Source organism: Mobula hypostoma (genome assembly GCF_963921235.1).
Source record: "Mobula hypostoma chromosome Y unlocalized genomic scaffold, sMobHyp1.1 SUPER_Y_unloc_2, whole genome shotgun sequence".
Lineage (NCBI taxonomy): Eukaryota > Metazoa > Chordata > Chondrichthyes > Myliobatiformes > Myliobatidae > Mobula > Mobula hypostoma.
This window is the reverse complement of record NW_026948172.1, coordinates 366,145-504,016: the sequence shown is the minus strand read 5'-3', so window position 1 is coordinate 504,016 and position 137,872 is coordinate 366,145. Positions and strand designations below refer to the sequence as shown.

At 44.0% G+C, this 137,872-nt stretch overlaps 1 protein-coding gene across 1 annotated transcript; it reads right to left on the bottom strand.

The window, feature by feature from the left end:
• Window positions 1-43,955: 43,955 nt before the first annotated feature.
• Window positions 43,956-129,240, bottom strand: LOC134341432 (importin subunit beta-1-like; the record flags this gene model as incomplete). Its single annotated transcript, XM_063039285.1, has 21 exons — window positions 129,064-129,240; window positions 128,927-128,985; window positions 123,202-123,384; window positions 121,396-121,596; window positions 111,309-111,461; window positions 110,674-110,733; window positions 110,494-110,583; window positions 108,987-109,097; window positions 108,405-108,506; window positions 70,237-70,461; window positions 69,443-69,634; window positions 67,472-67,602; window positions 66,576-66,723; window positions 65,767-65,838; window positions 64,426-64,570; window positions 53,846-53,928; window positions 53,489-53,596; window positions 52,995-53,138; window positions 48,798-48,903; window positions 48,599-48,713; window positions 43,956-44,117 (listed from the first exon to the last, which is right to left on the bottom strand). Coding segments are annotated over exons 1-21 (2,645 nt in total), but the record flags the coding sequence as incomplete, so codon positions are not given.
• Window positions 129,241-137,872: the final 8,632 nt, after the last annotated feature.

Here is a 137,872-nt window from a genome sequence, read left to right as displayed (position 1 = left end):
CAGGGCACAGACTGACAGTCTAGATAAAGCCACAGACTGACAGTGACAGAGACAGGGCACTATTTGACAGTGACAGAGACAGGGCACAGACTGACAGTGACAGAGACAGGGCACAGACTGACAGTGACAGAGACAGGGCACAGACTGACAGTGACAGAGACAGGGCACAGACTGACAGTGACAGAGACAGGGCACAGACTGACAGTCATAGAGACAGGGCACAGACTGACAGTGACAGAGACAGGGTACAGACTGACAGTGACAGACAGGGCACAGACTGACAGTGATGGAGACTGGGCACAGACTGACAGTGACAGAGACAGGGCACAGACTGACAGTGATAGAGACAGGGCACAGACTGACATTGATAGAGACAGGGCACAGACTGACAGTGACAGAGACAGGGCACAGACTGACATTGACGGATCTGTGCACAGACTGACGGTGACAGAGACAGGGCACAGACTGATAGTGACAGAAACAGAACACAGACTGACAGTGACAGAACTGGGCACAGACTGACAGTGACAGAGACAGGGCACTGAAAAACAGAGAGAGAAACAAGAGCACAGACTGACAGTGACAGAACAGGGCACAGACTGAGAGTGACACAGACAGGGCACAGACTAACAGTGACAGAGACATGGCACAGACTGACAGTGACACAGACATGGCACAGACTGTCAGTGACAGATACAAGGCACAGACTGACAGTGAGAGAGACAGTGGACAGACTGACAGTGACAGAGACAGGGCACAGACTGATAGTGACAGAAACAGAACACAGACTGACAGTTGCAGAACAGGGCACAGACTGACAGTGACACAGACAGGGCACTGAAAGACAGAGAGAGAGACAAGAGCACAGACTGACAGTGACAGAGACAGGGCACAGACTGACAGTGACAGAGACAGGGCACAGACTAACAGTGACAGAGACATGGCACAGACTGACAGTGACACAGACATGGCACAGACTGACAGTGACAGAGACAAGGCACAGACTGACAGTGAGAGAGACAGTGGACAGACTGACAGTGAGAGAGACAGTGGACAGACTGGCAGTGACAGAGACAGGTGACAGACTGACAGTGACAGAGACAGGGCACAGTTTGACAGTGACAGAAACAGGGCACAGACTGACAGTGATAGATAAAGCCACAGACTGACAGTGACAGAGACAGGGCACAGACTGACAGTGATAGAGACAGGGCACAGACTATCCCAGATACAAGCACACAGTCTGACAGTGACAGAGACAAGGCACAGACTGACAGTGACAGAGACAGGGCACAGACTGACAGTGACAGAGACAGGGCACAGACTGACAGTGACAGAGACAAGTCACAGACGAACAGTGACAGAGACAGGGCACAGACTGACAGTGACAGAGACAGGGCACAGACTGACAGTGACGGAACTGGGCACAGACTGTCAGTGACAGAGACAGGGCACAGACTGACAGTGACAGAGACAGAGACAGACTGACAGTGACAGAGACAGGGCACAGACTGACAGTGACAGACACGGAGACAGACTGACATTGACAGAGGCAGTGCACAGACTGACAGTGACAGAGACAAGGCACAGACTGATAGTGACAGAACTGGGCACAGACTGACAGTGACAGAGACAGGGCACAGACTGATAGTGACAGAACTGGGCACAGACTGACAGTGACAGAGACAGGGCACAGACTGACAGTGACAGAGACAGGGCACAGACTGATAGTGACAGAGCGCAGGCACAGAATGACCATGACAGAGAAAGTTCACAGACTGTCTGTTGCAGAGACTGTTCATAAGTTGACAGTTGCAGAAAGTGGGCACAGTCTGTCACTGACAGGAACAGGGCAGTAACTGACAGTGACACAGACAGGGCACAGACTGACAGTGACAGAGATAGGGCACAGACTGACATTCACGGAACTGGGCACAGACTGACAGTGACAAGAAACAGGGCACAGACTGACAGTGACAGAGACAGGGCACAGTTTGACAGTGACAGAAACAGGGCACAGACTGACAGTGATAGATAAAGCCACAGACTGACAGTGACCGACACAGGGCACAGACTGACAGTGACAGAGACAGGGCACAGACTGACAGTGATAGAGACAGGGCACAGACTGACAGTGACAGAGACAGGGCACAGACTGACAGTGACAGAGACAGGGCACAGACTGACAGTGACAGAGACAGGGCACAGACTGACAGTGACAGAGACAGGGCACAGACTGACAGTGACAGAGACAGGGCACAGACTGACAGTGACAGAGACAGGGCACAGACTGACAGTGACAGAGACAGGGCACAGACTGATAGTGATGGAACTGGGCAACGACTGACAGTGACAGAGACAAGGCACAGACTGATAGTGACAGAACTGGGCACAGATGGACAGTGACAGAGACAGGGCACAGACTGTCAGTGACAGAGACAGGGCACAGACTGATAGTGACAGAGCGCAGGCACAGAATGACCATGACAGAGAAAGTTCACAGACTGTCTGTTGCAGAGACTGTTCATAAGTTGACAGTTGCAGAAAGTGGGCACAGTCTGTCACTGACAGGAACAGGGCAGTAACTGACAGTGACACAGACAGGTAACAGACTGATAGTGAGAGATACAGGGCACAGACTGACATTCACGGAACTGGGCACAGACTGACAGTGACAAGAGACAGGGCACAGACTGACAGTGACAGAGACAGGGCACAGTTTGACAGTGACAGAAACAGGGCACAGACTGACAGTGATAGATAAAGCCACAGACTGACAGTGATAGAGACAGGGCACAGACTGAAAGTGACAGAACAGGGCACAGACTGACAGTGATAGAGACAGGGCACAGACTGACAGTGACAGAGACAGGGCACAGACTGACAGTGACAGAGACAGGGCACAGACTGACAGTGACAGAGACAGGGCACAGACTGACAGTGACAGAGACAGGGCACAGACTGATAGTGACAGAACTGGGCACAGACTGTCAGTGACAGAGACAGGGCACAGACTGATAGTGACAGAGACAGGGCACAGACTGATAGTGACAGAGCGCAGGCACAGAATAACCATGGCAGAGAAAGTTCACAGACTGTCTGTTGCAGAGACAGTTCATAAGTTGACAGTTGCAGTGATTGGCAAAGTCTGTCACTAACAGAAACAGGGCAGCAACTGACAGTGACACAGACAGGGCACAGACTGACAGTGACAGAGATAATGCACAGACTGACAGTGACAGAGACAGTGTGCAGACTGGCTGTGATAGAGACAGGGCACAGACTGACAGTGACAGAGACAGGGCACAGTTTGACAGTGACAGAAACAGGGCACAGACTGACAGTGATAGATAAAGCCACAGACTGACAGTGACAGAGACAGGGCACAGACTGACAGTGACAGAGACAGGGCACAGACTGACAGTGATAGAGACAGGGCACAGACTATCCCAGATACAAGCACACAGTCTGACAGTGACAGAGACAAGGCACAGACTAACAGTGACAGAGACATGACACAGACTGACAGTGACAGAGAAAGGGCACAGACTGACAGTGACAGAGACAGGGCACAGACTGACAGTGACAGAGACAGGGCACAGACTGACAGTGACAGAACTGGGCACAGACGGACAGTGACAGAGACAGGGCACAGACTGTCAGTGACAGAGACAGGGCACAGACTGATAGTGACAGTGCGCCGGCACAGATTTACCGTGACAGAGAAAGTTCACAGACTGTCTGTTGCAGAGACAGTTCATAAGTTGACAGTTGCAGAAAGTGGGCACAGTCTGTCACTGACAGAAACAGGGCAGCAACTGACAGTGACACAGACAGCGTACAGACTGATAGTGACAGATACAGGGCACAGACTGACAGTGACAGATACAGGGCACAGACTGACATTCACGGAACTGGGCACAGACTGACAGTGACAGAGACAATGCACAGACTGACAGTGACAGAGACAGGGCACAGACTGTCAGTGAGGGAGACAGGGCACAGACTGACAGTGAAAGAGACAGTGTGCAGACTGACAGTGACAGATACAGGGCAGAGATTGACAGTCACAGTATCAGCGACAGATTGACAGTGGCAGAAACAGGGCACAGACTGACAGTGATAGATAAAGCCACAGACTGACAGTGACAGAGACAGGGCACAGACTGACAGTGACAGAGACAGGGGACAGACTGACAGTGACAGAGACAGGGCACAGACTGACAGTGACAGAGACTGGGCACAGACTGACAGTGACAGAGACAGGGCACAGACTGACAGTGAAAGAGACAGTGTGCAGACTGACAGTGACAGTGACAGGGCAGAGATTGACAGTCACAGAATCAGCAACAGACTGACAGTGGCAGAAACAGGGCACAGACTGACAGTCATAGATAAAGCCACAGACTGACAGTGACAGAGACAGGGCACTATTTGACAGTGACAGAAACAGGGCAATGACTGACAGTGACAGTGACAGGGCACAGACTGACAGTGACAGAGACAGGGCACAGATTGACGGTGACGGAGACAGGGCCCAGACGGACAGTGACAGAGACAGTGCACAGAATGCCAGTGAGAGAGGCAGGGCACAGACTGACAGAGACAGAGACAGGGTACAGACTGACCATGACAGAGACAAGGCACAGACTGATAGTGACAGATCAGGGCACAGACTGACAGTGACAGAGACAGGGCACAGACTGACATTGATAGAGACAGGGCACAGACTGACATTGACGGATCTGTGCACAGACTGACGGTGACAGAGACTGGGCACAGACTGATAGTGACAGAAACAGAACACAGACTGACAGTGATGGAACTGGGCACAGACTGACAGTGACAGAGACAGGGCACTGAAAAACAGAGAGAGAAACAAGAGCACAGACTGACAGTGACAGAACAGGGCACAGACTGACAGTGACACAGACAGGGCACAGACTAACAGTGACAGAGACATGGCACAGACTGACAGTGACAGAGACAGGGCACAGACTGACAGTGACAGAGACAGGGCACAGACTGACATTGACGGATCTGTGCACAGACTGATGGTGACAGAGACAGGGCACAGACTGATAGTGACAGAAACAGAACACAGACTGACAGTGACGGAACTGGGCACAGACTGACAGTGACAGAGACAGGGCACTGAAAAACAGAGAGAGAAACAAGAGCACAGACTGACAGTGACACAGACAGGGCACAGACTAACAGTGACACAGACAGGGCACAGACTAACAGTGACAGAGACATGGCACAGACTGACAGTGACACAGACATGGCACAGACTGTCAGTGACAGATACAAGGCACAGACTGACAGTGAGAGAGACAGTGGACAGACTGACAGTGACAGAGACAGAGCACAGACTGATAGTGACAGAAACAGAACACAGACTGACAGTGACTGAACTGTGCACAGACTGACAGTGACAGAGACAGGGCACTGAAAAACAGAGAGAGAGACAAGAGCACAGACTGACAGTGACAGAGACAGGGCACAGACTGACAGTGACACAGACAGGGCACAGACTGACAGTGACAGAGACATGGCACAGACTGACAGTGACAGAGACAGGGCACAGACTGACAGTGACAGAGACAAGGGCACAGACTGACATTGATAGAGACAGGGTCACAGACTGACATTGACGGATCTGTGCACAGACTGATGGTGACAGAGACAGGGCACAGACTGATAGTGACAGAAACAGAACACAGACTGACAGTGATGGAACTGGGCACAGACTGACAGTGACAGAGACAGGGCACTGAAAAACAGAGAGAGAAACAAGAGCACAGACTGACAGTGACAGAACAGGGCACAGACTGAGAGTGACACAGACAGGACACAGACTAACAGTGACAGAGACATGGCACAGACTGACATTGACAGAGACAGGGCACAGACTGACATTGACGGATCTGTGCACAGACTGACGGTGACAGAGACAGGGCACAGACTGATAGTGACAGAAACAGAACATAGACTGACAGTGACGGAAATGGGCACAGACTGACAGTGACAGAGTCAGGGCACTGAAAAACAGAGAGAGAAACAAGAGCACAGACTGACAGTGACACAGACAGGGCACAGACTAACAGTGACACAGACATGGCACAGACTGTCAGTGACAGATACAAGGCACAGACTGACAGTGAGAGAGACAGTGGACAGACTGACAGTGACAGAGACAGGGCACAGACTGACAGTGACAGAAACAGAACACAGACTGACAGTGACGGAACTGGGCACAGATGGACAGTGACAGAGACAGGGCACTGAAAAACAGAGAGAGAGACAAGAGCACAGACTGACAGTGACAGAGACCGAGCACAGTTTGACTGTACAGAAACAGGGCACAGACTGACAGTTATAGATAAATCCACAGACTGACAGTGACAGAGACAGGGCACAGACTGACAGTGATAGAGACAGGGCACAGACTATCCCAGATAGAAGCGTACAGTCTGACAGAGACAGAGACAAGGCACAGACTGACAGTGACAGAGACAGGGACAGATTGACAGTGACAGAGACAGGGCCCAGTTTGACAGTGACAGAGACAAGGCACAGACTGACAGTGACAGACACAGGGCACAGACTGACAGTGACAGAGACATGGCACAGACTGACATTGATAGAGACAAGGGCACAGACTGACATTGACGGATCTGTGCACAGACTGATGGTGACAGAGACAGGGCACAGACTGATAGTGACAGAAACAGAACACAGACTGACAGTGACAGAACTGGGCACAGACTGACAGTGACAGAGACAGGGCACTGAAAAACAGAGAGAGAAACAAGAGCACAGACTGACAGTGACACAGACAGGGCACAGACTAACAGTGACACAGACATGGCACAGACTAACAGTGACAGAGACATGGCACAGACTGACAGTGACACAGACATGGCACAGAATGTCAGTGACAGATACAAGGCACAGACTGAGAGTGAGAGAGACAGTGGACAGACTGACAGTGACAGACACAGAGCACAGACCGATAGTGACAGAAACAGAACACAGACTGACAGTGACTGAACTGTGCACAGACTGACAGTGACAGAGACAGGGCACTGAAAAACAGAGAGAGAAACAAGAGCACAGACCGATAGTGACAGAAACAGAACACAGACTGACAGTGACTGAACTGTGCACAGACTAACAGTGACAGAGACATGGCACAGACTGACATTAATAGAGACAAGGGCACAGACTGACATTGACGGATCTGTGCACAGACTGACGGTGACAGAGACAGGGCACAGACTGATAGTGACAGAAACAGAACACAGACTGACAGTGATGGAACTGGGCACAGACTTACAGTGATAGAGACAGGGCACTGAAAAACAGAGAGAGAAACAAGAGCACAGACTGACAGTGACAGAACTGGGCACAGACTGACAGTAACAGAGACAGGGCACTGAAAAACAGAGAGAGAAACAAGAGCACAGACTGACAGTGACAGAGCAGGGCACAGACTGATAGTGACACAGACAGGGCACAGACTAACAGTGACAGAGACATGGCACAGACTGACATTGACACTAAAATGGCACAGACTGACAGTGACAGAGATAGGGCACAGATTGACAGTGATAGAGACAGGGCACAGGCTGACATTGATAGATACTGGGCACAGACTGACAGTGACAGAGAAAGGGCACTGAAAAACAGAGAGAGAAACAAGAGCACAGACTGACAGTGACACAGTCATGGCACAGACTGTCAGTGACAGATACAAGGCACAGACTGACAGTGAGAGAGACAGTGGACAGACTGGCAGTGACAGAGACAGGGGACAGCCTGGCAGTGACAGAGACAGGGCACAGACTGACAGTGACAGAGACATGGCACAGACTGTCAGTGAGGAGACAGTGGACCGACTGACAGTGACAGAGACAGGGCACAGACTGATAGTGACAGAAACAGAACACAGACTGACAGTGACACAGACAGGGCACAGACTGATAGTGACAGAAACAGAACACAGACTGACAGTGACAGAGACAGGGCACAGACTGATAGTGACAGAAACAGAACACAGACTGACAGTGACACAGACAGGGCACAGACTAACAGTGACAGAGACATGGCACAGACTGACAGTGACACAGACATGGCACAGACTGTCAGTGACAGATACAAGGCACAGACTGACAGTGAGAGAGACAGTGGACAGACTGACAGTGACAGAGACAGGGCACAGACTGATAGTGACAGAAACAGAACACAGACTGACAGTGACAGAGACAGGGCACAGACTGACATTGACGGATCTGTGCACAGACTGACGGTGACAGAGACTGGGCACAGACTGATAGTGACAGAAACAGAACACAGACTGACAGTGACGGAACTGGGCACAGACTGACATAACAGAGACAGGGCACTGAAAATCAGAGAGAGAAACAAGAGCACAAACTGACAGTGACAGTACAGGGCACAGACTGACAGTGACACAGACAGGGCACAGACTAACAGTGACAAAGACATGGCACAGACAGACAGTGACACAGACATGGCACAGACTGACAGTGACACTGACAGGGCACAGTCTAACAGTGACAAAGACATGGCTCAGACTGTCAGTGACAGATACAAGGCACAGACTGACAGTGAGAGAGACAGTGGACAGACTGACAGTGACAAAGACAGGGCACAGACTGTCAGTGACAGAGACAGGGCACAGACTGTCAGTGACAAAGACTGGGCACAGATTGATAGTGACAGAACTGGGCACAGATGGACAGTGACAGAGACAGGGCACAGTCTGACAGTGATGGAACTGGGCACAGACTGTCAGTGACAGAGACAGGGCACAGACTGATAGTGACAGAACTGGGCACAGATGGACAGTGATAGGGACAGGGCACAGACTGTCAGTGACAGAGACAGGGCACAGACTAACAGTGACAGAGACATGGCACAGACTGACATTGACAGAGATAGGGCACAGACTGCCAGTGAGAGAGGCAGGGCACAGACAGACAGAGACAGAGACAGGGTACAGACTGACCGTGACAGAGACAAGGCACAGACTGATAGTGATGGAACTGGGCAAAGACTGACAGTGACAGAGACAGGGCACAGACTGATAGTGACACAACTGGGCACAGACAGACAGTGACACAGACAGGGCACAGACTGACAGTGACAGAGTCAAGGCAAAAAATGACAGTGATAGAGACAGGGCACGGACTGACATTGACGGATCTGTGCACAGACAGACGGTGACAGAGATAGGGCAGAGACTGATAGTGACAGAAACAGAACACAGTCTGACAATGATGGAACTGGGCACAGACTGACAGTGACAGAGACAGGGCACTGAAAAACAGAGAGAGAAACAAGAGCACAGACTGACAGTGACAGAACAGGGCACAGACTGACAGTGACACAGACAGGGCACAGACTAACAGTGACAGAGACATGGCACAGACAGACAGTGACACAGACATGGCACAGACTGACAGTGACAGAGACAGGGCACAGACTGACATTGACGGATCTGTGCTCAGACTGACGGTGACAGAGACAGGGCACAGACTGATAGTGACAGAAACAGAACATAGACTGACAGTGACGGAAATGGGCACAGACTGACAGTGACAGAGTCAGGGCACTGAAAAACAGAGAGAGAAACAAGAGCACAGACTGACAGTGACACAGACAGGGCACAGACTAACAGTGACACAGACATGGCACAGACTAACAGTGACAGAGACATGGCACAGACTGACAGTGACACAGACATGGCACAGACTGTCAGTGACAGATACAAGGCACAGACTGAGAGTGAGAGAGACAGTGGACAGACTGACAGTGACAGAGACAGGGCACAGACTGATAGTGACAGAAACAGAACACAGACTGACAGTGACTGAACTGTGCACAGACTGACAGTGACAGAGACAGGGCACTGAAAAACAGAGAGAGAGACAAGAGCACAGACTGACAGTGACAGAACAGGGCACAGACTGACAGTGACACAGACAGGGCACAGACTAACAGTGACAGAGACATGGCACAGACAGACAGTGACACAGACAGGGCACAGACTGACAGTGACAGAGTCAAGGCAAAAAATGACAGTGATAGAGACAGGGCACAGACTGACATTGACGGATCTGTGCACAGACAGACGGTGACAGAGATAGGGCAGAGACTGATAGTGACAGAAACAGAAACCAGTCTGACAATGATGGAACTGGGCACAGACTGACAGTGACAGAGACAGGGCACTGAAAAACAGAGAGAGAAACAAGAGCACAGATGACAGTGACAGAACAGGGCACAGACCGACAGTGACACAGATAGGGCACAGACTAACAGTGACAGAGACATGGCACAGACAGACAGTGACACAGACATGGCACAGACTGACAGTGACAGAGACAGGGCACAGACTGACATTGACGGATCTGTGCACAGACTGATGGTGACAGAGACAGAACACAGACTGACAGTGACAGAGACAGGGCACAGACTGACAGTGATAGAGACAGGGCACAGACTGACATTGACGGATCTGTGCACAGACTGACGGTGACAGAAACAGGGCAGAGACTGATAGTGACAGAAACAGAAACCAGTCTGACAATGATGGAACTGGGCACAGACTGACAGTGACAGAGACAGGGCACTGAAAAACAGAGAGAGAAACAAGAGCACAGACTGACAGTGACAGAGACAGGGCACAGACTGACAGTGACACAGACAGGGCACAGACTAACAGTGACAGAGACATGGCACAGACAGACAGTGACACAGACATGGCACAGACTGACAGTGACAGAGACAGGGCACAGACTGACATTGACGGATCTGTGCTCAGACTGACGGTGACAGAGACAGGGCACAGACTGATAGTGACAGAAACAGAACATAGACTGACAGTGACGGAAATGGGCACAGACTGACAGTGACAGAGTCAGGGCACTGAAAAACAGAGAGAGAAACAAGAGCACAGACTGACAGTGACACAGACAGGGCACAGACTAACAGTGACACAGACAGGGCACAGACTGTCAGTGACAGATACAAGGCACAGACTGAGAGTGAGAGAGACAGTGGACAGACTGACAGTGACAGAGACAGAGCACAGACCGATAGTGACAGAAACAGAACACAGACTGACAGTGACTGAACTGTGCACAGACTGACAGTGACAGAGACAGGGCACTGAAAAACAGAGAGAGAGACAAGAGCACAGACTGACAGTGACAGAGACAGAGCACAGTTTGACTGTACAGAAACAGGGCACAGACTGACAGTTATAGATAAATCGACAGACTGACAGTGACAGAGACAGGGCACTATTTGACAGTGACAGAAACAGGGCAAAGACTGACAGTGACAGAGACAGGGCACAGACTGACAGTGATAGAGACAGGGCACAGACTATCCCAGATAGAAGCGTACAGTCTGACAGAGACAGAGACAAGGCACAGACTGACAGTGACAGAGACAGGGACAGATTGACAGTGACAGAGACAGGGCCCAGTTTGACAGTGACAGAGACAAGGCACAGACTGACAGTGACAGACACAGGGCACAGACTGACAGTGACAGAGACATGGCCCAGACTGACATTGATAGAGACAAGGCACAGACTGACATTGACGGATCTGTGCACAGACTGACGGTGACAGAGACATGGCACAGACTGATAGTGACAGAAACAGAACACAGACTGACAGTGACAGAACTGGGCACAGACTGACAGTGACAGAGACAGGGCACTGAAAAACAGAGAGAGAAACAAGAGCACAGACTGACAGTGACACAGACAGGGCACAGACTAACAGTGACACAGACATGGCACAGACTAACAGTGACAGAGACATGGCACAGACTGACAGTGACACAGACATGGCACAGACTGTCAGTGACAGATACAAGGCACAGACTGAGAGTGAGAGAGACAGTGGACAGACTGACAGTGACAGAGACAGAGCACAGACCGATAGTGACAGAAACAGAACACAGACTGACAGTGACTGAACTGTGCACAGACTGACAGTGACAGAGACAGGGCACTGAAAAACAGAGAGAGAAACAAGAGCACAGACCGATAGTGACAGAAACAGAACACAGACTGACAGTGACACAGACAGGACACAGACTAACAGTGACAGAGACATGGCACAGACTGACATTGATAGAGACAAGGGCACAGACTGACATTGACGGATCTGTGCACAGACTGACGGTGACAGAGACAGGGCACAGACTGATAGTGACAGAAACAGAACACAGACTGACAGTGATGGAACTGGGCACAGACTTACAGTGATAGAGAGAGGGCACTGAAGAACAGAGAGAGAAACAAGAGCACAGACTGACAGTGACAGAACAGGGCACAGACTGACAGTGACAGAACTGGGCACAGACTGACAGTAACAGAGACAGGGCACTGAAAAACAGAGAGAGAAACAAGAGCACAGACTGACAGTGACAGAGCAGGGCACAGACTGATAGTGACACAGACAGGGCACAGACTAACAGTGACAGAGACATGGCACAGACTGACATTGACACTAAAATGGCACAGACTGACAGTGACAGAGATAGGGCACAGACTGACAGTGATAGAGACAGGGCACAGACTGACATTGATAGAGACAAGGGCACAGACTGACAGTGACAGAGACAGGGCACAGGCTGACATTGATAGATACTGGGCACAGACTGACAGTGACAGAGAAAGGGCACTGAAAAACAGAGAGAGAAACAAGAGCACAGACTGACAGTGACACAGTCATGGCACAGACTGTCAGTGACAAATACAAGGCACAGACTGACAGTGAGAGAGACAGTGGACTGACTGGCAGTGACAGAGACAGGGGACAGCCTGGCAGTGACAGAGACAGGGCACAGACTGACAGTGACACAGACATGGCACAGACTGTCAGTGAGGAGACAGTGGACCGACTGACAGTGACAGAGACAGGGCACAGACTGATAGTGACAGAAACAGAACACAGACTGACAGTGACACAGACAGGGCACAGACTGATAGTGACAGAAACAGAACACAGACTGACAGTGACACAGACAGGGCACAGACTGACATTGACAGAGACATGGCACAGACTGACAGTGACACAGACATGGCACAGACTGTCAGTGAAAGATACAAGGCACAGACTGACAGTGAGGAGACAGTGGACCGACTGACAGTGACAGAGACAGGGCACAGACTGATAGTGACAGAAACAGAACACAGACTGACAGTGACAGAGACAGGGCACAGACTGACATTGACGGATCTGTGCACAGACTGACGGTGACAGAGACTGGGCACAGACTGATAGTGACAGAAACAGAACACAGACTGACAGTGACGGAACTGGGCACAGACTGACATAACAGAGACAGGGCACTGAAAAACAGAGAGAGAGACAAGAGCACAGACTGACAGTTGCAGAACAGGGCACAGACTGACAGTGACACAGACAGGGCATAACCTAACAGTGACAAAGACATGGCACAGACAGACAGTGACACAGACATGGCGCAGACTGACAGTGACACTGACAGGGCACAGTCTAACAGTGACAAAGACATGGCTCAGACTGTCAGTGACAGATACAAGGCACAGACTGACAGTGAGAGAGACAGTGGACAGACTGACAGTGACAGAGACAGGGCACAGACTGTCAGTGACAGAGACAGGGCACAGACTGTCAGTGACAAAGACTGGGCACAGATTGATAGTGACAGAACTGGGCACAGATGGACAGTGACAGAGACAGGCCACAGTCTGACAGTGATGGAACTGGGCACAGACTGTCAGTGACAGAGACAGGGCACAGACTGATAGTGACAGAACTGGGCACAGATGGACAGTGATAGGGACAGGGCACAGACTGTCAGTGACAGAGACAGGGCACAGACTGATAGTGACAGAGACAGGGTACAGATTTACCGTGACAGAGAAAGTTCACAGACTGTCTGTTGCAGAGACAGTTCATAAGTTGACAGTTGCAGAAAGTGGGCACAGTCTGTCACTGACAGAAACAGGGCAGCAACTGACAGTGACACAGACTGGTAACAGACTGATAGTGACAGATACAGGGCACAGACTGACATTCACAGAACTGGGCACAGACTGACAGTGACAGAGACAATGCACAGACTGACAGTGACAGAGACAGGGCACAGACTGTCAGTGAGGGAGACAGGGCACAGACTGACAGTGAAAGAGACAGTGTGCAGACTGACAGTGACAGTGACAGGGCAGAGATTGACAGTCACAGAATCAGCAACAGACTGACAGTGGCAGAAACAGGGCACAGACTGACAGTCATAGATAAAGCCACAGACTGACAGTGACAGAGACAGGGCACTATTTGACAGTGACAGAAACAGGGCAATGACTGACAGTGACAGAGACAGGGCACAGACTGACAGTGACAGAGACAGGGCACAGATTGACGGTGACGAAGACAGGGCACAGACGGACAGTGACAGAGACAGGGTACAGACTGACAGTGACAGAGACAGGGCACAGACTGACAGTGACAGAGACAGGGTACAGACTGACAGTGACAGAGACAAGGCACAGACTGATAGTGATGGAACTGGGCAAAGACTGACAGTGACAGAGACAGGGCACAGACTGATAGTGACACAACTGGGCACAGACGGACAGTGACAGAGACAGGGCACAGACTGATGGTGACAGAGCGCGGGTACAGAATGACCATGACAGAGAAAGTTCACAGACTATCTGTTGCAGAGACAGTTCATAAGTTGACAGTTGCAGAAAGTGGGCACAGTCTGTCACTGACAGAAACAGGGCAGCAACTGACAGTGACACAGACTGGTAACAGACTGATAGTGAAAGATACAGGGCACAGACTGACATTCACAGAACTGGGCACAGACTGACAGTGACAGAGACAATGCACAGACTGACAGTGACAGAGACAGGGCACAGACTGTCAGTGAGGGAGACAGGGCACAGACTGACAGTGAAAGAGACAGTGTGCAGACTGACAGTGACAGTGACAGGGCAGAGATTGACAGTCACAGAATCAGCAACAGACTGACAGTGGCAGAAACAGGGCACAGACTGACAGTGATAGATAAAGCGACAGACTGACAGTGACAGAGACAGGGCACAGTTTGACAGTGACAGATACAAGGCACAGACTGACAGTGAGAGAGACAGGGCACAGACTGACAGTGACAGAGACAGGGCACAGATTGACAGTGACGAAGACAGGGCACAGACTGACAGTGACAGAGACAGGGCACAGACTGACAGTGACAGAGACAGGACACAGTCTGACATTGACAGTGACTGTGCACAGACTGACGGTGACAGAGACAAGGCACAGACTGATAGTGATGGAACTGGGCAAAGACTGACAGTGACAGAGACAGGGCACAGACTGATAGTGACACAACTGGGCACAGACGGACAGTGACAGAGACAGGGCACAGACTGATGGTGACAGAGCGCGGGTACAGAATGACCATGACAGAGAAAGTTCACAGACTATCTGTTGCAGAGACAGTTCATAAGTTGACAGTTGCAGAAAGTGGGCACAGTCTGTCACTGACAGAAACAGGGCAGCAACTGACAGTGACACAGACTGGTAACAGACTGATAGTGAAAGATACAGGGCACAGACTGACATTCACAGAACTGGGCACAGACTGACAGTGACAGAGACAATGCACAGACTGACAGTGACAGAGACAGGGCACAGACTGTCAGTGAGGGAGACAGGGCACAGACTGACAGTGAAAGAGACAGTGTGCAGACTGACAGTGACAGTGACAGGGCAGATATTGACAGTCACAGAATCAGCAACAGACTGACAGTGGCAGAAACAGGGCACAGACTGACAGTCATAGATAAAGCCACAGACTGACAGTGACAGAGACAGGGCACTATTTGACAGTGACAGAAACAGGGCAATGACTGACAGTGACAGAGACAGGGCACAGACTGACAGTGACAGAGACAGGGCACAGATTGACGGTGACGAAGACAGGGCACAGACGGACAGTGACAGAGACAGGGTACAGACTGACAGTGACAGAGACAGGGTACAGACTGACAGTGACAGAGACAAGGCACAGACTGATAGTGATGGAACTGGGCAAAGACTGACAGTGACAGAGACAGGGCACAGACTGATAGTGACACAACTGGGCACAGACGGACAGTGACACAGACAGGGTACAGACTGATAGTGACAGAGCGCGGGTACAGAATGACCATGACAGAGAAAGTTCACAGACTGTCTTTTGCAGATTCAGTTTATAAGTTGATAGTTGCTGAAAGTGAGCTCAGTCGGTCACTGACAGAGACAGTGCAGCAAGAGACAGTGACACAGACAGGGCACAGACTGATAGTGACAGAGACAAGGCAAGAAATGAAAGTGATAGAGACAAGGCACAGACTGACATTGACGGATCTGTGCACAGACAGATGGTGACAGAGATAGGGCACAGACTGATAGTGACAGAAACAGAACACAGTCTGACAGTGATGGAACTGGGCACAGACTGACAGTGACAGAGACAGGGCACTGAAAAACAGAGAGAGAAACAAGAGCACAGACTGACAGTGACACAGACAGGGCACAGACTAACAGTGACACAGACATGGCACAGACTGACAGTGACACAGACATGGCACAGACTGTCAGTGACAGATACAAGGCACAGATTGAGAGTAAGAGAGACAGTGGACAGACTGACAGTGACAGAGACAGAGCACAGACCGATAGTGACAGAAACAGAACACAGACTGACAGTGACTGAACTGTGCACAGACTGACAGTGACAGAGACAGGCCACTGAAAAACAGAGAGAGAGACAAGAGCACAGACTGACAGTGACAGAGACAGAGCACAGTTTGACTGTACAGAAACAGGGCACAGACTGACAGTTATAGATAAATCCACAGACTGACAGTGACAGAGACAGGGCACTATTTGACAGTGACAGAAACAGGGCAAAGACTGAAAGTGACAGAGACAGGGCAGCAACTGACAGTGACCCAGACAGGTAACAGACTGATAGTGAGAGATACAGGGCACAGACTGACATTCACGGAACTGGGCACAGACTGACAGTGACAAGAAACAGGGCACAGACTGACAGTGATAGATAAAGCCACAGACTGACAATGACCGAGACAGGGCACAGTTTGATAGTGACAGAAACAGGGCACAGACTGACAGTGATAGATAAAGCCACAGACTGACAGTGACAGAGACAGGGCACAGACTGTCAGTGATAGAGACAGGGCACAGACTATCCCAGATACAAGCGCACAGTCTGACAGTGACAGAGACAAGGCACAGACTGACAGTGACAGAGACAGAGACAGATTGACAGTGACAGAGACAGGGCACAGTTTGACAGTGACAGAGACAAGTCACAGACTGACAGTGACAGACACAGGGGACAGACTGACAGTGACAGAGACAGGGCACAGACTGATAGTGACGGAACTGGGCACAGATGGACAGTGACAGAGACAGGGCACAGACTGACAGTGACAGAGACAGGGCACAGACTGTCAGTGACAGAGACAGGGCATAGACTGACAGTGACAGAGACAGGGCACAGACTGACAGTGACAGACACAGGGGACAGACTGACAGTGACAGAGACAGGGCACAGACTGATAGTGACAGAACTGGGCACAGATGGACAGTGACAGAGACAGGGCACAGACTGTCAGTGACAGAGGTAGGGCACAGACAGATAGTGACAGAACTGGGCACACATGGACAGTGACAGAGAAAGGGCACAGACTGTCAGTGACAGAGACAGGGCACAGACTGATAGTGACAGAACTGGGCACAGATGGGCAGTGACAGAGACAGGGCACAGACTGTCAGTGACAGAGACAGGGCACAGACTGACATTCACAGAACTGGGCACAGACTAACAGTGACAGAGACAATGCACAGACTGACAGTGACAGAGACAGGGCACAGACTGTCAGTGAGGGAGACAGGGCACAGAGTGACAGTGAAAGAGACAGTGTGCAGACTGACAGTGACAGTGACAGGGCAGAGATTGACAGTCACAGAATCAGCAACAGACTGACAGTGGCAGAAACAGGGCACAGACTGACAGTCTAGATAAAGCCACAGACTGACAGTGACAGAGACAGGGCACTATTTGACAGTGACAGAAACAGGGCAATGACTGACAGTGACAGAGACAGGGCACAGACTGACAGTGACAGAGACAGGGCACAGATTGACGGTGACGAAGACAGGGCACAGACGGACAGTGACAGAGACAGTGCACAGACTGCCAGTGAGAGAGGCAGGGCACAGACTGACAGTGACAGAGACAGGGTACAGACTGACAGTGACAGAGACAAGGCACAGACTGATAGTGATGGAACTGGGCAAAGACTGACAGTGACAGAGACAGGGCACAGACTGACAGTGACAGAGACAGGGCACAGACTGACAGTGACAGAGACAGGGCACAGACTGACAGTGACAGAGACAGGGCACAGACTGATAGTGACAGAGCGCAGGCACAGATTTACCGTGACAGAGAAAGTTCACAGACTGTCTGTTGCAGAGACAGTTCATAAGTTGACAGTTGCAGAAAGTGGGCACAGTCTGTCACTGACAGGAACAGGGCAGTAACTGACAGTGACACAGACAGGTAACAGACTGATAGTGAGAGAGACAGTGGACAGACTGGCAGTGACAGATACAGGGGACAGCCTGGCAGTGATAGAGACAGGGCACAGACTGACAGTGACAGAGACAGGGCACAGTTTGACAGTGACAGAAACAGGGCACAGACTGACAGTGATAGATAAAGCCACAGACTGACAGTGACCGAGACAGGGCACAGTTTGACAGTGACAGAAACAGGGCACAGACTGTCAGTGATAGAGACAGGGCACAGACTATCCCAGATACAAGCGCACAGTCTGACAGTGACAGAGACAAGGCACAGACTGTCACTGAGGGAGACAGTGTGCAGACTGGCTGTGACAGAGACAGGGCATAGACTGACAGTGATAGAGACAGGGCACAGACTATCCCAGATACAAGCGCACAGTCTGACAGTGACAGAGACAAAGCACAGACTGACAGTGACAGAGACAGAGACAGATTGACAGTGACAGAGACAGGGCACAGACTGTCAGTGACAGAGACAGGGCACAGACTGACAGTGACAGAGACAGGGCACAGACTGATAGTGACAGAACTGGGCACAGACGGACAGTGACAGAGACAGGGCACAGACTGTCAGTGACAGAGACAGGGCACAGACTGATAGTGACAGAGCGCAGGCACAGAATGACCATGACAGAGAAAGTTCACAGACTGTCTGTTGCAGAGACTGTTCATAAGTTGACAGTTGCAGAAAGTGGGCACAGTCTGTCACTGACAGGAACAGGGCAGTAACTGACAGTGACACAGACAGGTAACAGACTGATAGTGAGAGAGACAGTGGACAGACTGGCAGTGACAGAGACAGGGGACAGCCTGGCAGTGATAGAGACAGGGCACAGACTGACAGTGACAGAGACAGGGCACAGTTTGACAGTGACAGAAACAGGGCACAGACTGACAGTGATAGATAAAGCCACAGACTGACAATGACCGAGACAGGGCACAGTTTCATAGTGACAGAAACAGGGCACAGACTGTCAGTGATAGAGACAGGGCACAGACTGACAGTGACAGCGACAGGGCACAGTCTGACAGTGACAGAGACAAGGCACAGACTGACAGTGACAGAGACAGAGACAGACTGACAGTGACAGAGACAGGGCACAGACTGTCAGTGACAGAGACAGGGCACAGACTGATAGTGACAGAGCGCAGGCACAGAATGACCATGACAGAGAAAGTTCACAGACTGTCTGTTGCAGAGACTGTTCATAAGTTGACAGTTGCAGAAAGTGGGCACAGTCTGTCACTGACAGGAACAGGGCAGTAACTGACAGTGACACAGACAGGTAACAGACTGATAGTGAGAGATACAGGGCACAGACTGACATTCACGGAACTGGGCACAGACTGACAGTGACAAGAGACAGGGCACAGACTGACAGTGACAGAGACAGGGCACAGTTTGACAGTGACAGAAACAGGGCACAGACTGACAGTGATAGATAAAGCCACAGACTGACAGTGACCGAGACAGGGCACAGTTTGACAGTGACAGAAACAGGGCACAGACTGACAGTGACAGAGACAAGGCACAGACTGACAGTGACAGAGACAGAGACAGATTGACAGTGACAGAGACAGGGCACAGACTGTCAGTGACAGAGACAGGGCACAGACTGACAGTGACAGAGACAGGGCACAGACTGAAAGTGACAGAACTGGGCACAGACGGACAGTGACAGAGACAGGGCACAGACTGTCAGTGACAGAGACAGGGCACAGACTGATAGTGACAGAGCGCCGGCACAGATTTACCGTGACAGAGAAAGTTCACAGACTGTCTGTTGCAGACAGTTCATAAGTTGACAGTTGCAGAAAGTGGGCACAGTCTGTCACTGACAGAAACAGGGCAGCAACTGACAGTGACACAGACAGCGTACAGACTGATAGTGACAGATACAGGGCACAGACTGACATTCACGGAACTGGGCACAGACTGACAGTGACAGAGACAATGCACAGACTGACAGTGACAGAGACAGGGCACAGACTGTCAGTGAGGGAGACAGGGCACAGACTGACAGTGAAAGAGACAGTGTGCAGACTGACAGTGACAGAGACAGGGCAGAGATTGACAGTCACAGTATCAGCGACAGATTGACAGTGGCAGAAACAGGGCACAGACTGACAGTGATAGATAAAGCCACAGACTGACAGTGACAGAGACAGGGCACAGACTGACAGTGACAGACACAGGGGACAGACTGACAGTGACAGAGACAGGGCACAGACTGATAGTGACAGAACTGGGCACAGATGGAGAGTGACAGTGACAGGCCACAGACTGACAGTGAAAGAGACAGTGTGCAGACTGACAGTGACAGTGACAGGGCAGAGATTGACAGTCACAGAATCAGCAACAGACTGACAGTGGCAGAAACAGGGCACAGACTGACAGTCATAGATAAAGCCACAGACTGACAGTGACAGAGACAGGGCACTATTTGACAGTGACAGAAACAGGGCAATGACTGACAGTGACAGTGACAGGGCACAGACTGACAGTGACAGAGACAGGGCACAGATTGACGGTGACGGAGACAGGGCACAGACGGACAGTGACAGAGACAGTGCACAGACTGCCAGTGAGAGAGGCAGGGCACAGACTGACAGTGCAGAGACAGGGTACAGACTGATAGTGACAGAGACAAGGCACAGACTGATAGTGATGGAACTGGGCAAAGACTGACAGTGACAGAGACAGGGCACAGAATGATAATGACGGAACTGGGCAAAGACTGACAGTGACAGAGACAGGGCACAGACTGATAGTGACACAACTGGGCACAGACAGACAGTGACACAGACAGGGCACAGACTGACAGTGACAGAGTCAAGGCAAAAAATGACAGTGATAGAGACAGGGCACAAACTGACATTGACGGATCTGTGCACAGACAGACGGTGACAGAGATAGGGCAGAGACTGACAGTGACAGAGACAGAGACAGACTGACAGTGACAGAGACAGGGCACAGACTGACAGTGACAGAGACAGGGCACAGACTGATAGTGACAGAACTGGGCACAGACGGACAGTGACAGAGACAGGGCACAGACTGTCAGTGACAGAGACAGGGCACAGACTGATAGTGACAGAGCGCAGGCACAGAATGACCATGACAGAGAAAGTTCACAGACTGTCTGTTGCAGAGACTGTTCATAAGTTGACAGTTGCAGAAAGTGGGCACAGTCTGTCACTGACAGGAACAGGGCAGTAACTGACAGTGACACAGACAGGTAACAGACTGATAGTGAGAGAGACAGTGGACAGACTGGCAGTGACAGATACAGGGGACAGCCTGGCAGTGATAGAGACAGGGCACAGACTGACAGTGACAGAGACAGGGCACAGTTTGACAGTGACAGAAACAGGGCACAGACTGACAGTGATAGATAAAGCCACAGACTGACAATGACCGAGACAGGGCACAGTTTGACAGTGACAGAGACAGGGCACAGACTGACAGTGATAGAGACAGGGCACAGACTATCCCAGATACAAATGCACAGTCTGACAGTGACAGAGACAAGGCACAGACTGACAGTGACAGAGACAGAGACAGATTGACAGTGACAGAGACAGGGCACAGATTGACAGTGATAGAGACAGGGCACAGACTATCCCAGATACAAGCGCACAGTCTGACAGTGACAGAGACAAAGCACAGACTGACAGTGACAGAGACAGAGCACAGATGGACAGTGACAGAGACAGGGCACAGACTGTCAGTGACAGAGACAGGCCACAGACTGTCAGAGACAGAGACAGGGCACAGTCTGACAGTGACAGAACTGGGCACAGACGGACAGTGACAGAGACAGGGCACAGACTGTCAGTGACAGAGACAGGGCACAGACTGATAGTGACAGAGCGCAGGCACAGAATGACCATGACAGAGAAAGTTCACAGACTGTCTGTTGCAGAGACTGTTCATAAGTTGACAGTTGCAGAAAGTGGGCACAGTCTGTCACTGACAGGAACAGGGCAGTAACTGACAGTGACACAGACAGGTAACAGACTGATAGTGAGAGAGACAGTGGACAGACTGGCAGTGACAGAGACAGGGGACAGCCTGGCAGTGATAGAGACAGGGCACAGACTGACAGTGACAGAGACAGGGCACAGTTTGACAGTGACAGAAACAGGGCACAGACTGACAGTGATAGATAAAGCCACAGACTGACAGTGACCGAGACAGGGCACAGTTTGACAGTGACAGAAACAGGGCACAGACTGTCAGTGATAGAGACAGGGCACAGACTATCCCAGATACAAGCGCACAGTCTGACAGTGACAGAGACAAGGCACAGACTGACAGTGACAGAGACAGAGACATATTGACAGTGACAGAGACAGGGCACAGACTGTCAGTGACAGAGACAGGGCACAGACTGATAGTGACAGAGCGCAGGCACAGAATGACCATGACAGAGAAAGTTCACAGACTGTCTGTTGCAGAGACTGTTCATAAGTTGACAGTTGCAGAAAGTGGGCACAGTCTGTCACTGACAGGAACAGGGCAGTAACTGACAGTGACACAGACAGGTAACAGACTGATAGTGAGAGATACAGGGCACAGACTGACATTCACGGAACTGGGCACAGACTGACAGTGACAAGAGACAGGGCACAGACTGACAGTGACAGAGACAGGGCACAGTTTGACAGTGACAGAAACAGGGCACAGACTGACAGTGATAGATAAAGCCACAGACTGACAATGACCGAGACAGGGCACAGTTTCATAGTGACAGAAACAGGGCACAGACTGACAGTGACAGAGACAAGGCACAGACTGACAGTGACAGAGACAGAGACAGATTGACAGTGACAGAGACAGGGCACAGACTGTCAGTGACAGAGACAGGGCACAGACTGACAGTGACAGAGACAGGGCACAGACTGATAGTGACAGAACTGGGCACAGACGGACAGTGACAGAGACAGGGCACAGACTGTCAGTGACAGAGACAGGGCACAGACTGATAGTGACAGAGCGCCGGCACAGATTTACCGTGACAGAGAAAGTTCACAGACTGTCTGTTGCAGACAGTTCATAAGTTGACAGTTGCAGAAAGTGGGCACAGTCTGTCACTGACAGAAACAGGGCAGCAACTGACAGTGACACAGACAGCGTACAGACTGATAGTGACAGATACAGGGCACAGACTGACATTCACGGAACTGGGCACAGACTGACAGTGACAGAGACAATGCACAGACTGACAGTGACAGAGACAGGGCACAGACTGTCAGTGAGGGAGACAGGGCACAGACTGACAGTGAAAGAGACAGTGTGCAGACTGACAGTGACAGAGACAGGGCAGAGATTGACAGTCACAGTATCAGCGACAGATTGACAGTGGCAGAAACAGGGCACAGACTGACAGTGATAGATAAAGCCACAGACTGACAGTGACAGAGACAGGGCACAGACTGACAGTGACAGACACAGGGGACAGACTGACAGTGACAGAGACAGGGCACAGACTGATAGTGACAGAACTGGGCACAGATGGACAGTGACAGTGACAGGCCACAGACTGACAGTGAAAGAGACAGTGTGCAGACTGACAGTGACAGTGACAGGGCAGAGATTGACAGTCACAGAATCAGCAACAGACTGACAGTGGCAGAAACAGGGCACAGACTGACAGTCATAGATAAAGCCACAGACTGACAGTGACAGAGACAGGGCACTATTTGACAGTGACAGAAACAGGGCAATGACTGACAGTGACAGTGACAGGGCACAGACTGACAGTGACAGAGACAGGGCACAGATTGACGGTGACGGAGACAGGGCACAGACGGACAGTGACAGAGACAGTGCACAGACTGCCAGTGAGAGAGGCAGGGCACAGACTGACAGTGCAGAGACAGGGTACAGACTGACCGTGACAGAGACAAGGCACAGACTGATAGTGATGGAACTGGGCAAAGACTGACAGTGACAGAGACAGGGCACAGAATGATAATGACGGAACTGGGCAAAGACTGACAGTGACAGAGACAGGGCACAGACTGATAGTGACACAACTGGGCACAGACAGACAGTGACACAGACAGGGCACAGACTGACAGTGACAGAGTCAAGGCAAAAAATGACAGTGATAGAGACAGGGCACAGACTGACATTGACGGATCTGTGCACAGACAGACGGTGACAGAGATAGGGCAGAGACTGATAGTGACAGAAACAGAACACAGTCTGACAATGATGGAACTGGGCACAGACTGACAGTGACAGAGACAGGGCACTGAAAAACAGAGAGAGAAACAAGAGCACAGATGACAGTGACAGACCAGGTCACAGACTGACAGTGACACAGATAGGGCACAGACTAACAGTGACAGAGACATGGCACAGACAGACAGTGACACAGACATGGCACAGACTGACAGTGACAGAGACAGGGCACAGACTGACATTGACGGATCTGTGCTCAGACTGACGGTGACAGAGACAGGGCACAGACTGACAGTGACAGAGTCAAGGCAAAAAATGACAGTGATAGAGACAGGGCACAGACTGACATTGACGGATCTGTGCACAGACAGACGGTGACAGAGATAGGGCAGAGACTGATAGTGACAGAAACAGAACACAGTCTGACAATGATGGAACTGGGCACAGACTGACAGTGACAGAGACAGGGCACTGAAAAACAGAGAGAGAAACAAGAGCACAGATGACAGTGACAGAACAGGTCACAGACTGACAGTGACACAGATAGTGCACAGACTAACAGTGACAGAGACATGGCACAGACAGACAGTGACACAGACATGGCACAGACTGACAGTGACAGAGACAGGGCACAGACTGTCAGTGACAGAGACAAGGCACAGACTGACAGTGACAGAGACAGGGCACAGACTGATAGTGATGGAACTGGGCAAAGACTGACAGTGACAGAGACAGGGCACAGACTGACAGTGATAGAGACAAGGCGCAGACTGACAGTGTCAGGGACAGGGCACAGATTGACAATGACAGGGACAGACTGACATTGACAGAGACAGGGCACAGTCTGACAGTGACAGATACAGAGCACAAACTGGCATTTACCGAACTGGGCACAGAATGACTGTGACAGAGGCAGTATGCCGACTGACAGTGACAGAACTGGGCACAGACTGACAGTGACAGAAACAGGGCACAGACTGACAGTGACAGATACAGGGCACAGACTGACATTCACGGAACTGGACACAGACTGACAGTGACAAGAGACAGGGCACAGACTGACAGTGAGGGAGACAGGGCACAGACTGACAGTGAAAGAGTCAGTGTGCAGACGGACAGTGACAGAGACAGGGCACAGACTGACAGTGACAGAGACAAGGCACAGACTGACAGTGACAGAGACAGGGCACAGACTGTCAGTGAGGGAGACAGGGCACAGACTGACAGTGAGAGATACAGGGGACAGACTCGCAGTGACAGAGACTGAGGACAGACTGGCAGTGACAGAGACAGGGGACAACCTGGCAGTGACAGGGACAGGGCACAGACTGGCAGTGACAGAAACAGGGCACAGACTGACATTGATAGAGACAGGGCACAGTCTATCCCAGATACAAGGGAAAAGTCTGACAGTGACAGAGACAGGGCACAGATTGACAGTGACAGAGACAGGGCACAGATTGACAGTGATAGATAAATCCACAGACAGACAGTGACCGAGACAGGGCACAGTATGAGAGTGACAGAAATAGTGCACCGACTGACAGTGACAGAGACAGGACACAGATTGACAGTGACAGAGACAGGGCACAGATTGACAGTGATAGATAAAGCCACAGACTGTCAGTGGCAGAGACAGGGCAGAGATTGACAGTGACGGAGACAGGGCACAGACTGACAGTGACAGAGACAGGGCACAGACTGACAGAGACCCAGACAGGCACAGACTGACAGCGACAGAGACAAGGCACAGACTGATAGTGGTGGAACTGGGCAGAGACTGACAGTGACAGAGACAGGGCACAGACTGATAGTGACGCAACTGGGCACAGACGGACAGTGACAGAGACAGGGCACAGACTGTCAGTGACAGAGACAGGGCACAGACTGATAGTGACAGAGCACGGGCACAGAATGGCCGTGACAGAGAAAGTTCACAGACGGTCTTTTGCAGATTCAGGTCATAAGCTGATAGTTGCAGAAAGTGGGCACAGTCTGTCACTGACAGAGAAAGGGCAGCAACTGACAGTGACACAGACAGGGTACAGACTGACAGTGACAGAGACAGGGCACAGACTATCAGCGACAAGAGACAGGGCACAGATTGACAGTGACGGAGACAGGGCACAGATTGACACTGATAGATAAAGCCACAGACTGTCAGTGACAGAGACAGGGCAGAGATTGACAGTGACGGAGACAGGGCACAGACTGACATTGATAGAGACAAGGCACAGACTGATAGTGACAGAGGCAGGCCACAGACTGACGGTGACAGAGACTGGGTACAGACTGACTGTGACAGAGACAGGGTACAGATTGACAGTGACAGAGACAGGGCACAGACTGACATTCACGGAACTCGGCACAGACTGACAGTGACAGAACTGGGCATAGACTGACAGTGACACAGACAGGGCACAGACTGACAGTGACAGTGACAGAGACAGGGCACAGACTGACATTCACGGAACTGGGCACAGACTGACAGTGACAAGAGACAGGGCACAGACTGACAGTGACAGAGACAGGGCACAGATTGACAGTGATAGATAAAGCCACAGACTGTCAGTGACAGAGATAGGGCAGAGATTGACAGTGACGGAGACAGGGCACAGACTGACAGTGACCCAGACAGGCACAGACTGACAGTGACAGAGACAAGGCACAGACTGATAGTGATGGAACTGGGCAAAGACTGACAGTGACAGAGACAGGGCACAGACTCATAGTGACGGAACTGGGCACAGACGGACAGTGACAGAGACAGGGCACAGACTGTCAGTGAAAGAGTCAGTGTGCAGACGGACAGTGACAGAGACAGGGCACAGATTGACAATGACAGGGACAGGGACAGACTGACATTGACAGAGACAGGGCACAGTCTGACAGTGACAGAGACAGGACACAGACTGACAGTGACAGAGACAAGGCACAGACTGACAGTGACAGAGACAGGGCACAGATTGACAATGACAGGGACAGGGACAGACTGACATTGACAGAGACAGGGCACAGTCTGACAGTGACAGATACAGAGCACAAACTGGCATTCACCGAACTGGGCACAGAATGACTGTGACAGTGGCAGTATGCCGACTGACAGTGACAGAACTGGGCACAGACTGACAGTGACAGAAACAGGGCACAGACTGACAGTGACAGATACAGGGCACAGACTGACATTCACGGAACTGGACACAGACTGACAGTGACAAGAGACAGGGCACAGACTGACAGTGAGGGAGACAGGGCACAGACTGACAGTGAAAGAGTCAGTGTGCAGACGGACAGTGACAGAGACAGGGCACAGACTGACAGTGACAGATACTGGGCACAGACCGACATTCACGGAACTGGACACAGACTGACAGTGACAGAGACAGGGCACAGACTGACAGTGACAGATACAGAGCACAAACTGGCATTCACCGAACTGGGCACAGAATGACTGTGACAGAGGCAGTATGCTGACTGACAGTGACAGAACTGGTCACAGACTGACAGTGACAGAGGCAGGGCACAGACTGACAGTGACAGATACAGGGCACAGACTGACATTCACGGAACTGGACACAGACTGACAGTGACAAGAGACAGGGCACAGACTGACAGTGAGGGAGACAGGGCACAGACTGACAGTGAAAGAGTCAGTGTGCAGACGGACAGTGACAGAGACAGGGCACAGACTGACAGTGACAGATACAGAGCACAGACTGGCATTCACCGAACTGGGCACAGAATGACTGTGACAGAGGCAGTATGCCGACTGACAGTGACAGAGACAGGGCACAGAGTGACAGTGACAGAGACAAGGCACAGACTGACAGTGACAGAGACAGGGCACAGATTGACAATGACAGGGACAGGGACAGACTGACATTGACAGAGACTGGGCACTGATAAACAGAGAGAGAAACAAGGGCACAGACTGACAGTGACACAGACAGGGTACAGACTAACAGTGACAGAGACATGGCACAGACAGACAGTGATGCAGACATGGCAAAGACTGACAGTGACAGATACAAGGCACAGACTGACAGTGAGAGAGACAGGGGACAGACTGGCAGTGACAGAGACAGGGCACAGACTGACAGAGACAGAGACAGGGCACAGATTGACAATGACAGAGACAGGGCACAGGCTATCATTGATAGAGACAGGGCACAGTCTATCCCAGATACAAGGGCACAGTCTGACAGTGACAGAGACAGGGCACCGACTGACAGTGACAGAGACAGGACACAGATTGACAGTGATAGATAAAGCCACAGACTGTCAGTGACAGAGACAGGGCAGAGATTGACAGTGACAGAAACAGGGCACAGACTGACATTGATAGAGACAAGGCACAGACTGATAGTGACAGACACAGTGGACAGACTGACAGTGACAGAGACAGGGCACAGATTGACAGTGATAGATAAAGCCACAGACTGTCAGTGACAGAGACAGTGCAGAGATTGACAGTGACGGAGACAGGGCACAGACTGTCAGTGACAGAGCGCGGGCACAGAATGGCCGTGACTTCACAGACTGTCTTTTGCAGATTCAGGTCATAAGCTGATAGTTGCAGAAAGTGGGCTCAGTCTGTCACTGACAGAGACAGGGCAGCAATTGACAGTGACATAGACAGGGCACAGACTGATAGTGACAGAGGCAGGGCACAGACTGACAGCGACAAGAGACAGGGCACAGATTGACAGTGACAGAGACAGGGCACAGATTGACAGTGATAGATAAAGCCACAGACTGTCAGTGACAGAGACAGGGCAGAGATTGACAGTGACGGAGACAGGGCACAGACTGACATTGATAGAGACAAGGCACAGACTGATAGTGTCAGAGGCAGGCCACAGACTGACGGTGACAGAGACTGGGTACAGACTGACTGTGACAGAGACAGGGTACAGATTGACAGTGACAGAGACGGGGCACAGACTGACATTCACGGAACTCGGTGCAGACTGACAGTGACAGAACTGGGCATAGACTGACAGTGACACAGACAGGGCACAGACTGACAGTGACAGTGACAGGGCATAGACTGTCAGTGAGGGAGACAGGACACAGACTGACAGTGAAAGTGACCGTGTGCAGACTGACAGTGACAGATACAGGGCACAGACTGACAGTGACAGATACAGGGCACAGACTGACATTCACAGAACTGGGCACAGACTGACAGTGACAGATACAGGGCACAGACTGACATTCACCTAACTGGGCACAGAGTGACTGTGACAAGAGACAGTATGCCGACTGACAGTGACAGATACAGTATGCCGACTGACAGTGACAGAGACAGGGCACAGAGTGACAGTGACAGAGACAAGGCACAGACTGACAGTGACAGAGACAGGGCACAGATTGACAATGACAGGGACAGGGACAGACTGACATTGACAGAGACTGGGCACTGATAAACAGAGAGAGAAACAAGGGCACAGACTGACAGTGACACAGACAGGGTACAGACTAACAGTGACAGAGACATGGCACAGACAGACAGTGATACAGACATGGCAAAGACTGACAGTGACAGATACAAGGCACAGACTGACAGTGAGAGAGACAGGGGACAGACTGGCAGTGACAGAGACAGGGCACAGACTGACAGAGACAGAGACAGGGCACAGATTGACAATGACAGAGACAGGGCACAGGCTATCATTGATAGAGACAGGGCACAGTCTATCCCAGATACAAGGGCACAGTCTGACAGTGACAGAGACAGGGCACCGACTGACAGTGACAGAGACAGGACACAGATTGACAGTGATAGATAAAGCCACAGACTGTCAGTGACAGAGACAGGGCAGAGATTGACAGTGACAGAAACAGGGCACAGACTGACATTGATAGAGACAAGGCACAGACTGATAGTGACAGACACAGTGGACAGACTGACAGTGACAGAGACAGGGCACAGATTGACAGTGATAGATAAAGCCACAGACTGTCAGTGACAGAGACAGTGCAGAGATTGACAGTGACGGAGACAGGGCACAGACTGTCAGTGACAGAGCGCGGGTACAGAATGGCCGTGACTTCACAGACTGTCTTTTGCAGATTCAGGTGATAAGCTGATAGTTGCAGAAAGTGGGCTCAGTCGGTCACTGACAGAGACAGGGCAGCAATTGACAGTGACATAGACAGGGCACAGACTGATAGTGACAGAGGCAGGGCACAGACTGACAGCGACAAGAGACAGGGCACAGACTGACAGTGTCAGAAACAGGGCACAGATTGACAGTGACAGAGACAGGGCACAGATTGACAGTGATAGATAAAGCCACAGACTGTCAGTGACAGAGACAGGGCAGAGATTGACAGTGACGGAGAAAGGGCACAGACTGACATTGATAGAGACAAGGCACAGACTGATAGTGTCAGAGGCAGGCCACAGACTGACAGTGACAGAGACTGGGTACAGACTGACTGTGACAGAGACAGGGTACAGATTGACAGTGACAGAGACGGGGCATTGACTGACAGTGATAGATAAAGCCACAGACTGACAATGACCGAGACAGGGCACAGTTTGATAGAGACAGAAACAGGGCATAGACTGACAGTGATAGATAAAGCCACAGACTGACAGTGACAGAGGCAGGGCACAGACTGACAGTGATAGAGACAGGGCACAGACTATCCCAGATACAAATGCACAGACTGACAGTGACAGAGACAGGGCAGAGATTGACAATGACGGAGACAGGGCACAGACTGACAGTGACAGAGACAGGGCACAGACTGACAGTGACCCAGACAGGCACAGACTGACAGTGACAGAGACAAGGCACAGACTGATAGTGGTGGAACTGCGCAAAGACTGACAGTGACAGAGACAGGGCACAGACTGATAGTGACGCAACTGGGCACAGACGGACAGTGACAGAGACAGGGCACAGACTGTCAGTGACAGAGCGCGGGCACAGAATGGCCGTGACTTCACAGACTGTCTTTTGCAGATTCAGGTCATAAGCTGATAGTTGCAGAAAGTGGGCACAGTCTGTCACTGACAGAGACAGGGCAGCAATTGACAGTGACATAGACAGGGCACAGACTGATAGTGACAGAGGCAGGGCACAGACTGACAGCGACAAGAGACAGGGCACAGATTGACAGTGACAGAGACAGGGCACAGATTGACAGTGATAGATAAAGCCACAGACTGTCAGTGACAGAGACAGGGCAGAGATTGACAGTGACGGAGACAGGGCACAGACTGACATTGATAGAGACAAGGCACAGACTGATAGTGTCAGAGGCAGGGCACAGACTGACGGTGACAGAGACTGGGTACAGACTGACTGTGACAGAGACAGGGTACAGATTGACAGTGACAGAGACGGGGCACAGACTGACATTCACGGAACTCGGTACAGACTGACAGTGACAGAACTGGGCATAGACTGACAGTGACACAGACAGGGCACAGACTGACAGTGACAGTGACAGGGCATAGACTGTCAGTGAGGGAGACAGGACACAGACTGACAGTGAAAGTGACCGTGTGCAGACTGACAGTGACAGATACAGGGCACAGACTGACAGTGACAGATACAGGGCACAGACTGACATTCACAGAACTGGGCACAGACTGACAGTGACAGATACAGGGCACAGACTGACATTCACCTAACTGGGCACAGAGTGACTGTGACAAGAGACAGTATGCCGACTGACAGTGACAGATACAGTATGCCGACTGACAGTGACAGAGACAAGGCACAGACTGACAGTGACAGAGACAGGGCACAGATTGACAGTAACAGAGACAGGGTGCAATCTGACAGTGACAGAGACAGGGCACAGACTGTCAGTGAGAGAGACAGGGCACAGACTGACAGTGATAGTGACAGGGTACAGACTGACAGGTACAGAGACTGTGTACAGACTGACAGTGATAGAGACAGGGCACAGATTGACAGTGACAGAGACTGGGTACAGTCTGACTGTGAGACAGACAGGGCACAGACTGACAGTGACAGAGACAAGGCACAGACTGACAGTGAAAGAGACAGTTCACAGACTGACAGTGACAGGGACAGGGTACAGACTGACAGTGATAGAGACAGAGCACAGACTGACAGTGACAGAGACAGGGCACAGACTGGCAGTGACAGAGACAGTGTGCAGACTGACAGTGACAGAGACAGTGGGGAGACTGACAGTGACAGAGATAGGGCACAGACTGACAGAGAGAGAGATGCGGTTGAGACTTACTGTGATAGAAATCAGGCATAGATTGAGTGTAATAAAGAGCACAGGACTGCGGCCATACTTCATTTGAAGTCTGAATAGAATTCGTATGTCAAAAAATACATTCAAAAACTTCTATGTATGTACCGTCGAGAGTATTCTGACAGGCTGTATTACTGTCTGTTATGGAGGGGCTACTGCACAGGACCGATAAAAGCAGCAGAGGGCTGTAAATCCAGTCGTCTCAATCTTGGGTACTAGGCTACAAGGTACCCAGGGCATCTTCAGGGAGCAGTGTCTCAGAAAGGCATTGTCCATTATTAAGGATCCCCAGCACCAAGGGCATGCCCTTTCTCGCTGTTACCATCAGGGAGGAGGTACAGGAGCCTGATGGCACACACTCAACGATTCAGGAACAGCTTCTTCCCCTCTGCATCCAATTCCTGAATGGACATTGAACCCTCGGATGCTACTTAATTTTAATCTATTCAATATACAATAACTGAAATACAATTACTTATTTGTTTCTTTATTATGTAGTGCATTGAACTGTTGCTGCTAAGGCAACAAACTTTATGACACATGCCTGATTTTGGTTCTGATTCTGACCAAGTATAGGAATACATACAGAAGATAGAAATGGAAAAAATGAACCATAATTGGAAAGACATTTATTCTATTATCAAGAGAGCATCAGTGTAGACAGCCTTGTAGGGAAACACCAAGGTTCAGTAATGGAAAACCCTATAACTTTCCCAGCTCTTCCTAGTAGGCCTACAGTGTTACTCTTAGTTCCATCTGGAATAATCATTTGTGCCCAGGTTTGCAGTTGATGGATGCAATGCCTGGTGGAGGGGCTGGTGGTGTTGAGAAAGTAACACACATCAAAGTTGCTGGTGAACGCAGCAGGCCAGGCAGCATCTCTAGGAAGAGGTACAGTCAACATTTTGGGTCAAAACCCTTTGTCAGGACTCCATCGACTTCATCCTGACGAAGGGTCGAAAGCCCGAAATGCCTGCTGCATTCACCAGCAACTTTGATGTGTGTTGCTTGAATTTCCAGCATTTGCAGATTTCCTCGTGTTTACATTGAGAAAGTAGTGAATCTGCAGAGGGACAGATTAGGATAATGCTCAAAAAAGTGACAGATGGAATATTGTACAGGGAAATATATAGTCAAGCACTTTGACAGAAGGAATAAACATGCAGATTATTTTTCCAAGTGGGGAACAAGTTCATAAAGAAGAGGTGTAAAGGTACTTAGGAGTCCTTGTGCAGGATTACCTCAAAGTTGTACAGGCTAATTAGTAAGTTCAAAGGTTACAGGAGGAAGGCACAAGAATAGGGTTGCAATGGATAATAAATTGGCCATGATGGAATGGCAGAGTAGACTTGCTGGGTTTAGTGGCCTAACTCTGCTTCTGCATTTTATGGTCTTACATGAAGATAATGCTGTCTACCAGTCAAAAGATATTTCCATTTCTCTGGACACAGGAAGTCTGACACAAGTCTCAGCAACCATATCTCATCTTTCAGCAAAGACGTTTTTCACCTTCCAAACTCTTTAAAACCTGCTTTTCCTTAAACTGTTTTATATAACATAATATTGTTTTTAAATCATTGAAAATTCAAAGTTTGGAGTAAATTTAAATCAAAGAACATATAAGTCACCATATACTACTCTGAGATTCATTTTCATTTGGGTATCCACAGCAAATACAAAGAAATTCGATAGAATCAAAGAATAGGCATTGGAGAAGCAAGAGAGTGGTAGTAGATGATTGCCTCTCTGGAGGCCTGTGACTAAGTAGCGTGTGCAGGGATTGGTGCTACGTCCTTTGTTGTTTGTCATCTAAGTCAATGGTCTGGATGATAAAGTGGTTGACTGGATCAGGAAATTTGCAGATGACATCAAGATTAGAGGTAGTGTGAACAGTGAGGAAGACTATCGTGGCTTGCAGCAGAATCTGGACCAGCTGGGAAAATTGTCTGAAAAACACCAGGTGGAAATTAATACAGTCATGCAAGGTGTTGCACTTCGATAGGACTATTCAGGATAGGTCTTAGACAGTGAATGGTAGGGCACTGAGAAGCGTGGTAGGATAAAGGGATCTGGGAATTTAGGTCTATAACTCATTGAAATTGGCATCACAGGTAGATAGGTTCATAAAGAAAACTTTTGACACATTGGCCTTCATAAATTGAAGTATTAAGTACAGGAGGTGGGATGTTATGTTGAAGTTGTATAAGGCATGTTGAGATCTAATTTAGAGAATTGTGTGTAGTTTTGGTCACATAACTGCAGGAAAGATATAAATGAGATTGAAAGAATATAATGAAAATCTACAAGGATTTTGCCGGTTCTGGAGATCTTGATGTAAAATGTAAGATTGAATAGACTAGGATTTTATTCCATAGAAAGAAAAGATTGAGATGAGATTTAATAGAGGTATGGAGGAGGGCTCTAGGTAGAGGTGATACATAGTTGAGAAGATATAGAGGTCAAAGTTGAGAGTAGAAAGAGGAGAGGAAAAGTAAATTATTGCAAAGAGAAATTGATGCTCATATCTTCAGGTTAAATGTTAACTACACAGAATAAAAGGTGATGTTCTTCCACCCTGAAAGTGTCACATCATGGCAGATGAGGATTTCAGAATGTCAGAACGGGGGCACGATGGGAACACGAGATTCCGAATTTGTCCATTGGGATTTTTTTCACTTTTGGCATATATAGCAGAGGTGTATGATCAGCAGTCCTCCGATGAGCATTGGGTCTCACCAATGTAAGGGAGACTGCATTGGGAGCACCAGTACAATAAGTATCCTCAAAAGGTTCACAGGTGAAATGTTGCCTCACCAGGAAGGACTGTTTGGCATCCTGAATGGTGGGGAAGGAGATTGTGATTGAGTGGGTATAGCATTTCTTTCACTTGCAGGTTTATGTGTCAGGAGGGAGATTAGTGGAGAGGAGACAAATGGACAAATGAATCACATTAACAGGAAACCCTGTGGAAAGCAGAGCATGGGGGAAGTAAATTCATGTTTGGTGATGTGATCCTGTTTAAGATAGTGAGAAATTGCAGATAATGTTTTCGATGTGGACACTCAATGGGAAACAGGTGAGGGCAAGAGGAATACTATCCCTGTTAAGGTGGTCGAAGACAGGCAAGCTGGATGTCTAGGAAATGGAGGTAATGAGGTTGAGGGAAGCATCTCTGGTGGTAGAAGGAAACCCCCCATTCTTTGAAGAAGGAAGACATCTCTGATACTCTGGAGAGGGAAGCGTCATCTTGGGAAGAGATGTGATGAAGACAAAGGGACTAGGAAAAAGGAATAGCATTTTTACGGGTCACATTGTGGAAGAGGCATGATGAAGATTGCCATGGGAATCAGTAAGTTTATAAAATATGTCAGTTGAGTTTGTTTCTGGACATAGAAACAGATCAAGGATGGGGAGAGAGGTGTTAGAGATACACCTAGTGATTTTATGGCTAAAAGGTATTAAAAGTAGTGATGTAGAGTCCTTGGGTTCAATCTCCATTCAGAAATCTCATGGCAGAAAGGAAGCTTTTCCTGAAATATTCAGGCACCTGTAACTCTTCCCTGATGATAGCAAGGCAAAAAGGGCAAGGCAAATACCCTGGATGATGCAGGTCCTTAATGAAGGATGTCGCCGTTCAAAATCAATTTGTTGGTCTTCCTGACATCGAGTGTAATGTCAATGTTGTAAGGTTGAATAGAAGGGAGGAAAGGGACTTGTTCTGCTGGGGATTGTGGCATACTATGTTGACACCAGAATGTGTGGGGACATTTGTAGAGGCTCCCTCAGCACACGCCTAGGTTATATTAAAGAAAATGATACATTTCCACAGACATGTAATAAATAAGTCCAAACCTGAATCTAGCAACCAGGAAGCACAGGAGCATGAAGATCCATAGAATCAGATTAAGTAAAAGCTACATTCCTACAACCATCAGGTTCTTGAACTGCCCTTGCAGAACTCCTGAAGAACCTTGGCTTTACATGTCAACTGTTTATTCACCACCACAGATATTGCCCTCCTGCTGAGTTCCTGCAGCATTTTTTGGGTGTTGCTCTGGATTTCCAGCATCTGTAGATCTCTTGTGTTATGATTTTCTGCACAAATGCAATCTTAATTCAATGAAAATGAAACAACCCATTCCACTACGATGAACCTCTTTTGTTTTGCATTAGTGTGCTGTATTTTGCACTTTCCTTCTCTTCACTGTTCTGCTTAATGAAATTATCTAGCAGGTCATTGTTGTATCCAACTGCTAAAAAAGAACATAATAAGGAATCTACCCGGATGGACAAACCAGCATTGACCTAGGCACAGGAAATGACAAGGGCAAAACCAACTCTGCTGACCCTGCCAAGTCCTCTTTACTATCGTCTACTAGACTGAGACTACAGGTGGTGAGAGCCAAAAAGAGGAAAAATACATTCTCATTCTCACCAACCTGCCTGCCATGGAAGCATGATAGGATTGATAGAAGTGACCAACACACAGTATCCGTGGAGACTAAATCCCGTCTCCACATTGAGGAAACCCTCCATCGGGTTGTGTGGCACCACCACCATGCTAAATGGGATAGACTTTGAACAAGCAACGCACATCAAGGTTGCTTGAATTTCCAGCATCTGCAGAATTCCTGTTTGTTGTTTGTAGACTTCAAACAGATCTAGCAGCCCAAATCTGGGTAGCTGTGAGGCGCTGTGGGCCATCAGCAGCAGCAGAACTGTACTCAACTACAATCTGTAACCTCATGGCCCAGAATATCCCCCACTGTAACATTACCACCAGGCCAGGGGATCAACCCTGGTTCAATGAAGGGTGAAGGAGGTCATGCCGAGAACAACACCAGGCAAGCCTCAATATGAGGTGTCACCCCGGTGAAGCCACAATACAGGATTATTTGCATGCCAAACACCATAAGCAGCAAGTAATAGACAAAGCTTAGTGGTCCCACAACCAACTGATCAGATCTAAGCCCAGTAGTCCTACTACATCCAGCCATGAATGGTGGTGGACAATCAAACAATTCACTGGATTAGGAGGCTCCACAAGTATCCCCATCCCCAATGATAGAGAAGCCCAGCACATCTGTGGAAAAGATAAGGCTGAGGCATTTTAAACAATCGTCAGTCAGAAGTGGCAAGTAGATGATCCAGTTCGGCCTTCTCCCCAGCAACCCAGATGTCAGTATGCAGCGAACATGATTCACTCCACATGACATGAATGTACTTCGATAATAAACTTGCTCTTAACCCTAATTAGCAATCACCCCCGCATGATGAGACAACCTACAGAGAAGTCATCACCCTGACACACTGGTATCAAACATTACCGAGGACCTCACGTGGTCAGTACACACCAGCTGAGGTGAAAAAGGCACACGATGGCCCTTTCACTTCAGACGTTTGAAGTAGTTTGGTGTGGCCCCCAAATCCTAAGAACTTTCTACAGGGGCACAATTGAGAGCATCCTGACTGGCTGCACCACTGCCTGGTATGGGAACTGTACTTCCCTCAATCGCAGGACTCTGCAGAGAGTGGTGTGGGCAGCCCACCGCATCTGTACATGTGAACCTCCCATGATTCAAGATATTTACAAGGACAGATGCGTAATAAGGGCTGAAAGGATCATTGGGGACCCGAGTCACCCCAACCACAAACTGTTCCAGCTGCTACCATCCAGGAAACAGTACCGCAGCATAAAAGCCAGAACCAAGAGTCTCCGGGACAGCTTCTTCCACCAGGCCATCAAACTGATGAACTCAAGCTGATAGAATTGTATTTCTGTTATATTGATTACCCTGTTGTACATAATATTTATTATAAATTACTATAAAACAGGAACACCTTTTTCCTTTATTAGTGACAGCGAGCGAGCCTGTGGTATGTTGAATTACAGGTGAACAATTAGTTTTTGGGGTACTGCAGGTCTGTTTGCTGCACATTTGAGTGCTGGGGGGGTGGTGCTGATGCATTTTTTGCTGGTGGGGAGGGGGGCCATTATTGCTTTGCTGCTGATGTGTGGGGGGGGTGACTTTGGGGTTCTAACATTTAACTGTCATTCATTCTTTGGGGCACTCCTCTGTTTTCATGGATGGTTGGGAAGAAAAAGCATTTCAGGATGTATATTGTACTTTAAATGTACCTTTCAAATTGCACATTTGAATGGAGACATAAAGATTTTTACTCCTCATGAATATGAAGGATAGAAGTAATAGTCAATTCAATTCAAATCCACCCAAAAATCCCAGTGATGAATTGCAATCCATATAGGATTTATTTCTTGCAGAGAGGTAATCACTAAGTACACACTCAAGAGACTAAGTACCATCTCCAAAGCAAATTGCCCTTCATCAAAACATGCACAAATATATTTTGCATATGAGAAATATACAATATACTCATGAGCATTGCAGTATTTTATAAAGCATAGGTCAGAACAGTTTTGGGCCCCTTAGCTAAGGATGTGATGCACTGGATTCCAGAGTAGGTTCACAAGAATGGTTTCAGGAAGTTACCATAAGGAGCATCTAAATCTGCATTTGATGTTTAGAATGAGTGGAGAGAATGGATGTCATTGAAACATCAAATATTGAATAGCCTGGAGAGGATAATTCTATGGTAAGGCACAGCCTCAGAATACAAAGACATGCTTTGGAAAAAAGATGAAGATTTCCTTTAGAGGCTGGTGAACTTGTAGAATCCATTGCCACAACTGGCCTTTGGATATATTTAAAGCAGCAGAATGGGGTTGAGATAATAAATCAGCCTGGATGGAATGGTGCAGCAGACTCCATGAGCTGATCTGCTGCTGTGTCTTGGGTAATTCATTGCTCTTTAATACAATTACAGTTATACAGCAACTAATATAATATTAAGATTTAAACCATACATATTCATATTAATTAATGTGAATGCATTCATGAAAGATGCATATGAACCCAGTAATTCTTAGATGTTTTTCTATAGATAATAAAAATTTAGAATTTCAACAAGAAAACAAATATCACATTAATAATGACACAGTTATTTACTATTTCTCGGTGTACTTTATTATCCTGTTTTCTACAGCTGAAAGCCCACAGGACAGCAACAGGTAGCACAGAGGAATGATCAGAATTCCCCATCAGTTCGATCTCCAAAGTACAAAATGAAGGTATGAAAATGCCTAGACCTTTCCCAGTATGCAATTATTAACTGGATAAAACACCCTTTTGCCAGTGTAAATATCCAGTGCCTCTCTTCTCAGCCTACATTGAAATTGTACAAATAACTCCATTGACCTCTGACACTAAGGCACATATCCAAAACCCTGTTTCAGTCGGATTACATTATTGTGTGGAACAAGTACTTACTTCCATGATCATGTAATGTAAAACTTAAGTACAAGTTGTGCTGGGTAATGTTTTGACAGTTTAAATTCAGACTTTGTTGGAAAAAAAAATGCCGCTTTGTTTACATGTGTGCTGTTTAATTAATGTCTGATACCAAGTGCAGTGAAAAACTTATTTGATGTTCCTATTCAAATATAAGCAAAATAAATCACCAAGCAATTTGAATGGCATTTGACGTGCCCACTTTCAATATAAAATTTGATTTGTTTTGCCTCCAAGCTCTTCAGAAATCCAAAGTATAACCTGAATAAAATTATAATATCTTTGGCACTCATGTATTTTCAGGTGCTACAGTACAAATTGAGGGGAAGAATTTCCAAAGCACTATCCAGCAGATCAGGGTGTCATGTATTTCCATTTTGATTTCTTTTATTTTTCAAACCCTTCTGCATCATTTACACCTTTCAGTTTTAGTTCTTTCTACACAAGGGAAAGGAAGTCTTTTTCCCTGCCTTTAAAAGATAGTACCCTTCATGATGTGTGAAGAAAAAGTGACAGGGCTTCAGCCTGTCTGCAGCCAGATAGCCATCAATTTAAAAAAGCACATCTGGTTGACAAAGATAGTGAAAGGGGGGGACAAGACACACAGGGTTTATCATTGCCATCAATATCACACCAAGGCTATATCAAATTATTTGTCCCCAACCACCACCATTTGCTTGACCACAATCCCTTCGTTAGCCTACATTCACTGAATTTAGAAGTATGGAAAAAGAATATCCATACACACCATTTATTTATCTATCCCAGCCTTCTCGTAGAATGCAGTGCATGTATTTTGTTTCCCCAAAGCAAAATGGCAGTAACACTGCTAAAAATAAGCTACCTTTTCTAAAGGTCTATACAAGTCTGTTGTATTTTAGAGAAACTATATTGGATATTTTCAAAATAGTTGGAATAAGTTAAATGGCATGATGTGTGAATCTAGGATTCAAGGGTTTACAATATAGCCAATGCAAGCTACTTAGAGAGGGGATACCATCTCCTTAAACTAGGCTGAAGTCTAGTTGGGAGCTTCGCAGAAGGAAGCTCTGAGCATTCATCAGTGTTTCCCGAGAGGAATTCTCATTCAATTCATTGTGCTGCTTCAGTAGACTGAACTCTTTAATATAAATGCTAACCACTTTAAGTAAACTGTAATCTTAAATAGAGAAAGTGTATGTCTTTTCACTCACACACTCATCTCTGATCAAGAACCTCAACTTCGTAATTCATGCACCAATTTCCATATAGTATGATTACATCAGCCAGGCTGAATATCAGATTTTCCTTCTCGTTCTTGTTGCAGGTTACGTTGGCCTTTGTTGCGGCGTTCAATCCTGGATACTGCTGGATCAGGTGGTGTGATGCAAACCTCATTCACTCATTCACACATTTTCAAACATTCAACATCCTTGCACACTCAATTCTGTTCCAAAGATTTGAGAATTCCAGTGGAGTCTCAGGTGTTTTCCTTATCCCAGCATTATAACAAATCTGTAATATAAAAAGTCATCAAGACCTATTGATAGATATGCAACCACCCAACTTATTTTTAAAGTGATTTACTTAAAATGAAGCTTTCCCCCGGTGGATAGCAATTTCCAAATAATTATAGAAAACTTCAACAGTTACTCAGCCGATCGAAGTGTAAACTAAGATCTCAAAACTACTTTGCCATTTTGCATGCATCTTCAATCCACCCTCCTCCCATGGCATCCATATATACACAACTTTCACTGACCATTCAAACCAGAACCTCAGTGGATTACTTTCCACTGATTATAATATAATTTTTAGTATTCTTTTAATGCATTGAACTTTACTGGCGATGCAAAACAACAAATTTCACATACGTGATAATAAACCTAATTCTGATTATTCATAGAAATAATCTATTTTCTGCATTTTACACTTATGATCACAGTTCATTCTGTACTCTAGCAACATCATTCAGATTAAAAATATGAACTATTTTCTTAAAACAATTCCAAAATACTACTGTGGCCAGAAAGTTCTAATTAGCATTCCTCCCCACCACCATACTCTGATAGAAAGGCTCTTCACTAGTGAGAAAATTTTCCTGTTACAATAGATATTTAATGGCTAGGTTTCAGTTCACCCACACAATATTCGAATTTGTGTAATTCAATGGACGTCTTCCTTCCAATCTTCACTTTCCTTTTCTAATAAACTATTTCTAATTAAATTATTAAATTTGCTACTGCAAAGTTAACAAATGTCATGACATCTGCTGGCAATATTACACCTGATTCTGATTTTAATTCCATAATGACTTCTTTGATTTATCAACAATCTCAGATTTCTTTTCATATGAAACCTTCCAAAACATACCCATGGAAAATCTACAAGTGCTTCTTTCCTCTTGAAAGCTACATTCTTGAGTTAACCTTGTTCTTCTCATCCACACAACGCACATCTGAGTTCAGTTTGAGAATTAAAATTGCATTCATTCATTTGTTATGTGCTGTGTCGTATGACAAAGGTGATCATGGGGTTTCCATATTCTTAGCAAATACCTCTGAAGTGGTTTGCTGTTGCCTTCTTCTGGGCAGTGCCTTTTACTAGATGGCTGACCCCAGCCATTATCAATACCCTTCAGAGATTGTCTGCCTGGCGTCAATCATCAGATAACCAGGACATGTGATATGCTTGTACACCTGATCAAGGGTGAGGGATGGCTGGCTAAGTAGGTACTACATCTTGCCCAAGGGTGACCTGCAGGCTGGTGGAGAAAGCGGTGCCTTACATCTTCTTTTGCAGAGACGTATCTTCATACCACCATTCCAAAAAATGGATACTTGTAGAAATTTAGGTATTGTCCATTTCACAAGAAAACCATTTTTAAATTACTTAATTTTTGATTTACATTTGAGTAATTAATCCATGGTGTAGCAAATCTCTTAAAAGCTGTAACTTCCTATCATGTACTGTTCTGAAGAAATTGATTTCATTGGGAAGTTTAAAAGTTATGTACAACAGCTCTGCTAAAACTGCAGACACCCAAACTACCTAAAATGGATGGCTGAGGGGAAAAAAATAAACACAAGCCTCAAAGATTTTCCATCTACGAATTTCCCTTGAAGCCCAATTTATGGAAACACCTTATCCTGCTGACAATTTAACCAGTCTTGTATTCAACACATTGAAGTATGAAACAGAATACTCTATGTAGGCTAAGTTCCAAATATACATGTATCTTGTCTTCACATCTTTGAAAAAAGAAATGTACACTGTGGAGCTTTTTAGCAGTGCTTGTATTTCTAGTCACCACACCATGTTTGAATGAAGTGTTACTTACCATTATTTACAATAAAGAACACAAAAAAAACTGAGAAAAGCTCTACATTTTATCATACCTATTTCAATTGGTTAGAGGTGCTCAAAAAAATAACATTCTTCACAGCTTACCAAGCTTGATTTTTCAGTTTTCGAAGCTCTTTTGTAGCCCACGTAGCCAAAGTTTTAGTTTTGTTTGTTTTCGATCGTCTTCCTTCAGTCAAAAGTTCATGAATCATTGGCCTAGCTTCAACTAGTTTCAGTACATCCTTCCCAAACGCTGTACATAAGTCTCTAAAAAAGTTTGTAGAAATTAATGTATAAATCTCCAATGATACAGTTAAAAAAAACTAAAGCAATTTTCTCTGGACATGTTCTGACCCCCTCCAGAACATTATGACAGTCTTACAAAATGTGTATAAACTCCTAAGGACATAGGTAGGTATCCGTACTCAATCTCTCTAGCACAGTTCCTCCTCAACTTGGAGTAAGTGAATCATGAACTCAATCTCTGTATTCCAGCTCCCAACCCCAAGGTTGGGGAAATTGTGAACTTAGTCTCTGTTCCTGTTCCCCACCTCCAGAAATTGGAAAATCAAGAAATAGACAATAGACAATAGGTGCAGATGTAGACCGTTCGGCCCTTCGAGCCTGCACCGCCATTCTGAGATCATGGCTGATCATATACTATCAATACCCGGTTCCTGCCTTGTCCCCATAACCCTTGATTCCCCTATCCATAACATACCTATCTAGCTCCTTCTTGAAAGCATCCAGAGAATTGGCCTCCACTGCCTTCTGAGGCAGCGCGTTCCACACCTCCACAGCTCTCTGGGAGAAGAAGTTCCTCCTCAACTCTGTCCTAAATGACTACCCCTTATTCTTAAACCATGCCCTCTGGTACTGGACTCTCCCAGCATCTGGAACATATTTCCTGCCTCTAGCGTGTCCAATCCCTTAACAATCTTATATGTCTCAATCAGATCCCCCCTCAGTCTCCTTAATTCCAGCGTGTACAAGCCCAGTCTCTCTAACCTCTCTGCGTAAGACAGTCCGGACATCCCAGGAATTAACCTAGTGAACCTACGCTGCACCTCCTCCACAGCCAGAATGTCCTTCCTTAACCCTGGAGAGCAAAACTGCACACAATACTCCAGGTGTGGTCTCACCAGGGCCCTGTACAAATGCAAAAGGATTTCCTTGCTCTTGTACTCAATTCCCTTTGTAATAAAGGCCAACATTCCATTAGCCTTCTTCACTGCCTGCTGCACTTGCTCATTCACCTTCATAGACTGATGAACAAGTACTCCTAGATCTCTTTGTATTTCACCCTTACCTAACTCCACACCATTCAGATTATAGTCTGCCTTCCTGTTCTTGCTCCCACTTATTCACATTAAACGCCACCTGCCAAGTTTCTGCCCACTCACCCAGCCTATCCAAGTCACCTTGAATTCTCCTAACATCCTCATCACATGTCACACTGCCACCCAGCTTAGTATCATCAGCTAACTTGCTGATGTTATTCACAATGCCTTCCTCTAAATCATTGACGTAAATCGTAAACAGCTGTGGTCCCAATACTGAGCCCTGTGGCACCCCACTAGTCACCACCTGCCATTCCGAGAAACACCCATTCACTGCTACCCTTTGCTTTCTATCTGCCAACCAGTTTTCTATCCATGTCAATATCGTCCCCCCAATGCCATGAGCTCTGATTTTACCCACCAATCTCCTATGTGGTACCTTATCGAATGCCTTCTGAAAGTCAAGGACATCCACTGGATCTCCCGCGTCTATCTTCCTGGTTACACCCTCGGAAAAACTCCAATAGATTAGTCAAGCATGATTTTCCCTTGGTAAATCCATGCTGGCTCAGCCCAATCCTATCACTGCTATCAAGATATGCCACTATTTCATCTTTAATAATGGACTCTAGCATCTTCCCCACTACTGATATTAGGCTAACAGGGCGACAGTTCTCTGTTTTCTCCCTCCCTCCTTTCTTAAAAAGTGGGATAACAATAGCCATTCGCCAATCCTCAGGAACTGATCCTGACTCTAAGGAACATTGGAAAATGATCACCAATGCATCCGCAATTTCCAGAGCCACCTTCCATTAGTACCCTAGGATGCAGACCATCTGGACCTGGGGATTTGTTAGCCTTCAGTCCCAACAGTCTGCTCATCACCGTTTCCTTCCTAATGTCAATCTGTTTCAGTTCCTCTATTACCCTATGTCCTTGGCCCATCCATACATCTGGGAGATTGCTTGTGTCTTCCCTAGTGAAGACAGATCCAAAGTACTTATTAAATTCGTCTGCCATTTCTCTGTTTCCCATAACAATTTCTCCAAATTCATTCTTCAAGGGCCCAACATTGTTCTTAACTATCTTCCTTCTCTTCACATACCTAAAAAAACTTTTGCTATCCTCCTTTATATTCCCAGCTAGCTTGCGTTCATACCTCATTTTTTCTCCCCGTATAGCCTTTTTAGTTGTTCTGTTGTTCCTTAAAAATTTCCCAATCATCCGTCTTCCCACTCACCTTAGCTCTGTTATACTTCTTTTTTAATGCTATGCTATCTCTGACTTCCTTTGTCAAGCACTGTGGCCACTTTTCCCCCTTTGAATCCTTCCTTCTCCGGGGGATGAACTGATTTTGCACCTTGTGCATTATTCCCAAGAATACCTGCCATTGCTGTTCCACTGTGTTCTCTGCTAGGATATCCGACCAGTCAACTTTGGCCAGCTCCTCCCTCATGGCTCCATAGTCTCCTTTGTTCAACTGTAATACTGACACTTCTGATCTGCCCTTATCCCTCTCAACTTGCAGATAAAAACTTATCATATTATGGTCACTACCTCCTAATGGCTCCTTTACTTCAAGATCACTTATCAAATCCTGTTCATTGCACAATACTAAATCCAGAATAGCCTTATCCCTGGTCCGCTCTCGTACAAGCTGCTCCAAAAATGCATCCCGTAGGCACTCTATAAACTCCCTATCCTGGGGTCCAGTACCAACCTGATTTTCCCAGTTCACCTACATGTTGAAATCCCCCATAACTACTGCGACATTTCCTTTGCCACATGCCATTGTTAACTCCCTATTCAACTTGCACCCAATATCCATGCTACTGTTTGGGGGCCTGTAGATAACACCTATCAGGGTCTTTTTGCCCTTACTGTTCCTCAGTTCTATCCACACTGACTCTACCTCTCCTGATTCTATGTCCCCCCTTGCAAGGGACTGAATCTCATTCCTCACCAACAGGGCCACCCCACCCCCTCTGCCCAGCTTTCTGTCCCTTTGATAGCACGTATACCCTTGTACATTCAATTCCCAGGTCTGATCCCCCCGGCAGCCATGTCTCCGTTATCCCAACAAGATCACAGTTACCCATTCGCACCTGAGCTTCAAGCTCATCCGCCGTATTTCTGACACTTCGTGCATTCAGATATAGAATTTTTAACCCACTTCTCCTCTCTCTGTTTAAATCGCTGCCTATTGTGCATAACCCAGCTCCCTGTACTCTCACCAGACCATACGCCCCTTGAATTTTGTTGTCCTTCTTAAATTTACTTACTCTTTCCGCACATTTAACTCCATGCTCCGTCAGACCATCCCCCTGCACATGTATCCTCCTTATCACTCGTTCCGCCTCACCTTTCTCTACTTCACACTTAATATTCCGGAACTGAGTAATCCCCACCTGTCCTTTATACTTCATCTCGCTATCCTCTCTAACATTCTGGATCCCTGCCCCCTGCAAATTTATTTTAACCCACCCCCCCCAAGCAGCACTAGCAAACTTTCCTGCAAGAATGTTAGTACCCCTCCAGTTCAGATGTAAACCGTCCTGTCGGAACAGATCCCACCTTCCCTGGAACAAAGCCCAATTATCTAAAAATCTGAAGCCTTCCCTCCTGCACCATCCTCTCAGCCATGTATTGATCTGTATAATCCTTCTGTTCCTCGCCTCACTCTCACGTGGCACAGGTAGCAATCCTGAGATTGTTACCTTGGAGGTCCCGCCCTTCAGCTTCGCACCTAACTCCCTGAACTCACTACACAGGACCCCCTCACTCTTCCTACCCAGTAGGAACTCAGTTTCTCTATCCCAGTTCCCACACCCAAACATGGAAATCACGAACAATGTCTCTTTATCCCAGTTCCCTACTCCAGAGTTTGTGAATCATGAACTTATTCTTTCTATCTCAGTTACTTAGCCTAAGTCAGGGAGATCATGAATTCAGTCTCCTTATACCAATTCCTTCCTACCCCAGAGTTTGGGTAATTATAAAGTTGGTCTCTCTATCCCAGTTCCCACCTGCAGTGTTGCGGAAATCATGAATCCAGTCTCCCTATCCCAGTTCCTCCCTACTTCCAAAGTTGAGGAAATCATGCACTCAGTCTACTGCAGGTTTTTTTAATATATATATATATATATATTTTATATATACACACATAAACACACACACAGAGATTACTATCTATGTAATCAGGAGCCAGAGAAAGCAGTTAAGATTGGAACAAATAACATCTTTTAAAAGACTGCCAGACAGCTACATGGGTTGGAAAAGTTCATAACATTACTTCCCTAACTTTTAAAGCGATAAGCCACACAGTATAAATGCAATCAGAGTACAAATCTAAAAGTGTGAATAAACTGTAATGTAACTGGAAAGCATACTTGCCATTTACCTACTTCAAGCAATTAATCTAAATCATCAATAGACAACGGGCTTTTAAGTTATACATTATATCCTTACCCTATCAGTCCGGCAGCACAAGCTACAACTCCATCAGTATGATCTTCATCTCGTGCAATGTGATCAATAAAGGAAAGAATGAATTCTACTCTTGGTTGTACCAACATGACGTCAGCTACAAGAAAGAAAACTTGTAAGTTGTAAAGCTAACAACATATTAAGCTAATTTGACGTAATCCTGCTATGCAATTAAACTTACGATGTACATTCTCCTGGTCACCCTTCAGGCCCTGAATAATGCCAGTATACGCCTCCAGACAACCTTCCCTTAGTTCATTCAGGTAATCCACCATATCATAATCTGTCTAAAAAGTAAATTAGAATTTTAACACTCTTGTTCAGAAAGCCATGGCAAAGGTAAAAGTGTTCAAGATTTTCATGCAAGAATCACTCCTGCACATAGTAAGTGAAATAGGAATTGATATGGGAGATGAGGGGAGTAATGAATTAAAAGTATTACATATGAACACACGGAGTATAAGAAATAAAGTGGACGAGCTTGAGGCTCAGTTGGAAATTGGTAAGTATGATGTTGTGGGAATAACAGAGACAGGGCTTCAAGTGGACAGCCCTAGGAAATGAATATTCAAGAGTATACATCCTGTCGAAAGGACAGACTGATGGGCAGAGGGGGTGGGGTGGCTCTGTTGGTGAGGAATGATATTCAGTCCCTTGCGAGGGGGGACATAAAATCAGGAGACGTAGAGTCAGTATGGATAGAACTGAGAAATTCTAAGGGTAGAAAGACCCTAATGGGAGTTATCTACAGGTCCCCAAACAGTAGTCTGGATTAAGGGTGTAAGTTGAATCAAGAGTTAAAATTGGCATGTCACAAAGGTAATGCTACAGCTGTTATGGGGGACTTCAACATGCAGGTAGACTGGAGAAATCAGGTTGGTACTGGACCCCAAGAAAGGGAGTTTGTGGAGTCCCTCCGAGATGGATTCTTAGAACAGCTTGTACTGGAGCCTACCAGAGAGAAGGCAATTCTAGATTTAGTGTTGTGCAATGAACCGGATTTGATCAGGGAACCGAGGTAAAGGAGCCATTAGGAGGTAGTGACCATAATATGATAAGTTTTAATCTACAATTTGAGAGGGAGAAGGGAAACTCGGAAGTGTCAGTACTACAGTTGAACAAAGGGAACTATGGTGCTATGAGGGAGGAGCTGGCCAAAGTTCAATGGAACAATACCCTAGCAGGGATAACAGTGGAACAGCAATGGCAAACGTTTCTGGGAATAATGTAGAAGGTGCAGGGTCAGTTCGTTCCAAAGAGGAAGAAAGATCCTAAGGGGAGTAAGGAGAGGCCGTGGCGTGGCTGACAAGGGAAGTAATGGACAGTATAAAAATGACAGAGAAGAAGTATAACATAGCAAAGACGAATGGGAAGCCAGAGGATTGGGAAACTTTTAAGGAGCAACAGAAGGTAACTAAAAAGGCAATACACGGAGAAAAAATGAGGTACAAAGGTAAACTAGCCAAGAATATAAAGGAGGATAGTAAAAGCTTCTTTAGGTATGTGAAAAGGAAAAAAAATAGTTAAGACCAAAATTGGGCCCTTGAAGACAGAAGCGGGTGAATTTATTATGGGGAACAAGAAAATGGCAGACGAGTTCAACAGGTACTTTGGATCTATCTTCACTAGGGAAGACACAAACAATCTCCCAGATGTAATAGTTGCCAAAAGACCTAGGGTAATGTGTGAACTGAAGGAAATTTATATTAGGCAAGAAATGGTGTTGGATAGGCTGTTGGGTCTGAAGGCTGATAAGTCCCCGGGACCTGATGGTCTGCATCCCAGGGTACTTAAGGAGGTAGCTTTAGAAATTGTGGACGCATTGGTAATCATTTTCCAATGTTCTATAGATTCAGGATCAGTTCCTGTGGATTGGAGGGTGGCTAATGTTGTCCCTCTCTTCAAGAAGGGAGGAAGAGAGAAAACAGGGAATTATAGACCAGTTAGCCTGGTGTCGGTGGTGGGAAAGATGTTGGAGTCAATTATAAAAGATGAAATTACGACACAACTGGATAGCAGTAACAGGATCGGTCCGAGTCAGCATGGATTTACGAAGGGGAAATCGTGCTTGACTAATCTTCTGGAATTTTTTGAGGATGTAACTCTGAAAATGGACAAGGGAGAGCCAGTGGATGTAGTGTACCTGGACTTTCAGAAAGCCTTTGATAAAGTCCCACATAGGAGATTAGTGGGCAAAATTAGGGCACATGGTATTGGGGGCAGAGTACTGACATGGATTGAAAATGGGCTGGCTGACAGAAAACAAAGAGTAGCGATTAACGGGTCCCTTTCAGAATGGCAGGCGGTGACCAGTGGGGTACCGCAGGGTTCAGTGCTGGGACCGCAGCTGTTTACAATATATATTAATGATTTAGATGAGGGAATTAAAAGTAACATTAGCAAATTTGCCGATGACACAAAACTGGGTGGCAGTGTGAAATGTGAGGAGGATGTTATGAGAATGCAGGGTGACTTGGACAGGCTGGGTGAGTGGGCAGATGCATGGCAGGTGCAGTTTAAAGTGGATAAATGTGAGGTTATCTAGTTTGGTGGTAAGAACGGGAAGGCAGATTATTATCTAAATGGAGTCAAGTTAGGAAAAGGGGAAGCACAACGAGATCTAGGTGTTCTTGTACATCAGTCACTGAAAGCAAGCATGCAAGTACAGCAGGCAGTGAAGAAAGCTAATGGCATGCTGGCCTTCATAACAAGGGGAATTGAGTATAAGAGCAAAGAGGTCCTTCTGCAGCTGTACAGGGCCCTGGTGAGACCACACCTGGAGTACTGTGTGCAGTTTTGGTCTCCAAATTTGAGGAAGGACATTCTTGCTATTGAGGGAGTGCAGAGTAGGTTCACAAGGTTAATTCCCGGAATGGTGGGACTGTCCATATGTCGAAAGATTGGAGCGACTGGGCTTGTATACTCTGGAATTTAGAAGGCTGAGAGGGGATCTTATTGAAACATATAAGATTATTAAGGGATTGGACACGCTGCAGACAGGAAGCATGTTCCCGCTGATGGGTGAGTCCAGAACCAGAGGCCACGGTTTAAGAATAAGGGGTAGGTCATTTAGAACGGAGTTGAGGAAAAGCTTTTTCACCCAGGGAGTGGTGGATATATGGAATGCTCTGCTCCAGAAGGCTGTGGAGGACAAATCTCTGGATGCTTTCAAGAAAGAGATGGATAGAGCTCTTAAAGATAGCGGAATTAAAGGTTATGGGGATAAGGCAGGTAAAGGGTACTGATTGTGGATGATCAGCCATGATCACAGTAAATGGCGGTGCTGGCTTGAAGGGCCAAATGGCCTACTCCTGCACCTATTGTCTGTAGTAATGGTAGTGCAGTGATTAGTATAATGCGAGTGTAGTGCTAGGAAACCATAAGACCCAGGAGCATAATGAGGCCACTGAGTATGTCCATCATTACATGATGTTTGATTTACCATCCCTCTCAACTCTATTCTCCTACCTTCTCTCCCCATGGCATCAATGATGTTGATTGATCAAGAACCTAGCAAACTCCACCTTAAATACACCCCATTACCTGGCCTGCACAGCCATTTGTAGCAATGGATTTCACAGATTCACCGCCACCTGGCTAAAGAAATATCTCTTCAACTCCTGTTTTATATAGGCATTCTTCAATTTTGAGTCTGTGCTCTCTGTTCCTAGACTCTTCCACTATAGGAAACATCTTTTCCACATCCAGTCAATTCAGACATTTCAATATATGATAGATTTCATCCTGCATGAGGCCTAAGACCCTCTGCTTTTTCAATTTTCTCATTTACAAAATAGTCCACACCTTTACTCCTTCTGCCAAAGTGCATGAATATGCACTTCTACATTATGTTTCATGACACTTTGCCAATTCCCCCTATCTGTTTAAGTCCTTCTGCAGACTTAACGCCTGTCCGTCTACCTTTATATTGTCCACAAACTTGGGCACAAAGCCATCAATTCCTTCAGCTAATCAGGGTTCAATTCCAGCTGGAATTTGTACTTTCTCCTAGTGACTGTATGGTTTTACTCTGGGTGCTCCAGTTTCTTCACTAATCACAAAGACGTTCAGGTTGGTAGGATAATTAGTCACACAAGTGTAACTGAGTGACATGGGTTCACTGGGCTGAAAGGACCTATTACCTGCTGGATCGCTAAATATAAATTAATGAACAAGGTTTAAGATCAATTAAAAACCCATTTAAAAAGTTCAATGTAAAACTTGTACAGGTCGAACACAGGTTCAAAATTACCACCCAACTTAAAAGTTTTAAGATGCTCTTGCTAAGAGGTCCCTCTAATTTGCACTTGGGATGAAACACTAACTTCAAAAACCAGAATCAGAAGATGACTTTACAATGTTTTCATGTTATACTCACTTTGTCTACCTGGGCCTGGGAAGCCTGCTGAAGGGTGTCCAGGACAATATCTAGATACTTCTTAAATTCTCCTGCAATAGCAAGGGCAATATCCCCAAACACAGATAAAATCTGTGGCTTCACAGACCGGTGAACATTTTCATTCTGGAAAGGAAGGGAAAATGGAAATCTATTGCTGCATAGTCATAGTCATACTTTATTGATCCCGGGGGAAATTGGTTTTCGCTACAGTTGCACCATAAATAATTAAATAGTAACAAAACCATAATTAAATAGTAATATGTAAATAATGCCAGGAAATAAGTCCAGGACCAGCCTACTGGCTCAGGGTGTGTGACCCTCCAACGGAGGAGTTGTAAAGTTTGATGGCCACAGGCAGGAATGACTGTTCAAAACTCAAATCCATTTTAAAGTAGTGCTCAAACCATACATTTAAATACTTTACATATGCACAGTCTTCAGGTAAAGTCTTTAATTAGATTCCATAGACTTACCCCCAGATTTTCCAACAAGAGCTGCATCATTTCATCACAGAAAGGTAGCATATTAGATTGCAGCGCTCTGCACAAATCACCGACCAGGCCTACTGCTGCAAGACAAACCTTCAACAAAAATAACCAAGTTTGAAAACACTTGAGCTAACAGCTTTATCATATCAGATCCTAGTCAATAATTGTTTGTCTTAACAACTGGAATAAAGTAGGCAGTTCTACTGGTGCCTTCGTGATCCATGCTGTTGCATAGCCAATGAAATGTTATGAAGATCATTTTCAGATGGGATATTTGGTTAATGTTTTCCATCGACCTAACAAATAGTATCTTCCCAATAGAAAGAGGCATCCAATACCTACCTGATACTCCGCAAAATTCTTCAGTCCAATCCCTAGATATGGCTTAAAGGCATCCATGTACTTCAAAAACTCTGATCCCAGCACTAAAAGAAAGTGGAAGTCTAATGTATAATTTTCTACTGCTTGGAAAGGTAGTAACATTTTTTTCAAAAAGGTTATCTGAGCACTGTTAACATGCAGACTTCCTACATTTCTGCAGATAAGCTTACTGAATTAACATCAGGAATAATCAAAGAATTTGGTATCAAATCTCAATGAAAGTTGTTAGACCACTTATCTCCAAGTGGACAATTAATAACTTTTTTTAAAATATGAGTTTATACAAACCAAACTTCTGTGAAATAGTTAAGATAAACTTTCCTCACCTGAGCAAAAGCATTTGCTATGGCTGTAACCTTCAGACAAGCCTGGTAAGTGTATCGTGAGGGAAAATGGTGAGATAAAACTCAGTGAATACACAAGTTGAAGGAAAAAAGGCCTGGTAGCAATCTGGTAGTTCGTGCTCAAGTTACAAAGCACGTGCCAGCTTGCGTGCCTTCCCCTCCCCTACAATCTTATTCTGGCTTCTTTACCCTTCCTTTCCATCCAGATTCGAAGCAAGAAGGCTGCTAGAGGAATGGCTAAGGATTTTCGGAGCAAAGGCACTTTACTACTCAGGGTAAAGAGAGGCAAGACTGCACAGGTGCGTGATGTCAGCCAGTAGAGCGGGAAAAGATAAAAAAAAGACCACCAAATCCAGCGGGTAGCGGAGTGATAGGGCTTTGGCTCAACAGGCTTAGGCGGTAACGGGATGAGGCTGGGTAGGTTTTCCTGTGTTAGGTGTCAGATGTGGGAATTCCGGGAGTCTCCCAGCCTCCCGAATGGCCATATCTGCACCCGGTGTGTCAAGCTGCAGTTCCTAAGGGACTGTGTTAGGGAACTGGAGATGCAGATCTGACCTTCGTCTGGTCAGGGAGAGTCACACTGGGGCCACGGGAGACAGATAAGTTGGTCACAGTAATAAAGAGGGAAGGGGAAGAGTCAGATACTAGAGAGTACCCCTGTGGCTGTAGCCCTGAACAATAGGTACTCCTGTTTTGACAGGTCCTGCATCGAATCTGCCAAGAGACTCGTATAAGGTAGGACAATTATTTGAAAATTGGACAGGTCACAGATGACATGGTGCTCGAGCAGGCAGCCTTTCAACCAGCTGTGACAGCACAAAAAGCTGAGTTATTTGCCCTCACTCATGCCTGCATCCTCACCACCAACAAACATGCAAACACCTACACTGATGCTCGATACGCCTTCGGGGTAGCTCATGACTACGGAATGCTTTGGGAATGCCGGGGTTTCCTCACCTCCTCAGGACATCCTATTAGCAATGCTACGTTTGTACAGGCTCTGCTCACTGCCTTGCAGCTTCCAAAAACATTGGCCATTATCAAATGTCCTCCTCCCCTGAAGCTTCTTGGCCACACCTACGTGTGCCCTGCTCCCAAGTGGCTATCACTTGGTACTGTATTCGCCAAGGGAGACTTCCTAGGTAATAGCACTTGTATCACCCACACCACTGCTGAACCACCTCGGTCCTTTGAATAGCCCCTATTGGGTTTGTGGGGATAAAGCCTCCTTGTGGCTACCCGGGGAAGTGACCAACAGGTGGGACCTGCAGCCACCCCAGAAGAAATGGAGCAGGTGCTGTTTTCTAGTTTACCTAGTCCCCAACCTAAGGGTAGTGCCCGAGTTGTGGAATTACCCCCACTGGCAGAGGCAGAGACGGGGAATCACAGAGTCAGAGAGATTCTGGATGATTGCCTTCCTATTCTATAGCACGCCTAGGAACTCCCGAGAAATCATTAAGTTGGCAGCTGCCCTGGAGGAATTGTCAAATTAAACTGCCAGCGCTCTGGTAGACACCCAGACTCAGGTGGCTGAGGTGACCACGGAAATGTTAGCCATCCCTCAAACAGTCCTACAAAATCGTATGGCTTTATATTTTATCCTAGCTGAGAAAGGGGGAACCTGTACTATCACTGGTACAGAATGCTGCACCTATATCCCTGATGAGTCTACTAGCATTACGTCCCTCTCCCAGCACATTCCCAAGGATTTTGACAACATTAAGAAAGTAGGGCAAGATTTACATGGGTTTACAGAGGGGTCATTCGAAGACCTGTTCGGTAACATGTGGAGCATGATATTGCATTATGGCCTAATAGTTGTACTTATCATTGTTATAATCACTGTTGTACACTGCTTTTACCCACTGATAACTCAATGCTGTACTCGGTTGCTTCCTCTTTAAAAAAGTATTGGTTTGTTGATCATGTAAATCAGTAGTCCCCAACCACCTGTCTGCAGACCGGTACCGAACCGCAAAGCATGTGCTACTGGGCCGCGAGAAAACGATATGATTTGGTGATATGAGTCAGCTGCACCTTTACTCATTCCCTGTCACGCATACTGTTGAACACATGCGAGGTCATTACCCACGCAAGGTCATCAGTCGGTCATTAACCTACAAGGACTCGATGAGTAAAAAACAAACGTCACTTGAGAGTTTCTTTGGAAGAGGTGGTAGGGGACATAAAAGGCCTAACAATGATGATAGCGTGAGAAAACTGGGGCCAAGACTGCAAAAAGCTTCCTTCAACAGAAAACACGAGTCGTACATAAAATATGGCTTTATTGCGACCGGTGACTCACACGCTCCAAGCTCCCTGTGTGTGATATGTGGGGACAAGCTGTCTAGTGAGGCATTGAAGCCCTCAAAACTGCTTTGGCACCTTGAGTCGAAGCACCCTGCACTTAAAGACAAACCCGTTGAGTGTTCTGAGCGGAAGAAAAACGTGAGCAAGCGGGACAGAAGCAAGAGCTGAGAGCCACCATCTCCACAAATGCTGCTGCTCTGAGAGCGTCGTAGTTATACTTAGTGGCTAGCCGTATTGCTAAGGCTAGGAAGTCTTTCACTGTTGGTAAAGAATTGATTCTGTCTGCTGCCAAGGCCATGTGCAGTGAACTGCTGGGAGAAGCTGCAGCTAACAAGATGGCACAGGTTTCTCTTACAGTTTCACGGAGAATCGATGACATAGCAGAGGACATCGAAGCACAGCTGTTGAAATGGCTTAATGAGTCACCATGGTATGCTATCCAGGTGAACAAGTCAATGGATGTCGACAAAAAGGCAATACTGCTGGTTTATGTGCCATATATATTTCAGGCGATGTGCACAAGGACATGTTGCGTACACTGCTGCTGCCAACTAACACAACTGGGGCAGAACTATTCAAGTCTTTGAATGACTACATGTCAGGCAAACTGGACTGCTCATTCTGTGTTGGAATAAGCACAGACAGGGCTTGCAGCTATGACTGGACGGCTGTCTGGTTTCACTACCGAGTCAAACAGGTTGCTCCTGAATGCCAGTCTACACATGTCATACACAGGGAAATGCTGGCTAGCCGAAAAATGTCACCTGATCTTAACAACAAATTCAGTGATGTTGTTGGAGTTATCAATCTTGTTGAAGCTACAGAGATTTCACCACAGGAGCCCGTGCAGCTGAAGTCAGGCGCATCATCCAGGCGCAACGAAAGTGTGCTGTGCACAAGGCCCGAGCAGCTCCCACTGCCACAACAGCACCCACCCACTTGTGTCCCACATGTGGGCCGGCCTTCAAGGCCTGGATTGGCTTCATCAGTCACCTCCGGACCCACAGCCACCAATCTCCCATTTGACTTTGAAGCCATGGTCATCTTCGACTACGAAGGACGAACAACAACAACAAACAATCTTGTTGAAGCTACAGAGATTTCTTTCAGGGAAAAAAATCACCACTGGTAGCATACTTCCGTGATTCAGTGATGAGGACTGGATAGCAAAACTCGCTTATCTCTGCGACATCTTCAACCTGCTCAATGAACTCAATTTGTCACTTCAGGGGAGAATGACAACTATCTTCAAGTTGGCAGATAAAATGTCTGCTTTCAAAGCCAATTTGGAACTCTGGGGACAGCGAGTGGACAGGAGCATATTTGACATGATCCCAACATTAGCTGGAATTTTGAGACTGAGGCTGCACCGTCTTTCTCATAGCTGGTGCGTGATCACCTATCTTCGCTGTCGACAGAATTGGAGCATTACTTCCCAACCACAAGTGACCCAAGACGCGCAAAGGAATGGGTCCATGACCCATTTGTGAATGTCCCCAATGAATCATCCATGTCAGCACGGGAAGAAGATCAACTCCTCGAGCTTGCAAATGACGGTGGGCTGACAAGTATGTTTAACATAACATCTCTGGCGGCATTCTGGATCAAAGTCAAGGCTGAATATCCTGAGATAGTCACGAAAGCACTGAAAATGTTGCTTCCATTTCCAACATCATATCTCTGCAAAGTGGGGTTTCTGCAATGAATGCAACGAAAACTAAATTGCAGAATAGACTGGACACAAGGAACCCCCTTCGAGTATCGCTGTCCCCCATCACCCCTCGATAGGACTGTCTTGTTGCAGTAAAACAAGCCCAGGGCTCCCACTGATTCAACGATATTGGTGCGTTGCAATGATTTTATATATTCATACGAGGAAAATATACGCTGTGTGTTTAATATCCAAATGTTACTTAAAATGTTATGATGCTATTGACTTATAAGTGACTTATCACTATATTCATGCGAGGAAAACATGCTCTGTGTGTTTAATATTACATTTGTTAGATAAACCCTTTCAGAAACAAAATTGAGTTTATTAGCCACTTATAAGTGACTTATAGTTGACTTATCACCTATATTCCAGTCATGATTAACAACCACCCACCCCGCTGGCCAGTCTGCGGTGCAAAAATGGTTGGGGACCCCCGATGTAATGATCAAAAAGAGAGAATGATAAAGTATCTCAAGGGTTAACATGGTTGATTAAACATAGCAGCCTGTTTTTCTGCAAAAAACTGCTGATGATCAACAGATGAGCTAATCTTGATGTTCAGTGCTGAGCCATATTTCTTCTTGCAGTTAGACAGTTAGTGCTTCAAGGTCTTTGACTCTTTGTGCAGTCATGGACATAGATAAGATCGCCTCCAGCCTGTCCTGTGTGGGGTACCTGAGCCACTATATCTATCCTGCAAGAGGAACTCCCGAGCAGATTGAGCACCTAACCAAAGTGCCCCAGAGTCTTTGAATAAAGGGTTTATACTGTTACGAGAATACACATAAAATTAAGATGTTTGCTGGCCTGGGCTAGCATCAGTGGCATCAGCAGTTGGTCTGCCACCTGCCCTCAGGGGAAGGAGAGATAAGGAACAATGGAGCAGCGTCTGGAGATGTGTAATGAAGGGATGTGGGAGAGAAAGCTGTCTGGAGCGGCTCCCCCCTTTGAACCCTGAACTGTTTGAAGTGATGGACAGGCGATACCCCAGCAGGGGGATAAAAAGGGACAGGTTCGCTAAGACAGACACACACGCCACCCGAGGTAACGAGACCCTGGAAGCGGTGCGCCTCTCACGAGTGGTGAGAAGTATCGGACAACGCACAGGGTGGAAAGGTACGATCAGCGGGAACCCGGTGTGTGTCCGCCCTTGCCTGGGTGCCGGGTTCACTGCAGAGGATCGACCGCATCTGGAGGAGGGGTCACAGTCGGTGACCTCAGGTGACATCACCAAGGACCCGCCCAAAAGCTGTTTGTGAGCCATCTCGCTGGTCTGTGAGCCATCTTGCTGGTCTGTGAGTGAAGCCGTTCTGAATGATGAGTTGTTCCTATTCTATCTCTCTCTTCCCCCACGTTGTCCACCGCCATGGCAACGATTACTGCGAACTGAACTACTAAACTGGACTGAACTTTGAGTCATTTTGAAATTGGTCATTTACCCCTAGACAACGATAGAGCTTGATTGATGCTGTTATCTTAATTCTGTGCACATGTGTGTTTATCATCACTGAACTGTTGCATTTATTATCCTTTCGATTACTGTGTTGCTTGTTTCTTTAATAAAACTTTCTTAGTTCTAGTACTCCAGACTCCAACTGAGTGATCCATTTCTGCTGGTTTGGCAACCCAGTTACGGGGTACGTAACATAAGTGGGGTTCTCGTCCGCGATTTTGAACGCTAAATTTGGGACGGAGTAAATTGATTGGGTTAAAATTCCCGAAAGAAAGAAAAGACAAACAGCAGAAATGGAGGTTGAGGAATTTATAAAGGCGCCGACCTTGGAGGCATTAGAGGATGCCAGGAAATCGGAATTGATAGCTGTGGCAAAACGGGTGAATCTTGCTAAGGTGAAGTCGACAATGAGGAGAGAGGAGATACACAGAGCTATTGTAGAGCACTATGTATCTAAAGGTGTGTTTCCCCAAGGTGAGCTGGGGGAGGTGTCTATTGAAAAACCTGCTGGAGACGCGGTACAGGTACAGCTTGAAAAACTGAGACTCGAGCACGAGTTCCGGGTACGGCAGTTAGAAAGGCAGGAGAAAGAGAGAGAGTTAGAAAGGCAGGAGAAAGAGAGAGAGTTAGAAAGGCAGGAGAAAGAGAGAGAGTTAGAAAGGCAGGAGAAAGAGAGAGAGTTAGAAAGGCAGGAGAAAGAGAGAGAGCTAGAAAGGAAGGAGAGGGACAGACAGTTGGAGAGAGAAGAGAGAGAGAGGGACAGACAGTTGGAGAGAGAAGAGAGAGAAAGGGACAGACAGTTGGAGAGAGAGGAGAAACAGAGGGAAAGGGAATTTGAGCTGGAGAAGTTAAAGATAAGGGCCGAGCAGGGGCTCGTGCCGAACCAAGGTGGAGGGTTCCGGGCGACCCAGGAGGTTAGGCTGGTTCCCCCATTTGACGATACCGATGTGGATCGGTACTTTCTCCATTTCGAAAAAGTGGCCATAAGTCAGGAATGGCCGAGGGATAAGTGGGTTGTCTTACTTCAGAGTGTACTGAAAGGGAAAGCCCAACAAGCTTACTCCGCTTTATCCGCGGAAGATGCCCAGAAGTATGAGGTGGTGAAGGAGGCCATCCTCAGGATTTATGAGTTGGTCCCGGAGGCATACCGGCAGAGGTTCCGGAATGCGAGGAAGCGGTGGGACCGCACGTATTTGGAGTTTGCTCGTGAGATGCAAACATATTGTGAGCGTTGGTGCGCCTCGAAAGGGGTAGAGGGGGATTATGACAGACTGCTGCAGCTGATTCTGATTGAGCAGTTTAAAGGTTGTGTCCCTGAGGGTATGAGACCCTACCTCGATGAGAAAGAGGCAGCCACGTTAGCCGCAACTGCTAAGTTAGCGGATGAGTATGCGTTGACGCATAAAATGAAGGTTGCCCCGAGTAAAGGCTACCAGAAGGGTAGTCAGGACGGCGGGGAGAGTCCGCCGGAAAAGTCAGAAAGTAAGCCGGGGACTAGTGAAAAGGATAAGGTAGACCAGGAGCAGCCTGGTAGGAAGTCTCCTGGGGTCGTCTGTTATAATTGTGGGAAAGTCGGACACTTTGCGTCCAGGTGCTTTGCCCCAAGGAAGGAGACGGGGAAAGGAAAAGCGGAAATTTTGAATGGCTGTATCGAGCTGTTAAGCGAACCGCTAGGGAAGGACAGGTCTGAAAAAGTCCAGGAAGGTTTATCTCGGCCGGACTGGTGTCAATGAAAAAGAGGTTAAAACCAGTTCCAGTGCGGATCTGGAGAGACACGGGAGCGTGTCAGTCACTAATACTAAAGAGTGTATTAGAGTTTAGCTCAGAGACCCAGACTGGGGAGGTAGAGGTCAAAGGTGTTGGGGAAGGGACAGAGTCAGTCCCTTTGCACCAGATACATTTACAGAGCAACCTGGTCTCTGGACTAGTCACGATCGGGGTGAGGTCCGAATTACCGATGAAAGACGTGGAAGTCTTGCTCGGTAATGACATCGCCGGAGGAATCGTGTTCCCAGTCGTGAGATTGACGGGTCAGCCTGCCAGCATGGAGGCCCCGCCCGCGATGGTGAATTTGGCTGAAACATTTCTGCCAACCTTGTATGAGACAGGGTGTAGTGAGATAAGAGGTAGTGAGGGAGCTGGGACGGACGTAGCAGTAGCCAGGAAAGAATTTGTGCAGACGCAGGAGCGAGGCGAGGGGCTGATGGGTTTTGCAGAGACCGCTCTCTCTGACACAGCCTTGACAAGCTATTGTGCGGATGAGGAAGTGCTAAGGAAGAAAGGGAAATCAAGTACAGCATCCGCAGATGAGGAGTGGGGGGTGGTGCAAAAGAGTTATGGGGATGAGGTTTTTAACATGGCCCACGAGGTACCCCCCGGTGGACATTTTGCGGTGCTGGAGGAAACAGTTGGTGGAATCATGAAAGAGAGTTACCGGCTGCCCAGGGGGAAAAATGTTATTGATCATGACCGACGCGAACTGAGACGGTCACCGGCTTTTGATATGCTAACAAACCTAGTCGGTGTTAGCGTGGAAATCAATGAAGCTAGGGGCCCCCTGCTAAGAGGAAAAAACCATTTTGAAAAGATTAGGATGGGATCGGTCAGATGGGAGAAGGCTATTGTTTTGGCCAGGTCTACTGATAAGGTCTCTCCCTTAATCCCCGAAGGAGTAATTAAACGACTCGCACCCATGTGTTTGATTGTCCCGAGGAAATGCAAAGAACTGGGACGTTGGGGTATGTCTGTTACAATAGGGCGGCCAAGTAAACAACACCCATATTTTTTGAGTAATTCAGTGACTAAAGGGCTGATGAACACAGAGGTGTGTATTGGCAATTTAACACGGCTGTCTAAAGCCAGTTTGATAGTGAACCTTGAAAAAAATGAATTCGGCCACACGAGAGTCACTTACCTGGGAATTGTGGTGACACAGGGGCAGCTGGCAGTGATGCAAGCTACAGTGCAGGCTATCGCTGACCTCCCAACCCCGACAGACAAGAGGGCCCTCAGAAGGCTTTTGGAGATGGTGGGGTACTGCAGGAAGTTTTGCAATAACTCTGCGGTCAATACCCGTCCCCCTCCTACTAAGCCCTTGCGAGAGAAAACTGAGTCGGAATGGGACGACCCTTGTTGTTGTGGTCTGGGACAAAAAACCAAATGAGAGGTTACATTGGTCGCAATTCATCAGTGTTTTTGGCCACTATGAAGTTTGCTGAGTTGGAGCCTGGTCTAAGGGATTATTAATAACACGTGTAAAAGGAACAGAAAATGTGATGACTGTCTGTCAAGGTGTTGACAGCTTCAAATTCTCTGTATTAGCTAAATAACTGTTAAAGATGTATATTGTGTATGTATCAGATAATGTAGTCATGTTTGTAATTTTTACCTCCCGGTAAAAATCCTTAAAGGGGGGAAGTGTTACGAGAATACACATAAAATTAAGATGTTTGCTGGCCTGGGCTAGCATCAGTGGCATCAGCAGTTGGTCTGCCACCTGCCCTCAGGGGAAGGAGAGATAAGGAACAATGGAGCAGCGTCTGGAGATGTGTAATGAAGGGATGTGGGAGAGAAAGCTGTCTGGAGCGGCTCCCCCTTTGAACCCTGAACTGTTTGAAGTGATGGACAGGCGATACCCCAGCAGGGGGATAAAAAGGGACAGGTTCGCTAAGACAGACACACACGCCACCCGAGGTAACGAGACCCTGGAAGCGGTGCGCCTCTCACGAGTCGGGAAGTATTGGACAACGAACAGGGTGGAAAAGTACGATCAGCGGGAACCCGGTGTGTGTCCGCCCTTGCCTGGGTGCCGAGTTCACTGCAGAGGATCGACCGCATCTGGAGGAGGGGTCACAGTCGGTGACCTCAGGTGACATCACCAAGGACCCGCCCAAAAGCTGTTTGTGAGCCATCTCGCTGGTCTGTGAGCCATCTTGCTGGTCTGTGAGCCATCTTGCTGGTCTGTGAGTGAAGCCGTTCTGAATGATGAGTTGTTCCTATTCTATCTCTCTCTTCTCCCACATTGTCCACCGCCATGGCAACGATTACTGCGAACTGAACTACTAACTGGACTGAACTTTGAGTCATTTTGAAATTGGTCATTTACCCCTAGACAACGATAGAGCTTGATTGATGCTGTTATCTTACTTCTGTGCACATGTGTGTTTATCATCACTGAACTGTTGCATTTATTATCCTTTCGATTACTGTGTTGCTTGTTTCTTTAATAAAACTTTCTTAGTTCTAGTACTCCAGACTCCAACTGAGTGATCCATTTCTGCTGGTTTGGCAACCCAGTTATGGGGTACGTAACAATACTTACACAGTCGATTAGTGACTTTATCCAATTTTGGCTTCCACAGACTACCCCAAGTATCCAAGCTTTACTATCAATTATTTAACCATCTATTTTTAATCATCTAAATTAGTGACCAGAATTCGAGGGGGGAATGGAAATAGCAACTATCAAAATCTGCTCCCTGATATACAGAAAAAAAGATATGATGAAGAGGATATCCAGACTCTATAATGGGATATAAGCATACATGCTGTGGATTGAGAAAAGACCATGACAAATATAATTCGACTTTATTCAAACGGACATATACTCATCACTATCAAGAATCATGATTATTTAACACAAATCTGAATGTTTGTTGGCAGATGAAGTAAACCATCTGAAAGCCTTTACTTCATCCTCCCTCCTTAAATTGAGACGTACCTTCAACAAGGGTGCTAACAGCCATGAGAGCATCTTCCTGCACTCCCCCAGAACCAGCAGTGCTCTGAAACATCCTCAGCAACGAAGCCATCACCACATCCGAAATCTGCAGTGCATCCTGATGCTGGACCTTCCTTAGAACATTCTAAGAGCCAGAAAGAAAAACGTCATAAAGAGGAAATAATACCAATAATTTTTTTTAAATCGCACACTGTATCAGGTAAATACATTTGTGTGGTACATGAATTGTCATCAAAAAAGGTGTTCAGAGTAGCAAAAAAATGTAATTCTGTAACTCTGCCATAAAAAGTCCCAAGCCAAATCATGAAAGGGAGAGGATTGAGCATGGGGCTAGAAACCCCATCCTGTAAAACACAGTGCTACAGAAAAGCCAATAGTAACTCCAAAGACTTCATCCCTCAGAGAGAAAGGATCTTCAAAGACGAGCTACATCTGAGGCAACTTGAAAGACTGACCTAAGTTTTAAGGGAATTGGGAGACATAAGAAATGATTCTCTGATTCTGGTAAACAGCAGGTTAATATTAACTGACTGAGAAAAAAAACTGCCTTCAGTAGGTTAACTCTCACAGCTGTACCTCTGAGAAAGACCAGCAGGCAGTATTTACATAGGTTTACATACGAAGTCACATCACTGATCTATGTTCCCACCTTTGTCTTTTCAAATTTTACTGATAAGGCAAAAATTTGTCTGTAATTAAAACCCGTGATATAGTGTACCCTCTTATCTAATTAATTAAGTTTTGCTGTAACTGACTTGGTGGGAATATCCATGAAACTGACTGTCCTTTGTTTCACGCTGTCAGGGAGATGAGAAAGTTTCTCTCTCTGATGATCAGCTCCGAGTTTTTTTTCTCGCCGGCTCAGCTTGAAGAAATAAACTGGTGAAAAGGATAAAGTAAAGACTTGTGTATGGTGTGGTTAATTTGGTCCAGCAAATTTAAGTTTACAGACCCAGGACAGAGTACTCTGGCGGGTTGCTATCAGTAACCCATGGCCTGTAAGAGTGATGGGCTTTAAGTAACTCTGTAATTTCAGACGTTCAAAGATCTGCCCTGCAATTAATTTAGTTGAGTTCTCAACCTGAGGTCCATGGACCCCTCAGTTAATGGCAGGAATCCACGACATAAAAAAGGTTGGGAATCCCCCATCTACATAAAAGTTTTGCATCAGCTAACTTATTTTGGCACACTTCAGTAAGTCAAATTAAATGTATGCCGAAGGTTATGTTTGGCCTCAAAGTTCTGAGCATGGTAATAAACATCACTGGGTTAAAGGATAATTATTACCTTATCATCCAAATTATGTGGAATGATAGTTACCTGTAGGGTAGCGCACAAGAGAGACTGAAGATCATTGTACTGAATTCTGTCTGAGGTACTCTGAATGTGAGACTGAAAGAAACAAAACCGCATTCAGCAATAACTTTAAATATTTTAATAGAAAGTTTATCTGAATTCAAAGTATAAATGGATATTATTAGTTCACGGTCACTAAGATCCCTCAAAGTCATGTGGCATCTCAAATTATCCACTACCTAATAGGTGAAAACAACAACAGGACTGTTTCTGCAAGACAAATGGACAATATACTGACTTTGGCAACATCTACATGTCTGGTTTGGTTTTCAAGTAGTACTACTGATAGGAGATTCATTGCATTTGACCAGCTTCCTTTTCAAAGTTGCACTGCCTATGGATGTTTTCACTGGTGCTACGTCACTTCATGACAGCATTTTAAAGCACAGGTGTGAATTTGTTAAATGGGATAACATTGAATTGCACCTGCATTTCGATAATAATCACAAGAATTAAAGAACTTCTGCCAAAGGCACAAAGCTCTTTGTGAGAGAAATTAGACAAAATAGAAGCACAACTAAATATGCAACTTTGGGTATAATACTATTCTGCCAACACTTAGTCAACAAACTTTCAGCAACGTTTAAAGTATAACGCTCTGCTGCTCATTATTTTCGAGTCTTTAAAATTAAAATTGGTCAAGAGGATCAATGACAGAAACAGCCCAAGGAAGTCTAAACCACCCGCATCACAATTCGACTTACATTTAAAAATGTGGCATTATTTTCTTCAAGTTAAGAAATATATCACCACAGATGCACCAATATACAGACCTCCATTTGCAATACTTGTTGTAGCCTTTCCATGATAACCAGAGTTGTTTTCTGCACAGCTGGATAGCAGTCCTTGGCACTGTTCTTGACAATCTCCATCAATGCCTCATAGGCAGCACTCCTCAAATTATTCTGATGTCCATCAGGCCTAAAGAGCATTAAACTTAGTTATAGAGTGTGCACCAGCTATCAGTGACAAATTACCCTTTGAACACAAACACACTCAACTGACAAGCTTTACAGACTGTACACTTTAAGCAGCCACAAGTGCATGCATCTGACGCTAGACAGAAACTTGTTCAGCAACTATCTCCTATCTCAATTAAATGGCACAATGTCCCAAATAAACAAAAGAAATCCCAACTATTTTCCTGATTAGTTTTAAGAGTTGTTCCAAATAAATGGCAGTTCCAATTAACCAGAATCCACTATGTTTCTTAATCTCTCACATGAACAAATTATTGGATTCAGGTCCAACAAACAGAAATGAATGAATGTCTAACTCACTACTTAACTTCAAATGTTATGTATCAAACCACTTGAAAGTACAAGTTTTAATTTTAAGAATTGCAGCAAATCTTTATGTTTTGTGTAACAAAACCATATCACCAGCATTCCACTCATTTATTCAGGACATAGAGTAGAAGTTGGAGACACAGACTAGGCTTGCCCTGGGTTGATGACCTGTGTGTGAGGGTAAGAAAGGGGCTTTCTTTGCTGTTGACTTGTTTTGTTATTATTGTTGTTATTGCTTGCATCATGTTGCATGGTGTTCCAACACTGTGGGAATGCTGCTGGTTTGAAGTACATGTAATAAATAAATCTGAATCTGAACTACTTGATACCAATTCAGATGAACTGAAAAGTAGTGAAGGCACTAAGGATAGATCCCCTACCGATCAGTAGTTTCCAGCAGCTTTTGTACTATCAATTCAAAAGATGATGACAAACAGTAGGTTGCAGGCTCTTCTTGATCATCTGCTACATCTGCAGCTTCGTAAGCAGCTTCTGCTAAACTGGAGAATGCCTACAGGAAGAGACCATAACACAGTTAGATTTTAACAGCTTATCGATGACTGAAAATTTCAATTCAATAGTTATATGGCGCCTAACAGTGATTCCTTTGCTTGCATCTTCAGAAACAGCTCTATTTCTATCTTTAATATCTATTTTTTTCCCTTTCTAGGCTCTTTTGAAGACCCTGACCTGAAGTTACATGCTGACTTTGGTTCTTTGTGGGAATTGGATCTGTTCTCGGGGTTCCACGACTGGCCACTATTCGACATGCCAAGGATTTAGCCTGAGAATCTCAATCATGTTTGGAAGCCTAAGATCTTGGGGCTCCAGAGACGGGCGGATCGAAGGTCGGTGTCAAGGCAGGAGACCCGTATGTCGTCAAGGAGGCCAGAAAATTTTTCGCTGTGGGCCCAAAGACCCGAGATCTTTGTGATCTTCAGACATCGAGCTCGGAAAAAGTGACAAAATGGACTTTTAACATTGTAAACCAGCAGGTTGTTGTTATGTCTCCCGCTCACTGTGAATATGGGGTACACCTCCCTCTCCCTTCCCAGGGAGAGAGAGAACCTCGGGTTTGTCAAATGTCAGATGAAATGCAAAGCTTTTGCGGTAACTTTGGTCTGTGTCTTTACTATTGCAGCATACGGTTGGGCTCAGTGATGGTACCAATGCGCATTTTTTTTGCTGGTGGGGGGATGGGGGATTGTTGCTCACTGCCACTTACGCACCGGGGGGGGGGGGGACTGGGGGAAATGGAGGTCTGTATATTGCTGCAACTTCCCACATTCCCACATTTAACTGTCATTGATTCTTTGGGGCACTTCTCTGCTTTCATGGATGTTTGTGAAGAAAAAACATTTTGGTATGCTTTGTATATATTTTTCTGACATTGGCATTAAATTGGACCTTAGAACCTTTGACTAATCTTGCTAGAGAAAGAGGAACATTGGTATGTCCAAAGTTCAAAGTAAATTTATTATCAAAGTACATATGTCACCATACACAACCCTGCGATTCATTTTCTTGTGGTTAATCACTGTAAATGCAAGAAATACAATACAGTCAATGAAACACTGTATCCAAAAGAACAGATAAACAACAAATAGGCAAAAAAAGACTATGCAAATGCAAAATGAGGGGGAAAAAGCAATAGGTATAGACAGCATGAGATAAAGAATGAAACAGGCAGAACCATCTCTACATTTCAGCCTACTTCCACATTGCCCATTATAATCACAAGCACTATCCAAGATGCTTGCAATGGTAATGTTTCACAGCATCTTAACCTTTCACCTTCTGATACTACAGATGGAATCAATAACAGGCTAAGGATCACACTACTAAAGACACAGCCAGCTCACGGTGTTTGACGCCTATACTTGCTGACTTCCCCCACAATAACAGCATGGAGTCCACAGTTTTCTCAAAAACAGTTAGGGAATAAAAAGACATTTGTATATAGTGGAATAGTACAAATTTCAACCATACTTAACTACAAATAGCACTCCACTACAAAAATAAATAGTAGATCAACCTTCTCAAGAAATGCATGCTTAGAATAAGGCCCAACTCATGGCTGGTAATTGTAAAAAAGTGTACAGCAAACACTGCAGATCCTCTAACATATTAGCATTGAGTGTGACAATGGAACAAAGCCACAATTGAAGCTATTAATGGAGCTTTATCAGTCACGTCCTTTTGAATAACCAATAAAACAGAATTGAGTTTAAAACAATCAAAATCCTGATAAAACCATTGATTTGCAGTTTTCAAGTTTTAAAATGAAATCATGAAGCAGAAGCTGAATAAACTTTATAATAAATATCATGGTACTTTCTAAATTAACTTACCCAACACACATTAGAAGCCACTCTTGGTTCAGCACCTAGGCCTTCAATGAGACACTGTAGTAATGGAGCCAGGTACATGTCATTGATGGCAGCTTCAGGAAGTAACTCACAAATACGACCCACAGTCCACGCTGTAGTATCCCGAACCACAACACTAGGATCCTTCATTAGCTCGATCAGTGTGGGCATTGCCTTCAATTAAAAGCGATGTATCAAGGATATTTTAAAATTAGACTAAACAAGCCAAATATTTACTTTCAGCCTGAAATAACAAGACCATAATACATAAGAGCTGATTTTTATCCCTTTCTTCAACCCCATTCTCACTGAAGATAGGTGCAGTAATACCTTGCTAACTTAAAATTAATCCATGGTGCTAATTCCCAAATTTGAAATGATGATCGCCTGACACAAAGAATTCAGCCCCAGGCACCAAAATAAATAAGACTTAAACTGATCAAGCTAAAAAAAAATTAACAGCCTTTACACCATTCTGACAAAGACCTTATAAAACTTTAAAACAGAAGCCTGCAATACATAATTAAGAGTTATAAAACCATTGAATCTTCATTCAAGATAAATATTTTTTTCCCAGTCACCTGAATTAATAAATCATACACTTTGTTTCCCAAACTGAAATCGCTTCAAAAGCCTAAGCATTTCTATTAGGCAAATTTTACTGAAAATTGACAGCACACATTACTAATACCCAAGTTTAATGACTAAGTCAAACTAAATTTTGAGGCTTTAGTCACTGTGACTGAAAAAACAAATGCAATAGAATGTACTGCTACCTGTATCACTAGTGGTTTAAGCTGATTGGGTTCAGGTCCCTCCAATATGGAGCCAAATGCCATCACTGCGGCATCTCTGTATCTCCAGTCTGGATTTTTGATGTGTTCCTTAATAAATGGGAGTAAATGTGGAACGATGTCATCTTCGCAACAGGTCGCAAGCAGCATGAGACAAACACCAGCAGCTTTGCACGGATTCCAATCATCATCGTCATCATTTTCATCCTTGCAGAGAAAGGACAATCAGATGTTCTTACAGTTCATAGTCAGTAATCCGATCAAGTTGCTTATAATCAAGAAATAGAAGAACTCAAAACAGAACTTATTGCCTTATGCTTTTCTATAGAAGTAGTGTGTTCTGCTGGCAGTGTTTGAATTACAGTTAATGATCAGAGATGCTCAGGAATGCTGAGTCTTCCAATCAGGATGGTTGAATAAGCCCAAGAGCTGCCAGACATTCCTCGTATGGTAACTCTTTCATTCCTGGAATCATCCTCATGAATCTTCTCTGAACTCTCTCTATTGTCAGTATATCCTTTCTAAAATAAAAGAGCCCAAAAATGCACACAGTACTCCAAATTTGTCTCATGAGTTCCTTATAGAGCCTCAACATTACATCCTTCTTCACCACCAACTCAACTTAGAGGTTAATCTTTGGAGTATCCAGACAAGGACTCCCAAGGCCCTTTGCATCTCTGCATTTTGAATTCTCTCTCCATCTAAATAATGGTCTCCCTGTTCATTTATTCTAACAAAGTGCATGACCATACACTTTCCGACATTGTATTTCATTTGCCATTTCTTTGCCCATTCCCCTAAACTATCTAAGTCTGTCTGTTTCCACAGCATTAAAGGTTCCTTCACCTATCTTTGTATCATCAGCAAATTTAGCCACAAATCCATTACAGGTGTCCCCTGCTTTTCGAACGTTCGCTTTACGAAACCTCACTGTTACGAAAGACCTACATTAGTACCCTATTTTTGCTTTCAGAAGGTGTTTTCACTGTTATGAAAAAAAATTCAGCGCGCGATAAAAGGCAGCGCGCCCCAAGCAGCTGCTCTCCCCTGGATTCTCGCTGGCATTGCTGAAACACAAGCCTGTGAAAAGCCGTTTGCCAGATGAAGTGTTACACTTATGGTAAAACTAGACAAAATTAAACGTTTTGATCGTGGTGAACGAGGTAAGGACAACATGAGTTTGGCTTGTGGAAGTTGACGAAGATGCTGTTGCGTGTGTTTGGCGCTGTCCCAATTCCCGTAAGTGATATTACACTGTACATACATTATTTCTACTTTATATCGGCTGTGTATTTTTACATGTTATTTGGTATGATTCGGCAGCTTCATAGCTTAAAGGTTACTGGAGAGAGTGTTTCTGCCAACAGCATGTTTTTGTCTGCGAACACTCAGAAAATTTTCTCATATAAATAAATGGTAATTGCTTCTCTGCTTTACGACATTTCGGCTTACGTATCGTTTCACAGGAACGCTCTACCTTCGGATGGCGGGGGAAACCTGTATACCCATAGTCCAAATCATTGACATATATCATAAAAAGCAGCCCTCCCAACACCGACCCCTGTGGAACTCCACTGGTAACCGGCAGCCAGCCAGAATAGGATCCCTTTATTCCCAATCGCTGTTGTCTGCTGATCAGCCAATGCTCTGCCCATGACAGAAACTCACCCGTAATTCCAAGAGCTCTTATCCTGCTAAGCAGCCTTATGTATGGCACCTTGTCAAAGGCCTTCTGAAAATCTAAGTATACTACCTCTACTACATCTCCTTTGTCTACCCTGCTTGTAATTTCCTCAAAAAATTGCAGAAGGACTTCCTGTTGGTGGTGGATGGAATAACAGCTTTGTACAGCCGCTCCTAGTTTACTTTACTTTCCCTACTTTCCAACCTGATCTGACACTATGACTACGAGAACTGATAAAGGTAAAAAAGAAGAAGATTCTTCTACATCTTTGGATTCTATTATTGAATTGATGCAAAAGCACAGAAAGGAAGCATCCCAGGTATTGCAGCGATTCAGAAAAGAATCTTCCGAGGAATTTCAGCCATTCAGAAACTAAACCTCCAAGGAGCTTCGACAACTTGGCTCTGAAATTAAGAACAAAACTGGATTCTATTCAAGAAACCCTGATTGAGCACGATAAACGAATAAAAGGGAATGAAGAAATCCTGTCGATTCTGGACAAGAAAATGGACGACCTACAAAAGCGTTATGAAAAACAATCCAAAGTTAACGACAAACTAAGACAGAAGATTACTGATTTAGAAAATAGAAGTAGAAGGAATAACGTACGAATTCTTGGTCTTGAAGGAACTCATTTTGGACCCCAGTCATGCCGCTATCAACATGAGTAAATTTTCTGTCTGGCACCCGACTGCCCTCAACTTTTAGAACTATTTTTCCTTTTTATGCACCTTTCTTAATATATGTGAATTCATTTTTATGTTTGTCTCCAGTATTTTCTCTTCTTCTTTCTATACCTTTCTCATTTCCCCTCTGAACTTTTTGGAAATGGTTCAAAGATCAAAGGTTCATTTATTATCAAAGCATGTGTCCATGAACAACTCGAAATTTGTATTCTCCAGATAGCCATGAGAACAAGAATATGAAAGTCATTCAGAGAGAAACATCAAACCCACCCCCACCTGTACAAATACAAACAGTATCCCAATTATTAACTCCCCCCCCCAAAAAGCAACTCCTCCCACACAGAAAACTAACAGAACATCAGTATTTAAAAGACAGCAGTTTGTGGAAGACGGCCAGTTTTCTCGGCGGTTGATCGGGATAGGACCGCACAAGCGTGTGTCAGTCAGTCCATGAGGCAGCAGAAGTATTTAAAAGAGAGCAGTTTGATGGAACGGGCGACGGAGTAGAGGGAGACAGAGTAGGAAGGCTTTGTCTCGAGAGGCTTCGGTGAGCAGAGGCTGAGGACAGGCTTCACTCCAAGTGAGGCAAGGCCGAGTAAGTTCCTTTAAAAGAAGAACCATCTGCAGCGGTACTTTACTTGAAGCAAGGAAGGCGGCGAGGCTGGCCGTATTGGGTAGGTCACGGCAGCTGAGATCGGCCCCATGGTTTGTTCCTCCTGCAGCATGTGGGAAATCAGGGATATTTCCAGTGTCCCTGACGACTGTGTGCAGGAAATGTGTCCAGCTGCAGCTTCTGGCAGACCGCACTGAGCGGCTGGAGCTGCAATTGGAGTCATACTGGAGCATCCGCGATGCTGAGTAAGTCGTGAATAGCACGTTCAGTGAGTTGGCCACACCGCAGGTAGAGGTTACACAGGCAGAAAGGGAATGGGTGGCCACTAAACAGCGTAGCAGTAGGCAGGTAGTGCAGGAGTCCCCTGAGGTCATCTCCCTCCTAAACAGATACACTGTTTTGGATACTGTTGGGGGAGATGTCTCATCAGGGGAAGGCAGCAGCAGCTGAGTTCATGGCACCATGGGTGGCTCTGCGGCACTGGAGGGAAGGAAAAGGAGTGGGAGAGCTATACTGATAGGGGATTCGATTGTAAGGGGATAGATAGACGTTTCTGCGGCCGCAAACGAGACTCCAGGAGGGTAGGTTGCCTCCCTGGTGCAAGGGTCAAGGATGTCTCTGAGCGGCTGCAGGATATTCTGGAGTGGGAGGGTGAACAGCCAGTGGTCATGGTGCACATAGGTACCAACGATATAGGAAAAAAACGGGATGAGGTCCTACAAGGTGAACTTAGGGAGTTAGGAGATAAACTAAAAAGTAGGACCACAAAGGTAATAATCTCTGGATTACTACCAGTGCCACGTGCTAGTCAGAGTAGAAATAGGAGGATATATCAGATGAATACTTGGCTTGAAAAATGGTGCAAGGGGGAGGGATTCAAATTTCTGGGGCATTGGAACCAGTTCTGGAGGAGGTGGGGCCGGTACAAACAGGACGGTCTACACCTGGGCTGGACTGGAACCAATGTCCTAGGGGGAGTGATTGCTACTGTTGTTCAGGAAGATTTAAACTAATGTGGCAGGGGGATGGGAACAAGTGCAGAGAGACAGAGGGGTGTAAAATGAGGGTAGAAGCAAAAAGCAGAAAGGTGAAAAGTAAAAGTGGCAGGCCAGCAAATCCAGGGCAAAAATCAAAAAGGGCCACTTCTCAACATAATTGTATAAAGACTAAGAGTGTTGTAAAAGCAAGCCTGAAGGCTTTGTGTGTCAATGCAAGGAGCATTTGTAACAAGGTGGATGAATTAAAAGCGCAGATAGTTATTAATGAATATGATATAGTTGGGATCACAGAGACATGGCTCCAGGGTGACCAAGGATGGGAGCTCAAAATTCAGGAATATTCAATATTCAGGAGGTACAGACATGAAAGAAAAAGAGGTGGGGTAGCGTTGCTGGTTAGAGAGGAGATTAACGCAATACTAAGGAAGGACATTAGCCGGGAGGATGTGGAATCGATGTGGGTAGAGCTGCGTAACACTAAGGGGCAGAAAACGCTGGTGGGAGTTGTATACAGGCAACCTAACAGTAGTAATGAGGTTGGGGATGGCATTAAACAGGAAATTAGAAATACGTGCAATAAAGGAACAGCGGTTATAATGGGTGACTTCAATCTACATATAGATTGAGTGAACCAAATTGGTAAGGGTACCGAGGAAGAGGATTTCTTGGAATGTATGCGGGATGGTTTTTTGAACCAACATGTCGAGGAACCAACTACAGAGCAGGCTATTCTAGACTGGGTATTGAGCAATGAGGAAGGGTTAATTAGCAATCTTGTCTTGAGAGGCCCCTTGGGTAAGAGTGACCATAATACGGTGGAGTTCTTCAATAAGACAGAGAGTGACGTAGTTAATTCAGAAACAAAGGTTCTGAACTTAAAGAAGGGTAACTTTCAAGGTATGAGACGTGAATTAGCTAAGATACACTGGCAAATGATACTAAAGGGTTGACGGTGGATATGCAATGGCAAGCATTTAAAGATCGCATGGATGAACTACAATTGTTCATCCCAGTTTGGCAAAAGAATAAACCAGGGAAGGTAGTGCACCCGTGGCTGACAAGGGAAATTAGGGATAGTATCAATTCCAAAGAAGAAACATACAAATTAGCCAGAAAAAGTAGCACACCTGAGGACTGGGAGAAATTCAGAGTCCAGCAGAGGAGGACAAAGGGATTAATTAGGAAAGGGAAAAAAAGATTATGAGAGAAAACTGGCAGGGAACATAAAAACTGACTGTAAAAGCTTTTATAGATATGTGAAAAGAAAAAGATTGCTTAAGACAAATGTAGGTCCCTTACAGTCGGAAACAGGTGAATTGATTATGGGGAACAAGGACATGGCAGACCAATTGAATAACTACTTTGGTTCTGTCTTCACTAAGGTGGACATAAATAATCTTCTGGAAATAGTAGGGGACCGAGGGTCTAGTGAAATGGAGGAACTGAGGGAAATACATGTTAGCAGGGAAGTGGTGTTAGGTAAATTGAAGGGATTAAAGGCAGATAAATCCCCAGGGCCAGATGGTCTGCATCCCAGAGTGCTTAAGGAAGTAGCACAAGAAATAGTGGATGCATTAGTGATAATTTTTCAAAACTCTTTAGATTCTGGACTAGTTCCTGAGGATTGGAGGATGGCTAATGTAACCCCGCTTTTTAAAAAAGGAAGGAGAGAGAATCTGGGGAATTATAGACTGGTTAGCCTAACATCAGGGTGGGGAAAATGCTAGAGTCAGTTATCAAAGATGTGATAACAGCACATTTGGAAAGCGGTGAAATCATCGGACAAAGTCAGCATGGATTTGTGAAAGGAAAATCATGTCTGACGAATCTCATAGAATTTTTTGAGGATGTAACTAGTAGAGTGGATAGGGGAGAACCAGTGGATGTGGTATATTTGGATTTTCAAAACGCTTTTGACAAGATCCCACACAGGAGATTAGTGTGCAAACTTAAAGCACACAGTATCGGGGGTAAGGTATTGATGTGGATAGAGAATTGGTTGGCAGACAGGAAGCAAAGAGTGGGAAGAAACGGGACCTTTTCAGAATGGCAGGCAGTGACTAGTGGGGTACCGCAAGGCTCAGTGCCCAGTTGTTTACAATATATATTAATGACTTAGATGAGGGAATTAAATGCAGCATGTCCAAGTTTGCGGATGACACGAAGCTGGGTGGCAGTATTAGCTGTGAGGAGGATGCTAAGAGGATGCAGGGTGACTTGGATAGGTTAGGTGAGTGGACAAATTCATGGCAGATGCAATTTAATGTGGATAAATGTGAGGTTATCCACTTTGGTGGCAAAAACAGGAAAACAGATTATTATCTGAATGGTGGTCGATTAGGAAAAGGGGAGGTGCAACGAGACCTGGGTGTCATTATACACCAGTCATTGAAAGTGGGCATGCAGTGAAAAAGGCGAATGGTATGCTGGCATTCATAGCAAGAGGATTCAAGTACATGAGCAGGGAGGTACTACTGTAGTTGTACAAGGCCTCGGTGAGACCACACCTGGAGTATTGTGTGCAGTTTTGGTCCCCTAATTTGAGAAGACATTCTTGCCATAGAGGGAGTACAAAGAAGGTTCACCAGATTGATTCCTGGAATGGCAGGACTTTCATATGATGAAAGACTGGATTGACTAGGCTTAATACTTGCTGGAATTTAGAAGATTGAGGGGGGATCTTATTGAAACGTATAAAATCTTAAAAGGATTGGACAGGCTAGATGCAGGAAGATTGTTCCCGATGTTGGGGAAGTCCAGAATGAGGGGGTCACAGTTTAAGGATAAAGGGGAGCCACAGGAAACAGTTGAGGCCAGTTCATTGGCTATATTTAAGAGGGAGTTAGATATGGCCCTTGTGACTAAAGGGATCGAGGGGTATGGAGAGAAGGAAGGTACAGGGTTCTGAGTTGGATGATCAGCCATGATTATACTGGAAGACGGTGCAGGCTCGAAGGGCCGAATGGCCTACTCCTACACCTATTTTCTATGTTTTTATGTTTCTATCAACACCCAAACACTCTCCCCGCACACAAGAAAACAGAAGAGGAATGGGTGATTTAAAAAAAAACAATATAAAAACCACAGGTCTGAAAATGTCCACAGTCCATAATGCAGTAGTCCAATCCACAAATAGAACCATGATACCATCCTGCGATATCATCAAAAGAAAAAAAAAGAGGGGGACCACACAAGGCAGAGAGGCCTACCCGCCAGCCACAGTGAGCCACACAGCGATAGTCTGCTCACAGAATCCTTTCCTGGCAGTAATCAAAAGGCAGGCGATGCTGAAACTTTTGCTCCCGCATTCACCTCAATGTCTGAATCTGGCTCAACCCTTTAATCAGTGATTAATGGACGCCTTAATCAGCAAAGTGGAGTCAACTAACGGCTCACAATCGTCTTGAAGTTTCTTTGCATTAAGGCCGTCTGAGTATGCGCTTCCTTCCCAGAATCTTCTTGGAGTGCTGGATCATTCAAATGATCTCCAGTTTGTAAATCAAAGGCTCTAACTCCTAACAGTCACAGAAACACATTTAAGGTGAAAAATAGATGTAAAACTAGTGAAAAGGATATTTTCGGGAGCTATCTGGAAGATGTCAACTGAGGGACCATTATATGCTGGCGCTCTTGAACAGAAAATCTTACTAAAAGAAACCTACATTAACTTGTACTAATAGTTTGACATCTGCCATATCGGTCAGAAGACCTGGATGGTAGTTTTCCTCCCTGGTGCCAGAGTCCGGGATGTTTCTGATCGCATCCAAGGTATCCTGAAGTGGGAGGGAGAGGAGCCAGAGGTCGTGGTACATATAGGTACTAATGACACAGGCAGGAAAAGGGAGAATATAGGGAGTTAGGAAGGGAGTTGAGAAGAAGGACTGCAAAGATAGTAATCTCGGGATTACTGCCTCTGCTACGCAACAGTGAGAGTAGGAATGGAATGAGGTGGAGGATAAATGCGTGGTTGAAGGATTGCAGCAGGGGGCAGGGATTGAAGTTTCTGGATCATTGGGCCCTCTAGGGGCAGGTGTGACCTGTACAAAAAGGACGGGTTACACTTGAATCCTGGGGGGACCAATATCCTGGCGGGGAGATTTGCAAAGGGTACTTTAAACTAGAATGTTTGGGGGGTGGGAATAAATTTAAGTGACTAGGAGAGAGGAGGTTAATTCACAAATAGAGAAAGATAGTAGACAGTGTGTGAGGGAGGACAGGCAGCTGACAGAGAAGGGGAGCGCTCAGACCAAAGATGTAGGGGGGAAGGAAGAAAAAGATAATAAAGTTGTTTGCACCATTAGGGATAAACAGAGAGTAAGAGGTGGGGAGTTTCTTAAATGCATCTATTTTAATGCTAGGAGCACTGTAAGGAAGATGGATGAGCTTAGAGCACGGATTGATACCTGAAAATATAATGTTCTAGCTATTAGTGAAACATGGTTGCAGGAGAGGTGTGATTGGCAACTAAATTTTCCAGGATTTCGTTGCTTCAGGTGTGGTAGAACAGGAGGGGCAAGAGGGGGAGGGTTTCCATTGCTTGACAGAGAAAATATTACAGCGGTGCTTTGACAGGATAGATTAGAAGGCTCGTCTAGGGAGGCTATTTGAGTGGAATTGAAGAATGGGAAAGGTGTAGTAATGCTTATAGAGGTGTATTATAGACCCCCTAATGGGGAGCAAGAATTGGAGCAGCAAATTTGTAAGACGATAGCAGATTATCTGTAGTAAGCACAAGGTTGTGATCGTGGGAGATTTTAATTTTCCACACATAGACTGGGAAGTCCATTCTGTAAAAGGATTGGATGGTTTGGAGTTTGTCAAATATGTGCAGGGTAGTTTTTTGCAGCAGTACATAGAGGTACCAACTAGAGAAGAGGCAGTGTTGGATCTCCTGTTAGGGAATGAGATAGGGCAGGTGACGGAGGAATGTGTTGGGGAGCACTTCGGGTCCAGTTATCACAATGCCATTAGTTTCAATATAATTATGGAGAAAGATAGGACGGGACCCAGGGTTGAGATTTTTGATTGGAGAAAGGCTAACTTTGAGGAGATGCAAAAGGATCTAGAAGAAGTGGATTGGGACAACTTGTTTTATGGGAGGATGTAATAGAGAAATGGAGGTCATGCAAAGGTGAAATTTTGAGAGTACAGGATCTTTATGTTCCTGTTAGGTTGAAAGGGAAGGTTAAAAGTTAAATATTAATAAATATTTCAAATGTCATTAGAAACGGGGATGGTGCCGGAGGATTGGCATATTGCTCATGTGTTTCCATTGTTTAAAAAGGGTTCTAAGAGTAAACCTAGCAATTATCAGCCTGTGAGTTTGACGTCAGTGGTGGGTAAATTAATGGAAAGTATTCTTAGAGATGGTATATATAATTATCTAGATAGACAAGGGCTGATTAGGAACACTCAACATGGATTTGTGCATGGAAGGTCATGTTTGACAAATGTTACTGAATTTTTTGAAGTGGTTATTAGGAAAGTTGACGACGGTAAAGCAGTGGATGTTGTCTACATGGACTTCAGTAAGCTTTGACAAGGTTCCACATGGAAAGTTAGTTAGGAAGGTTCAATCGTTAGGTATCAATATTGAAGTAGTAAAATGGATTCAACAGTGGGTGGATGGGAGATGCCAGAGAATAGTGGTGGATAACTGTTGTCAGGTTGGAGTCCGGTGACTAGTGGTGTGCCTCAGGATTCTGTACCGGGTCCAATGTTGTTTGTCATATATAGGTTTCCCCTGCATCCAAAGGTAGTGCGTTCCTATGAAACAGTTTGTAAGCCTGAATGTCGTAAAGCGAAGAAGCAATTAGCATTTACTTATATGGGAAAATTTTGTGAGCGTTCACAGACCCAAAAATAACCTACCAAATCATGCCAAATAACCCATAAAATCTAAAATAACAGTAACATACAGTAAAAGCAGGAATGATATAATAAATGCATAGCCTATATAAAGTAGAAATACTTTTCCACAATCATTGCCAGCACTGTTCTCCGTAGCGAAAATCTCATGGCAATCGCCTCTGATCTGGCCCGACATTTACCGCTGGGCAGCACCTAATTAATTTCGGCTTTTTTCTTAAAGATGTGCTGTGTGCCTCCCGGCTACCACTTCATTCTCCGCGAATTGGTATCTCTCCACGGCCTGGGGGTTGGGGTGGTGGGACACTGGGGTGTCATCTCATCGTCAATCAGGACAGGCAAGTCATCTTCTCCCATAACTGCCCAGCTCGATGTCGAAGGTCAAGGTTCGTTGTCTGCTGTTGCTGATGTGGAAGGCTTGCTTGATTGCTGAGCCTCCTGCATTTTTCTATCATACAGCTCTTTGTAAGCACTCAAACCATCTTGCCAATATGCCCTAAACCGACGTACCCTTTCAAAATTAAAGTCCTACTTTATCATTGCAGCGAAAATCTCACGCAGTTGCTTCACGTTCAGTTCCTGGACGACTTCACTTTTGCTACTGAATTTGGTTTCGATTGTTATCATTTCCTCTTCCAATTGCATCAGCTCTTCATCTGTCAGTTCTTGGTCATGGGATTCCAAAACCTCTTCAACATCATCTTCGTCAGCTTCCACAAGCCAAACTCACTTTCTCCTTACTTCATTGAGCACGATCGAAACCCTTAATTACGTCTAGTTTTACGCTAAGTGTAACACCCTTACGAGCTCTTCTAGGCTTTTCTGATACCTTAGAACTCATCTTGCTAACGGATGCTCACAAGCACATGTTTAAGCAATGCCGGCGAGAATGCCGTTCCGAATCTGGGGGAGAGCATCTGATTTTTTTTCGCGCGCTGCTTTTTTCGTAAAAACACCTTCTGTTAGCGAAAACAGGTAACTAACGTAGGTCTTTTTGTAACAGTGAGGTTTTGTAAAGCGAACATTCGAAAAGTGGGGGACACCTGTATATTAATGATCTGGATGATGGGGTGGTAAATTGGATTAGTAAGTATGCAGGTGATACTAGGATAGGTGGTGTTGTGGATAATGAAGTAGGTTTTCAAAGCTTGCAGAGATTTAGGTCAGTTAGAAGTGAGCTGAAAGATGGCAGATGAAGTTTAATGCTGATAAATGTGAGGTGCTACATTTTGGTAGGACTAATCAAAATAGGACATACATGGTAAATGGTAGGGCACTGAGGAATGCAGTAGAACAGAGGGATCTAGGAATAATGGTGCATAGTTCCCTTAAGGTGGAATCTCATGTGGATAGGGTGGTGAAGAAGGCTTTTGATATGCTGGTCTTTATAAATCAAAGCATTGAGTTTGAATGTAATGTTAAAATTGTACAAGGCATTCGTGAGGCCAAATTTGGATGACAGGTTTGCCCTGCTATCCAAAGGTAGTGCGTTCCTATGAAACAGTTCGTAAGCCCGTATGTCCTAAAGCGAAGAAGCAATTACCATTTATTTATTTGGGAAAAATTTGTGAGCGTTCGCAGACCCAAAAATAACCTACCACATCATGCCAAATAACACATAAAACCTGAAATAATAGTAACATATAGTAAAAGCAGGAATGATATGATAAATATACAGCCTATATAAAGTAGAAATACTTCTCTACAACCAATGCCGCACTGTTGTTCCGTAGCGAAAATCTCATCCAAGCGCTCTCGGCAAAAACACAGCGCAAGCACTGTTGGCAGAAACACTCTCTCCAGTAACCTTTAAGCTATGAAGCTGCCAAATCATACCAAATAACACATAAAAATATACAGCCGATATAAAGTAGAAATAATGTATGTACAGTGTAGTATCACTTACGGGAATCAGGAAGACAGCACCAAGCACACTGATGATGGCGTGTTAGGCTGAGGTTGGGGTGGTGCAGTGGCCCCCACCGTCCGGGCCGCGAACCGATACATTGCCGCGAAGCATGCAGGAGTCCAGCGGTAGCCGGGATGCAATCGGAAACCGCCTCTGACCTGGGCTGACATTTACATGCGGGACGGCACCTAATCAATTAGCTTGTTTATTTTGGCTTTTTTTCTTAAAGATGTGCTGGGTGCATCCCGGCTACTGCTGCATTCTCCACAGCCCGGGAGTCAAGGTGGTTTGTTTCCATCAGGGCAGGAAGGTCACCTTCTATGTCTGCCTGCCTCGACTTTGAAGGTTGAGGTTCGTCGTCTGCTGTGGGTGACGTGGAAGGCTTGCTTATCTGCTTAGCCTTGTGCATTTTTCTATCATACAGCTCTTTGTAAGCATTCAAACCATCTTGTAAATATGCCCTAAACCGACGTACCCTTTCAAAATTAAAGTCATACTTTATCAGTGCAGCGAAAATCTCACGCAGTTGCTTCATGTTCAGTCCCTGGACGACTACACTTTCGGTCCATTCGCTATTGCATTTGGTTTTGTTATCCTTTCGTCTTCAAATTGCATCAGCTCTTCATCTATCAGTTCTTGGTCATGGGATGCCAAACCTCTTCAACATCATCTTCGTCAACTTCCACAAGCCAAACTCACTTTGTCCTTGCTTCGTTCACCACGATAGAAAGGCTTAAATATGTCTAGTTTTACTCAAAGTGTAACACCCTTACCAGCTCTTTTAGGCTTTTCCGGTACCTTAGAACTCATCTTGCAAATGGCTGCTCACGGGCACATGTTTAAGCAATGCCGGCGAGAATGCCGTTCCGAATCCGGGGGACAACGGCTGCTTGGGGAGCAAGCTGCCTTTTCTCATGCGTTCTTTTTTTTCACACGCTGCCTTTTTTCGTAACAGTGAAAACACCTTCTGTTAGCGAAAACAGGTAACTAATGTAGGTCTTTCGTAACAGTGACGTTTCGTAAAGCGAACGTTCGTAAAGCAGGGGACACCTGTATTGTGTACAGATCTGGTCACCAAATTATAGGAAAGATGTCAACAAAATAGAGAGAGCACAGAGGAGATTTACTAGAATGTTACCTGGGTTTCATCACCTAAGTTACAGAGAAAGGTTGAACAAGTTAGGTCTTTATTCTTTGGAGCGTAGAAGGTTGAGGAGGGACTTGATAGAGGTATTTAAAATTATGAGGGGTATAGATAGAGTTGATGTGGATAGGCTTCTTCCATTGAGATGGAGATTAAAACAAGAGGACATGAATTGAGAGTTAACGGTCAAAAGTTTAGGGGTAACATGAGGGGGAGCTTCTTTACTCAGAGAGTGGTAGCTGTGTGGAACGAGCTTTCAGCAGAAGTGGTAGAGGTAGGTTTGATTCTGTCATTTAAGAAAAAATTGGATTATGTATATGGACAGGAAAGGAATGGAGGGTTATGGGCTGAGTGCAGGTAGATGGGACTAGGTGAGAGTAAGCGTTTGGCACGGACTAGAAGGACCCAGATGGCCTGTTTCCGTGATGTAATTGTTATATGGTTATATGGTTATGGTTGAAGAGTTAACTGAAGGCAATCGTCCTATGGAATTTTTTGCAAACTTTCTGGTTCAGTTACTTCCTGATATTTTTAAATCGACACCAATGATCGACCGAGCGCACAGAATACCTGGGAACAGAATGTTTACAAGCAAACCTCATTCAGTGCTAATCGCTTTTCGTGAGTTTCAAACAAAGGACCGTATTAATTCATGAATCTCATCGGAAAGGTATGATTGATTTTAATGGAAAAAAGATTAGATTCGTTGAAGATTTCTGAGCAGAGTTTATGAGGGAACGTGCTAAGCTCAAAAGCATCATGTCAAAGTTCTACATAAAAGCTTTTAAACCTTCCTTATGGTACCCGGCAAAGCTCAGAATTACACTGCAGGATGGATTGCAAAAATGGTTCCGTTCTAGTCTCCAGGACCAGGAATATTTAGAGTCAGTAAAGTGATTGCTTATTATTTGTTACATGAATAACTGCTTATCTTACCTTTGCTCAATTTTGTACTTAACTCTTTCTTTTTGAACTATTTAAGGATTTATTTTGAGAATAAGACTTTAATGAGTTAAAGTTTAAAAGTGTCATGTTAGAGCTGTTTAACAAAAACTTACATGAATAATTGTGTATTTTGCCTATGGCGAATCTTGTAGCAAATTTTCTTTCAGAAGCTCTTAAGGTTTTTCTTTGAGATTAAGATTTTAATAAGCTAATATTCTGTGTGTCCATATTATTTTATATTGTACTTACTTTTCTAGTCTTTTTTTTTGATACCAGAATTAACTGTCTCTTTATTATCTGTTGTTTTGACTAGGTTGGAATATTCTAACCTTGTAATTTATTTGGAGCTAAGCCAGCAGGATTTTTGGGGGGATGTCGTCATTAGTTGTAGGCGTTGACCTTCTTTGGTCAACTTTCTCTCTTTGGGAGGGGGGAGGGTGTTTGGGTTTTTTTTTCTTGGATGCTGTTTGGGACTTTTAGTTGAACCTGATGTTTGGTTTTCTTATGTCATAGTTCACTGTTTAACTTTATTAATCTTCTAAAGGATTATCCTTTTAATTTCTTTATAATCCATAAAATGGATTATAAAACTAAATTACTTAGTCTTAACATGAAAGGATTAAATCCTTTGAAACGAAATAAGATTTGCCTATATTAAAAAATTTAAGGTCCCAATTATTTTTTTTACAAGAAACACACGTATGTAATTCTGATATAACCATATAACAACTACAGCACAGAAAAAGGCCAACTCGGCCCTTCTAGTCCATGCCAAACTCTTACCCTATCCTAGTCCCACCAACCTGCACTCAGCCCATAACCCTCTATTCCTTTCCTGTCCATATATCTATCCAATTTAACTTTAAATGACAAACACTGAACCTGCCTCGACCACTTCTGCTGGAAGCTCGTTCCACACAGCTACCACTGAGTAAAGAATTTCTCCCTCATGTTACCCCTAAACTTTTGCCCATTAACTCTCAACTCATGTCCTCTCATTTGAATCTCCCCCACTCTCAAAGGAAAAAGCCTATCCACGTCAACTCTATCAATCCCCCTCATAATTTAAACACCTCTATCAAGTCCCTCCTCAACCTTCTACGCTCCAAAGAATAAAGACCTAACTTGTTCAATCTTTCTCTATAACTTAGGAGATGAAACCCAGGCAATATTTTAGTAAACCTCCTCTGTACTCTCTCAATTTTATTGACATCTTTCCTATAATTCGGTGACCAGAACTGTACACAATACTCCAAATTTGGTCTTACCAATGCCTTATTCAATTTCAACATTACATCCCAACTCCTATACTCAATGCTCTGATTAATAAAGGCCAGCATACCAAAAGCTTTCTTCACCACCCTATCCACGTAAGATTCCACCTTCAGGGAAACATGCACCATTATTCCTAGATCCCTCTGTTCTATTGCATTCTTCAATGCCCTACCATTTACCATGTATGTCCTATTTTGATTAGTCCTACCAAAATGTAGCACCTCACATTTATCAGCATTAAACTCCTTCTGCCATCTTTCAGCCCACTCTTCTAACTGGCCTAAATCTCTCTGCAAGCTTTGAAAATCTACTTCAGTACCCACAACGCCATCTATCTTAGTATCATCTGCATACTTACTAATCCAATTTACCACCCCATCATCCAGATCATTAACATATATCAGGGGTCCCCAACTTTTTTTGCACTGTGGACTGGTTTAATATTGACGATATTCTTGCGGACCGGCCGACCCGGGGTGGCGGGGGGTGGGGCTGGATTGCCAACGGACAAGAGTAGCAAATACGTTGTGCTCACCCAAAGACTACAATGACCATGAGGCCTCAGGTGGGCACCAGTGCGCATGCGTGTACCTGCCGATTTTTTTTCTCCACAAATCGTTTTTGCCGATTCTGTTCGGGGGGGGGTTAATCACGACCGAATATAGGTGATAAGTGGATAATACACTCAATTTCGTTTCTAAAAGGGTTTATCTAACGAACTTAATATTAAACACACAGCGCATATTTTCCTCGCATGAATATAGTGATCAGGGGAAGACAGGAGAGCTTGAAGTAAATGTTGAACGAACATTAGAAGTGGCAGAAGCAGGTTTGATATTATCATTTAAAGAAAATTTGGATAGGTATATGGACAGGAAAGGAATGGAGGGTTGTGGGCTGAGTGCAGGTCAGTGGGACTAGGTGAGAGGAGCGTTTGGCACGGACTAGAAGGGCCGAGATGGCCTGTTTCCGTGCTGTAATTGTTATATGGTTATATAAGGCACTTATAAGTCTACATCATCATAACATTTAAAGTAATGTTTGGATATTAAACACATGGCACATATTTTCCCCATATGAACATATAAAATCATTGCAACACACCAATATCGCTGAATCAGTGGGAGCCCTAGGCTTGTTTTCCTGCAACGAGACCGTCCCATCGAGGGGTGATGGGAGACAGCGATACTCAAAGGGGGTTCCTTATGTCCAGTCTATTCCGCAGTTTAGTTTTCGTTGCATTCATTGCAGAAAACTCCGCTTCGCAGAAAAATGTTGGAAATGGAAGCAACGTTTTCAGTGCTTTCGTGTCTATCTCTGGATATTCAGCCTTGACTTAGATCCAGAATGCCGGCAGAGATGTTATGTCAAACATACTTGTCAGCCTGCCGTCGTTTGCAAGCTTAAGGAGTTTATCTCCTTCCTGTGCTGATACGGATGACATGCGGGTAATGACCTCACGTGTGTTCAAGCTCAACAGTGGGCGTGACAGGGAATGAGGAAAGGTGCAGCTGACTCATATCGTCAAATCATATCGTTTCCTCGCGGCCTGGTAGCACATGCTTTGCGGCCCAGTGGTTGGGGACTGCTGTTATATATGACAAACAACACTGGACCCAGTACAGATCCCTGAGGCACACCACTACACACCCTCCTCCAATCTGACGCACAGTTATCCACCACTACTCTCTGGCATCTCCCATCTAGCCACAGCTGAATTCATTTTACTACTTCGATATTAATGTCTAACAATTGAACTTTCTTAACTAACCTTCCGTGTGGAACCTTGTCAAAGGCCTTACTGAAGTCCATTTAGACAACATCCACCGCTATACCCTCGTCAACTTTCCTAGTAACCTCATCAAAAATTTCAGTAAGATTTGTCAAACATGACCTTCCATGCACAAATCCATGTTGACTGCTCCTTATCAGACCCTGTCTATCCAGATAATTATATATACCATCTCTAAGAATACTTTCCATCAATTTACGCACCACTGACGTCAAACTCAGAGGCCGATAATTGCTAGGATTACTCTTAGAACTCCTTTTTAAACAATGGAACCACATGAGTAATACACCAATCCTCCGACACCATCCCCGTTTCTAATGCCATTGGAAATATTTCTGTCAGGGCCCCTGCTATGTCCACACTAACTTCCCTCAAGGTCCCAGGGAATATCTTGTCCGGACCCGGAGACTTATCCACATTTATATTCCTTAAAAGCTCAAGTACTTCCTCTTCTTTAATCATCATACTTTCCATAACTACTTTTCTTGTTTCCTTTACTTTACACAATTCAATATCCTTCTCCTTAGTGAAGATCGAAGAAAAGAAATTGTTCAAAATCTCCCCCATCTCTTGGCTCCGCACATAGCCGTCCACTCTGATTCTCTAAGGGACCAATTTTATCCCTCACTATCCTTTTGCTATTAACTGTAGAAACCCTTTGGATTTATTTTCACCTTACTTGCCAAAGCAGCCTTGTACCTTCTTTTAGCTTTTCTAATTTCTTTCTTAAGATTCTTTTTACATTCTTTATATTCCTCGAGTACCTCATTAACTCCAAGCTGCCTATATTTATTGAAGATCCCTCTCTTTTTCTGAACCAAGTTTCCAATATCCCTTGAAAACCATGGCTCTCTCAAACTTTTAACCTTTCCTTTCAACCTAACAGGAACAAAAAGACCCTGCACCCTCAAAATTTCACCTTTAAATGACCTCCATTTCTCTATTACATCCTTCCCACAAAACAAATTGTCCCAATCTACTCCTTCTAAAATCCTTTCACATCCTCTCAAAGTTAGCCCTTCTCCAACCAAAAATCTCAATCCTAGGTCCAGTCCTATCCTTCTCCATAATTATACTGGAACTAATGGTATTGTGATCATTGGACCCGAAGTGCTCCCCAAAACATACCTCCGTCACCTGCCCTACCTCATTCCCTAACAGGAGATCCAACACTGCCCCTTCTCCAGTTGGTAGCTCTATGTATTGCTGCAAAAAACTATGTTGCACACATTTGACTAACTCCAAACCATCCAGCCCTTTTACAGAATGGGCTTCCCAGTCTATGTGTGGAAAATTAAAATCTCCCACAAACACAACCTTGTGCTTGCTACAAATATCTACCATCTCCTTACAAATTTGCTCCTCCAGTTCTCGTTCCCCATTAGGTGGACTGTAATACACGCCTATAAGCGACACAACACCTTTCTTATTCCTCAATTCCACCTAAATAGCCTCCCTGGACGAGTCCACTAATCTATCCTGCCAGAGCACAGCTGCCATATTTTCTCTGACAAGCAATGCAATACCTCCCCCTCTTGCCCCTCCTATTCTATCACACCTGAAGCAACGAAATCCTGGAATATTTAGTTGCCAATCACACCCCTCCTGAAACCACGTTTCACTAATAGCTACAACATCATATTTCCAGTTATCAATCCATGCTCTAAGCTCATCCACCTTTCTTACTATGCTCCTAGCATTAAAATAGATGCATTTAAGAAACTCTCCACCTCCTACTCTCTGTTTATCCTTAATAGAGTAAACAACTTTATTACCTTTTTCTTCCTTGTCCCCTACATCTTTGGTGTGAATGCTCCTGATCTCTGTCCCCTGCCTATCCCTCACACACTATTTACTAGCTTTGTCTATTTGTGAACTAACCTCCTCTCTCCTAGTCTCTTTAATTTTTGATTCCCACATCGCCCCCAACCATTCTAGTTTAAAGTTACCTCAGAGGCCCTCACAAATCTCCCCGCCAGGATATTGGTCCCCCAGGATTCAAGTCTAACCTGCCCTTTTTGTACAGGTCACATCCGCGCCAAAAGAGGTCCCAATGATGCAAAAACTTGAATCCCTGCCCCCCTGCTCCAACCCCTCAGCCACACATTTATCCTCCACCTCATTGCATTCCTACTCTCACTGTCGCGTGGCACTGGCAGCAATCCCGAGATTACTATCTTTGCATTCCTTTCTCTCAACTCCCTTCCTAACTCTCTATATTCTCCTTTCAGGACCTCTTCCCTTTTCCAACCTATGTCATTGGTACCTATATGTACCACGACCTTTAGCTCCTCTCCCTCCCACTTCAGGATCTCTTGGACACGATCAGAATCATCCCGGACCCTGGCACCAGGGAGGCAAACTACCATCCGGGTCTCTGGACTGCGTCCACAGAATCACCCATCTGACCCCCTAACTATCAAGTCCCCTATTACTACTGCCCTCCTCTCCCTTTCCCTACCCTTCTGAGCTACAGGGCTGGACTCTGTGCTGGAGGCACGGCCACTGTTGCTTCCCCCAGGTAAGCGGCCCCCCCCCCCCAACAGTACTCAAACAGGAGTACCTATTGTCAAGGGGCACAGCCACAGCCAAAGGGGTACTCTCTATTACCTGATTCTTCCTATTCCCCCTTCTAACCGTGACCCACTTGTCTGCCTCCCATAGCCCCGGTGTGACCACCAGCCTGTAACTCCTCTCTATCAACTCCTCACTGTCTCTGACAAGACGAAGGTCATTGAGCTACAGCTCCAGTTCCCTAACGCGGTCTCTTAGCAGCTGCACCTCAATGCACCTTGCGCAGGAGTGGACGTCCGGGAGGCTAGGAGACTCCACGACCTCCCACATCCGGCACTGAGAACAACACCCTCACACTCATACTTCCCCCTCTCCTCAAATAACGAAAAATGAATACCAAACCTTCCTCGCCTCACCCGTTTCCGCCTAAGCCTGTTGAACCAAAGCCCTTAAGCCTTCACTCTGCTCCCATCTCACTCTGCAGCCCACAAATGACGCTGCCCGAGGCTGATAACTCACGCCTTTGTAGCCGATGGAGAGCATAACACTTTCACTCAAGCTTTCAGGCCAAAACTAGAGGTGTTTTGATTTTTATAGAAAATACAGTTCCTTTTGTTCAACACAAGGTTATTTCTGATACTAATGGATGATTTGTTATAGTATTAGGGAAGCGAGAGAATAAATTGTTGGTATTTGCCAATGCTTATGCCCCAAATATAGTTGATCCAGGATTCTTTGAGTGAATTTTTTCATTTTTGCCTGATCTGAGTGTGTATTCATTGGTGATTGCAGGAGACTTTAATTGCTGGTTAGACCCAGTTTTAGATCGGTCCTCTTCTAAACCAGTGACACTTAATAAATCAGCTTCATTTATCCATTCATTTTTAACAAAATGTGGTATTGTTGATATATGGCGTTTCTTATATCCAACAGATAGAGAATACTCGTTTCTCTCTCATGTTCATCATACATATTCCAGGATTGACTATCTTTTTATTGATAACCAAATGATTTCATTAGTTCGATCTTGTGAGTATCTTGCTATCCCTGACCATGCTCCTGTGCATTTATCCATAAATCTTCCTGGTTTCCTCAGACAAAGAGATTCTGGCGTTCTAATTTAACTCTGTTATTTGATAAGGATCTCTTAAAGTTCTTGGAGAGGCAAATCACTCTGTTTTTTGAAGAGAACACAAAAAGCCGTGTCATATGGGATGCTTTTAAAGCATTTATTAGAGGACAAATCATTTCTTATATTGCAAGTGTTAAGAGAAAAGCTAATAAAGAGAGGTTTAATTTAGCCAATCAGCTGAAACAATTAGATGAAGAATATGCTTTGACTTCAGATCCTGTTGTATAGAAAAAACGGGTTGAAATTAAAGCTAAATATGATTTTTTATTAACATACCCTATTGAAACTCAACTCCTAAAGGATAAAAGTCAATTTTATATTCATGAAGACAAAACAGGTAAATTATTGGCTAACAAAATTAAAACTTCTAGTGCTAAACGACAGATTAAAGAAATTTATAAAGCTAACGGTATCAGGACAACTGATCATTTAGAAATAAATGATAGTTTTAGAGAATATTATTCCAAACTTTATAGTTCTGATCTTCTTAAAGATAATACTGTAATGGATAACTTTTTAGACCAAATAAGTATCCCTGCACTTTCTGTTGATGACCAAAAACAGTTGGATCAATGTATTTCTCACAAAGAAATAGCTGAAGCTATACGCTCACTGCATTCAGGGAAAGCTCCAGGTCCTGATGCATTTTCTGGAGAATTTTATAACACTTTTTCTTCTTTGCTCATACCCCATTTATGTTCAGTTTTTTCAGATTCTTATAAGTCAGGTAGGTTGCTGCAATCTTTTTAAGAAGCTTCTAATTCGCTTATCCTTAAAAAAAAAAGAAACCCAACTGAATGTTCTTCATATAGACCAATTTCCTTACTTAATGTTGATGCTAAAATTTTATGCAAAGTTCTGGCCTGTAGGATGAAAAATATCTTACCATCTATCATTTCTGATGATCAGACTGATTTTATTAAAAATCAATATTCTCATTTTAATATTCGTCAATTATTAAATGTTATTTATTCTCCTTCCAAGTAGATATCAGAGTGGGTGATATCCTTAGATGCTGAGAAGGCTTTTGATCGGGTTGAATGGCAATAATTATTTAAAATCTTAGAAAAATTTAATTTTGGTTCCAACTCTATTCAACGGATTAAATTACTGTATTTATCCCCTTTTGCTCAGGTTCTTACTAATTCTCAAAATTCTAAACCATTTAAACTTCAACGTGGAACCAGACAAGGTTGCCCTTTGAGTCCTTTGCTTTTTGACCTGGCTTTAGAACCTTTAGCTATTGCTTTTCAAGAATCTAATGATATCACTGGTATTTTACGGAAGGGTACTATCCACAAAGTTTCACTTTATGCGGATGATTTATTGCTTTACATTTCTAATGTCGAAACTTCATTACATTCTGCGCTTTCTTTACTCTCGTTTTAGTCAGTTTTCTGGATATAAACTGAACCTACACAAGAGTGAACTTTTTCCTTTGAATATTTTGCCATTAACTGATATTAACCTTCCTCCTAAAACTGTAAGAAACCAATTCACTTATTCGAGTGTAACAATTACTAAGAATTATAAATACTTATTTAAAGAAAGTTTTCTTACTTTATTAAATTATATATAAAGAACATTATCAAATTGGTCGCCTCTTTCATTATCGATTGGCCAAAATAATTCTATTAAAATGAATGTTTTACCTAAATTTATATACCTCTTTCAGGCGTTACCCGTTTTTATTCCTTGACTCTCTGGACTCTGTTTTATCCTATATATGGAAAAACAAATGAACTCGATTGGATAAAGTCCATCTCCAGAAGTTAAAAAGAATGGAGGTTTAGCTTTACCAAATTTTATGTTTTATTACCAGGCAGCTAATATACAGAATCTCACGTTTTGGTTATACTATATTAATCACGAGGACTGTCCTGGGTGGGTTTCTTTAGAAGCTAACTTGGTTAATAAATTTTCTATTATCTCCCTATTGGGATCTTCACTTCCTTTATCCTTAAGTAAGATAACTGAAAATGTGGTAGTCAAACACACTTTGAGGATTTGGATACAATTTAGAAAACACTTTGGTTTACTGAGATTCTCCCTTTCTAGCCCCATTAAAAAAAATTTTTTTAAGCCTTCTATGACAGACTTAGTCTTTAAATAATGGGAAAGATTGGGCATTACATGCTTCTGGGATCTGTTTGTGGGAGGAAGTCCTTCTTCGTAGGAACAATTATCAACTAAATATAGTTTACCAAAAACCCATTTTTTTCGGTACTTACAAATTAGAGATTTTCCGTGATCTCAATTATATACATTTCTTAATAGACCTGATAAGAAAGTATTAGATGAAATTCTTAATATGAAACCATTCTACAATGGTTCAATATTCAATATTTATGGTATGTTGTTGGGAATGAGAAATGATTCTTTAGACGAGATTAAAAATCTTTGGGAACAAGATTTACAGACCTCAATTTCTGAAGAAACTTAGAATGAGATTTTTAAATTGGTTAATACTTCATCGTTATGTGCTCGTCATTCCCTCCTAAAATTTAAAGTGGTTCATAGGGCTTATGTGACCAAGGATAAGTTATTTCATTTTTATAGGGATATATCTCCCTACTGTGATTGGTGTAACAATAGAGAAGCTTCACTTATTCATATGTTTTGGACGTGCCCAAGTCTTGGAAAATACTGGAAGGAAGTATTTCAAACTTTTTCTGTACTCTTTAAAGTAAATTTTAAGCCTAATCCTTTGACTGCCCTATTTGGTACAGTTGGAAGGAAAGAAATCATTTTGAAGATGCTCAGTGGTTACGGGATGTTATGGCATGCCTAAATTTAGAAAAGATTCATTGTTCAATTTCTGAATCTAACCAAGATTTTCAAAATTTGTGGGGGCCATTTTTAAATTATTTTCACAATCTTTGACTTCTTGTTAAAATATAGAAGTTGGTTAATAGTATATTTTATTACTTGATTAAGTTTTTTCTTTCTTTTTTTTCCCAAACAGCTTCAACTTTGGTGTAGGTCCCTTTTTAAAAAAAATTTTGAAAGAACAATTGCAGTAGATTACTAGGGTAGGAATTTCCTTCAGGAAACCATGCTGGCTTTGGCCTATCTTGTCATGTGCCTCCAGGTACTCCGTAATCTCATCCCTAACTATCAATTCCAACAACTTCCCAACCAATGATATCAGGCAAACAAGTTTATAGTTTCCTTTCTGCTGCCTGACATCCTCCTTTTTTTTTAATATAATTTTTATTAAGTTTTCAAAATGAATACATGGAAAGATAATATCTACCCTCCCCCCTCCCCTTAACCCTCCCCCCCACCATATATACTCCTACCTAAAAAAGAAAAGAGTGAAAAAAAAAAGAACCGCCTGGATATTGGAAGGTTTCCACATGCTCCATGGGATTCAAAATAAATTTAGTATAGTTATTTGTTAGTTTCCCCAAGAGACTAAGATCTTTATCGGAGCAATTAAATATGCCATCCTATCTTTTGTAGATAAGGGCGCCAAATATTCAAAAATGTTTCATATTTATCTCTTAAATTATAAGTAATTTTTTCCAGAGGAATAGAATTAGCCATTTAATTGTTCCAACGATTCATAATTGAATACGAATCAGATTTCCAAGTAACTGCTATAGTCTTCTTAGCTACTGCCAATGCAATTTTTATAAATTCTTTCTGATATTTATTCAGTTTAAGTTTCGGCTTTATCCCTTCAATGTCACCTAGTAGAAATAATACAGGGTTACGGAACTGGAGCTGCAGCTCGATGACCTTCGTCTGGTCAGGGAGAGTGAGGAGGTAATAGAGAGGAGTGGAAGGCAGGTGGTCACGCCGGGGCCACAGGAGGCAGACAAGTGGGTCACGGTTAGGAGGGGGAAGGGGAAGAGTCAGGTAATAGAGAGTACCCCAGTGGCTGTGCCCCTTAACAACAGGTACTCCTGTTTGAGTACTGTTGGGGAGGACAGCTTACCCGGGAGAAGCGACAGTGGCCGTGCCTCCGGCACAGAGTCTGGCCCTGTAGCTCAGAAGGGTAGGGCAAGGAAGAGGAGGGCAGTTGTGATAGGGGACTCGATAGTAAGGGGGTCAGATAGGTGATTCTGTGGACGCAGTCCGGAGACCCGAATGGTAGTTTGCCTCCCTGGCGCCAGGGTCCGGGATATTTCTGATCGTGTCCAAGATATCCTGAAGTGGGAGGGTGAGGAGCCAGAGGTCGTGGTACATATAAGTACCAATGACATAGGTAGGAAAAGGGATGAGGTCCTGAAAGGAGAATATAGGGAGCTAGGAAGGGAGTTGAGAAAAAGGACCGCAAAGGTAGTAATCTCGGGATTACTGCCTGTGCCACGCGACAGTGAGAGTAGGAATGCGATGAGGTGGAGGATAAATGCGTGGCTGAGGGATTGGAGCAGGGGGCAGGGATTCAAGTTTTTGGATCATTGGGACCTCTTTTGGCGCAGGCGTGACCTGTACAAAAAGGACGGGTTACACTTGAATCCTAGGGGGACCAATATCCTGGCAGGGAGATTAGCGGGGGCTACTGAGGTGACTTTAACCTAGAATGGTTGGGGGGTGGGAATCAAATTAAAGAGGCTAGGCGTGAAGAGGTTAGTTCACAACAGAGGGATGGGAACCAGTGCAGAGAGACAGAGGGGTGTAAAGTGAGGGTAGAAGCAAAAAGTACAAAGGAGATAAGTAAAAGTGGCAGGCCGACAAATCCAGGGCAAGCATTAAAAAGGGCCACTTTTCAACATAATTGTATAAGGGCTAAGAGAGTTGTAAAAGAGCGCCTGAAGGCTTTATGTGTCAATGCAAGGTGCATTCGAATAAGGTGGATGAATTGAAAGTGCAGATTGTTATTAATGATTATGATATAGTTGGGATCACAGAGACATGGCTCCAGGGTGACCAGGGATGGGAGCTCAACGTTCAGGGATATTCAATATTCAGGAGGGATAGACATGAAGGAAGGGGAGGTGGGGTGGCGTTGCTGGTTAAAGAAGAGATTAACGCAATAGAAAGGAAGGACATAAGCCGGGAAGATGTGCTGCGTAACACTAAGGGGCAGAAGACACTGGTGGGAGTTGTGTACAGGCCACCTAACAGTAGTTGTGAGGTCGGAGATGGTATTAAACAGGAAATTAGAAATGTGTGCAATAAAGGAACAGCAGTTATAATGGGTGACTTCAATCTACATGTAGACTGGGTGAACCAAACTGGTAAAGGTGCTGAGGAAGAGGATTTCTTGGAATGTATGCGGGATGGTTTTTTGAACCAACATGTCGAGGAACCAACTACAGAGCAGGCTATTCTGGACTGGGTTTTGAGCAATGAGGAAGGGTTAATTAGCGATCTTGTCGTGAGAGGCCCCTTGGGTAAGAGTGACCGTAATATGGTGGAATTCTTCATTAAGATGGAGAGTGACATAGTTAATTCAGAAACAAAGGTTCTGAACTTAAAGAAGGGTAACTTTGAAGGTATGAGACGTGAATTAGCTAAGATAGACTGGCAAATGACACTTAAAGGATTGACGGTGGATAGGCAATGGCAAGCATTTAAAGGTTGCATGGATGAACTACAACAATTGTTCATCCCAGTTTGGCAAAAGAATAAATCAAGGAAGGTAGTGCACCCGTGGCTGACAAGAGAAATTAGGGATAGTATCAATTCCAAAGAAGAAGCATACAAATTAGCCAGAGAAAGTGGCTCACCTGAGGACTGGGAGAAATTCAGAGTTCAGCAGAGGAGGACAAAAGGCTTAATTAGGAAGGGGAAAAAAGATTATGAGAGAAAACTGGCAGGGAACATAAAAACAGACTGTAAAAGCTTTTATAGATATGTAAAAAGGAAAAGACTGGTAAAGACAAATGTAGGTCCCCTGCAGACAGAAACAGGTGAATTGATTATGGGGAGCAAGGACATGGCAGACCAATTGAATAATTACTTTGGTTCTGTCTTCACTAAGGAGGCCATAAATAATCTTCCAGAAATAGTAAGGGACAGAGGGTCCAGTGAGATGGAGGAACTGAGCGAAATACATGTTAGTAGGGAAGTGGTGTTAGGTAAATTGAAGGGGTTGAAGGCAGATAAGTCCCCAGGGCCAGATGGTCTGCATCCTAGAGTGCTTAAGGAACTAGCCCAAGAAATAGTGGATGCATTAGTGATAATTTTTCAAAACTCGTTAGATTCTGGACTAGTTCCTGAGGATTGGAGGGTGGCTAATGTAACCCCACTTTTTAAAAAAGGAGGGAGAGAGAAACCGGGGAATTATAGACCGGTTAGCCTAACGTCGGTGGTGGGGAAACTGCTGGAGTCAGTTATCAAGGATGTGATAACAGCACATTTGGAAAGCGGTGAAATGATCGGACAAAGTCAGCATGGATTTGTGAAAGGAAAATCATATCTACCGAATCTCATAGAATTTTTTGAGGATGTAACTAGTAGAGTGGATAGGGGAGACCCAATGGATGTGGTATATTTGGATTTTCAAAAGGCTTTTGACAAGGTCCCACACAGGAGATTAGTGTGCAAACTTAGGGCACACGGTATTGGGGGTAAGGTATTGGTGTGGGTGGAGAATTGGTTAGCAGACAGGTAGCAAAGGGTGGGAATAAACGGGACCTTTTCAGAATGGCAGGCGGTGACTAGTGGGGTACCGCAAGGCTCAGTGCTGGGACCCCAGTTGTTTACAATATATATTAATGACTTGGATGAGGGAATTAAATGCAGCATCTCCAAGTTTGCGGATGACACGAAGCTGGGTGGCAGTGTTAGCAGTGAGGAGGATGCTAAGAGGATGCAGGGTGACTTGGATAGGTTGGGTGAGTGGGCAAATTCATGGCAGGTGCAATTTAATGTGGATAAATGTGAAGTTATCCACTTTGGTGGCAAAAATAGGAAAACAGATTATTATCTGAATGGTGGCCGATTAGGAAAAGGGGAGGTGCAACGAGACCTGGGTGTCATTATACACCAGTCATTGAAAGTGGGCATGCAGGTACAGCAGGCGGTGAAAAAGGCGAATGGTATGCTGGCATTTATAGCGAGAGGATTCGAGTACAGGAGCAGGGAGGTACTACTGCAGTTGTACAAGGCCTTGGTGAGACCACACCTGGAGTATTGTGTGCAGTTTTGGTCCCCTAATCTGAGGAAAGACATCTTTGCCATAGAGGGAGTACAAAGAAGGTTCACCAGATTGATTCCTGGGATGGCAGGACTTTCATATGAAGAAAGACTGGATGAACTGGGCTTGTACTCGTTGGAATTTAGAAGAATGAGGGGGGATCTGATTGAAACGTATAAGATCCTAAAGGGATTGGACAGTCTAGATGCAGGAAGATTGTTCCCGATGTTGGGGAAGTCCAGAACGAGGGGTCACAGTTTGAGGATAGAGGGGAAGCCTTTTAGGACCGAGATTAGGAAAAACTTCTTCACACAGAGAGTGGTGAATCTGTGGAATTCTCTGCCACAGGAAACAGTTGAGGCCAGTTCATTGGCTATGTTTAAGAGGGAGTTAGATATGGCCCTTGTGGCTACGGGGGTCAGGGGGTATGGAGGGAAGGCTGGGGCGGGGTTCTGAGTTGGATGATCAGCCATGATCATAATAAATGGCAGTGCAGGCTCGAAGGGCCGAATGGCCTACTCCTGCACCTATTTTCTATGTTTTCTATGTTTTCCTATGTTACGTGGAAATTGAGTTCCAGTAATTTGTTCCAATAAGACTCTTAAATTTATCTAAAACGGTTGAATTTTTGAACAAGACCAAGTAGAATGTAAGGAAGTACCAATTTCTTGATTACACCGAAAGCATTTATCGGATAGATTTGAATTTAATCTATTTATTTTTTGTGGTGTAATATATAATTAGTGTAAAAAACTATATTGTACTAATCTAAGTCGAACATTTATTGTATTTGTCATACAGTCAAGACACAGTCTTAACCAAATTGTTTCATCAATATTAATATTCAGATCCGTTTCTCATTTTTGTTTTGACTTGTGGATTCCTTGTTTAATTGTCTGTTTTTGAATCAAATTATACATACAAGAAATAATTTTTTTAATTTTCCCTTTTTGAATTAAAATTTCAATTTCATTAGGTTTTGGCAAAAACATTGTTTGACCCAGCTTGCCTTTTAAGTAAGCCCTTAATTGAAGGTAACAAAAAAAAGTGTTATTTGCTATTTTATATTTATCCTTTAGTTGTTCAAGTGACATCAATATACCTCGTTCATAACAGTCTCCTATAAATCTAATCCCTTTTTGGTACCAATTATATAAAAGTTGATTGTCCATTGTAAAAGGAATAAGTCTGTTTTGGAACAAAGGTCTCCTTGCTAATAAAGATTTCTGTATTTTATTATCAACATTTATCTTATTCCATAGATCAATCAAATGTATTAATTTAGAAGATTCTTTCTTTTCCCGTATCCATTTAGATTCCCATTTATATATAAAATCTTCAGGTCTATTTTCTCCTATCTTGTCTAATTCTATTTTAATCCACGCTGGTTTTCGATCATCGAAGAAAGATGCAATAAATCTAAGTTGATTTGCTTTATAATAATTCTTAAAGTTTGGAAGTTGTAACCCTCCTAACTCAAATTTACATGTCAATTTTTCCAATGATATTCTTGACATCTTACCTTTCCAAAGAAATTTTCTCACACATTTATTTAACTCTTGATAAAATTGTATTGGTAATGTTTGAAACAAATACTGTAATCTAGGAAATATATTCATTTTTACAACATTGACTCCACCTACTAATGTTATTGGTAGTATCATCCATTTGTCAGGATCTTCTTGAATTTTTTTCAGTAGTGGTAAATAATTAAATTCATATAAATTCTTTACATCATTATCAAATCTTATACCTAATACTTTATACCGTTTACCAGCCATCTAAATTGGGTTGCTAATCGACATTGGCTATAGTCTCCTTTAGTAAGAGGTAAAATTTCACTTTTATCCCAATTTATTTTATAACCTGATACCTTCCCATATTCATCCAATCTAGAAGATAATTTATGTAACGAATGTTGTGTGTTTGTTAAGTAAATCAAAACATCATAAGCAAAAAGATTAATTTTATATTCCTCCTGGTTAACTCTAAAACCCATAATATCTGGATCAATTCTAATTAGTTCTGCTAATGGCTCTATCGCCAATACAAATAAAGCAAGTGATAATGGACAACCTTGTCTAGTTGACCTTTTTAACTGGAATGGTGTTGAAATTTGAGAATTTGTCACTATTTTAGCATTAGGGTTAGTATTTTAAGTTTTAATCCAATTTATAAAAGATATTCCTAACCCATATTTTTCTAATACTTTAAATAAAAAATCCCATTCCAATCTATCAAATGCTTTTTCTGCATCCAAGGCTACTACTATACTCTTTTTCTCCCTTTTTTGTGCCAAATGAATTATACTGAGTAGCCGAGGTTACATTATCTGCCAATTGTCTATTTTTAATAAATCCTGTTTGATCCATATGTATTAATTTTGGTAAATACTTAGATAATCTATTCGATAAAATTTTTGCTATTATTTTATAATCCATATTCAATAAAGAAATAGGCCTGTATGATGTTAGTTTCATAGGATCTCTGACTTATTTTGGCAGTACTATTACAATCGCTGTTGAAAAAGATTCTGGGAGTTTATGTATTTTTTCTGCTTGAAGTATTAGCTCCATAAAGGGAAGAAATAATAAATCTTTGAACTTTTTATAAAATTCAGGTGGAAAACCATCTTCTCCTGGAGATTTATTACTTTGGAATGATCCTAAAGCTTCTTACCTCTTTTAATGTAAAAGGCATATCTAATCCCTTCTGTTCTTCCGAATTCAATTTTGGAAGAGTTCCTTGTGATAAAAACCTTTCTATCTCATTAACATCATTTTGTGATTCTGATTGATATAATTCAGAATAGAAACTTTTAAAGGTTTCATTTATTTCTAAAGGTTTACAACTTATTTTATTTGCACTTGTTCTAATTGCATTTATTGTTTTGGAAGCTTGCTCTGTTTTCAACTGCCAATCAAGAATTTTATGGGCTCTCTCACCTAACTCATAATACCTTTGCTTAGTTCTTATGATTGCTTTTTCCATTCTGTATGTCTGAAGCATATTATATTGTAACTTCTTATTGACAAGTTGCCTTCGTTTTTCTTCTGACATACGTCTTTGAGATTCTTTTTCTAATTTTGTAATCTCTTTTTCCAATTGACCTAGTTCTGCCAAATATTCTTTCTTGATTTTAGACATATAACTTATTATCTGGCCCTTCAAATATGCTTTCATCACATCCCATAATATAAACTTATTATCCACTGAATGAAAATTTGTATCCAAAAAAAATTGGATCTGCTTTTTCATAAAATCACAGAAATCTTGACGTTTTAATAATGTTGAATTAAATCTCCATCTATAAGCCACTTCTTCCTTATCAGTCATTATTATTGTCATTAATAGAGGAGAATGATCTGACAATATTCTTGCTTTATATTCCATATTTTTCACTCTGTGTTGAATATGCATTGATCACAGGAAAAGATCTATCCTTGAATAAGTTTTACGTCTATGAGAATAGAACGAATAGTCTCTTTCTTTAGGATTGATTCTTCTCCATATATCAATCAAATTTAAATCTTTCATCAATGATAAAGTTAGATTTACTACCTTCGATTTTGTATCAGCCTTAGTTGATCTATCTAAGACTGGGTCTAAGCAAAAATTAAAATCTCCTCCTATTAATATTTTTTCATGTGCATCAGCCAAATTCAAAAAAGCTTCTTGTATGAATTTTGCATCATTTTCATTTGGTGCATAAATATTCATAAAAGTCCATAATTCAGAGAAAGTTGACAATGTATAATCACATATCTCCCCGCAGAATCGGTTATTACATTTTGTATTCTAATTGGTAACGCTTTATTGATCAAAATTGCTACTCCCCTCGCTTTTGAATTAAATGAAGCTGCAACAACACTACCCACCCAATCTCTCTTTAATTTCTGATGTTCTGTTTCTGTTAAATGCGTTTCCTGTAAGAAGGCTAAATCTATCTTCATTTTCTTAATATGTGTTAAGATTCTTTTTCTTTTCACTGGTCCATTAAGCCCATTACCATTAAAACTCAAAAAATTCAATAAATTAGTCATTATTCTTAACAAAGTTACTCCAATCTAAAACATTACTTAGCTTCTCAACTCTCATAGTTCCTTGGGAAATCTCTTTGAACTTCACCATGTTGCTATGTGTTTCCCTCCCCATCATCCAGGCAAAAATAAAAAAATAAAGGATAGATAAGATACAAAAAAAGAAAAAACAAAATGTTGTGAATGAAAGGATACACAACACTACCCCCCTCCATTTTGCAGGTCGTGGCTAAAGCCACACTTGCACACGTGATTAACGTAGCAATTGGTCAGTGCTTCTTCCAGCTAACAAAAAAAAATTATACATATATATAAAAAAATTTAATGTTACTATTCCCAACTAGTATTCCTCAAATTTTAACCTTTCTTCCCCTCCCTGATATAATTAATAATATATTTATATATTCATCCACCTTCAAAAATCCAACAAGTCCATTCTTTGACCCAGTCTTCATCTTCAATCCATCTCGCTCCCCTGGGTTTGTTCTTGTATCTGGTGAATATTCAGAGAAACTCGCACAAACTGCTCTGCTTTCCGGTAATCATCAAAAAATCTTTTTTGTCCACCAGCCAAAAAAATCTTCAAGGTTGCAGGATAACGCAATATAAATTGATAACCGTGATCCCACCATTTTTTTCACTGGATTAAATTTCTTCCTTCTCTTCAAAAGTTCATAACTTATATCAGGGTAGAAAAAAATTTTGTTCCCTTCAACCATCAATGGCCCTTTTCTCTTCTTGGCAGCTTGGGCAGCTGCCTGTAGAATCCTTTCTTTGTCCTGAAATCTTAAGAATTTTATTAAAATTGATCGTGGATATTGGTCATCTTGTGGTTTTGGTCTGAGAGTTTTATGTACCGTCTCAATTTCCATTGATCAGTCTTCCTCTTTCATTTGCAAAACTTCTGGGATCCATCTTTGAAAAAATTCTATTGGATTGTCTCCCTCCATACCTTCTTTAAGACCAACAATTTTAATATTATTACGTCTACTGAAATTTTCCAACACGTCCACTTTCTCCAAGAGTCGATTTCTTTCCGTGTTCCAGACAAGCAGATCAATTTCTGTTTTATCCACTCTATCATTAATATGCTCCATTGTTATTTCCATCTTCTGAAGCTTCTTATCCATTTTATCCTGTCTTTTCATAGCTTTATTATAGCCCATCTTCATGTCTCTAAGCTCTGCTCTTACTTTTCTTAGTTCAGCCGTTAACTGCAATAAAGCCTCTCTTATGCCTCCGTTATCTCCTTTACTTCCAGTCTCTTCCAGTTCTCCCTCCTCTTCTTCATCTGTATTCTCTGCGGTATCCAATTCTGACTCTGAGTCACTTTCAGTTGCAGTGGCTGTCGGTTCTTGTAGTTTGAGTTGTGTCGATTTGCGCATGCACATTTCCGGCATCTTCTTCCGAGAGACCGCTACCGCTGCCATTGCTCCCTGTTCTACGCCGGGGATAGAATGCATCTCCTCCGAAGGAGATCCAACCTGAGTCCAAGGCTCCATCGCTGCAGTAGGCCCTTTTTTCTTCCCATCTCGTGGCGGCTTCGCAACAACAGACTTCTTCTGTTGCGGTTTACGAGGCATATTGTAAAGTAGTCTTGCAAAGTTATAAATAGTTTTCGGAAAGTATTTATTAACTTTGTTTTGTTTAAACGGTACTTTGCTGATTCTTTACGGGAGAGCTGGATTTACACGTCTCAATCCCACGTCATCACGTGACGCCCGCCGACATCCTTCTTAAACAGCAGAGTAAGATTTGCAATTTTCCAGTCACCCACAGTACAATGCTAGAATCTATCGATTCTTGAACTATCGTTGTTAATGCCTCCACAATCTCTCTTGCTATGTCCTTCAGAACCCAAAGGTGCATTCCATCAGGTATAGATTTATCCACCCTCAGACCATTAAGCTTCCTGAGCACTTTCTCAGTTGTAATTTTCACTGCATATACTTCACTTTTCTGACACCCTTGAATGCCCAGTATACTGCAGATGACTTTCACTGTGAAGACTGATGCAAAATACGCATTCAGTTCCTCTGCCATCTTCAAATCTCCTTACAATATCTACAGGCAACACACATCAAAGTTGCTGGTGAACGCAGCAGGCCAGGCAGCATCTATAGGAAGAGGCGCAGTCGACGTTTCAGGCCGAGACCCTTCGTCCTGACGAAGGGTCTCGGCCTGAAACGTCGACTGCACCTCTTCCTATAGATGCTGCCTGGCCTGCTGCGTTCACCAGCAACTTTGATGTGTGTTGCTTGAATTTCCAGCATCTGCAGAATTCCTGTTGTTTACAATATCTACAGTGTCATTTTCTGTTGGTCCTCCATCTACCATCAACTCTCTTTACCCTTTATATACCTAAAGAAGCTCTTAGTATCTTCTTTGGTATTAGTCAACAGCTCCCTTTCATAATTCGTCTTTTCCTTCCTAATGACCTTCTTAGTTTCCTTCTACAAGTTTTTAAAAGCTTCTAATCCTCTATTTTGCCACTAACTTTGGCCTCTCTTTTGCTTTTACTTTGGCTCTGTCTTCACTTGACAGCCACAGTAGTGTCCTTCTTCCCTTTTGAAAATTTATTCTAATTTGGAATATATCTGTCTTGCACTTCCCTCATTTTTCGCAGAAACTCCAGCCATTGCTACTCTGCTGTCCCTCCTAATAGTGTTCCTTTCTAGTCAACCTTGGCCTGTTCCCCTCTCATTCCATTGTAATTTGCTTTATTCCACTGAAATACCGACATATTGGAATTTAGTTTCTCCTTCTCAAATTCCAAAGTGAACTTGATCATATTATAATCACCATTCCCTAAGGGTTCCTTAACCTTAAACTCCTTTATCACCGCTGGATAATTGCAAACCACCCAATGGGCCCTTTTGTTTATTTTCTTTCATTTCTTATGCTAGACCTAAGGAGTAGGTATTATTAGATACCCATGAGTGAAGCTGTCAAAGTGAAGATGGCATTCATATGTCCATTCTTTCAGTTTGAAAGAATGCCCCAGGGAATATCAGGAACACCAGCTGCTTTCCAGCATGTGATGAAATTTTAAGGGTATTGGGGACGTATGAAATAATGCTTGGACTCTTGTAAATAATGGGTTAAAATTAAGTGTCAACTTATGTGTGCTCTGTTCTGGATAGTTTACAAATTTCTATTTGTCCTTCACTGAGGAAACTGCCTTTGCCTTGTTTACATTAACAACTCACAGATGTCTCTTGACAACGATATAGGAGGCTAGGTTCACACAGGTTGCACACACCATGCCTTATGATTTTACACCACTAAGCTAAGTTCCCTCATTTGTTTAGGGGAAAAGGGAGGACCTACTAATAAGACAAGAATGAACATCTGTCTGTAATTAAAACCTTCATTTAGTGGACTCTCTTATCTAAGTAATTAAGTTTTGCTCCAACTGACTTGGTGGGAATACCTGTTGAACTAAGTGCTCTTTGTCTCTTTAGTTCCACAAATTGTAACATTTCTGCATGTTAGACAGAGGTCTGTTGCGAGCTCCTACAGGGAGAGGAACACTGTCCCTCTGGTATGCAGCTCTGAGCCTCTCGCCGGCTGAATCTGAACAAATAAACTGGTGAAAAGGATAAAGTAAAGAACTGTTTGTGGTGTGGTTATTGGTCCAGTGAATTTAAGTTTACACTTTTCATGGGGATATGAACTTGCTCGAGGTAATGGTGTACCTGAATGATCTAACAGCCTTTGGGTTCACCCTTGAAGAGAAGAGGCTACTGAAGGTGCTAGGCCACCTGAAAGCACAAGAGTTAAAGCTGTCACTGGATTTGCCAGTTCTGCAAGACATCTGCCAGCTAGGTTGAGCACATAGTCTCAAAGGATGGAATAGCTATGGATCCGTCAAAGATAGAAGTGGTGACCACATGACCAAGGCCCAAGAATGTGAGTGCTCTACAGTCATTCCATGGATTCTACCCCCACTGGGGAAGAAATGGAGGGTGGCAAAAGGAAAGGATAGTAAAGATTATCTTAGCCCTTTGGGGCGAGATGGGGTGCAAAATGTGAAGAGGCCTTCTAGTTGCTGAAGGAGCTGCTGACAAAGACGCCTGTGTTGGTTTTTGCAAACCCCCAATTAGCGTACGTACTCCATACAGACACAAACCAAGAGTTTAGGGGGCTTTCTATATCAGCATCAGAGCACAGGATTGAGACCTGTTGCTTTTGTCACCATCTGAATGAAACTACCCAACACACAAATTGGAGCTTCTAGTGTTGAAATGGGCTGTGGTGGATGTCAAATGTTAGTCTATTTGGTACTAAGTTTGTGATGGGGACCATCAATAATTCAGTGACTTATATCCTGACCTCAATGAAACTGAACGCCGCAGGCCATGGAACTGGAGCACTGATGCTGATGTGTTGCCTCGACGTGCGCATGAAGGGCTAGACAGGAATGGAGAGTGGGAGACAATTCCTACATCTGGAATTAAGGCAGTATGCCATGGGGAAATCCACAAGCAAAGCTAGGGCAGGATAGAGCCATGGATCACTTGGAAGCTTATGTTTGAGCCATTCCACAAGCTTACTACAACTTGACCGTTCTGAATAGAAAGCAGTTTCCTCAATTGAATCCAGGAGGGCAGCTGCGCTCAGTGAGATTACCTTTGTAAAGGTACCGTTTGATAATCTTGTTGTGTAAGGGGATATGGCCCGAGTTGAAAACACCCTGCCATACGTCTACTGCTGAGAAAATGGAACAAATTGAAGTTGAGGAACCAGATTCTATACAGGGTCCGACATGCATGGGTGATCCCGGTTGGTTTTGCATGAGAAGCATCAGGGGATTGTATTGAAGTCACTTCATGATGATTCAGGTCATTCGGGGTTTGACAAGACCTATGGATTGGTCAAAGATCAGTCCGACTGACCCTAATTGAAACCAGAATTGAAAGAGTACTGTAAGTCGTGCATGTGATGTTTTCAGAGGAAGACTACAAGGGCCAATCCTTTATCCTATTAGCAGAGTGTGGGGCCATTTGATCAGAGGGCGCTCACAGTGGCCGAAGTGTTATGGGAAAGTATTTAGTTTATAATAGCCTAGCCAGACAATTAGATAAAGGATTTTGATAGTATGCCTGTACATGAGTTACAAAAGGTGCAGGAATTAAGGCCAGTAAGTTAAGAGCACGTTGGAGCCAGAAGCATGGCACCACTTGCAGGTTGCCTCCAGGGCATCTTACACATGTCAGGCACTGATGGAAACAATGCATTTCACCATGTTTCAATGCACATGGTTAAACCTTTAAAATGGTATTCAAAACCAAACAATAATTGCTTCCTCAGACACATACACAAATACCAAATCAAATTTAACCATTAAGTTATTCACAATTAAGGCTACCCATGGAAATAAATGATAACATGTACAATCTTTGGAACATCAATGCATTTGAATGGAAAATCCTAAAGGTAATGCAATCAATCCAGTTCATCATGGGTAAAACCTTCCCAACCATTGAGCATCAGTCATCAGAGATCCTCACCACCCAGGTCTTTTCTCACTGCTGCCATCAAGTTGGTACAGACTAGGTTCTACTTCATTCTATCAGCTAGAAGTGTTCACTATTAAGTTTAAACATTTGGAATAAACCGGTTTCAAAGGGAAGCAGTTAACATTCTGCGATTTAAAAAAAATCAGGCTAAGAGCATCCTAATGTCACCCAGCAAAGAAATGAAAAATAGAATTGCATTTATATACCATTAAGAACCTTAAAAATATCTCAAACTCATTTTTGTAGTCTAAACCCCAATCAAAAGAAACAGCATATGCAACTAGCTGACTTTGGCCATGTCAGGTCCAATTACGATGAAATGCACACTGTATTCCAGTCTATTATAGTTTGGATATAGCAATGAAGAAAGAAAAACACTCCTCTGGCAGGGAACCTTCTACAGATGAACTACTTCATGATCAGCAAAATTAAAATCTAGAGTTGATTGCAGCCTGCATAATTATCACAATTTTAGACCATAGCTTTTTGTGAATCAATTATCCAACCCTTAAAAGCACACAATGAAATTGTTATTCAAAGAAAATAGAGCCAGTACCTTTTATGTATTAGTCATATTGAAATACAAGCCTAGAATAATAAACACAAACAGTATCCCCAAAATGGGAAAATAAAACTGCTGGCCTTACAGAATTGCTCCCAACTTGCTTCAGGAAGCAGTCCTACTTCCAAAACCAGCATCTGATCTGATCTAAATGCACAACACATCTTAGTGAGAAATGTTGAGATGTACAAAACTTCTTAGAATGAACCTTGTTTTGTGCACATTTTGTATTTCACAGCAGTGAGCTGGTCAAAATATAAATAGATAATCTCAGCTGTGAAATGGTTTGCTGTTACTCATATCAGACTCCAGCACAAAGAAAGCCGATCAGCACAGAATCAGATTCAAGTTCATCTGCACCACTTAGAATTACCTGTTTAGTCAAAGTTTGAGTGAGAATGGGTACCAAATACTGTAACGCTCCTTTTGCATAGAATTTGCTTGTATGTTCAGGAGGCCTTCCCTGTTCTGCTGCCTGTACAAAGGAAAATTGATTTAAATTATTTAAAGCATAATAAACCAAACCAAAATAGATTTTTCACAACTAACCACTTATATCCAATGCAACATGGAATCTAAAAGAAACTTCCACTCTTAAACAGCTTATAAAACAATAGCTTAGATTTGGTTGAAATTAACTATCAGCTACAGTTTCAATGTGGTGCAGTTTACTGTGATGTTTTACACATCTGGTCACAAATCCACAACATTCCACAATAACTGCAGCAATGTTAAATAAATTGACAAAATCTCTTTGGTGAAGGATTAACATTTTGTCAGGAAGGAGGCTGTGCCCTTCCAAATTACAAATAGTGCCAGAGTGTTTTACAACAAAGAGTATAAGTGGGACACGGCTTAACATTTCCATGAGCTTTCCTAGCATAACATGATTATTGTATTGTTCAGCACCCCCACAGAGGGAAGAAAAACACAAAGAATTACATCCAATGCATACCTCAGAAGCTTCAATAGCCAGATCCATTTCCTCATCACAAACATTGGACCAGAACTCAATTCCTTGTAGGGCGACTTCATCAATATCACTCTTCATAGCTTCAATGGTAATCTTTGAGATTTCAAGATGTTAAAAGAAACATCTACCAGAAAGGGTTAACTGTAACTGTACCACCAAAATTTATACTTAAGTATTTTCAACTTCATTCTGAAGAAAGGGTCAAATGTCACTAATGCTAGATTTCAGTGTATTTTTAAATTAGTAGTCATCTCTGTCCGTGCACAGGAATTCAATGACAGGAAAATTCCAATAATAACCTATCCAATAAATCGTAACAGTTCAGCATCTGGCTCACCGAGGCCTCAGTTCCCATAAACACTTAAAACTTATCAGCGCCCCTTTCGGAAACTTCCTTTAAAATCTCATGGTTCAGTGAAAACAATTGTTCTACACTTTCTCTGTAGCTTTTACACTTTATTCCTCATTATTAATTAACTTATTCTACCTCCATACAATCCATAATGATTTGATCTGTATGAAAGCAAGAGAAGGTCTTCAATACATGACAATAATAGACCAATAAATAATCAGTTTTCTACAATACTAAAACATTACCCAAGAAATCCAAAAAGGGGTTTAAAAAAAAAACATTTAATTTTTCCTGCCTAAATTTCATTAAAGTTAAATCTATTTAATATCTAGGAACTTTTTGGGTAGAGCCTTGTGAATTTTTAAGGCTGTATTTCACCAACCCAGGAACCACCTGTCGACTGAATAATCTGTCCTACAAAGCCCCAGTGGTCGCTGATTATCAGATATTCTAGATTACAGGTTCCAACCTGGGATGGAGGATTAATGGCAGAAGTCCATGGCATAAAAAAAACTGGGAATCCCTGTAACTGTCTCAGAGACATGTTTCATCCAGATGTTTATTTTATGTGTTTTTGTCATAAATTCATGATTATTTTATCACCTTAAAATATTTTATGTTAAGGTTTTATTTAATGTGGATTTTAATGGATCACAACCAGAGTTTAATGGGTCACATGACTAGAGTTTAAAGAAAGCATGACTGTGGTATAATGGATCAGAACCAACATGGAAGCAGAGAAAGACACATGGCCCTAAAATAACCTCATTCTGCATGTGGTCCAAGAGGCACGCACGGTAATTGTTTTTCTTATTTGTTTTATATGATGTTGTTGATGTGCCTTTACATGGACAGTGTGATACGTTTTTAGTGATTTTATTTGATTTCAGCACACTTTTGTTGTGCTGACGTGTTTTGGGGCCGTTTATTGGCAAACTTATCATGTCCTTTATTTTCTTGTAGTTTTCACGGTGTCTACTGAATAAAGAGAGAGAGAAATAAAAATAAATCTTCAAGGACATCTGAATGTTGTGTGGCCATTACATCATTGGACCAGTGCAGTTACAACCCCATCCCAGTTGCTAAACTAGATTCTGCAAACACGGAAAAGCAATTTGAAATACAAATTATACTTACAGCAAAAAGAGCTGGACCCATGTAAGTTTCCATATACTGGTAATATAGGGACATGATCTTCACCAAATTTTGCAAGGCAGCCACTCTCACCTATTAGATTCAAGCATCAACTTCACTAAATGGATGTATCTGCTATTGGAATCTCTGGCATTGCACACAATTTAAAGCAATGGTACTTACCCTTGTATCGGGGCACTGAGTTGCTTCACAAACTACTTGCATAATAAAATGCCTCTCAGACTATAAAAGAGAAAAAACATCTGTAAAGATGCACAAAAACTTTAATCTATTTTAAGAACATGGCTAATGTATGTCATTATGATTGGGAGCCAATAGCTTCCAGTAACAATAAGCACAAAGGAATTAGGAAACTTAAACATTCAATGAAACAGGTTTATAAAATAAGCAGCCCCCTTCATTAAAAATTCTGTGTGTATATTTATAGTAGGATAAAGTCAATAAAAATTTTAACTTGTTAGTTTTGGGATAAATGTTTAATTTCCAATCTTCCATGTCACATTACACCACCATACACAGAAGGGTTTTAGTCAGCATAAAAACCTTACATAACCAGCAAGTCTCAGTTTTATTTCATTGAATTTCATCAGGAGAGCAGCGTGGTGCATGATTTCTCATCACAGACTTGAGGCCAACAACCAACTGTTATTTAAATGGAAAGGGGGAAGACAAGGGGTAGAGAAGAGGGAGAAGGCCAAACATTTATGCTTGATTGATTGGCTAGATCATAATCAACCAGACACCCCTGTTTGTCTGGAATGCTGACCATCTTCATAGCATTAAAAATAGCCTCTTACCTCTTTGTCAAAGTTAGCTTTAGTGAATTCCAAGGAGTTGAGCAGTGCATTTGTTGCAGCCAACTTTACATTGTTGCTGGGCTCCTCCTTGCGCATTCCTTGAATGATTGCAGTAAGGATTTCATTTGATTTGTCCTGTAGTTGTTCAGGATCCTGAAAAGTCAATAGTTGCTTAGCATTTCCTAGCCCACAAAAGAGGAAGCCTTTAAAATTCATGCAGTACACTCCAATTGCACGCTTACTAAGATAATTGATGTTAACTGGTTACATCATTCTCCCCCATCCCCAATAACTGACGTAACCAATTTTTCTTACATCAGTGACATTAAAAGAAATGCTTGAATGTTATGGGACACCCAGCTCATAATCAACAAGTTTTAATTCCTGAAGAGTTTTGGCCCGAAACGTCAGCTGTCTATTCCTTTCCATAGATCAGGGTTCCCAACCTTGTTTATACCATGGACCCCTCCCATTAACCAAGGGGTTCATGGACGCCAGGTTGGGAAATCCTGCCATAAATGCTGCCTGACCTGTTGATCTTATTCAACATTCTTCTTAAAAAGAATCCCCTTTTAATTTATGTACCTGAGGTAAACATTTATTGACCATCCCAAACATCCTAGAGAAGTCCACCAAGTACTGCACATTATTCCTATATTATTCCTATAATTCAACTGTTGAAAAGTTAAGACAGACAACAGAATTAAAGGGACAGAAAGATCAGGAAGGGATCGGAGAGTATGGCCAAGTGCAATAGGAATCGATGTGAAAGGTGAGGGGAGTAAAAGTATTACTTTAAAAGGATTAAAAGTATTATATATGAATGCACGGAGTATAAGAAATAAAGTGGACGAGCTTGAGGCTCAGTTGGAAATTGGCAAGTATGATGTTGTGGGAATAACAGAGACATGGCTGCAAGAGGACCAGGGCTGGGAAATGAATATTCAGGGTTATAAATCCTACCGAAAAGACAGACTGATGGGCAGAGGGGGTGGGGGTGGCTCTGTTGGTGAGGAATGAAATTCAGTCCCTTGCGAGGGGCGACATAGAATCAGGAAGACGCAGAGTAGTATGGATAGAACTGAGAAACTGTAAGGGCAAAAAGGCCCTGAATCTACAGGCCTCCAAACAGTAGCCTGGATATAGGGTGCAAGTTGAATCAAGGGTTAAAATTGGCATGTCGCAAAGGTAATACTACGGCTGTTATTGGGGATTTCAACATGCAGGTAGACTGGGAAAATCAGGTTGGTACTGGACCCCAAGCAAGGGAGATTGTGGAATGCCTCAGAGATGGATTCTTAGAGCTGCTTGTATTAGAGCCTACCAGGGAAAAGGCAATTCTGGATTTAGTGTTGTGTAAGGAGCCAGATTTGATAAGGGAACTCGAGGTAAAGGAGCCATTAGGAGGTAGTGACCATAATATGATAAGTTTTAATCTACAATTTGAGAGGGAGAAGGGAAGATCAGAAGTGTCAGTATTACAGTTGAACAAAGGGGACTATGGACACATGAGAGAGGAGCTGGCCAAAGTTGACTGGAAAGATACCCTAGCAGGGATGACAGTGCAACAACAATGGCAGGTATTTCTGGGAATAATACAGAAGGTGCAAGACCAGTTCATTCCAAAGAGGAAGAAAGAGTCTAAGGGGAGTAAGGGGTGACTGTGGATGACAAGGGAAGTCAAGGACAATATAAAAATAAAAGAGGGGAAGTACAACATAGCAACGATGAGCGGGAAGCCAGAGGATTGGGAGACTTTTATGGAACAACAGAGGATAACTAAAAAGGCAATACGGGGAGAAAAGATGAGATACGAAGGCAAGCTAGCCAAGAATATAAAGGAGGATAGTAAAAGCTTCTTTAGGTATGTGAAGAGGATAAAATTAATTAAGACCAATGTTGGGCCCTTGAAGACAGAAACAGGTGAAATTATTATAGGGAACAAGGAAATGGCAGATGAGCTGAACAGGTACTTTGGATCTGTCTTCACTAGGGAAGACACAAACAATCTCCCAGATGTAATAGTGGCCAGAGGATCTAGGGTAACAGAGGAACTGAAGGAAATTCACATTAGGCAGAAAATGGTGTTGGATAGACTGATGGGACTGAAGGCTGACAAATCCCCAGGGCCTGATGGTCTGCATCCCAGAGTACTTAAGGAGGCGGCTCTAGAAATTGTGGACGCATTGGTAATCATTTTCAGGACCCAGGCTGTAAAAATAAGGGACACACATCAAAGTTGCTGGTGAACACAGCAGGCCAGGCAGCATCTATAGGAAGAGGCGCAGTCGACGTTTCAGGCCGAGACCCTTCGTCAGGACTAACTGAAGGAAGAGTGAGTAAGGGATTTGAAAGCTGGAGGGGGAGGGGGAGATGCAAAATGATAGGAGAAGACAGGAGGGGGAGGGATAGAGCCGAGAGCTGGACAGGTGATAGGCAAAAGGGGATACGAGAGGATCATGGGACAGGAGGTCCGGGAAGAAAGACGGGGGGGGGGGTGACCCAGAGGATGGGCAAGAGGTATATACAGAGGGAGAAAAAGGAGAGTGAGAGAAAGAATGTGTGCATAAAAATGAGTAACAGATGGGGTACGAGGGGGAGGTGGGGCCTAGCGGAAGTTAGAGAAGTCAATGTTCATGCCATCAGGTTGGAGGCTACTCAGACGGAATATAAGGTGTTGTTCCTCCAACCTGAGTGTGGCTTCATCTTTACAGTAGAGGAGGCCGTGGATAGACATGTCAGAATGGGAATGGGATGTGGAATTAAAATGTGTGGCCACTGGGAGATCCTGCATTCTCTGGCGGACAGAGCGTAGATGTTCAGCAAAGCGGTCTCCCAGTCTGCGTCGGGTCTCACCAATATATAAAAGGCCACATCGGGAGCACCGGACGCAGTATATCACCCCAGTCGACTCACAGGTGAAGTGATGCCTCATGATTCTCTCGTATCCCCTTTTGCCTATCACCTGTCCAGCTCTCGGCTCTATCCCTCCCCCTCCTGTCTTCTCCTATCATTTTGCATCTCCCCCTCCCCCTCCAGCTTTCAAATCCCTTACTCACTCTTCCTTCAGTTAGTCCTGACGAAGGGTCTCGGCCTGAAACGTCGACTGCGCTTCTTCCTATAGATGCTGCCTGGCCTGCTGCGTTCACCAGCAACTTTGATGTGTGTTGCTTGAATTTCCAGCATCTGCAGAATTCCTGTTGTTTGCGTGTAAAAATAAGGGACAAGCTCTCCTCTACAATCACTCTGAGCACCGGTGCCCCACAAGGCTGTGTACTCAGTCCCCTGCTGTACTCACTGTACACCCATGATTGTGTAGCTAAGTTTCCATCAAACTCAATATATAAGTTTGCTGATGACACAATTGTAGGCCAGATCTTGGGTAATGATGAGTTTGAGTACAGAGAGGAAATTAAAAACATGGTGGCATAGTGCGAAGACCTATCCCTCAACGTCAGCAAGACGAAGGAATTGGTTGTTGACCTCAGGAGTAGCAGACCACATGACCCAATTTACATCCGTGGTGTGCAAGTGGAACAGGTCAAAACTTTAAGTTCCTCGGGGTCAATATCACAAATGACCTGACTTGGTCCAACAAAGCAGAGTCCACTGCCAAGAAGGAACGCCTTTACTTCCTGAGAAAACTAAAGAAATTTGGCCGGTCCTCTAAAGCCCTCACTAATTTTTATAGAAGCACCGTAGAAAGCATTTTTCTAGGGTGCATCACAACCTGGTATGGAAGTTGTCCTGTCCAACACCGAAAGAAGCTACAGAAGATCATGAACACGGTGCAGCACATCACACGAACTAATCTTCCGTCCGTGGACTCACTTTACACCGCACGCTGTCGGAGCAGTGCTGCCAGGATAATCAAGGACACGACCCACCCAGCCAACACATTTTTCGTCCCTCTTCCCTCCGGGAGAAGGTTCAGGAGCTTAAAGACTCGTACGGCCAGATTTGGGAACAGCTTCTTTCCAACTGTGATAAGACTGCTGAACGGATCCTGACCCGGATCCGGGCCGTACCCTCCAAATATTTTTTGCACTACCTTACTTTCCATTTTTCTATTTATGATTTATGATTTAAATTTTTAATATTTACTAATTTTTACTATTTTAATATTTTAACATTTAATATTTGTAACCCAGGGAGTGGGAAGCGCAGAATCAAATATCACTATGATGGTTGTACGTTCTAGTACCAATTATTTGGCGACAATAAAGTATAAGTATAGATTCAGGATCAGTACCTGCGGATTGGAAGGTAGCTACTGTTATCCCACTTTTTAAGAAAGGAGGGAAAGAGAAAACAGGCAATTATAGACCAGTTAGTCTGACATCAGTGGTGGGGAAGATGCTGGAGTCAATTATAAAAGATGAAATAGCAGCATATTTGGATAGCAGTAACAGGATCGGTCCAAGTCAGCATGGATTTACGAAGGGAAAATCATGCTTGACTGATCTTCTCGAATTTCTTGAGGATATAACTATGAAAATGGACATGGGAAAGCCAGTGGATGTAATGTACCTGGACTTTCAAAAAGCTTTTGATAAGGTCCTACATGAGGTTAGTAGGTAAAATTGGAGCACATGGTATTGGGGGTAGGGTACTGACATGGATAGAAAATTGGCTGGCAGACAGGAAACGAAGAGTAGGGATTAATGGGTCCTTTTCAGAATGGCAGGCAGTGACCAGTGGGGTACCGCAAGGCTTAGTGCTGGACCACAGCTATTTACAATATACATTAATGATTTAGATGAAGAGATTAAAAGTAACATTGGCAAATTTGCAGATGACACAAAGCTGGGTGACAGTGTGAAATGTGAGGAGGATGTTATGAGAATACAGGGTGACTTGGACAGGTTGGGTGAGTAGTCAAATGCATGGCAGATGCAGTTTAATGTGGATAAAAGTGAGGTTATCCACTTTGGTGACAAGAACAGGAAAGCAGATTACTATCTGAATGGTGTCAAGTTAGGAAAAGGGAATGTACGATGAGATCTGGGACTCCTTGTTCATCAGTCCCTGAAAGTAAGCATACAGGTACAGCAGGCAGTGAAGAAAGCTCATGGCATGCTGGCCTTCATAACAAGGGGAGTTGAGTATAGGAGCAAAGGGATCCTTCTGCAGTTGTACAAGGCCCTGGTGAGACCCCACCTGGGATACTGTGTACAGTTTTGGTCTCCACATTTGAGGAAGGACATTCTTGCTATTGAGGGAGTGCAGCGTAGGTTCATGAGGTTAATTCCCGGGATGGCGGGACTGTCATATGTTGAAAGATTGGAGCGATTGGGGTTGTATACACTGGAATTTAGAAGGATGAGGGGGGATCTGATTGAAACATATAACATTATTAAGGGATTGGACACATTCCTAGAGGCAGGAAACATGTTCCCGATGTTGGGGGAGTCCAGAACCAGAGGCCTCAGTTTAAGAATAAGGGGTAGACAATTTAGAACAGAGTCGAAGAAAAATTTTTCACACAGAGCTGTGGATTTCTGGTATGCTCTGCCTCAGAAGGCAGTGGAGGCCGATTCTCTGGATTCTTTCAAAAAAGAGATAGATAGAGCTCTTAAAGATAGCGGAGTGAAGGGATATGGGGAGAAGGCAGGAACTGGGTACTGATTGTGGATGATCAGCCATGATCACAGTGAATGGCGGTGCTGGCTCGAAGGGCTGAATTGCCTACTCCTGCACCTATTATCTATTGTCTATTTCCTAGGCCAATATATAAGCACATAACAATTACAGCACAGAAACAGGCCATCTTGGCCCTTCTAGTCGGTGCCGAACTCTTACTCTTACCTTGTCCCACCGACCTGCACATAGCCCATAACCCTCCATTCCTTTCCTGTCGATATATCTATCGAATTTAACTTTAAAGAACATCAAACCTGCCTCAACCACTTCTGCTGGAAGCTCGTTCCACACAGCTACCACTCTCTGAGTCAAGAATTTCCCCCTCATGTTACCCCTAAACTTTTGCCCTTTAACTCTCAACTCATGTCCTCTTGTTTGAATCTCCCCCCATTCTCAATGGAAAAAGCCTATCCACGTCAACTCTATGAATCCCCCTCATAATTTTAAACACCTCTATCAAGTCCCCCCTCAACATTCTCCACTCCAAAGAATAAAGACCTAACTTGTTCAACCTTTCTCTGTAACTTAGGAGATGAAACCTAGGTAACATTTTAGTAAACCTCCTCTGTACTCTCTCAATTTTATTGACATCATTCCTATAATTCAGTGTCCAGAACTGTACACAATACTCCAAATTTGGCCTCACCAAAGCCTTATTCAATTTCAACATTACATCCCAACTTCTATACTCAATGCTCTGATTAATAAAGGCCAGCATACCAAAAGCTTTGTTCACCACCCTATCCACATGAGATTCCACCTTCAAGGAACTATGCACCTTTATTCCTAGATCCCTCTGTTCTACAGCATTCTTCAATGCCCTACCATTTACCATGTATGTCCTATTTTGATTAGTTCTACCAAAATGTAGCACCTCACATTTATCAGCATTAAACTCCATCTGCCATCTTTCAGCCGACTCTTCTAACTGGCCTAAATCTCTCTGCAAGTTTTGAAATTCTACTTCATTATCCATAACTCCATCTATCTTAGTATCATCTGCATACTTACTAATCCAATTTACCATCCCATCATCCAGATCGTTAATATATTTGACAAACAACACTGGACCCAGTACAGATCCCTGAGGCACACCGCTACACACCCTCCTCCAATCTGACACACAGTTATCCACCACTACTCTCTGGCATCTCCCAGCTAGCTATTGCTGAATCCATTTTACTACTTCAATATTAATGCCTAATGACTGAACTTTCCTAACTAATCTTCCGTATGGAACCTTGTCAAAGGCCTTACTGAAGTCCATATAGACAACATCCACCGCTTTACCCTCGTCAACTTTCTTAGTAACCTCATCAAAAAAATTCAATAAGATTTGTCAAACATGACCTTCCACGCACAAATCCATGTTGACTGTTCCTAATCAGACCCTGTCTATCCAGATAACTATATATAACATCTCTAAGAATACTTTCCATCAATTTACCCACCACTGACGTCAAACTCACAGGCCGATAATTGCTAGGTTTACTCTTAGACCCCTTTTTAAACAATGGAACAACATGAGCAATACGCCAATCCTCCGGCACCATCCCCGTTTCTAATGACATTTGAAATATTTCTGTCATGGCCCCTGCTATTTCCACACTAACTACCCTCAAGATCCTAGGGAATATCTTGTCCGGACCCGGAGACTAATCCACTTTTATATTCCTTAAAATCGCCAGTACTTCCTCTTCTTTAATCGTCATACTTTCCATAACTACCCTTCTTGTTTCCTTTACTTTACACAATTCAATATCCTTCTCCTTAGTGAATACCGAAGAAAAGAAATTATTCAAAATCTCCTCCATCTCTTTTGGCTCCGCACATAGCCAACCACTCTGATTCTCTAAGGGACCAATTTTATCCCTCATTATCTTTTTGCTATTAACATAACTGTAGAAACCCTTCGGATTTATTTTCACCTTACTTGCTAAAGCTGCCTTGTATCTTTTAGCTTTTCTAATTTCTTTCTTAAGATTCTTTTTACATTCTTTATATTCCTCGAGTACCTCATTATCTCCAAGCTGCCTGTATTTATTGAAGATCCCTCTTTTTTTCAGAACCAAGTTTCCAATATCCCTTGAAAACCATGGCTCTCTCAAACTTTTAACCTTTCCTTTCAACCTAACAGGAACATAAAGATCCTGTACCCTCAAAATTTCACCTTTAAATGACCTCCATTTCTCTATTACATCCTTCCCATAAAACAAATTGTCCCAATCCACTCCTTCTAAATCGTTTTGCATCTCCTCAAAGTTAGCCTTTCTCCAGTCAAAAATCTCAATCCTAGGTCCAGTCCTATCCTTCTCCATAATTATACTGAAACTAATGATATTGCGATCACTGGACCCGAAGTGCTCCCCAACACATACCTCCGTCACCTGCCCGATCTCATTCCCTAACAGGAGATCCAACACTGCCCCTTCTCTAGTTGGTACCTCTGTGTATTGCTGCAAAAAAACTATCCTGCACACATTTGACAAACTCCAAACCATCCAGCTCTTTTACAGAATGGGCTGCCAAGTGTATGTGTGGAAAATTAAAATCTCCCACAATCACAGCTTTGTGCTTACTACAAATATCTGCTATCTCCTTATAAATTTGCTCCTCCAGTTCTCGGTCCCCATTAGGTGGTCTATAATACACCCCTATAAGCGTAACAACACCTTTCCTATTCCTCAATTCCACCCAAATAGCCCCCACTAGACGAGTCCAATAATCTATCCTGCCAGAGCACTGCTGGTATATTTTCTCTGACAAGCAATGCAACACCTCCCCCTCTTGCCCCTCCTATTCTATCACACCTGAAGCAACGAAATCCTGGAATATTTAGTTGCCAATCACACCCCTCCTGCAACCATGCTTCACTAATAGCTACAGCATCATATTTCCATGTATTAATCCATGCTCTAAACTCATCCACCTTTCTTACAATGTTCCTAGCATTAAAATAGATGCATTTAAGAAACTCTCCACCTCCTACTCTCTGTTTATCCTTAATGGAGCAAGCAACTTTGTTATCTCTTTCTTCCTTGTTCCCTACATCTTTGGTCTGAGTGTTCCTGATCTTTCTCCTGCCTGTTCTCCCTCACACACTGTCTACTAGCTTTCTCTAGTTGTGAACTAACCTCCTCTCTCCTAGTCTCTTTAATTTGATTCCCACAACCCCCCCCAACTATTCTAGTTTAAAGTCTCCCCAGTAGCCCTCGCAAATCTCCCCGCCAGGATATTGGTCCCCCTAGGATTCAAGTGTAACCCGTCCCTTTTGTACAGGTCACACCTGCGCCAAAAAAGGTCCCAATGATCCAAAAACTTGAATCCCTGTCCCCTGCTCCAATCCCTCAGCCACACATTTATCCTCCACCTCATTGCATTCCTACTCTCACTGTCGCATAGCACAGGCAGTAATCCTGAGATTATTTTCTTTGCAGTCCTTTTTCTCAACTCCCTTCCTAACTCCCTATATTCTTCTTTCAGGACCTCTCCCCTGTTCCTACTTATGCCATTGGTACCTATATGTACCACGACCTCTGGTTCCTCTCCGTCCCACTTCAGGGGATCTCTTGGACGCGATCATAAACATCCCGGACCACAATAGAAGAATTTTTTAAAATTCATGTAGTGCACTCCATTTGCATGGCTATTGATGCATAATCAATAATTGATGCTGCCTGGTTACACTAATCTGAATTTTCAGTCTGACATCATCTATTTTTCTGTATCAGTGTTATTAAAAATAATGCTTGAAAAATATGGAACATAATCAAGTTTTAATTGCTGATGAAGGCTGTGTCTGTGCGCGTGCATGCACGCGTCTCTGTGTGCCTGAGATTTTTCATCAGCAATTAAAACTTCTTTATCAGCTATATATTCCGTACTTTTCAACCATTATTTTTAATGTCACTAATGTGCCTGGCTTGCTGACCTTAAGTCAACAATTTTCTTGAAAACATTCTCCTTTTAATTTAGAAGATAGTGAGGTAAAAGTTAATTGATCATCCCCAAACTTCCTAGAGAATGCTGCAAATCACTGTAATTCTTTTAGTGCTGGTATTCCTATAATTGAATTGGATAGCATGTTCCAAAATTTAGACCGAGCAATGATCAAGAAACTGCTGTACATTTCCAAGTAAGGATTGAGTACAACTTGAAGTGAAGCTTTTTCAGGGCTATGTTCCCATGTTACCACTCTTCCTGATAGCAAGGGTCATAAATTCAAACTATGGTATTTGAATAACTTGCCAAATAAGTGCATTGCACTATTAAATTGTATAGAAAAAGCAGTTGTAGTGGACCAGCAGTGGATCAAATGCCAATCAAGTAATCTACTATCATGTACCATACAAAAAAAAGCTTATTGAAAGGGAATTTCAACAAATTCAGGGGAAATATCCAAGCTACAACACCATATACCTAAAATGCAAAACTAAATACTCACAATATCCTGGCAAATGTAGCCAATAGCTTCCAAAGTTGCCTCTTTCATATGTTCGGTGCTATTAGGGTTTGTCACATTTGCAACTAGGTGAGGAATGAGCTCAGGCCATTGAACAACGGGGATCTCCGCACATGCAATTCCAGCAACACACTGAGATGCAGAGCTGGGCCTGTAAGTTTCTGTTCCCAGAGTTTGCAAAACCTGTGGGAAGAGTCAGAAGTTAAAAATGAACTTCATATAAGTAACCACAGCTTCAAAGACAAAGTTCACACAGGAAATACAAAAAAAGTCTTTAATGTAAAAATACCATCAGCCTTAAGAATGTACTAGCACAAACTATCTCTTTAATTCCTTGACAGCCCCAAACCCGAGCAGCACTACCCTGCTCGGGAACCAACATCTAAAAAATTACTACTTAGGCAAATCACTCGAGAACTGGAGTAAAAATTGAAAACTAGAAAATTAAATCATAAAAGAAAGTGAAACCTAACACCAAATTAACCATCAAAACAGCATCTACATCATGATATTTAAAATATAAATATGCATTCCAAATCTTGGATTAAACCAAGAGCCCACAAAACCACAAATTACACTGAATATTGATTTCTACCTGGGAACAATACAGTAACATCTGAAGATGATAATAGTTATTCATTGCAGCAAGCTATGTACTATACTGTATATAATTCAATATTTATCATTTTTCATATTGTAGAGATCAACTTTCCACAACATAGACCATAAACACTGCATCGAGAAAGAGTTGTTCCGTTTCCTAATATATTACTGAAGCTCAGGTAAATTACAGCTAACACTATACATCAAACCAGCACAGCATGACATCCCTGTAAAAAACAAATATGTTTCATGTGCAAATTCTTATTCCTCCTGGATATCCAAAGAAAATTTTGCGTTTTCTGTAAACCACTTGCCAAGATTTCAACATCCATTGGAATTTGTTTCATTGGTCCCAATACAGGTGTAAAATCTCATTTTATTGTATGGCTATTAAAATAAATCAAAATTCACCTTGAAAGATCAGAATTGAACAAATGAGGAAAACTATGTTGAAATCTCTTGAGTTTTCCCTACAATGATCATAACATCACTATTTCTGCATACTCCAACGAGCATCTCTTCACCACTTCAAACTTGGAGTTTGAACATCTAGGAATTTGACTTTGAGATTGCAGACTACTGTAGTTAATAACAATAGCAAATACATACATTGTACAATATTGCTTATATCAATTATCTGCATCAATGCTTCATTTGGAGATAATAAGGCTCCATTAAAATAGTCACTAACGAAACTACATGAATACTTAAAAAACACCCAAAGGAAATCCCTGTGGTCCTGGGACAGTACAAACTCCTCACAGATAATCTAAGAATTGAACCCAGGTCATCTGTACTGCAAAGTGCTGTGCTAACCACTGCTCTAGCATGCCGCCTAATTCAACCCATCTGTATCAGCAGTAAAATGGAAAAAATCTTTCCCAAATGATCTGGACAGAAGTATCCATACACTACTATAACAATACTTGCACACTTGTCATTCACATGTCAAACTACAGCCCAGCTGGGCACAAAGAGGTGAGAATGATCTCAATGCAATGACAAGATTTTTTTCATTCAGAAGTCCTGCAATGCTAAGACATATGAAAACTTCTTCCTTGTCCACAATGCTTTTATTACTTAAATGTTTGGACTAGCATCCACTCACCCTCAACCCATCTGCTCTTATAAGAAATCATACACAGTAATATTTGTAGAACAGTCATCATAGCATTCCTAACTTACGAAGTTTTTGATTTCTCGACGAGCATTGCTGTCAATTGCTAGCCACCTTTGCTGATACTGTGTCTTGACATCAAGGTCCTTAGATGTTAACGAATTCTTGATTTGTAGACCAGCTGCAATTCGAGCAACCTGACTGTTTCCTGGGTTTGCTAGTACCTTTGAGAGTTCCACCAAGAAGGTTGGCTGTAACAAAATAGGAAATAACATTATTTCAGCAGTTATAATGTCTATCATGTCCCACAGCAATTGCGATTTAAGAGCTCCTTCAATAACCTTAAGACATTGTACAACGTCACTGATTCAAGACAGACAGGTGCTTAGGATAACAAGAATGTACATATTTCATACCAGGAGTCAAGAACAGATCCAGGTCATACTTAGAATATGTAATACACACAAGATAGTAACTGTTCATGATATGCCCAACTAGTTTCCGGACACCTTGGAATGGATAGGGTATTGATAGGATGAGTGATTACAATCTTAGCGGCCAGGAATGCCCGATAAACAAAGACATTACCCTTTTTTGTTTAGAGAGCTCTCAAGCCTTTAAGGAACTCCAATTCGGCCAGAACCCATCTTAAAAGCTAAATCATGAAAAGTAAGTCCCAAATAATTCATTAATCTCACAAGAGATGCAAATACTAAAGCAACACACATCAAAGTTGCTGGTGAACGCAGCAGGCCAGGCAGCATCTCTAGGAAGAGGTAAAGCGGTGATTTCCTGCCAGTAGTTACAATACATGAAAAAGACTGATCTGTTCAAAATGTATCCAATTCATATTTTTCAGCACAGTGCACCATAACTTAAACTGTACATTGCTACATTCCATAACCTGTTCCATCCGCTATTAAGATTAATTCACCCATTCAAAATAGGCAGACAAATCTGAGAGCCACTCTACTGCTTTCGAAAACACAGTTACTCACATCCAACACCTACTGAAGAACAAGCTACAGGTTGCAGCATAAGAGTGCTTTCCCTTCAACTGGCAAAACCATAAAACACTACAACTTAGCAACACTAGAGTCACTATGCACTAAACTGAGCTTTGCTTTTTTGGTCTAGTTATTTTTCTGTAAAAACTCGGTACAATTTGTTATTTCTTGTGAATGCTACATATTTATTGCTACCTACCTGTGATACCGCTGCAAACTTTCACTGCACTTGTACACGTGACAATAAATTCAAGAGACATGCAAACAACAGTGTTGGTACAATATCAAAACTAACCAGAACATCATTACCAATGATGGTACTGGATATCAAATGTGGGGCTCTACTTTATTTACTGCTCCTTTTCAGCTCAGATTGCTCACTATCTCAAATTTGGTCATGTAATTCTCATTGTCATAGAAACATAGCATCCATCATTAAAGACACCCAACAACCAGGTCAAGCTCTCATTTCAATGCAGCCATTAGGAAGGAGGTACAGGAGCAACAGGACTTAGACACTGGGTACAGGAACAGTTATTATCCCTATTAGGCTCTTGAACCAAAGAGGATAACTGACAACTTCAGTTACCTTATTACTAAATTGTTCCCACGACACATGAATTCTCCTTCGAGGACTTTTCACCTCAATTATTGATATTTGTAGCATATTTACCATTATCTTTCTTTGTACTTACTGTGAATGCATGAAAATGAATCTCAGGGTTGTAAGGTGACATATTTATACTTCATGATAAATTTACTTAGAATCCAATCAGAATCCTGACCAAAAAATTTTCCTCTTTATGCACTTCGCGCTTTTATGTATTGCAATGTACTGCTGCTGCATAACAACAAATTTCACAACATATGACAGTGATATTAAATCTGATTCTGATCCTTAGTTCAATGCAGCGGTTACGTCGTCACTACATGCAGTCAGAACTGAGGGACCTCTTTTTAACATTACACCAGCTTGAAAACAAAAACATCCAAGTGTAGAAATGAAACAATTAACACAACAAAACTTGACTAAAACACTATTGCAGCAGAGAGGGGAGAGTGACTCAATTTTATACTTACACGTGTCCCCCGCTTTTCGAACGTTCGCTTGACGAAACCTCATTGTTATGAAAGACCTACATTAGTTACTTGTTTTCGCTAACAGGTGTTTTCACTGTTACGAGAAAAGGCAGAGCCCGAAAAAAGCAGCGCGCGCCCCTAGCAGCCGCTCTCCCCTCGGATTCGGAACAGCATTCTTGCCGGCATGGCTTAAACACACTGCATTGAGCAGCGGTTAGCAAGATGAGTTCTAAGGTATTGGAAAAGCCTAAAGGAGCTCGTAAGGGTGTTACATTTAGCGTAAAACTAGACATATTTAAGCTTTTCAATCGTGGTGAACGAAGCAAGGACAAAGTGAGTTTGGCTTGTGGAAGTTGACGAAGATGATGTTGAAGAGGTTTTGGCATCCCATGACCAAGAACTGATAGATGAAGAGCTGATGCAATTTGAAGACGAAAGGATAACAAAACCAAATGCAGTAGCGAACGGACCGAAAGTGAAGTCGTCCAGGAACTGAACATGAAGCAACTGGGTGAGATTTTCACTGCACTGATAAAGTATGACTTTAATTTTGAAAGGGTACGTCGGTTTAGGGCATATTTGCAAGATGGTTTGAGTCCTTACAAAGAACTGTATGATAGAAAAATGCGCGAGGCTAAGCAGTCAAGCAAGCCTTCCATGTCACCCACAGCAGACGATAAACCTCGACCTTCGACATCGAGGCAGGCAGACATAGAAAAAGATGACCTGCCTGCCCTGATGGAAACAGACGACGAGATGACACCCCAATGTCCCACCACCCCAACCCCCAGGCCGCTGACAGATACCAATTTGCGAAGATCCACGATTGTCGCCTCTGATCTGGGCCGACATTTAAGTGCCAGGCAGCACCTAATTAATTAGCTTGTTTATTTCGGCTTTTTTCTTAAAGATGTGCCGGGTGCATCTTGGCTACCGCTGCATACTTCGCGGATCGGTATCGGTTCGCTGCGCAGAGGGTGGGGGCCACTGCACCACCCCCTCAGCCTAACACACCATCATCAGTGTGCTCTGTGCTGTCTTCCCGATTCCTGTAAGTGATACTACACTGTACATACATTATTTCTACTTTATATAGGCTGTGTATTTTTACGTGTTATTTGGTATGATTTGGCAGCTTCATAGCTTAAAGGTTACTGGAGAGAGTGTTTCTGCCAACAGTGCTTGGATGAGATTTTCCCTACTAAGAACAGTGCAGGCAATGATTGTAGAGAAGTATTTCTACTTCATATAGGCTGTGTATTTATCATATCATTCCTGCTTTTACTATATGTTACTATTATTTTAGGTTTTATGTGTTATTTGGCATGATTTGGCAGGTTATTTTTGGGTCTGCGAATGCTCACAAATTTTTCCCATATAAATAAATGGTAATTGCTTCTTTGCTTTACGACATTCCGACTTACGAACCGTTTCATAGGAATGCTCTACCGTCAGATGGCGGGGAAACCTGTATTAGTTTGTGCAAAACAGAGAACAAAATGGAGAGCAAATGCTTACAGACAAGATGACGCAGTAAGCAACATGCAAGAACAGAACAGTTGAACAAGATGATGTTTCCATGACATTTACGTTGTTCATATTAGATATATGACTGCCTGTTATGCTTTCTTGAACTTATTTTGTTCTGTTACAACTGATGAATTTATCTTCAGACAATGAACAATCTGACTCAAGGACTGTAAAAATCAATTAGTTTAAAGCTTTGACTCAGGAGGATAATGCTGAATGAACAACAATTGTTGATAAACCTAATTATATCACTAAATATTGAAACAGCAGTAGGGATGGCAGATGGGGTCCAGAGATTGTAAATAAGAGCACATTATATTTGAGGACAGGCACATCAAGACTGTAAAACCATATTTTCCACTTGCTGTGCCATAGTCCAAACACCTCTGGCAGTAAGTCAGCCAAATAAATGTTCACCTCCAATCCAGATCAATCAAGTGCACCCTATCACCCCTATCCCGCTTTCTGATTTCATACTTGTATTATGTAACTTCTTTCTGTAAATTACTTACCTTCCTGTTTCACTCAGTAACGGAACACATGAAGTGCTCACACTCTAGGATATAGATAGTCAGAGACAAAGATAGGTATACTTTGATTCAGTAAACAATGGCAACTCCACCAATAGGTAATACTGCAATCCTAAACCCCAGACAGCCCCTGCTATTTAGTTACATGCAGCACTATGGGCTTAAAGCCACCTGATCTTTTTTGTTCTTGTTTAAATCTGGTGCATTTCTCAGAAATAAAAGGAAACTATCAAACAAGTTTTTCAGCAACACAAATCACCTCAATGTGTTGAAGCCTGTAAGAGAAGGGAACATACACCAGTCCTCATCCAGAGATCATAAGTGGCAAGGTTAGGCAATTTTAAAACTCCTTGGTGTCAACATCTCTGAGGATCTACCTTGGCCCCACAAGGAGGCATGACAGTAGCTATATTTCATTAGGAGTTTCAGGGAACTTGATTAGTCACCAAGTTATTTGCAAGTTTCTATAGATGTACATTGGAGAGCTTTCTAACTGGCTACATCATTGTTTGAGGCTGTGGAGGCCATCATTGGGTGCATTAAGGCAGAGGTAGATAGGTTCTTGATTAGGCAGGGTATTAAAGGGTTTGGGGAGAAGGCAAGAAGTGGGGATGACTGAAAGAATTGGATCAGCCAAGATTAAATGGTGCAGCAGACACGACAGGCTGAAAGGCTTACTTCTGCTCCTATATTTCATGATCTTATAAGCTGCAGAGTATTTTAAACTTAGTTCCATCATATGAGATTGTCCAGCATCCAGAACATCTTCAAAATATGATGCCTTAAAAAGAAGCATCAATTATTAAGGGCCTTCATCACCCTGGTGTACTCTTCTCACTGCTGCCCTCAGGAAGCAGGTACAGGAGGCTGCAGGTACACATTCAACGATTCAGGAAGAGCTGCTTACCGTCTGCCATCAGATTTCTGAATGGACATTGAACCCTCACTACTTTTTTTCTCCTTTTGCGCCCATTTTGATATATATTTACTGCAATGTAGTTTATTATTATCATCGTACACTGCTGCCACTAAACAAAATTCACGACATATACCGCTGATATTAAACCTGACTCCGGTATCCCAAATAAACTGCATAGGAACACATAAAAATAATTCAGTTATTCATAAATAAGACGGAATGGACTGCTATCTTTGAAAGTTTCCCAAATCACTGAAGGGTTTGGCGTGAAATCATGAATGCTTTTTTGAGGTGGGATTCCCGAACTTCCCTGCCCGGCCTGGGGAGCCGGGCCGGCAACATGCGCTCGGGGCCTTGGCGATAACCCGCTTCCCTTCCCATCAACCCAACTTGACGCGAGCGAATGCCAACCCATCCGGCGGACCGCGATTGGTCGAGACCGGCGGAGACGCGCGCTGAACCAGCGCTTCGATTGGCCGCAACGCGGGAACACGACGTTGGGATCTAATCAGCATGTTAGTCTGCACTCATTTACCTCCCCCTACCCCCGCCTCTTAACACCCCTCCCCCAGTCAGCGAGGAGTTTTTTATGTGTAGCCGCTACCCCCTTTTCGGGTCATATTAAAGCAAATTGTATATAAAACATAACGGCTTATGTATCTTGCTTAAATCTCCGTCACACTTTCGCCCATTCGAAGAAAAATTCGAAAAGGAAGGTAACACTGACCAGATTCTCAACAGCCGCCTGTTCCAGAAACTTCTGTGCCGCCTCCAGCTCATTGCGGTCTGAAAGCGGAATAAAATAGAGGATTATTAGCCGTCAGGAGGGAGAGCGGAGATCGGCGGGGTTGGACTGGCGCTCACCTGGAGAGACTGTTTTCTCTAAGATCGTGATGAGCTCCATGTTAACGAATCTCATGTGTGGAATGCAAACGTCGAGCTTCGGCTCAGGCAGAAACGGCCATCAATGGAGGAGATGAAAAGAGGCGAACCCCGGGGCTGCTCCCTCGCCGGTCGGCCGCTCCTCGCACGCCGCCTCACGCCTTCGTTCGCCAGCAGCGGAGCGATATACAAACAGCCCCGAAACTGCCTGTAGTATCTAACACACTGTCCATTGGCTGCTCTGAAGCCCTCGCGTCACACGCTCAGTCTTTGGTGTTACAGGGCGTCTGCTGTGATTCGTCACTTGTCTCCTTTTGCCTTTCCCTCTCAATCCATATTTTCTAAGTCCCTTTCCTATTAGTGGCGTCACGTACTTCAAACCGCGACTTGCTATTTAACACACCTTACTATTGGTTCATTTTTCCCCTCGCCTACGCTTAAATACCGCAGCTATGGATTGCATTGCTCGATTGGCTAACTGTCTAGACTAGCAACAGTCTCAAGCCCTGGGGCTATGAAGTGCGATTGGCGATTGCTTGAAAACAAGACTTAACGAACTCGACATAGCTTTGATCGGTGCAGGTAATCCAATTGGTCAAACGTTCGTTAGTCGCCTTGCGCCTAACCTTCAAATCTGGAAATTTCTCTCCATGACTATATTTTGACGATGGTCTCACTGCCCTATCTACACATCTTCGCCGAATTTAATAAAGAAACCAATTTTTCTCGAATATTTCAGGCCTGACGCTTCCCGCTACAAAGCTAACGTAACGTTGACCAATCAGGGGGAGGCTTTCTGGTATCAGTTACCAACCGTCTTCGAGTTGTTTCTCTAGAGAGAACTGGGGTACTGATTCTCGATGACATGTAAAGCGGGTAGCGGTTTTCAGGAAATGAGTGGGGACGGCTTTAAACAAAGAACTATATTTCGGGACGCGGATATGCACCCAGCCAATGATGTGAGTGTGGCGGCATTCATTTATACTTCCCGCCTGTTTCCAGGGAGATGTATGGGAGCCATCTCTAGTGCAGGAGTGCGTTAGACACGGCCCGAAGACACTCCAGTCTCTTCCCTTTCACTGTCCACATCCATTGTCACTGTCCCCCCTCTCACTGTTTACATTAAATGACTATTAACATCAACTGCCAGTCGTGTAAGTTGAAGTTTTTGGGAGAAATCCTCTGACATTGAATTGAGGATTTATTTCACGAATTTTGCCTGACGTGGTTACGTAAGGATTTTTGATATATAGGTTTAAGCAGTTCAATAAACTGTATTTCAGATTTAATTAAATACAAAACGCTTCACTTCTTTTCATTTGTGAAAACCTACATTGGTGACCCGATGCTCTAAGGGAATTCCAAAGGTATTGGACATGTTGAGCAATGCAATGAACTTCTGGAGTTTAAGGAGAAAATTGCTGTCGCTTGGTTTGTACAAACTGAAGCCGAGTTCGCTCTGAAAATTTACTGCCAACGGCCCAAAATTCTACTATGAGGTAGCGTTACTCAGCAACTCCACAGCAGCAAGACTGGTACATCTACTTGAGCACGATAAATACCGATAGCTAAAAACTCCTTTTATGGACTTTTGGGCTATCATGAGCGCGCCAAACTTGCTCTCACTGACCGGCCTCGGTAATGGTAAACCTTCGTAGTTAACGAACCATATTGTGTGTGTTTCTCTGCTTAGTTAGGTAATTGTGTATCAGTGTGTGTGTTTATGCCCGTGTGTGAATGGAGTTTTTATGAGTAGCGGACTGCACGACGCAATGCTGCACAAGTGGAACAGGTCAAAAGCTTTTAAGTTCCTCGGGGTCAATATCACAAATGACCCGACTTGGTCCAACCAAGCAGAGTCCTCTGCCAAGAAGGCTCACCAGCACCTTTACTTTCTGAGAAAACTAAAGAAATTTCGGCAACACACATCAAAATTGCTGGTGAACGCAGCAGGCCAGGCAGCATCTCTAGGAAGAGGTACAGTCAACGTTTCGGGCCGAGACCCTTCGTCAGGACTAACTGAAGGAAGAGTTAGTAAGAGATTTGAAAGTGGGAGGGGGAGGGGGAGATCCAAAATGATAGGAGAAGACAGGAGGGGGAGGGATAGAGCCAAGAGCTGGACAGGTGATGGGCAAAAGGGATATGAGAGGATCATGGGACAGGAGGTCTGGGAAGAAAGACAAGGGGGGGGGACCCAGAGGATGGGCAAGGGGTATATTCAGAGGGACAGAGGGAGAAAAAGGAGAGTGAGAGAAAGAATGTGTGCATAAAAATGAGTAACAGCTGGGGTACGAGGGGGAGGTGGGGCCTTAGCGGAAGTTAGAGAAGTCGAAGTTCATGCCATCAGGTTGGAGGCTACCCAGACGGAATATAAGGTGTTGTTCCTCCAACCTGAGTGTGGCTTCATCTTTACAGTAGAGGAGGCCGTGGATAGACATGTCAGAATGGGAATGGGATGTGGAATTAAAATGTGTGGCCACTGGGAGATCCTGCTTTCTCTGGCAGACAGAGCGTAAGTGTTAAGCGAAATGATCTCCCAGTCTGCGTCGGGTCTCACCAATATATAGAAGGCCACATCGGGAGCACCGGACGCAGTATATCACCCCAGCCGACTCACAGGTGAAGTGTCGCCTCACCTGGAAGGACTGTCTGGGGCCCTGAATGGTAGTGAGGGAGGAAGTGTAAGGGCATGTGTAGCACTTGTTCCGCTTACACGGATAAGTTCCAGGAGGGAGATCAGTGGGAAGGGATGGGGGGGACGAATGGACAAGGGAGTCGTGTAGGGAGCGATCCCTGCGGAAAGCAGAGTCGGGGGAGGGAAAGATGTGCTTAGTGGTGGGATCCCGTTGGAGATGGCGGAAGTTACGGAGAATAATATGTTGGACCCGGGGGCTGGTGGGGTGGTAGGTGAGGATCAGGGGAACCCTATTCCTAGTGGGGTGGCGGGAGGATGGAGTGAGAGCAGATGTAAATGAAATGGGGGAGATGCATTTGAGAGCAGAGTTGATGGTGGAGGAAGGGAAGCACCATCCCTCCCCACTGATCTCCCTCCTGGCACTCACCCAGCCAGCACACTTTTCCTCCCTCTTCCCTCCGGGAGAAGGCTCAGGAGCTTGAAGACTCCTACGGCCAGATTTGGGAACAGCTTCTTTCCAACTGTGATAAGACTGCTGAATGGATCCTGACCCAGATCTGGGCTGTACCCTCCAAATATCTGGACCTGCCTCTCGGGTTTTTTGCGCTACCTTATTTCCCATTTTCTATTTATGATTTATAATTTAAATTTTTAATATTTACTAATTTTAACTATTTATAATATTTAATATTTGTAATCTAGGGAGTGGGAAGCGCAGAATCAAATATCACTGTGATGATTGTACGTTCTAGTACCAATTGTTTGGCGACAATAAAGTATAAAGTATTTACATAGTGGTCATGTAAGTCTGTTTCCTTTGAGTGTGTATGTCCTGTGTGAGTATGAGTTTATGTCTGTGTATGTTCCTCTACGTTCATGTCTGTGTTTTTGTCTGTGTGTATGTATGTTTGTGATGCTGCATCTGTGTATCTGTATACGGTGCTTGTGTGTGAGCACCTGTGTGTGTGCCTTTCTGTAAGTGTAAGTTTCTGTACATGGATGTGTTTGTCTCTATTTGAGTGTGTGTGTGTGTGTGTGTGTGTGTGTGATGTGGGCCTCTGCTTGCCTGTCTGATAGAACCTGATGGAATACACCCTCGGGTTATAAAGGAAGTAACTGGAGAGATTGTGGAGGCATTAACAGTGATCTTTTAGGAATCGATATATTCTGACATTGTACCGGATGACTAGAAAATTGCAAGTGTTACTCGCTATTTAAGAAGAGTGTGAGGCAGCAAAAAGGAAACTATAGACCTGTTAGCCTGACATCTGTGGTTGGGAAGTTGCTGGAATTGATTGTTAGGGATGAGATTACAGAGTAACTGGAGGCACATGTCAAGATAGGCCAAAACCAGCATGGTTTCCTGAAAGAAAAATCCTGCCTGACTAATCTACTGCAATTCTTTGAGGAAATTGCAAGCAGGGTAAACAAAAGAGATACAGTAGATATGGTGAAATTGGACTTTCAGAAGGCCTTTGACAAGGTGCCACACATGAGGCTGTTTAGCAAGATAAGAGCCCATGGAATTACAAGGAAGTTATTAGTGTGGGTGGAGCATTGGCTGATCGGCAGAAAACTGATAGTGGGAATAAAGGGATCCTATTCTGGCTGGCTGCTGGTTACCAGTGGAGTTCCACAGGGGTCGGTATTGGGACCGCTGCTTTTACGATATATGTCAATGATCTGGACTATGGGATTAATGGATTTGCCGATGATACAAAGATAGGTGAAGGAGTGTGTAGTGTCGAGGAAACAGAGACTTAGATATTTTAGGGGAATGCACAAAGAAATGGCAAATGAAATACAATGTTGGAAAATGTATGGTCATGCACTTTGGAAGAAATAAACAGGTAGACTATTATTTAGATGGGGAGAGAATTCAAAATGCAGAGATGCAAAGGGACTTGGGAGTCCTTGTACAAGATACCCTAAAGGTTAACCTCCAGGTTGAGTCAGTGGTGAAGAAGGCGAATGCAATGTTGGCATTCATTTCTAGAGGTATAGAATACAAGAGCAGGGATGTGATGTTGAGGCTCTATAAGTCACTCGTGAGACCACACTTGGAGTATTGTGTGCAGTTTTGGGCTCCTTATTTTAGAAAGGGTATACTGACTTTGGAGAGGGTTCAGAGAAGATTCACGAGAATGATTCCAGGAATGAAAGGGTTACTGTATGAGGAACATCTGGCAGCTCTTGGGCTGTATTCCTTGGAGTTCAGGAGAATGAGGGGGGATCTCATAGAAACATTCTGAATGTTAAAAGGCCTGAACAGATTAGATATGGCAAAGTTATTTCCCATGGTGGGGAGCCTAAGACAAGAGGGCACGACTTCAGGATCGAAGGACGTCCATTTTGAACAGAGATACGGAGAAATTACTTTAGTCAGAGAATGGTAAATCTGTGGAATTTGTTGCCATGAGTGGCTGTGGAGACCAAGTCACTGGGTGCATTTAAGGCAGAGATAGATAGGCTCTTGATTAGATTATGAAGACACGTAGTCCTCTTTTATTGTCATTTAGTAATGCATGCATTAAGAAATGATACATTATTTCCTCCCGTGTGATATCACAAAACACAGGACAGATCAAGACTGAAAAAACTGACAAAACCACATAATTATAACATATAGTTATAAACAATGTAACAATACCATAACTTGATGAAGAAGTCCATGAGCACGGTAAAGTTCAAAGATTCTCAAATGTTCCACGTCTCACGCAGACGGGAGAAAGAAGAAGAACTCTCCCTGCCATGCCGACCACAATCGAACTCTGAGTCACCTGAAAACTTAGAGCTCTGATCAGCTCTCCGACACCGAGTACTGAGCGCCATCTCTGTCCAAATAATTCGACCTCCTTCTCGGTCGCCAAAAGCAGGAAAGGCCGGGGATTTTGAAAGATTCCCGACCACACAGTTAACGACAGCAGTGAATGGCCCTTTCAGAAATTTCTCCAGATGTTCCTCTGTGCTCTCACGTCTGTCTCCATCAAATCAGAATTGTCCATGGCCCCTATTTAACAGATACGATATCATTTTTCACCGGAGGGCTGCGCACATGCAGGCGCGCTGCCATCTTCTCCTCCCGCTCCCAGGCCAATTAGCCAGGGCATCAAAGGGTATGGGGAGAAGGCAGGGGAGTAGGGATGACTGGAAGAATTGGATCAGCCCATGATTGAATGGTGGAGCAGACTCGATGGGCTGAATGGCCTACTTCTGCTTCTTTATCTAATGGTCACACATACTGTTGTCACTGGGCAAAGAATAAGTACATTATTTTCAGCAGGGACACTTAACTTTATAAATTTTGATACTTCCCTCAATATATCCTGCTATTCATAACCCCACAACTTCAGCCATTTTTTGCCTCGGGACATGAATACTATCATTCCAAGTATTAAATTGTTGTCAGACTTGTGCAAGTTAATATTGATATGCTGTGTTAAAAACCAGTTTTACCAGGAAGTAGACATAGTCCCTTATAAATTAGTATGTGACAAAAAGCAAAAATATATGCCTGATGATTCTTGAACATTTGAAGCAACTTGCCAAATGCATGATAAATTGAGCAGCAACATAATTTTCCCCATTGCTAAAAAGTCATTGGCATGATGATAATTAAGTGTTCCGTTTGAATTCCTTTGTCCATTTAACAAAGTATTCAGTGATCAATGTGCCAATTATTCCAATGGTAACTCAGTATGAAAAAAGGACAATTTGAGTCTCTTCAAACTATCTTCACACTTTTTTTATTGATAAAAATGACATCTTTTTACCAACTGGACAGTGATGAGATTTAAAATGAAGCAACATATAGCAGCTTTGTTAAGCCGTACAACCAATAAGCTTTGCAGCGTTCTGTAATACAGGGGTCCCCAAACTTTTTTGCACCGCAGACCGGTTTAATATTGATAATATTCTTGCCGACCAGCCGACTCGGCCCGAAACATCGACAGTATCTCTATCTATAGATGCTACCTGGGCTGCTGCGTTCACCAGCATTTTTTGCATGTGTTAGCAGGACACTTGTGTTGACCCCGGGAAAGACTACCATGACCATGAAACTTTGCACGGGCAGGTGTGTGCGCATGCACGTACGTGCCGATTTTTTTCCACAAATTGGTTTTGCCTTAATCTTCCTGACTACACTGTACATACATTATTTCTACTTTATATAGGCTGTGTATTTATCATATCATTCCTGCTTTTACAACATGTTAGTGTTATTTTAGGTTTTATGTGTGATTTGGTAGGTTATTTTGGGTCTGGGAACACTCAAAAAGTTTTCCCATATAAATTAATGGTAGTTGCTTCTTCGCTTTATGCCATTTCAGCTTACGAAAGGTTTCATAGGAACGCTCTATCTTAGCAGGGGAAATATGGGACCAGGGCGGTCCCGTATGGGACAAACCAATATATGGGATATACGGACAACACACATCAAAGTTGCTGGTGAACACAGCAGGCCAAGCAGCATCTATAGGAAGAGGTGCAGTCGACGTTTCAGGCCGAGACCCTTCGTCAGGACTAACTGAAGGAAGAGTGAGTAAGGGATTTGAAAGCTGGAGGGGGAGGGGGAGATGCAAAATGATAGGAGAAGACAGGAGGGGGAGGGATAGAGCCAAGAGCTGGACAGGTGATAGGCAAAAGGGGATACGAGAGGATCATGGGACAGGAGGTCCGGGAAGAAAGACGGGGGGGGTGACCCAGAGGATGGGCAAGAGGTATATTCAGAGGGACAGAGGGAGAAAAAGGAGAGTGAGAGAAAGAATGTGTGCATAAAAATGAGTAACAGATGGGGTACGAGGGGGAGGTGGGGCCTAGCGGAAGTTAGAGAAGTCAATGTTCATGCCATCAGGTTGGAGGCTACCCAGACGGAATATAAGGTGTTGTTCCTCCAACCTGAGTGTGGCTTCATCTTTACAGTAGAGGAGGCCGTGGATAGACATGTCAGAATGGGAATGGGATGTGGAATTAAAATGTGTGGCCACTGGGAGATCCTGCTTTCTCTGGCGGACAGAGCGTAGATGTTCAGCAAAGCGGTCTCCCAGTCTGCGTCGGGTCTCACCAATATATAAAAGGCCACATCGGGAGCACCTGACGCAGTATATCACCCCAGTCGACTCACAGGTGAAGTGATGCCTCACCTGGAAGGACTGTTTGGGGCCCTGAATGGTGGTAAGGGAGGAAGTGTAAGGGCATGTGTAGCACTTGTTCCGCTTACACGGATAAGTGCCAGGAGGGAGATCAGTGGGGAGGGATGGGGGGGACGAATGGACAAGGGAGTTGTGTAGGGAGCGATCCCTGCGGAATGCAGAGAGAGGGGGGCAGGGAAAGATGTGCTTAGTGGTGGGATCCCGTTGGAGGTGGCGGAAGTTACGGAGAATAATATGTTGGACCCGGAGGCTGGTGGGGTGGTAGGTGAGGACCAGGGGAACCTATTCCTAGTGGGGTGGTGGGAGGATGGAGTGAGAGCAGATGTACGTGAAATGGGGGAGATGCGTTTAAGAGCAGAGTTGATAGTGGAGGAAGGGAAGCCCCTTTCTTTAAAAAATGAAGACATCTCCCTCGTCCTAGAATGAAAAGCCTCATCCTGAGAGCAGATGCGGCGGAGACGGAGGAATTGCGAGAAGGGGATGGCGTTTTTGCAAGAGACAGGGTGAGAAGAGGAATAGTCCAGATAGCTGTGAGAGTCAGTAGGCTTATAGTAGACATCAGTGGATAAGCTGTCTCCAGAGACAGAGACAGAAAGATCTAGAAAGGGGAGGGAGGTGTCGGAAATGGACCAGGTACACTTGAGGGCAGGGTGAAAGTTGGAGGCAAAGTTAATAAAGTCAACGAGTTCTGCATGCGTGCAGGAAGCAGCGCCAATGCAGTCGTCGATGTAGTGAAGGAAAAGTGGGGGACAGATACCAGAATAGGCACGGAACATAGATTGTTCCACAAACCCAACAAAAAGGCAGGCATAGCTAGGACCCATACGGGTGCCCATAGCTACACCTTTAGTTTGGAGGAAGTGGGAGGAGCCAAAGGAGAAATTATTAAAAGTAAGGACTAATTCCACTAGACAGAGCAGAGTGGTGGTAGAGGGGAACTGATTAGGTCTGGAATCCAAAAAGAAGCGTAGAGCTTTGAGACCTTCCTGATGGGGGATGGAAG